Below are 118,117 nucleotides of genomic sequence, written 5' to 3'. Positions count from 1 at the left end.
AGAAAGCTCTTTAACTGCATTGTGTTAGTTGTCTTCTTTCTCTAACCTTAATGTTGAGATTCTAGTAGCAATAACTTCTTATTGAATCATTTACTTATACTTAAAATTAGAAAAATTATTGAAAACTAAATTTACATTTTACTTATAAAAAAATTATTCAATCCAATTAGATAAATACTCAAGATGAAAGAAACTTTTATTAATTCTTGAAATCTCAATTTTGAAATCTTAATCTTTGTAAATACTAATAATCTTTGATCTAGTTTTTAGATTAAGTTTAAATTCTTAAAATATATTTTTTTAAAAATTAAATTATTAAGTCTACAAATTAAATGTTAGAATGTTTCTAGAATTCTGAAGTACATAATCTCTCACTTGTTTTTCAATAATCCGAACCACTTAAAATACCTAATACATTAAAAAGTTTTCAAAAATTAAATATTAATATAAATCACTTAAAATTAATACTTAACTAAAATTTAGCAATTTTTTCTTCTAAATTTGCTCCTTCATTGAAAAAAACGAATTCTAATTTTCTAAAAAGGTGCGGTTTTGTCCCTGAAGGTCTGATTTCGACTCAAATTCATAATTGGTCTTTGGATATCAATATATAGTTTTTTTAGGTAAATTTTGTGAAAAAATTTATTTATTTATACCTTATGATGTACATAATATTAATTTTACAAATCTATCTGAATGTATTTTGTTTATGGCTCTAATAAATAACTAGAAGCTTATTTTATAAAAAAACATCATTAGCACTTATTAATTTAACTACCTTCTTAATTGCTATCTATACTTTTAATATAATCAGCTATTATATTTTGAAAAAACATCTTCTACAAGTTTATGTTTATGTTTTTTTTTTTTTTTTTTTTTTTTTTTTTTTCCTCTATTAGCCGTATTACAACATAACATTATGACATCACCTATAATATTTTATTTTTACTTAATATTTTATTACAAGTAATTTATTATAATAAAGTATATTTACTTTTTAAATTTTATTTTTTACTTTTATTTATTTTCATATTTTTTTTGTTTATAAATGGTATTAAGCTTTCAAACCTATTGTATTTTTTAACTTCACTTTTTTATCTTTCACAAGTACTTTTGTAAGCAAATCTACAATATTATCTTCCATCATATAATAAATCATACTTATTATTCTTTCTTCAATCTTCTCCTTTACAATGTGATATTTAAATTCAATATATATACGATAAAAGAATGTTCTTTTGGATTCTTTATAAATCTAAAGCATCCTTGGTTTTTATACTTGATATGATTTGCCCCTATTAATACAAGTCCTATATCTTTAAAAAAAATCTTATATGTCAAGCCTCCATTACACAATGACTTACTGCTTTGTATTTTGTTTCTATAATTGATCTTGCAATGGTTAGTTGTCTCTTGAAATTTTCAAAAATAGCTTTTATTTTAATAAAGAATATATATCTTGTAGTATATGTTTTATAATTTGAATCTCTAATCCAATCAACATTATAATAACGTTGCAAATCAATGTTTTTATTACCAAGGCACAATTTGAGGTCCAATATGTCTTTTTAAGTATTTCATGATTCTCTTTACCACCATCTAATATAAAGGACTATCCTTAGACATGTATTGACTTACAATACTTACTATATATTTGAGATTTATTCTTGTGGCTACTATTGCATACATAAATGAGTCAATTACAACCTTCTATAGAAAACTTTCAATTTCACCTTTAACTTATACAAATTCTTTCTTTAATAGCTTTATGTGCTTCAAGATGGCTTTAAGTAGAATATCAATTGGCTTGCACCCTTTTATATTGTTTCAATACTTCTTTAATATATTTTCTTTAGCTAATTAGAATAGTATATTTGGTAAAATTTATAATAAATGTAATACCAAGATAATAATTCACATTTTATAGGTTATTCATTTAATATTTTTCTTCAATTTTTTCTTTATTTTTACTATATTTTCTATTTTTAAATATTAATATTAGCATTATCAATTAGAATGATAAAAAAAATTAGGTAGAAATAAAAATAATTAAATTTAATAACATCTTTTAGAAAAGCTTCATAGAATCTTTTTAGACACAAATTTGACTTTATACGTATTTTTAGATGATTTGTAGGTTGAAAACTTAACCAATAAGTTGGCTGCATATCATATATATTGACCACTTGTTTTAAAAGTTAGCTACATTTTGCACATGTTGACTACTTATGGTAGAAGTTAGCCATGTGGCATTCATGTAAGAAATCAACCTTGTAAGTTGGGAATTTTTTAAATGACCTATAGAACATTGTTTCATATTTTTTTTAATTAAATAGGATATATAAAGGCAAAAGTGAGATATTTTTTATTTTTATTAATATCTTTCTTCTATTTCTGTCTTAGCTTAAGAATCTCTAGTTTATTTGTATTTAAAAATAGCCATTTTAATTTCTATCTTATATCCATTTTTGATTTGTTTACATTCTCTATGTATGTGTCATAAGAGTGTATTCCTTATTTAATGTTTTGTTATGATTTTTGTCATTGATATCCATAGTATTTGCTAAGTTAATCAAATTATCAACATAAATAATTATAATTAATAAATATTCATTTGATTACATTTTATATCATATATAATCTATCTTACTTCTAACAAAACTTTTTTTTATAAAAATATGTCAATACTTGGTATCATACTATTAATAATTATTTGATTTCATACAATGATTTCTTCAAGTTGCATATAAGTTTCTCTTTGCTTTATTGTAAAAATCCTTGGAATTAGTCCATATAGATGTCTACTTACAATTCTTTATTTAAGAAGATTTTTTTCACATCTATTTTAGTATATTTTAAACTTAATTACTTCTTTAATTGCCACAATAGTCTTAATAGTGGTGAATTTGGCAACATATACAAATGTCTCATTTAAATCAACACCAACCACTTGTGAGTATCCTTTGGCTGCTAATCTTGTCTTATGCTGCACCAATATATTTGTTACATCTTTTTTTTGTCTTAAATACCAACTAACAACCTATACTTGTACAATTTGGAGGTAGTTGAGTCAATTTTCATGTATTATTATCAACAAGAAATTGATATTCTTTTTCTATGGCCTTCTTCTACTTACTAGCATTTAATGAATTTATGGCATGACATAACATCACATAATTATCAAGATAAGAAAATTTGGCATATTTATGACTAATTTGAAGGAAATTGTGATTTTTCCACTAACTATTAAGAAGTCTCTTAGAGAGTTTTTTTTTTTTTTTTTTTTTTTTTTTTTTTTTTTAAATCAAAGATTGATTTCAATATTACTTTTCTTTCTTTCTTTAAAATACTTAGAAGCATATTTGTTAATTTTTTGAAAAGATAAACTTTCTTAACACTTGCATTTAATTCTTTATATTATTTTTTTGGCTCCAAAAAGCTCTTCTTTATGTAGAGTGATTGTAATGGAAGATGTATCCATAATCACACCATTACAACTACTTGAACATATCTCTAAGAACTTACAAGTATTTTTGTATTTTAAAAGTTCAAAATCATGGGATTTAATGATATTCTTAGGTTGCTAATTCACGAGTCTATAAGCCTTATTTTCTTTACAATATCCAAAAAAATGCACTTGATGTCTTTTGTATTAACTTTAGTTATCAAAGAATTTGACATCTTTGTATATGCAATACATCCAAAAGTCTTCATACAAAAAATATAAGATTTTTTAATTTTTTATTCCAATTCTTTTTGGATGTCATTAAAGTAAAGATACTTACTCAACATTTATTTCTTATATAAATTGCATATACCATTATTTCTATCCACCAGTATAGAAAGGACATATACCATTATTTCTATCCAAAATACATGGCTTAAGTATTGAATATGCAATTTGTTCTATATTATATTTGCAATAGAACAATTAGCATGCTCAACAACTCTATTTTGTTGTAGAATTTATCATGTAGAGATTTACCTTGCAATGCCTTCATTTTTTAATGTTACATCAAATTTCTTAGACAAGAAGTAACTTCTATTATCTGTACCCGATATCTTGAATTTTCTTTCTAATAGATTTTCTAAAAGTGCCTAGAAGTGTTGAAACTTGGCGAAGCATTCACTCTTTGTATTGAGTAGATAAATCCAAACTTTCTTTGAATAATCATCAAATAATATAAAAAATTACTTAACTCCTCATCTAGATATTTTTTTATTTTTTTGTTTTATTTTTTGTTTTATTTTATAGATTTACAAATATTCAAATACATTATTTCTAATAATTTAGAAGCACATATTTCTCTACCACTTGGAAATAAAGTTCTTTATTACTTACCTTGAATGCATCCTTTACAAGCAATATTTATTGCATTTGAGCCAAGGTTCAACCTACTTACTATAGCTTCAATATCCTTAATGTGCTTCACATTAAGATGCCTAAGGTGACAATGTCAAATACTAAACTTGTTTTGATTTCATAGAAATTTGGCAAATGCCGCCATTTCCACTCTATTCATCTTATTGCAATTGAAGATGTATAAATTATCTTTTAAAGCCATAGCCACTTTATCTCTATTCAAGCTAAACATTCATATATAATTTTTTTATCTTTAAATTGATGGATGGTTTGGAAAAAATCAATGTTAAAAGATAAAATGTGAATTTAAAAGTGGATAGTTTGTAATCTTCAAAATATAATCATATTTTGTAAGAAATAAAAAAATCTATTTATTTCTTAAACAAAATGATTTTGAAAATATGATTAATGGTTTAATAAGTATCAAGTCAAAAATTGTTTCCAAAGAAACTTTCTAAAAGTAAGAAATTTATATGAAAAGCTAAAAGCAAATTGTATATTATATTTTACTTTCAATAAATTCTTGTAATCAATAAATACATATATTTTATCTTAATATGGTCTTGATTTGATATAATACACTATCCTTGATTCATTAAGATATATTATAATTAAAATTGACATCTGTTTAAAAGATAATTATGAATCTGTTGAAAAATTGAGTTAAAACTTTATGTTTTGTAATATCCATCAAAGAAAAGTTAAAATGATTTACTGGTTTTTAAAAAAAACATTATTCAAATAAAATAATTACAAAATATTTAGAATTTTACTGTATTTTTAAATTGCAATATAAAATAAATCCGTATTTTAAAACTTTAATCAAACCCAACAAGAATAAGTTTTAAATATTTTCCAAAACAAAGAACACAAAAAAATCAAGATTATTTGAAACATCATATAAATTTTCAATTTCTCAATTTTGATAAACAGTTCAAGTTTTCTTATTACATTTAAATTTAAGAAATAAAATCTATATAAATAATAATATTATTAATACATTTTTTCGTTAAATTAGAAAAAATTAAAAATGATTTTTTTAAAAAAAAAATTACTATCATGCTGCAATTTATAAGCAAATCATTTTTCTTTAATCTAATTAAGATTAATTCATTTAACCAAAGTAGAGAAAATAGAACTGGTGTCAAAAGGGCTTTGATTTCCCATTACCCATTAATCTACCTGATTTTTCTCAGAACTTTTTTTTTTTCCATACAATAACTTCATGTGATGCTTACAAATGTAAGTAATTTATTTTTAGTTTTATTTTCAGTTTTATTTTTGTTGTCAACATGAAGAATCCTCTTTGAACTTCACTTCTCACAATTGTACTTCTAACCAGTGGTACTTCTAATAAGCATCATGTACTTGCCCTAAACCTCCACCACCCACTTTGTACAGATATTTAATTAAGAAGAAAAATGTGACAGGAGGGAAGATGCTTTGGAAGGACAAGTCAAGGATTAGAATTGCCTTGAAGGCTGCTAATCTTAATGTAACGGATGAGGCCAAAACCCATCTGCATCTTCACGTTAGATGAGGACAAAATCCTTGTTTTTGTTGTTTAGATGAGCACATTTCCAGACACTCCACAAAGTAAGATCTGGTCACATGTGCAACAACTAACTTACTGCCTCCATTCAGTAGCATCCAGCTTCAGTCACTAGAAGCTTCTGATCCATCCAGAGTGCCGTCGCTATGGCGAAACAGTCTAACACTATGAAAACATCTGGTAGGCTAGTTAGTTGGAAGCCTAGAAAACACACACTTGTAGTATTCAAAGTTTTCCTTCAAAAAACAACAGGAGGAGGAGGGCCTGGTGATGGAGTTTGTAGGTGGGATCTTAACTTCTCCGCGAATCCTTCAACTGGGAATTTTAACGAGAGAGACTTGTTACCGCTGTGGTGGTGCTTCCCCAAAAATACAGACAACAGTGGTTCGGATCACTGGACGGCGGAGGGGACTGTGCTTCAGAAATCAAGACATAAGCAATCTTTTTATATCCGCTCAGAAGGTTCAAAAGGGTTGCGTTCTCCCAAAAGTCAGCACCGAACCAGGTGACGGAGCTCATGTGTATTAAAAAAAAAAAAAAAAAAAAAAAAAAAAGGAAGAAAAAAAAAAGTACTGATACAACGTCCTTGAGTAGGGTCCTCAAGATGCTCTACCGTTGTGCCGATCTAAGAGCAGCCGAGCAGCTGACGAAGGAAGCTCGTTGGGGAGTTTGCATCCCGAATCCATGGAAGAGGCCGAATTCCTGCGTCTGGTTCCCGGCTCCTCTGGTTTGGGGTCTTCTGAGAGACTTGAATGGCAGTAGACGCTGCGGTTTCAACTGTTTTGTGGGGTGGAGTGGTTGAGACAACCATATCTGGTCCATTTTGGAATTTGGCATCTGAGTTGCTTGATTTCCCGAATTTCCTCACACCCGAGCCTGTGAAGGAGGAGAATGGAGCTGTTGGGTGCACTCGGAAGTCCACCACAGTGGCTATCACTCATTGTTCCGCCTTTCAGGTAATATTTCATAATGTAGGGATGATTCCATCGCGATTGAAATTGTGATGTGAACCCAAACTTCAACATAAAGCTTCCAATACGTTCGCATATGCTTTGATATGCTTTCATCTCCCTTGGTTAAGGGTCATGCGTTAGTACAAACAGTTGTGAACCTTGCCTGAACAGTTGTCGATTCTCTCTATCGCTTGCCCTCTTGCGGTTAGGATGGAGCTCCTTCTCACTTTGCAAGCTCACTTCACTGTCGTGGATGTATGCTTATTTTACTCGTGAGTAAATCCTGTTTGCACATGCCGAGGTTTTATCACCAACCCTACAGAAAACCGTTAAAAGCTGCAACTGCCGTGTCCTAATGTTTTTGTGTTCGCTCGCAGGCGGCCTAGAAAGAGACTCTGGAAAAATTTCAAGATGTGCAGCAGTTGTTCCCAGCTCAACCCATCTCAGGCTTTGTGTGCACTTCCACCAATGTGTGTACAAGAGTTAGATACGCATGCTGCGAGAGCCAGAGCTAATTGAGCATATTCATCACGGAGAAGGGAAAGTTCGTGAGATTTGAAATGATCGAAAATTAGCGGAAGTGCTCAGATGCGCAGGGTTAGAAAGTAATCAACTGCTTCCATCTACTTCTGTGCTTTGTAGGAGTTAGTGCTGGAGACCTCTGATGAAATGATGCAAATCGTTACAGGAGCGTGCAGGAAAATTGTGTTCATACCCACTATCAACTGAGTAGGAAAGTGAAGTTTCATTAGATAGCCTTCCAAGATTATCTGCAGGTGAAGGTAGTAGGGGCTACTTCCGTTAAATTAAGCAATTCAGCTGGTTTGATGTGCACAAGGTTGATGGTTAAAGTGGAAGTGGAAATTGAAGACTGAACAAGTTTTTTTTTTTTTTTTTTTTTTTTTTTTTTTTGTTGAATGAATATGTTTTGGATTTTTGAAGTAAAAGAATTACAGACGATGTAGGTTCTAACCGTGCACCCTTATTCCCATCACGATTGGACTCATTTATCACCGACTTCCATTCATTGGTTGCATCAATCACTAAACAAAACGAACAATAGCTGATATCTGCTGTTTACAATACAACAAATGCTTTGGAACCCTCAATCATAGAACAATCATAGAAAGTCCCGAAGAGAAAACATGTGAAAACCTGCTGAAACAAAAAAACAGAAACCCCCGAGCTGAACTTGAACACTAAGGAACGATTAAGCATTTGAAATTCTTCGTGATTTGAAACTTTTTCCTTTCCTAACAAATCGGCATCAAGTACTCAAACTTTGCAACTACTGTCAAATATTCTGCAATAAACTATGTCTTCAAATCTTTTATAGATTGCGCATACAATGAACATAGAGGAGAGCAGAATGCCAATGTACAACTCTGGATATATTATTCTCTCTGTACAGTGGAGTCACACGCGCAAGGTAAACCGGTCCAGAGGAAAACATTTGAACGGGACTACTTCAACTAAACTTCAAACATGAATCTAAATCTCATGCTTCACACCTGTTCCTAAGGAAAAGGGTTAAATCTGTTGACTGAGTTACATTTGAAACGATCCTTGGCCACTCGATCTTGGACTGTAGTATGAGGCTGAACCATTTTGTGAGCCTGCAGATTGCTGAAGAGATGCGGAACCATTGGATGTTCTGGGACTGTAGAAGGACATTGAGCCATTAGAAGTCCTGGGGCTGAACATACCGAGGTCTCCAGGTCCGACAAGGGTGAGAAGGAAGTACCGGTAGTTTCCACTTGTTTCATTGGCAATCATATCTTCTAGTTTTTTCTTACTTTCATTCGCAAACTCCAACTTGATATATTGCATATCCACCTCAGCACGAGTTGTTACTACTCGAATCAACGCATCATCGTCCGTTCCTGCTCCTCCTAGTGCAGCATTTAGTTCCTGAAAGCATTTTATGAACTTATTTTCACACAAAAAGAAGAAAAGAATAAAAAGACTAAAAAAGAGGGGGGGGGGCATGATTTCTATGCTTCCCATACGTTCAATGCACTATTCATGACGCTTATCTGATGCTTTACCAGGTTGAATACAAGATGTTGAATAAGGCGCAAAATTCAACATAAGTTGACGAGTAAGTATTGTGAGTATGCGAGTACCTCCGCATAAAATTTTGCCGGTTGGCGGTAACACATCACAGTGTATCGAAGTGCTTGTTCGAATTCTCCACATCCCCCCCGTGTAAGAGACTGCGAACACAACCATGAAGATCAGCATGTATAGATGGTTGCTAACTCAAGTGAAACTAATAATATCTGAAATCAATATGAGGGAGCTGATTCATGAATCGTCCTCGTCCCACTCAATGACAAAGAAAAGACCGAGAAGAGAACTAACCTGCTCAAGTTCGCGACCGTAATGCTGATGGTAGTAATTGAATGTGGCCGTAAGCTGTTGTATGCTCCGAGTGCAAAGTATGCGGACCAAAGTATCCTCATTACCTCCTTTTCCTATAACCACCTTATGGAGTTGATGTGCATCATTTAAAGCAATGTGCCTATCAACGGGTGTGTTCTCGGGCCGATTACCACGAACCAGCGCTAACAGGAGCTGCACATCACCGAAATGAGTCCTGTCAGGTGCTCTCGTTACCAGTATCACAACTAGCCAGAAACTAAGAAATCGGAAGTACACCATAAACAATCTATGGAAACTCAGTGCTCTACTCACCTTTGTAACACTAACTAGTCGTTTGGGTGCTTCCTTCACCTTAGATTCACTACTACGCCAAAATGCCCATTTGCTCTGTCCAATTCCACAGGGATCAAGGCACTATGAATTGCAAATGTCTGATGACAACAAAAAGACGAGATCAAAACTTGTGAACTAATCAATCCCAGTGCCAAATAAAAAGATCGTCATTGCCTACTTACTATGCTATCAGCTTAAGACTGGCTAGACTGAATAACGCAAAACCGGAGGGTCGACTACGCTTATGCACAAAACGCACGCTAGCCCTGCAGTTTCCGAACCAGTGATTCTAATGCTACCGACAGACCCCGTCGGACGGGTCTAGAAGAACTACGAACCTTCTGAAACTCCACGAAATGTGAATCCGTTCCGTCCATGTGGTTTTCTATAGTTTGATTGAACATGGTATAATACGCTTGCTTGATCAAGTAGAGTTGTGCTGAATTCCGTGTACAGACTAACCCAATCAGAGAACGATCGGCCTTTGTGCCACCAACTTTCATCAATTCGTGCATAAGTATTGCATCACGCTCAGCCGAGTCCATCATCCACAGCAGTATACATTTCTACAACCACTCACACGATCACCAAAACCAGTGGACACGAGGTCCAGTTGAGATCCCAAAATACGAACCATCAATGATGCCTGCTTTAAAGACTTTCAGACGCACGCAAGGATGTGTACAAGTTACTTCTGGAAAGTTAACTGAATGTCACCAGTCTGTAAAGCGAGAATCCAGAAGGACCCGATGATCCCAACGGAAAACTAACCTCAAGCTTGCCACTAAATGCTGACTTAAGTCGCTTATGCAAGCTCTCCCCATACACTGTCTGATAAGCCTGTGCAATTTCAAGTCGCTGCGCCTGCGTTCTCCTTCCTAAAATTTCAATAACTTTCTTCTCATTGGATCCGAGACCTGTGTTCCACCCAAGCCTGTTACATATCTTCCATCGGATAGAACTGCGAGGCTACCTTTACAGCTTCAACCCACTGTACAAAAATTTGAAACCTAATTTGTCGAGAGCGAAGAGAATTTTTAGTACGTACCTTTGAGTGAACTTCGAAGCTCTTTGCAATCCTCTTGTAAATTGAAACAGGGTGGCAGAGTCAATGTCCCCATCTCCTACTCACCCTAGCTCCACCTTTGCGACTGTATCAATCTCTAAATTCTTCTCGAGTTAAATGTGTCTGTCTGACTTCACATTGGACTCACTGAACTGGAAATGAAAGAAAAGTTCAGGCTCAATGTGAAGAACCCTAATCTTGGACATCCTTGACATTTATCATTTGCAAGCCTAGAAGCTGGTCATATCAGGGCCAAATTCCGCTGCTGGCGCGCCAGAGCCCGTAGTTCTTCACTCACGCTCGCACATCCGGGGAAACGTCATCAGCAACATTCACAGACCTGTCTTGCATCGCGTACCCACACTTCCGAAAGACTCAGGATAGATTCACCAAGGGCAATAATTGTATTCAGATCCATTCTGAAAATCCCCAATGGCAACAAATCCTCAACCAGCACTAAAAAAGGCTGAGCCACTCAGCAAGTATCTGGACTAAATGGAAAAATTGGCGGGATTCAAAATACATTTGCAGTACGAAGGTGTCAGCGTGAATTCTAGCTCTCTTACTGGCAAACTGTTGTTGCAAACACACCGATGACTACCTTGTCACGAAAAAAAAATCAGTGATGGTGACGAGGAGGTTGGAGAAAGAGTATGAGACTCAAGCATACGTCGTTTCAGCCTCAGAAGCGAATTCAATTCCTACAATAACAAGAAATTGAAATGTTTTAAAAAAATAAATGATGAAAAATTGGACGTGAGCAGTTCAGCAGAGAAGTCCGAGACGCCGAAACTACGCACACGAGAAGACATGCACAAAACTGAGCCAATGCTAAATCCAACTGCATCTACAGCAAGTCGAAGCGCATCGGACGCAAAACTTCGTCGTGCAGAACGATCACCAAAGTAGCAAAAAGCGAGGCGAAAGGTTTCTGCGCAGGCGGGAGAGCGACACACAAATCTCCGCTACCACCCAAAAAACATAACCGTGTCCTCTACACGAAACAAAACAAATCAATGAGCGATAGATTCCGCAACCCAACCTTTGGCGACTCACTGACAGATCTACCCACCTACCCACCCACCGTCGCGGTAGATCCCTGACGCGACAAGCGCACCCCCCAAAAAAAGGGATCATGCAGGGGTAACTGCTCCAAGCACAATCGCTGAATCCTGAGGGGAAATCCTCAACTCACCACAACGAACCTGCACACAGAAAAACAAAAGCAAAACCATTACCCACTCACGCCCCCAGATACTGTCAAATCCGAAAACTGGGTACTGGCGCCACTCGGCTAGTTAGGCAAACACCGCAATCGAAAGGGATCACGACGTCGGGGAATTTCCACAGCGCTCACGATTTTGGTGGCTGCTCGCAATGAAGAGCCGCAATTCCGCAGCGGAAAGGGTGACGGTGGCTAGCGGCAGAGCCACGAGATCTGAAAAAGTAACGCAAAACAGTGAAGTAAAAAGCAAAAGGAATTCTCAGATCTTTTTTCTAAAGAACCCAGCTCCACGTATGGCCTCTCCGAGAGTGACACGTGGCACCATGGAAATATTTATTTATATATATATGTATATATATCATTCTTTTGTTTTATCCCTTTTCTTTTGTTCTGTTTCCTCCATTTGACTGGGTCTTGTGGAATGAGTGTGCAACATCATGGATGCTATGCAATCAACTTAGTTTTAAATTTTGCAGCATTGTTTACATAGTTTTAAGGAAATGAATTATTTTTAAAAGTATAGTGGTCCTCCTTTAAAGATTCTATGGATAAACATGAAAGACATGAGGGACGTTATATATTGGTGTGAAAAGAATTGAATCTTTATCGTGAGGCACATTTTTGTGCTTTTGATAAGAATAATGGCTCACTTGACATGGAAATATTTTATGTCTTGATAAGTAATGAATGTTGTAGATAAAAAGATATCTCACTCTAGTGGGGCCATGAAGTGACAAAGGGGAGTTTTACCCTCACAATGGATGCTAAATAGTAAAAGAGTGATATCATCAAATGAGGTTTAGGTTATGAAAATGAAAACAATGCAATTTGAAGATTTCAAATTTGAGAATGATTTTTACACCTAACTTTGAGTTTGTGAGGTATTGACATTGAGAAATCAAAGTTTTGGAACAGGTTAGATAAAGTAATAAATATACACAACATCTATGAGATTGGTGATGCATTTAAAATCTTGATTATAGTATGTCCAAACATAATTGCATGTATTTTTATTTTAAAAAAACCCAATAACAAATATACTCATTAAATATATAAGTTAAGAAAACTGTAAGAATTATAAATTGCTGTTCATCTAGATGTGGAGTTGTGAGGGTCGTGATTGTAAAATTTCCAATGGTGAGAACTTTGCTCACTTGCCCTGCAGGGTCATGAACATACAATTTCTCTGAAGATTTTGCCTTCATTGGTCTTCATGATCCGGTACCAAAATCTTGGTATGCATGCAGTGAAAATGGCTTTCACCTTGTTTCTGCTCTATAATTCCACTCTGAGTAAAGCTAGAGCTGGAAACTGCTTTTGTTCGAGAAGCCATTGACATCTCAAACTTCTTAATTTGTTCTTAACTGATCTTGCTGTGAAAGAGCATGTGTCCTGCTTCGAGACAGTTACAGTTCATTTGCGGATTTGTTTATTGTCATCCGCTTTTCACAACTCACCCAGGTCAGCCGTTGCAGACCTTTGGACTTCGCTAGACACTCAAACGTATGAATATGTCTAGTCTGATGCCTAACTTCGTCGCATTGACCTACTGCGTGTCTCCTCATCGTTTCCTAGGGAAGCATAACTGGTTCTTAATACGAGCTTCAGCAAAAGCATCAATTATCATGTTGCAACTATTCATGGTTGTGTACTAGAGCGCACAGAAACGAGGTCGAACTTGAAGATGAGGACGCCATGAGCAGGAAAATGATTGGCATCATCTGTGTAGTAAGACAATGTTAAAATGCTCCGTGCATTATTAATCGCACCTCCTCGTAACCATCATTCCAGTGCATCGGACGAGGTGGTTGTTTGAATTGTTCGTGCACGCTTTGTCTTTTGCTTCTGCCATGTCCGTAGAAGTCCTCAGAGCCCATGTCAGCAACGTGATGCTCATGCGTAAGTAAAACACCCCCCTACTTCTCACATTCCATTGTCACAAACTCACTCCAGATGCTTTTCCTACAACATTGATCTCATAGATGCCCCGTAAACAGTCTGAAGTTTACTTTGCATGTCTTCTGGCGCATTTGCCTCGAACTCAATCTCTCTGGATCCCATGCAGTAATTCACCGTAAGCACAGCTGGTGAGGTCGTTTTTGAAATTACCGAAGAACGTAATTCATTTAGTTACATCGTCTGAGGAAAAACAGTTGCTATAGTCTATACAAACAAAACGGTTCCACTGGTACGATACTCTTGCGCGTACTAAATTCCACCCAGTCTGAGTAGCTGGTGCTAACATCCACATACCCCTTGTGTTGTGGTGAAAGCATCTGAAAACAACACATGAAAAGAAATGATCTTAAACTTACATTAAAAAATGTTAGGAAAACTTTAAGAGTTATAAATATAAAATATAGAATATAAAATTTACATGTATATGTAATTAAAATTTTATTTTTAGAAAAATGTATAAATTTACAAAATAAAATTTTAGTTGGTAGTAAAAGATACATCAATATAACACAATGCAAGTAAAATTAGTGTAAACAGTTAAAAGAACCATTTGTTTATGAAAATAAAATAATGAAAGAACTGTTTAATTCTATCTCTCTCTAAATATAAATATATACACACATGAATGATTAAAACCAAAATATTTTGCTTTAGTAATTTTCTCACAATTTTAAAAATAAAAAACTTATATATAGAAACTTTTTATATAATGATGTAAGAAAATAATCATAATAAGAATAACAACAACACTACCAATACCAAAGTACTTATTTAAAAGATATTTATAAATAATCTAAACATCAAGATTAAATTAGATGTTTTTATAAAAATATATATCATAACCAAGAACTATATATATATATATATATATATATATCATATAAGTAACTTACTATGAAATACCACGAGATTTTACACACCAAATTAAAATAGAGTTACAAAATCCAAAAATTAAAATATTATGTAACAGAAGAAGAAGAAGAAGAAAAACATTACCAACAAATGTAATCTTGTTAATCAAAATTCTTTGTGTATATTGATGTCACACATACATGAATGTTTTCAACAAACAATGAACTGTTTATATTGATGCATCTCTAAAATGAACTTGAACACAGAAAAATTGTAAATAAAAACTTAAAATTTAAAACCCCTATAATTTGATATTTTTATTTTTGATTCAGATATAATTAAAATATATATTTATATAGATATCAAAGAAATTAAAGATTTGATCAAAACACCATTGGTTATTCTTTAATTTTTGGTGTTACCAATACTGTCTTGGAAACAAGCATACAAATTGAAGACCAAACATATGGTTTCTAAAAGTAAATTGGCTTTAGTATATTCAAAGCCATTTCTAAAATATACATTATTGAATACATATTTTTAATGTTGACGTTGAATTTTCAATAGCTATTTTTAAAGTTATGAAAAAAATTCAAAACTTAACATAAGAAGAAATAAATAATAGTAGAATCTTATTTTTTAAAATTATTTTTAATAATTAAACAAGATTTCTATTATATGTTATACTTCAACTATTACATGATATTTTAAAATTAAATGGTTAATCCAGTACATCTTTGTAGGTACTGTTTTCTAAATTATCTCAACATGTTCTCCAAGTAAACATTCCAACAACCATCAAAAGCTGTTGCAAAAAATGGAACTAAATCTTGAGTCTATGACAATTTACAACCACATACACAAATCTCGTCATTTTGCACAATTCTTACTTCAAAGTTTTCAAACCATATTACTCCAGCGCACTTGATATTTTTTACACTAAAATCACTTATGAAATTTCAATGCCTAGACAAAACCTTCTCTTCGCATTCAACAAACTGAGACGCATTTCTTTTGGTACGTAATCAACTGTTTAACCCACTACAATTGCTAGTATTTCATTACAAACTTCCGTCCACAATGAGTTCAAATTCTAAAACCGTGTGTCGGTGGACTCCACTGACACCACGCCACCAACAATGTGTCGGTAGAAAACAATAGAGTAGCATGGACTGCGCCGAACTTCTTCCGAGCTCAGCTGTGCTTCGTCGACAGCGCTGCTCTTCACCTAAAACAGACCTAGTTTCCATATTTGAAACAGACCTAGTTTCCATATTTGAAACAGACCTAGTTTCCATATTTCTACATCGACATTAGGATAGATGATCGATATCACTGCGTCAGGGCTTTTTGCACTTTAGCGGGGACAGAATCCGAGACCAGAATGACGCTCCGAGACAGCAGAGCAATGTCGCGCTCCAGCTGCGAAAGGTTCTCCTCGTATCTGCATGGATCACATTCCAAGTCACTAAGATTATGCTTGGAATTTCTAGACACTTCGCCGTGGGAGATTCGATCTGTATTATCAACAATAGAATGCCAACATGGAGACGCTCATTGTTAGTCACCTTTCTTTGCGTCTTTTCTTGGATTCAATGTCCAGAACAACAGACATGCGTTGGTAACGCGCGTTCATGTCGGCCCACTTCAGCTTCAAGTTGTTCATCAGCGTGATCCGTTCCTTTTCATCTAACCTGCACCTCTCGATCAGGAAACAATTTCAGACAGCACAGGGTTCTCACTCTCTTGACCTAGATCCTGTGCTCTGAAATGTGTGGGTGGCATTGAAGGTAGGCTTCAGACTTGCGTTAACCTCGTACTGGCAGAATGCCTTGATGGAAAGGACCCATGCTCATAAGCCAGTTCACAAGCAAGGTTTGATTCGGCTTTTTTTTCAATTCGGGAGGGAATTTTAAGCAAGGTTGAAGCACGTCATACTTGCGAGTTCCTTTGTGTCCGCAATCCGCTGCCTGCTGTTCAAGATTGTCTTTGTTGTTTTGATTTGTGAGGGTCCTCATTCTGCTGGCCAAGTACGTGGGAACCGTCGCGAAACCCCGTCTTAGTGCGTACCTCTTGGGCTTCTTCGGACATTTCGATCTGTTCGGGCCTGCAAAGCTCAGTGCAGATGTTCAAGTGAGACATTACCAACGGTCACCAGCAAGAGTTGGGGGGGTGCTTTGATTGTTGATTTCTCGAACAAACCGACCGTACAATTGTTCTGCTCAACGAGGTGAAAAAATTGAAAAAGGTTCGGTTAATCAACTGAGTATTAACTGGAATGTATCATCTGCTCAGCATTTGTCTTGATATAGTCCATCATTTTGACCTTTCCATATGTCTGCATGCGCAGATTCGAAGTCTTGAATACGCTGTCTGAAGCTTTAGAATCTGACAGACTCTCACTACTGAAAAACGAGGGGTTTATTTTTTGACAAAAAAAGGAAACAGCACAACGCACGCGTCATAATGAATGAAGATTCCGGATGTTTTGATTCACATCTCAAATTACACGTCAAGACTTACCGGCCGCTCTTTTGGGAGATCGGGCTTCCTCTTCTCGTGCTTCGTGCATCGCAGTTGCACTGCACCTGTTTCAACGATATAAGTTAGATCTAGGCTTCGACAGAAGGGTGCGTGACATTGTGCTTAAACTGATTCGAATTCATCCTGAGAGGCTCTGGGGAAGTCAGATTGTTCTAATAGATTCTACACTGACCTAAAGTATATGAATAAGAATCCGCTACTGGTGACAAACAATTCTGAAAAAATAGTTCAAAAATAAACATTTGATGTTTAGCTGTCTAATTTATTCCACCGTAGAGGATCTGTGGCTCCTTCGAATGTTTCCTTAAAAAGTTCCTAGCGGAAGGCCTGAAGGATCCCAGGGGGCGTCCAAAGGTGGCCGCCGCTTTCAACCTCATCGTCTGCTTCAATCTCAAGGTGATTTCGTCCACTTTCCGGTCCCGCTGCACACCAACCTCTGAAAGCTTAGAACCCGCCCCCAATTCCCGTTTCATGCAACTAGATGGAACCAGTCCACACTTTTTTCTGAAACACCATTATGCTATTTGGCTAGTGAATCTGATTCCACCATCCTGTTAGTTGCATAGCTGCGCTGATTCGTACTGATGCTCAGCAGACGGAGAATACGAAAGAGAACTGCGGAGGCTTACAAGTTCTTTGGCAGACTGCGGGGGTGTAAATGCGTGGTAAGCCTCGGAGGGTTTGATAATCTTGTACACACTCTCATGAGAATTCCACATCTTGACTCCTGTCTTTAGTTATGGAAGTGATACGTATTGGATTCAGAGAGAAGGATTCCACTGTCGACGATTCATCCAAATGTCATTCACCTGTTTCCAAGGCAGCTTGTGAGCTCAGGTAGTTTTTGACGAGTAGCTCAACAAGTCAGTTTCAAAGGTTCGGAGAAAGTCAGCATAGAAACGCATGCAACAGGTCTTGCGAGGCCCTCAAACACCATGATAAACTCACAAGTTTTGGTGCCGAAATCTTATACCGAGAGTATCCTTGTCTCGTCATTCTGTCGAGCTTCCCGTTCATGTCAAGTTAGAGGACGTGGCCCAGCACCGAAAACAGGAGCGTGAGGACGAGGACTGTCAAGACTTAACCGTTTCTGACTAGGGTCCGAAGGCATACGAAATTGAAACATATCTCCAAGGTTGCGACACGAACCGACGTTGTTAGGTGCACTGCTCGATGGTCAGAGGAACGCATCGGTAAGCTGGCAACCGTCAGATATGGCGTCTCATCAGCCACAGGGGCTGTAGCCAACTATCTATGAAATGAACAGCCGTCGAGGACAAGAAGGACTCATGCAATCGAATCCAACCGGAAGACACCGAGTTGGAGTGGAAGAGATCGGTAGTTGTGGTTAATTCGAAGACCTGATTGCTGAGCTTAATTTGTAAGCTAACTGCACATGATCCGTTGATCACCACCACCTGCACCATAACTTCCACCAAAAACCCAAGTTCTCCGATACGAAGAGTTTAGCTACAAAATCATTTTCAGACCTATTGGTGACCTTTCAAAGTAAAAACAGTCAGGTTTGGTATTCAGTTGCTAACGAAATAATATCTTCGAAAACAATGTTCTGGTGCAAAGCGACACAACCTCTAACAAGCTCCCCTGCTTCGATGTCTTGGGATACCGCAGCCCACCTTTGTTCATAGTGCCTACAAAAATCACAGAATCAAAGAAGTTGGATGTCTGGATGATATTTTTTTGACTTAAGACGTCGAACATCTGGTTACAACCCATGAATCGAATGCGTTCACCTCTAGTTCCCCTGACAACAGCACATCTTTCATTAGGTGGCCGGGAGGGAAATGATAATGCTTCCATCGCTGCGCACCAGGCTGGGCAAACACCATTATGCGATTTCAGTGCCACAGTCTGCGCCAGAGCCGCGAACCGACCTGGATACAATCTTATTTCAAAAACTATTTTCGCGAGCTCGCTGCACAACGTCTGTCCGAAGGCCATTTTCATATTGTAGTTCCGTGTTTCCGCAGAAGAATCACGTTCCAGGGTTGTTACAGACCTACCCCAATCCCAACACAGCGACATGAAAAAACTGTCCCCATCGCGGTGTCTCTGCCATTCCAAAGGTGGAGATATGTCGCTTGGATGTGCAGGTAGTGCAAGAAAAAAAGTTCGTTGGAGGTCTGGTCTGCGTTTCTCTCTCGAGTTGATGATGACTCAGTAGGTTTTTTGGACGGCACTTCGGAGGAGGTGTAGAACTCAGCACACGATTCGCTGGAGTAGTTTACGGTTTCCGACCAGCAATGGCTTCACGTAGCGTCGGTCACCTTGCACTTGAGAGTCAGTTTGTGATCCTGCATTCCATTCAATTGAGTCTCGTGCGTTGATAACAGTAACTGGACAGTGAGGGTCTTTTGACTCACCGGCAGACCCAATTTGGTGAGTGTAGTTCAGGTCGATGTTGGGCGATCTTCATAATCTCTTCATCTCGATGTTGGATATTACCACATGCATATGTAAGTATTCTCTTGATGTTGTATAGTTTCTCACCATCTCTACACCTCACCATCGCACAGTTGTTCGCAATCGCTGCAGCTTGCTATTGGTAGCTGGCTGTCTTGCACTTATATTATCTCCTTCGTTTGAATCCTCTTTACTAATCTTTCCTTGAAAAAGCATCTACTTGTCAGAAGTTAAAACATCAACACGATTGCTTAGAGCATCTCCATGAGTGGATGCTTTGGTTGTGGCGGGTCAGATGGCTTTACACCTCGTTTTCTCACCTCCACATGTTAACGTCACAAGTTTCTGGTAGAACAGTCACTTTCAATCAAACTTCCATGTCTTACACAAATGCCTCAACTATCTTGACAACGCTATTTAATTTCTGCGCAGCCACCGATCTTTGAGTGCTGACAGTGCTGCCTTCAATTGAGCGGCTATGGCTTCGTTGATTGTGTGAAGTCAATACGAACCCTTCGCAACTAATTTGTTCGCAGGATACTCGAAGTTTGAAAGATATGAACTCAAGCCTGAACAGGGTACCCCCGTTTGCGTTTGTTGTGGTTTTAGGCTGCAACGACATGCCGATCGTGATCCCATTTCACAACTCACAAACTTCCAATCTCGGGCTGTTGCCGTTATAGGTTCAGCACGAAAAAAATAAAGAAGGAGAAGAACGAAGTTGGTACAATTCGCATTCCTGAGGACTTTATAACTCCCGGAACGTTAATAAAACTACCGGGGCATGGGAATGCTGGCTTTGACGACGATACGGAGAGCGCGAGGGGTTGGGTTTGGGGGCTTCAGAGAGGTTGATGCCATTTCATGGATTGAGGTGGGGTAGTCCAATGAGATGGGTGGAGAGCAACTGCGTATTTCCAGCAGAAAGGCACCAGCAGAAGGATTTGTAGGTTTTGCTTTTATAAGTATCGACGAGAAGCCAAGGATCTGTCATCATTTCTGCTTTTTGGGGTTTGGATAAGAGTTGGTGATATTGGGCGAGTTTGATTTCAAAAGATGAACTCGTCGAGTTGCGTAAGTAATGTGTTGGTGCGACTCGCCGGGAGCTACCAGGCACTTGCACTGAGGGCTGAGGTGTAGGGGAGGAGCTTCAGTGTGTGCGGGCGCAGCTAATAGTCGCAGCATTGCACCACCAACATTTATCTGAGTCGTCTTGGAAAGGTGGGTTCAGTCTTCGGCTAAGCTCATTTAGGAGGAGTTGCATTGAGGGGAGGCAGTGTAGGCTGAGTGTTTTGGTGCCCTCGGAGGAAGAAGAAGAGGATGGAGTCGAATGCGGAACACACTTGTATGTACAGTGCCGCTGCGAATGAAGGGCCTTCGGAGTCACAATCCTCACCTGATGCGCCGAAACCTAAGCACGGTGTCAATATGTTCGTCAAGCTGGTAGGATCTTCCCCTTCTACTGTAGCTTTTCTCTGGGGTTCTTCTTCAGGATTTTCCAACACGAAATAGATTTTGAACGGCAAGTCACGAAACGAGATTGCTTTCATAGATGATTTCGACGCATGCAATTGGAGCGTAGTAATGTTTCATAGAACCTTGCCCCCAAAGTTCGTCATTCTTGAAGTCGAAATCAAACTCCGCTCCAACGACAATTTTTCCTTTGCTTCAGAAAAGTGTACACCAGACACCTTACCATCTGTAAACCCTGCAGTCGAAGAGTAAGAGACTCGGCTTTCGCGGCCTTTTCATCACAAATTCCATATCTATGAGCAGGTTCGAGAGAGACAGTTCTTTCGTATATTAGATGCTCGATTGCTTGGTCTGGATGTTTCACAAAGTTTTTTTTTTTTTTTTTTTTTTTTTTTTGTTTCATCTTTTCCGGTGGTTCTACCTTCTCCTTCACTTTCTCATTCTGGTCAATGTCTAAGGTCTATTTGTGTAATTTTATTTTATTTCTCTCTTCTTCTGCTTTTTGGAGGTTGCAGGGTTTACATTTGGTTTTCTCAAGATTTATACGCTGTTTCTCACGAGTTGGTTTTGTAGTGCACTATTGGTTGCACACATTTTGAATTGTTCCGTTTTTAGATAGTGGGGTTATAATAATAATTGGAGCAGGCTTTACCTGAAAGAATATACAACACGAAAGGAGTGTGAACTAAAGATCGTCCCTTCGCTGTTTACACACAGATTCCGAGACTTTTACCAGTTGCAGTGATCGGAATTGCATTCTGGATAACAAAGTATCTGAATAGTACTCTTGCGGGTATCAAGGCACCAAACTTCGCAGTCGAAGGAGAGACTGCGCCAGGAGGGGCTTCACGTCAAGTGATTGCCAAAGCTGGAGGAATAGTTGCAAGTGCCTGGACTGGATTGGTGGCGGGTGGTCTGCACACATTAACAGGGCCTGACCATTTAGCCGCTCTTGCACCTCTTTGCATCGGCCGATCGAAGTTACAGAGCTTCTCTGTGGGCACTCTATGGGGCTGCGGCCACGATGCAGGTCAAATCATCTTCGGCATCATCTTCCTCCTGCTAAAAGACAGGTACGCCTCCACCAGGCTGACTCAAGCCACCGCCACCATAAGTTTCTACTGCCTCAAACCTGTCCTTCATGTATGTAGATGAGGACAAGCTCGGGTTTATTCCTCAATCTCTTACTCCTCTCCATTTTCCCACGTTAGCGTCTGCGCTTCTCATTGCAGGTTGCACCTCGACATCATCCACACATGGGCAGCCCGTGTAGTTGGACTTACCCTCATCACAATCGGAGGAATGGGAATCAGAGAGGCACAAGAGATCGATGCCGCGGCGTCAGTTTCAGCCGAGGGAGAAATGCCAACTGAACCCCTAAAGGTGACTGTTGGGTCCGCAACGTTCATCACCGGCATCGTCTACGGGCTCCAACCCGACGCGCTCTTGATGATCATACCCGCGCTGTCGCTACCTACGCGAGCAGCCGGGGCCGCATTCTTGAGCACCTTTTTGCTGGGCACAGTCCTGGCCATGGGCAGCTACACCGCCTTCGTGAGCTCTGTCAGCCAGGCCTTGCAAAAACGGGTCCCCAAGATAACGCATCTGCTCACTCTTGCATCTTCTTCAGTCGCCATAGCTCTCGGCACCGCAGTCTTGCTGGTCGAACCCTTTGGTTTCAGTCTCTTCTGATCCACCTTTTGCTACGAAACTTGCAGCTCCCACCTGCTTTGTCCGTTCGCAAGTGCCTGCTGATTTCGGCCATACCGTTGTTTCTTTTTGGAACAGAGAACACACATTCTTTCAAGTCTAAGATAGCTCTAGTATATAGACTATGGAGCTAGAACAGACAGTTACTTAGCACCATGATCGAGGTTAGTTATCGATCTTGCGGCTGTTTTTGCAGTTTACAAGGCTGTTGTTGTGACTTTTTGTGGTTGTGTTACTGGCAATTTGTTCGGTTTTCTGAAGCTTGAAGATTTTGTTTAGTGCATCCGTGGCTTTTGAAGTCAAGAGGTGAGAATAAGATTGCATGTTTTTGTGTTGAAAAAAGTGCAATTTCACATGTCAGAAAATATGCCAGAAATTCACCCTTTGTATGCCCCAAATGCTATGCAGATAAAGTTGATCTATTGTCCACTCCCCACTTCCTACCTATAGGATGGGGTATTTTCACTAGGTAGGCAACCTATTTATTTATGACCAATTCTAACATCCTATGGTCAGAAATAGGTCGGGGTTGGTTAAAATGATGTTAAGTTGTGAGCAATATATAAAATTCACTGTATTTGGAATGGGCATGCATGAACTATTGAAATTTAAATTTTGCACTAGTGGAGTTGCACACATAAGGTGGTTGATTATGTTTTGGTTATGTTGTGGGTGTGAAACGTGGTTGTAATCTTTAGAATTGCAAGGCAAGATTTGGGGTCGAAATTGGGTGAATGTGAGTTCAATTCAAATATAGTTTGTGTGACAATTGATAATCAAGGGAGCACACTTTCACAATTTGATTGCAAGACAAGATTTTGGATCAAGATTGGATGACTATGAAACGAAATTTGTAAACTTTTTGTATTATTGTTGGTGATCAAGTCAGTGTACCCACATGGCTCAATTGTGAGGCAAGATTCCAGATCAAGACTAGATGATTGTGAATTGAATTCGCACATTTCGTGTGGCAATTGCCCTTGCTATTGCCATGCATCAATCCAGCAAATGGCTTGTAATTGATTTTACAAAAAGATAATAATCCATCATTGGTTGGAATTGAATTGGTCTCTTTGTTGAAAATGGGTCGAAGAGAATCTTCAACAAAAACATTTATATAAATCCCATTTTTGGACCAAATTGTGTAAAAACACTTGGAATTGTCTTGATTTTTATTTCCCTCCATGAAGATTTTATTTTTATTTTTATTTTTACATTTGTTGAATATATGCTGAAATACTTAAGTTATTGGAAATGGGTTGGCTACCTTATGTGATTTTGCTTTGTTTGAGATGTTACTTCCACAAGAGAACACATTTGTATTTTTTTGAATTAACCATGGCTAATAATGAGTATGTGTTGCCATCCTTCCTCCCAAAGAGCCTTAAAAAGGAAACTTACATTTGAAGTTCTGTTATCAGTGATAGAATACATGATAAATACGACCCCTGTGTTTTTAGATACTTCATTTTATGATATCTGGACCGTTTGTGGACATTGTTACTGTTGTTTTGTACATATTTTATTATTAAATTTCTATAAATAGAAAATGCACAAAAAAGAGACTAAAGTAATGTTTTATGTGGAGTAAAGGGCATGTTTCATGTCCTTTTAAATTTAAAATGTTTTTGTAACATGTTTAAGATTATCGTATGCCATTTGGTTTGTATAAAATACTACTGTTTTCCGGTGGCTGCAATTCTCAAAACATGTAATGAACTAATCATTAAGACAAGAAATTTTTCTCCATACACAATTCTTACTTACAGGTAATTCATATAAACAAAACTTTGATAATCTGTTAATAAAATTTTGAAGGAAAAACCTTCGAAGTTTTCACACAATATTTTTGTGAAACCTTGATGAATTGTTACTTAAAAAAAAGTTGGAGTCAACATATAAATGCCTGAAAATTTCACCTCTTATAGTCGATTTTCGACCTAATATAAGAAGTCTGTGTGAAAAGGTTAAAATTGCATTAAAATCTAAGGGTTCTGAGGTGGACAAAGCTTTTCTCTTTATCGTGGATGATCCCCCACATTCAGCTTGAGATTTCTGAAAATAATCCATTCTACATTCATCGTCTCGTAATCCAGTTGGAGCCCTCAGGGATCAGGAGCACACAGGATCGAAGAAGCTCATCTTCAAAGCGCCCAGTTGTCGCTGGCGACGAAGCTCGTGACTTGGTCGGCGGCGCTTGGACGACATCATCCGCCATGGCTACTGCTTCCTCCACTTCTCTTCCTGCTGCTGCTCCTCAGCAGCCGAATGTGGATTCCGCGGTACCCACTTTGCATTGACTGCTCGTTTTTATCTGCTAAGTCGTTCTGTCGTTTCAATGTCGTAGATGCGAGGGTTTAGAGTTCTAATGTGTTTTTGTCACGGTTGGAGCAGTTGGGGTTGCAGGTGCATCAATTGGAAGTTGCCTGTGCAGAGCTTCAAAGTTTGCACGAAACTAGGGTAACGGTTTGTTTCCTTCTTTGAAAGGGATACTGGAGTTTGTCAGGAAGAGAATTTCAAGGTTTTAGATGTATGCTCGAGGGTTTCTGTTAGGTTGTATTAGTTTGAGTGAAATTTTTTGAGTGTATTTGTAATTTTTTTTCACGTGACAGGCTGTTTATGAGAAACGTGGTGGAGTCTTTTTTCGAACGACTGTGAAAGCAGCTACAAAATCTCAGCAAAGTGAGTTATCACTGTTGTCTTGGCCACGATTTCAATAGTAACATCCTCGTAATTATAATCCGCTACGGCAAAGTGAGAACGCTAAGTAATGCTCTTTCTTTGTTTGCATCGCACGATTATCGTAATTTTTTGGGGTGTTATCAATGCAGAGGAGTTGGAGAAAGTCAAGGCCCGAGTTAAAAAGGCAGCATCGTGACTAATTCTGAGCTATTTCTAGGCCTGCTGTAAGTAGCACTTGCTGTTTGTCTTCTTCGTGCAACTACAGCACCTGCTTTGAGCTCACAAAAATACGGTTCTTGTAGTATGTTCCTGGCGCATTATGTATTGCAAGATGTGCTAAGTATTCTTTCTCTCGGGATGATTCGGTCCACCTTGACTACCCGTCTCTGTCAGGTTGTGTACAGGTTTGAACCAACTTGTTCATGTCATGCCTGCAGGTTTCGCTGAAGTCGGTGCACTGGACCCAGATAGTATATTACGTTAGTCAGGGCTTCATATATTTGTTTTCTCTTTCTGAAATAATAATACCAATGGCTTCAGTTTCATTTCACCATCGACCAAGGTTGCACCATTTGTGTGCTGAGAGCTCACAACATGGTCGCTGCGAGGTAGCAAGTCGTGCATCTTCATATAAACAAGGCGGTTGGGTTAGAGTTTCTAATGTAGCATGTCTGGGAGTGTTGGGAACTTCGTGTTCAAGTAGACGTCAATATCTTCGTTGTGTTAATTCAAGACAGGACACCACAAGCAACGAGCGTTTTCGCGACAATAGTAATTTTTCACCAGCGTTGCGGCCATTTATCTCGCGAGGTCATACAAGGGTACTTCGTCAACACAATGCCCTTCCAGCCAGTAAGTATTTTTACACATACTGTTAGATAATAACGTCTGCAGGACTTACTGGTTTTGATATGTCGTAGATGGAAGAATTTTTCCAAATTATCTTATAAGGCGTGTGCAGATCCTGGTGTGGTTGAGGAAGAAGAGCAAGGTACTCCATGGGAAGGTGCCATCATCTTCAAAAGAAGCGCTGCACAGGCGCAGTTTGAATACGTGACGACACTAGAAAGGTTGGGACTTACAAGATTCTCATCTGATAAGGCGATGACTTTGGCCTTTGACATGGGGCTTGGAAAGGTAGAAGTGGACGGAATAGTTGGTACCCCTGTTCTTATTTCTTTGGACTGCTCGAAGGAAGGAAGGAACGATATTCGAGTGGATGGCATCATAAGAACAGCCCTGGCGTTGGTTTGCAATCGGTGAGTTGTTTCTAATGTCAACTGCTATAATCTAGCTTGCTTAGAACATGTAATTTTCTTGTTGTATTTTATTATAATTATCCCTAGAGTAGTTTATGAATACATAGGTCGTAGTAACGCTGAGCATTTCGTAAATGATACTGAACTGCGATTACTTCAAACATGCAATACAGTTGTGATGTCATTCAACTACTTATGATAATTATATTAGAAGAGGTGGAACTCCTCTATCTTTTTACGACCATGATATACTTCTGTTGTTCAGACTGATCTGTACAAACCTCAGATTAGTGCCAAATAGTTCTGTCATCCAAGATGCGCTTCTTAAGATTTTTTTTTGAGTGTTGTTTGCTTCTTTGCAGATGCCTTGCACCATGTGCTGAACGGATATTTGCATCCTTCAACCTTCTCCTGACTGACGCTCCTGTGGAAGAACCAACTCAACCAAATCTGGGCGTTGTACTTGGAGATAACCCTCACATATGGAGTGCTGAAGCCGATGATGACGCAGAGGCAGAGCTAGACATTGATTTGGATGACAAGCTTCATTTCCCACGTGAAGAGAAGGAGTTGGATATCTCAAAGTACTTGCGTGACACCATTCACCTTGAAATACCAGCGAAATCGTTGTGTGATAATGATTGCCCGGGCTTTTGCTTTGGGTGTGGTGTCAACCTGAACACTGATACCTGCCGTTGTGGGAAGCAGAAGAAGTCGAAGAACAATGTGAATGTTGAGGATTTGTTAGGTCTGAATAAGAACAAGGATATTTGGGGTCCTTTAGAACAGCTCAAGAAGCAGCTGGAGGAGCAGGACAGATCAGATGATTCTTTGTGACACTCGTTCGCTTCTTCCAATTCGCAGATCTTAAACTCGTCTAGCTTTGTGGCGGCGAATGATCTCCCTGATGAGTTGGTTTCATATGGTGTATGTTTTAGAATTGCTGAATGTTTTACGTTGCTGGAATTTTGTTGCTGAAAGATTGATTATATGATTAGGTCTCACTCTTTATACCTTGGCCCACTAGGGTCATGAACTTAAGCTGCGAGTTGGAACCCTTGTAGCTAGAGAAGTGCATGATTTAATGTCACGAGAGAAAGGAAGTTCAGGAAATTCTGTAGCCGGTGGGAGAAGGCTTGGAAAGTGGCCACAACAAAATAAGCTATGTTTGCGTCAAAATTAGCCCCATGGGTCCTAAAAGTTGAACATCATTTGGTCATTAATAAGTGACACATGGATGTGGTACAAATGGATTCGACAATAAGTAAAAGTCATGGAAGATAAGACAATGGGCAATATACATTTAAGATAAATAAATTGGACACAAATGTAGGAGTATTATGCAAAATATCAATAGCAATAATAAAAAAAAATAAAAGAAAAAATTGTTAATTTTCTCATCTAATGGGACAAAGGTTAGGTGGTTAGAGGTATGATATAATTGGCTACAATTCTAGGATTTTGTATAGTGGAATCACAAAAAATAGTCCTCCAAGCATGTAGTAAATAAGTTCTTATACATTAAAACAAGTCCAACAAATATTTTTCTAGTAGGATATTAAGATATTAATAACTTTTGTTTTTTTCTTTTCTTAATCTAAAGACTTATTTAGTACATGTCAAAAAAACAAAACTAAATAAAATAAAACAAAAATGTGAGAAGGATTTAATTTAAAATCTTAACTTAGTATTCTTGCACCTCTATAAATTGCACAAAATAAATTGCTATGAAGTTTGCTTGTGGTTCTTTCTTCATTATAAACAAAGCATAAATATAATTGAATTATAGAATTCATTTGTATTGTAAGTTATATAATGTTCAAATTCAACAAAAAAGTAGTAAAGTTTTAAGACCTAGAAATTCATTGTATTTGTATTTTGTGTGTTTAGTATATTTAGAATAGAATACAAATATACAATTTAATGTAACATATCATATTTCTGATTTTTTTAGTATCTAGTTATGTAAATTATCTTGACTTTGTCTTTAAGTGAATAATAATATAAGTTTTGTTATCATATAATTTGATATTATCATTAAAAAGATGCAAGAAATATGATATTTAGTCCAAAATGTACCTTAAAATCATTGTCATGCATTAATATATCATATGTATAATACATTTTGTAATTTTTAATCTATATAAATTATGCTTGTACTAACACTCTCATGGTTATGATTGCATCTTTAAGGTGCATGTGATAATGTTGAAAAATATGCCACAGAGGAGAAATCAAAGCTTGAATTAATACCTATTACAATTAAAAAGTAGGTGGAACAATCACATATACACACATACGCACACAAACACAACTAAAACAAAAAATAAAAGTAGTTCCAAGTATATAGAGATATTCAATAAAGTTAGGATCCACTAGATCACTTTTATTAATATTTCACAAAAGAAATTCTAAAAGAAGTACAATAATTCTATAGTAAGTATATTAATTAAGCTATATATTCATATTATAATAGTATAGTATTCTATAATATAAAAAAATTATATCACACTAATTTTTCATCTAAAAGCCCAATTTAAAAAAATACAAGTCTTCTTGGAATTTTAGAATATTTAACATAAGGAGATTTAAACAAGTCAAGGAACTCTAAGCCTCTCTTTCAAGACCTCTTATTAGATGTAAAATCCAAGTTTGACACTTATGGTGGCATCATGCTCTATAATATACTAAAGTATAGTTAATTATATTTTTAATATTTGTTATATATCAATATATCATCTACATAATATATTATGTAATTTGGAATCTATATAAATAATGTATGCACTAACATACTTATAATGATAAGTATGCATCTTTAAGATGCAAGAAATAATATTAGAAAATATGCCTCAAAACACAAATCAAAGCCTAGATTGAATTGTAGCTCAATATCTATATATCAACAACATGAATTCTAGATAAATAAAAAACCAATAGACTCTTGTATCACTCAAAAATATTAGAAAATCACTCAAAGATGGTATAACAATAAATTAGAATGGCTATTGCTGAAAATAGGAAGACTAGAAAGTCTTGAAATAAGACAAAAGACTAAAAAGACATTGATAAGAGTGAAGAAGGCTTCACTCTTGCATCCATATATATTATCTAACTAAGAGTTATATGACAACATTCTATAGGACCTTCAATACGTGTCCAACTTACAAGACACGTTTCTTAACTTTCAAGGTAAGTTTCTTATATGCATGCCACATTGTTAGCTTATATCACAAGCTATCCATACATACGATACATAGTTAATTTTTTAGCCAAGTTTTTAATCTACCAATAAATTATAAATATGTATAAAATCAAATATGTGTTTATAAAGCTATTAAGAAACTTTGCCATAATATTATATGAAATCAGTCTATATTTATTTTTCATCTAATACTTCTTATTTAAGTAATTATATATATCCATGATATTATCTCTTCTTTTAGGAACAAGTTCTATAAGGAGCATTCATCATATGTTCAAGAAGTTCAAGATGTAGCAAATTTTATTTGCCACATATTCTAATCTTTGTACCTTTTGAAGGTGGTTGATAGGTTCTTTTAGCCATACTAAGGTAGAAAGACGACTCTATTATTTGATCATTGTTATGGCCTTTGTAATTCTCTTCAAATAAAATATTTGAAATATCATCAAGATTCATTCCTACTTCTAATAAAATCACCAAACATTGGGAGTCTCTTTCAAGGTAATGATATCAAATATATTATATCTTATCATCTATTAAAAAAAACATGTCATTTTGAAGATCTTCATTTCTATTACGTTGTCTTAAAGATTGTAATAATTATAATGTCTTGTGTAATAAGTCAGCAAACAATAACTCTTGAATTGAATCTGTTGGCTATTGGTTTTTTTATCTCTTTAATGCTACAAATATATAAAAATTATAAAAAAAATAAAAATTAGAATACAATCTTCTATAGATCTTATTTTTTTTATAACAAAGATTTATTATTTTTTATCTTGATTTAGATAAATATCATTAATAAAAAATATTAATTTTTTTTGTTGCATTTATAAGATTTTTGGCAGGCTACCATGTATATTTATTAATATCATATTCATACCAATGAATAAGTTATTATAATCTATTTTGATATTGCTTTGAGTTTAAAACTTCTTTCACCTCATATTCTTGATTATTTTCTATTTTTATAAGAGGAAGTGGCATTTATCCTCTTTTCGAGATATTCATTATCTTATATGGTTTAAAAAAAGATACATAGAAAACATGATGGATATTCATAGACTCCGGTAGATGTTATCAATTAGCAATAAGATTGATTTGTTTTATATAAGAAATAGTTCAAACTTATGGTAATCCAACTTATTACAAGGACAAACAATTTTGATATTATAATAAAGTAACCATATCTTATTGCCAACGTGACATTGAGGTGGCTCTTTGCAATAGACATCATCATTGGTCTTTTGTTGTTCTTGAGCTTCTTTTAATTGGGCCTTCATTTTCATATGTAGCTTAGATAAACAATTTGCTTAATTTTTTGTTGTAGAATTATCAACTTTTAAGAATTCAAAAGCATTATATTATGGATAATAATCATAATTATTTAAAAAATATATTTATTGCATAGAAGAATGTATCCTATTATTATAAGAAAATTTTGCTAATGGTAAAAGAGTTATTCAATCATCTCATTGATAGTTGATGGTACACCTCGAATACTACTTCAAAATTTGATTTATGTTGTTGTATTTTGTAAATTTTGCTTAAGAATACATTAGGCACTTGGCTATGGAAGGTAAAATAGAACTTGCAACAAGAAGATTCTAAAAACTCTAATAAAATATTAAATAAATTTTAATTAAATTATAATTATATTAATAAATTTTTAATTATATTTAAAAAAAATTTAAAGAACTTATAAAAGAAATATAAAAAATCATAAATTAACTATATATATATATTTAAAAATATTAAAAATAAAAATCTTAATTGAATCCTAACCAAATCCTAATATAATCTTCAATGAATCCTAATAAAATCCTAAATCAATCGTAATCAAAGCTTAAAGTAATCTTTAATAAATCTTAATAAAATTTTAACCAATTTTGATCAAATTCTAATGAAATTCTAATAAAAATCTAATCAAATTCTAATCAAATTTTAATCAAATTTTAAACCAAATCCTAATCAAATCCTAATCAAATCTTAACCAAATCCTAATCAAATCTTGTATCCTATTCAAATTTTAGATCAAATCTTAATCAAATTTTAATAAAATTCTAAATCTTAACCAAATCTTAGACCAAATTCTAATGAAATCTTAATGAATCCTAATCAAGATTCAAACAAATCTTAAATCATACAACAAATTGAAATATCAAAAATTAATTATTTTTATACTTCTCAATAACTAGGTTGGAAATAAGTATAGAAAATTTGAAGAAGATTAAACATACCAAATAGATTGTGATTCTTTGAATCCTCTCCAATGTTGGTAGACATCCTTTTTTTATCCTAATGCCAATATTTCATAGCCAAAATTACTTAATTTCACCATTCAATAGGTTTCAAATTTTGCAAACTTATTAAAAGTCAAGTTTATTACTTGTCTGCAAAATATTTCTACAATCTAATTAGCAAATTGATGGATATCTTAGAAATCCTCACTAATCTTTTAAACCCTAATTTTTGAGACCTCAATAAGTTTGAGCTTCAATAAACTTTAAATAAACTATTAGATCAATCTTTAATCAATCTTTAATTAAATCTAAAAGAAGTTTCAAGTACTTGTAAAAGAAATATAAAAAATTAAAAATTAATCTTAATAAAATATATATAATAAAAATATTTAAAAAGTATCAAAAATAAAAATAATTATAAAATATTAATTAAATCCTAATGTAATCTTCAACAGACCTTAATGAAATTCTAAATCAATTTCAACTAAAATTTAATGAAATCTTAAGTTTTAATCAAATTTTAATTAAATATAAAATAAATTTTAATCAAATTTTAAATAAATCCTAATCAAATTCTAAATAGATTCTAAATCCTAATCCTAAATCAAACCTTAATGAAATCTTAAATTATAAAAAATTCCAAATAAATTCCAAATAAATTTTAATCAATTACTATAGCTATTTGAGACTTCAATAAATATTAATTGAATTATAGATTTTGACTAAAATTTCTTCTAGGCTTCAATTAATAAGTAAATAATAAGTAAATAATATTAAAAATACCATAAATATTATTGAAAAGAATCGAATTTACAAATTACAAGAAAAACTTCAAAATCTTCTTGGTTGTTGACTGCCCACCTTCTTCAACTTAAATGTTAATCTTTCAACACCACTTCCTCCTTCTTGAATGACTTAATTGCTTCAAAAATTGGATTGTGTTTATATATTTTAATTTTAATTATTTTCATCAAATTTTGCTTCAATCCAACTAATAGATACAATTAGATCTTTGAATCATTCATTAATTATATATCTCAAATTTTTGAGACTATAACCTAAAATAATCTTCATATACTTCAATCTAACTTCTTGATTGATTCCAAATTTTTTATATTTATTTATGTGATCTGTCAATTATGCTCTAAAATCTAAATTATTGTTATTTCTTTATTTTATGATAATTGAGCATGTTAAATTAGGATTTACATAAGTAGAATTTAGTTTTATAGAATTTTTAGGATTACAACCTTTGATGATATAGATCATATCATAACTCCTTGAATTAGGTTAATTATGACCAAAGTAATAAGAGTTAGAAAATTAAAATAGCAACTTAGTTAGTTTTGATAATTTAGAGGTTATTAGTCACTACTATGAGGATTGACTAAAAGCCTATGAGTTCACTTACAATCATTTCATATGCTTTAGAGTGAGTTAGAATTATAATTTTCTAAAAGATTTAGTGAAGTTTAGCAATGACAATTTTGAGATTTCCTCCAAATTCAACAAATTCAAATACAATAATGGTTCTTCTGATGAATGTAAGCCTTTTTAATACAATGGTGGTATTTGATTCATCCCTTGGAGTGAAGAAAATAAGATCAGCACCCTCTTCTTCAAAATACAAGTGGAGCAATGAAATTCTCATTTTGAAAAAATTTACAAGAATTACCAAGATTCTTGTATGTAAAAACTTTCATAAAAATTACAATTTAGCATGGATTGAGGCATGTGAATAATTGATCATAGCATGAAAAGGTGTTTTGAACACAAAGGTGAAGTTAGATTTATCTTAAAGTGCTTTCTTGACCACTAATAAGAGCCATCAGCCTTGGTAACAAAATTGGCTCTTCAATAAATAAAAGCCATAGATCTACATTAGAGATCTTAGAGATCAAAGGTGGAGATGTGGCTGCCCTCCTACAAGCCACCACTCAATTATATAAGACTGGCTTGGTTCCCCAAGCCCTCTCTCTCTCTTCTTTTGATGAAGGGCAAAGCCTTTGAAAATTTTGGCCTCAAATCTTAATCTTATTTTATTTAATTTTTTAATTTTTTAATTTTTAATCACATTGTGAATTTTTGGTTGTATATGCATGGATCTTGAGTAGTGAATGATGGTTATTGGATTTTAAGACCTAGGTCATTGTGGTAGATAGCCCCCTTGGCCTCCCAAATACCCCAAGGGATTAAGAGCCTTGGATTTCTCTCAATCAATCATTCAATTTTTTGAGTTTCAATATTAAATAATTTTTTTAGTTTTAGCTTTTGGTGTTAGCTTTCCAACAAGGTAAGGTTTGCTTTATTTGGAGTAAGGGCAAAATTTTGGCAGAATTTTGAGTGTATAAGGGTCAACTGCCTTAGCAGTTTAGATCACCTACTTTTGAAAAGGCCTTTCTCATTGATTCCTATTTGGATTATTGTGAAATTTTGGTAATAAGTGCATCTTTAATCTAAGCTTCTAATGAAATAAATTTCACTAAATTTAAAGATGGATTGAATTTTTTATTAATTTTCAGGTGGACGGAGGTTGCTTGCCTTAATAGTCTAGGTCATTCAATTTTGAAGGAGTATTTCTTGCAGCTAAGGTACTGGATTGAATTTAAACTTGTTGGAATAGGAGTGCCTTTAAGTTAAATTTTCAACAAAATAAAAATCATTCAAGTTGAAATTAATCACAATTTTTGGAAAATTTTGGAGTAGAAAGGATTTGTTGCATTCAATTCTTGGACTTTATCAAAATACCTTTGCTTTTATCTCTTTAGTCACACTTTTAATTTTATTTTTATAGTAATTTATAACTTTTATATTTTAAATTTTAGATTTTAACTTTTAACTTTTAATCTTCTTTCTTTTATTTTTTAGTTTTTACTTTTAATTCATCCTTTAAGATTTTTTTACTTTTATTATGGATTAATGGTAATAATTTGATCAATTACTTTTACCATCAATTATTTAAGGAATAAAAATTTATAAGTTTTAAATAATTAATTAATTATTTATTTTCATCAATTATACTTTTATATTTATATGAAAATTAATAATTAAGGATTATATAAATGATCTTGAATAAACCATTGAGATTTAAGTGGAGATCATGTAAATAGCCTTGAAGATTATAGTAATTTCATTAAATCTTTTTTTAAAATTAATATTGGTAACCATTGCTTGAAAGGCTTAAAGTTAATTGAATTCTTAATACTAAGATTTAAATCAACTTAGTAATTACACAATTAGAGGTTCTTCTATTCCACCTCTTGAACTTATTGGTAGCATCAGTTTCATTGAGTAGTGAAATTTGGACTAACAAATTACAATAAGCACAATAATAAAATTTTCTAATTTTTATTTATATATATACTATAAAACTTAAAAAATCTTGAAATTTGTAAACTTATTTTATTTCTCAAAAACTAAAGCCATTGATTACATCATTAACTTTGAAAATTCCTAAAAATCTCAATATTTATTCAAATGACATGAAATTCATACTCAAAAATCTTTCTTTAATTTTGTTCTTAAACACTATTCTCTAATATGAAAAAGAACCTTAGAATTATTATAGGTGTTTGTTTTTGTGCGTTAAGATTTGATTTCAACCCTTGTTAAAAAACGGTCCCTTTTGGGTATCAATTCTTACCTTTTTCTGATATTTTTTACTAAAATCAAGTCCTTATTTCTTTGTATATATACTTATATTCTTTATTTTTCTAATCTACCTTATTTTACCTTATTTATGGATTTACAACATAAATAGAAACCATTTTTATGAAAGACAATTCTAATACTATAAGATTTTATTAATTACCTATCTTTTATCTAAGTTTTTTATAATATCTTTTTTAATTAGGCTCTTTTATAATAAAACATTTTTTTCCTTCTTTCATCTAGTTGCCATGTTTTTATACAACACCAATCAACCAATGAATCTCAAAGTTGCCGTAGGTACATGATTTTGTGCCTTGGAGTTTAATTTCAAACTTGACTCACAACCGATTCTCTCTAGGTATCAATTCTTTATATTTGTAGTAATTTTTACTAAAATCTATTCTTAATCTTTTCCTAAACATGTCTATATTAATTATTTATCATATTTTTTTGATTTAGCTCATTTATTTTCCTATAAAGTAAATAGAAGCCACTTCTACAAAAATACAGCATTAAGACTAAAGTTTTTATTGCCTTTCTATTATTTATCATTATTTTTTATTATATATTTTTATTAGGCTCTTTTATAACAAAATAATTTTTTTCTTCTTTCATCTAATTGCCATGTTATTATACAATAATATGCTTCATTTGTCTATTAGTTTGAAGATGAAAAGCTAAAGATAGTTTTATATCCATCTTTAGAATCTTTAAAAGAATTTTTAAAAATCATGATACAAGTTGTTTTCTCCTATTCAATATAATATCCTTGGACAATCTATGGTAGCAATAGATAATGTCAATAAAATACTTAGCTATTTTTTCATTTGCAATAGATTTTGTATATAATACAAAATGTACCATGTTGATTAAACAATCTACTATTCCAAATATAAAATCATAAGAATTCAAGATAAATAGATCTATGATAAAATCTATAAAATCAAAAGACCATAAATGTTTTAGAATAGGTAATGGTTGAAGAAGACTATAAAATAAATAATGAGGAGTTTTTGATCTTGAACAAATGTCACATGATTGCATAAAGTCTTTGATTACTTTTTACATTTGAGGTCACCAAAAGTTTTTAGATATTAGAGCCAAAGTCTTGTTGAATCCAAAATATGTAGTTGTTAGCAAGTTGTGATGAGCTTAAAAAATATATAATTATACTTTATCTTTTGAAATATATAATTTTTTTTGAAATAAAATATATTATTATTGAACTCAAACTTGGAAGTATTATGAAATTTAGAAGAATAATTCTTAATATCATAAATAAAAGGATGAGAGGATATACTTAATTGAACTTGCTTAAAAAGGCTAAATTAATAGTTAATATTGATTTTATTATTCAAAGATGAAAATGCTCCAACTTCAAGAGAATCATTTTTTATTAATAAAAAAATATATTTCCTTCTTTGATTACAAGATAAGAACATCTAGAAAAGGCAATTAACAAATCTTATTATTTTTTAGTTGAATAAATGATCTTGAGATCAAATCTTAATAATGAAATTTGTTAATGGACTTTGCAATGATTCAAAATATGTACTTTAGTAAAATACTTGAGATTCTTGTGATTTGTATATTGAACTAGAAGCGCCTTTTAGATAATGATGTCTTTTTAGAGATAAATCCATGATTACAAAAAAGGTCTTTATAATAGATCTTGTAGTTGATCTTAATAGCTAAAATTATATAAGAATAGATAGCTATTAGATGGAGCTTGTCATTTGCTCTCATTTATAGTAATATTGTACCTATAGTAAAATATAATGCATATGTTTGCATAAAAATGCTTTAAAAAAATTGATGCAATATAAGATTGATGCAAAGATAAATATTATCTTTAAGGCTTCAAAAGATGCTTCAATTTCATTGCTCTACTTAAGTTTTTCTTTATATATCAAATGTATAAGAAAAGTTGTAACTTGAGAGAATTTTTTGATGAAGATCTGGTAATAATTGATAAATCTTAAAAAAAATTGCACATCTTTGATAAAATTTGAAATCTTCTAATCCATGATAATTTGGACCTTATAATCCATCATAAGATTTTTGTTTAAATAGTATATCCTAAAAATTCAACTTGAATAGTATGAAATATACACTCTTTCATCTTGGCATACACTCTTGTATCTTTTAATTTTTGTAACACACAATGAATATTAAATTTTTATTTTTTTATGTTTTAAGATAAATTAAAATATTATTTAAATTAAAAATAATAAAATTATCAAAAAATACATAAAATATATTATTTATTAGATGTTGAAAAATAGCTAGTATATTTATGAGTTTAAAAGATATGATATTATATTCATATTATCTATACTTAGTTCAAAACATAATTTTCTATTCATTTATTTTTTTCATGCATATTAGATTATGTATTCCTTATATATAAATTTTTGTATAGATCTTTATTTGATTGAATTGATCAAAAAGTCTTGAAATCAAAAGTAAAGGATACATATTTTTGATGGTGATCTTATTGAGTTCTTAATAATTCATACATATCTACATAGATCCATCTTCTTCTTTTTTTTCACAAATAAGATAGGAGCTCCAATTAGAGATTTAAAATGGTGTATGAAGTTTTTAGCCGAGTTTTTTTCAATGAATTCCTGGAGTGTGGCCAACTTATTTTTTGATAAGTTATAGATTGGTGCAAATGGTGGTTGAGCTCTTTCTTGAAGATCAATGGAACAATCATAAAGATAATGATTTGAAAGAATATTGATATTTTTTTTAAAAAAACATCTTAATAATTTTGATACTAGCTTTAAATATCACTTAAAGTTTTTTTTCTATTAAAAATAAGTGGTTTATATAACAAAAGTTAAGTTTTTCTTTTGCAGCATATATGAAAGCTCTTGAATCTATCATTAAAGATTTGATTATATTAAACTTATGGATTTTTATTTGACTAGCATAACCTTTAATTAAATCATAAGAAGAATTAAGATTATAAAATATCTAGTCTATTTAAAGGTTATACTTCTCTAACCTTAATAATCCTAAAATAACTAAATTGGAAGAAGATGTAAAGATATTAAATATAATTAAGCTATTATAATCTTTAATTATTATATCTAAAAGAATTTTAGTAAATAAAAAAAATAACACTTTATATAAGATTTTAATTGCACAATTCCTATTGTAGTTAGAGAAACTCATTTTTTGATTTATTCTCGCCTTTAACAACCATGCTCTTTATTTTGTGATTACATTTCTTTTTTGGAGAATGTTGAGTAGTATGCTTGGATGTTTTTTAATATAGATACAAAACGTTTTTATAATATCAAGTATTTTTTTATTTAATAAGAGATTTAAAATATATCATATCAATTTGAATAGGCTTTGACATAAATGAATAATTTTTTAAAAACTTAGAAGATATTGCTATGATTTGTTATGTACCTCTTTAATCAAATCTTTGCTCTTTGCACCTTTCAAAAACTAAATTTTTGCATGTAATAGCTTAAGCAATGAATCTTTTTCCATCATAGGTACAAATCAAAAAAATAACACTTCTAAATAAAAGAATATCTATATGTCCGACTTAAGTAAATCCATTAGGATATTAGAAAGGATGCAACCTTAGATAGAGCTATACTTATTGTAGAAACCTTCAAAATTTTGATTTTGTTCTATCAAAATTCTCCAACATACTTATCATTTCCTTCCTCATACATGTAGTAGCAAGGCTTTTCAGATTTGATTGTAAACTTAATCTATTTACTTCTCTCAATTGCACAACTTTTTGGAATAGTCTTTTAACTTTATTGTTGACTTCTTCCATAAGTATAGAAATAATAACCCTATAATTCACATTGAAAATGCATGAAATTTTTATTTTAGGAGTATTGATAAATTTGTGAAAATCTATAATAGTTACAAATCTATTTTCATTGCTAATATGAGTAGCATCCATAAGTTTATTTATTCCATAGACAATTCAAACAATTAATAAGTCAAATTAAAAAAGGATAATCTACAATTTCTAATAACAAATCAAAAAAATTTACAAAGAAAAATAATCCTCTTTTTTTTAAGAAAAAAATTAGTATTAAGAAACTAAATTCTAATTTAAAGGTAGATTATCCGTAACCTCAAAAGTACAAAAATAGAAATAAAATAATCCACTTACTTTTAAAAAAATAAAAATAAAAATGATGAATTAGTACATTTGTGAAATTGTTAAGGATATGAATCTCAAAGAACTAAAAGATCAATATACTCTTGTGTCACTCAAAAAGGTTAAAAAATCACTCAAAGATGACATAACAATAAAATAAAATGGCTATTGCCAAAGATAAGAAGATTAGAAAGTCTTGAAATAGGACTAAGGACTAAAAAGACATTGATAAGAGTGAAGAAGGCTTTATTCTTGCCTCTATGTATATTATCTAACTAAGAGCTATATAACAACATTTTATAGGACTTCTAATATATGTTCAATTTGCAAGATACATGCCTTAACTTGCAAGGTAAGTATTTTATATGCATGCCACATTGTTAGCTTATATCACAAGCTACTGACCTATAGAATATACGGCTAATTTTTTAGCCAAGTTTTTAACCTACTAATCAATTATAAATATGTATAAAATCAAATATTCATTTATAAAGCTTCTAAGAAGCTTCGCCACAATATAATATAAAATCAACCTACATTCAACTTCTACCTAGCACTTCTTATCTAGGTAAATATGTATGTCCATGATCCTATTACAATTAAGAAGTAGATAGAAAACTATATACATAATAAAAATTAGAAATAATAAAAATTAGAAATAAATTTAAATATATAAAGATATCTACAAAAACTAAGGCTTATTTAGCCTTTTTTTATTTCTCTCATGAAACATAAATAAAACTCCTTTTATGATGGAGCATCTATCTAACATTATCTTAAGGCAAAATATTGCTAGTATTTATTAAAAATTACTTTTATTTGAAGAATTTTCTTATATTATGGAAATATCCATCTTTCAATAGAAATTTAGTTTTAAGGTCGTATTAAATATGTTATTAATCAACTTATTGAAGAAATATTGCATTGAATCAATGTTGTAGTTCATTAAACTCTTTCACATAATATTCTCTTTAAGTTAGCTAGAATAACATTTAAATTGGAATTTATAGTACCATCTCTAAGTAGCAAAAGACAAAGAATACAATTTTAAGGATAATCTTTTTAGATCCGTCCATTAATGTCTTTCAATTTCAGCACACCACTTCAAAATATCTTCTTAATTGCTAGAATGAATTTATTTTTCATTACATTTAATATAATTATACACTTTTTTACAATTATATATCATCTATTAAAAATCTTTATAAATGTAGTTGATAAAATCTTTTTTAAATAATAGGAAAACTTAAGTTATTATAATATTGAACAATATCAATATTTTCAATTACAATTGATATAATATACTAAATTAATTTTTCTTGTGTATTACACATTCCTATCTCCAACTCAATATCATGTATTTTGACTATTGCTTATAGAATATATTTAATAAAAGTTAATAAGACTAATTTTCTCTTGTATAAAAATAAATAAAGAAAAAATATGGCCAAAGAAGCTTGCTTATTAAAGTAGTATTTTATAGTGAACTAAGATAATTGCAAATCTCAATCTCCATAATGTCATTTTTATAAATCATATTTTTTAAGAGCCCTCTTGTTAGTTTTTACCATGCATTTTTTCAATCTATTTTTTTTTAGAATGATTTAACTATCATAATATATTATAAAACATAAGATTAGATTTAAATATAGTATATTTATTTAATTTTATTATTTTACTAATAAATATATAATCAACAAACATCCACTTATTTTTTCAATTGCCAAAGATATCCTTCTTATGAGACATCACAAAAATTGCTGCATTTTCTTTATTATAACCTTCTATCAATTTTGCATCCAAAAGTTTAATGATGATAGAAAATACTTTTTAAGTAATTTTTTTAAACTTTGTAATTTGTAAGGGTGTAATGGCTATTGCTCTTTGTCCTTAGCTATGTCAACACTTGTCTTAAGATAATAGAAGTACAAGTTCTATCATCACTTTGTCTTTATAAATGTAAACTTGTCTCAATTTCAAAGCATCTATGACATATAGCTTAATAATCAATAAATCATAAATCTATGCACAAGGTATGAGTATGTGTCAATTATATATGCTTCTTCAAATATTATCTTTGCATAATCATTACATATTTTGACTAAGTGAGTAATAAAGACTATGCTTGGCTACCAAAATATAATACGTGCTAAAATGATCTAAAACATAAAAAATAATTATAACATGTTTTACATGCTTATATAATCTTCACATCATCTACAATCTTGCTTGAAAATTGTGTTGGTTTGTACCACCTTTAAACACATACAAATGTTCTAAAAAAAAATTCTAATTCATAGTAATTTATGGTTTTCATTATAAGATATATTAAATCAATAATTTATTATTTTTTAAAAATTTATGCTTTTTATATAACATAAGATTATAAATATTACCTTCTCTTTTTGCAACTCCTATTCTTATGTCTAATTTGATGGCTTTGACATTGAGACTATTGTCAACAACATTAAAAAAAAAAATTCTTATATTTTATAATCTTTAATAAATGTTAAAGATATGAACTGCAACAAAATTTTAAAAATTCTCAAGGTCATACCTCAATACCACTCCTATAATCTTTGTACTATCTTATTTCTATAATAATCTTTATAGTAAGAAATGCTTTAGTGAATTCTAACCTATAATAACTTGTTATAATCCTTTTGTTACAATCAATAGTATCATACAACTATTCCAACATTATAATTTAAAGTAGTATAAACAAAACCAAGTACCTTGTATATCAACTTTCATGTATTATTCTACCACACTTACACTCATATTTGACATTGGATCTTTTTAAAGTATTATTTTTGAGGAGAAAATCTTAAAAGAAGTACAAAAGCTATACAACAAGCACACAAATCAAGCCACATATTAATACTATAAAAATAAAAGAATATTAAATAGATTCAAGTTTTACTAAATTAATACATCCATCCTAACCATCATAAAAAAAATAATTTCTAGACTCATTTCCCTATCATTAGATCTACAATCAATAAAATCTAACCACATTCATCATGATTACTATATTCTTCTTCAAAGGTAGGTCTATTTAGTAAAAGCATAAATCTATTGAACATTCTCCTAAAAATACACTATTTTATAATGAGAGAAGTTTCTATACACTAACTCATCCTTTAAAGGCTCAATTTGAAAAACTAAGTCGTTTTAGGATTTTTTAATACTTAATACAATGAGATTTGAACAAGAAGTCTCAAACATCCAAGACCCTCTTATAAGACCCCTTGCTAGACTTAGAACCCAAGTCTAGCACTTGTGGTGGCACTATGCTCCTTGACATACTTAAGCATGGATAATTACATTACTGACATCATATTCTGAAACAAAGAGGAGTTCAAAATCCAATAATCTTCCTTACAATGAGGTTTACAGATGTTAAACTATGTGGTTAAAACATGAGATGTCCTGTCCATTGTATCAGTTGATTTCTGCTTAAACACAATTTACTCCATGATTACAAATTACATTATAAATGACTTAAATAAAAAAACGCATAGGCATCAAAATCTGGTTATCAGTTCATTCTGAAGTTGCAGAGATTGCTAACCATTAAATGGTGGTCTCTTATTTGCTTCAAAACCCTAAGCTTGAATGTGTTGAACTATAAATTATCTCATATTATTATTTTTATTTTTTTTAAATGAATCTGTTTTGAAGTTGAGACTTGAGCATGGAGACTGCGCTAGGATTGTAGTTGCAACAGTTTGTGATTTTCTTCAAAAAAAATTCATTAAATATTTAAAATCAAATATTAATTTTTTTTTGAAGGCATGCCTTTGTTTTATCCCTGAATAGAAATTACAAACGTTATATTCAAACACTATTTAATAATAATGTATGAGTAGCTTACTGCAACCATAAATTGCTTATTTTTTTACTAGCATTAATAATTATTTTCGACATGTTAGAATTACTTTTAGTGAATTTCCAAATAACTGTATTCGATTCGATTTTTCCCTTGGCAGAGAAAGATTTCAAAAACAGTGAAATTATTTGAAAAGAACAATTAACAGTGTTACAAAAAAGAAAAAACAAAAAAAACAAACAGGAAAAAGAAGAAGAAAAATAAAGCTTTCAATTCTATTACATACCCAAACCATCTACAACAGAATAACATTTTTTTAAATGTTGAAATATACAAGTATATACATGTATATATAAGCATATATATATATATATATATATATATTCTTGAAAAATTAAAAAAATGCTTCGTTCATGTTTAAATATCACAGACACGTTCTATACGAAATCATAGTCAACAGAGACGGGAGACTGTTGCTCAGAACACACACTAAATACAAATCAGTAGTCACACACACACACACACACACATATATATATATATATATACGAATTCACATACGATATATAATACACAAGCGTAGACGAAGAAAGTTGGGCGAGTACGCCGTATGGTAGGGAGAGGTGCCACGTAGATGGAAGGCGGAGGAAGTCGAAGTGCGGTGTGAACACTTCGTTTCGGCATCTCCTTATGCTCCAAGTTAAACGTCTGAGTCGCCGATTCCAAAGTTGGCGCCCCTCGCGCGCTTCAAAACTCTCCTCGCTTGACGCGATGCTCTCTCCCTGCGATTGATTTGGCGCTGCCGACGTCGATGCTTCCCCTCTCCGTGATCGTTTTCGCCTCACGCGCTGAACTCTTGTAGCTGTGTTCGTCTAATTCTTCGGCGAGTTTTGTCATTTTTCTCAGCTGACCTGCTCTCGCTCTGCGTTTCTGGCGGGAGGGTCGCTTGCTGCGATCGGGCTGTTTCAATGTAGTGTGTTGTGGTTGTTTGCAGCGCGGAGAAGAGGAGGAGTCGCTGCTGGATTTCGGTTTTTGGATAGTTTCTCTTCGACCCGTCGTTTTGCGAGAAAAGTTGGATGGTGTTTTGTTTGTTGGTTAGCGCCGGTTCTGGCGTTGCCTTGTGAATGGCGTTTGTGAGTTAGTGGATTGGGAAGCTCTCTCTAAGGAGATAGTGGGAGTGTAAACTTCACTGGAGCGCGTAAGAGGTGAGGCTATATATATATATATATATATATGTATAGAACTTTTTTTTCTTCTCGTATCCGTCGAGAATTCGTCGCTGGAATGGCGCTGTGTTTCGACGCTTTGCTCTTGGAAGGCCAGGTTGAATTTTTCAGCATGGAGTTCGCGCCTCATCTGTGGACTCGAAGGAGTAATTGGTAACATCATTGCAGCTCTGAGTTCCGAGATCAACGGCTGGAGCATGAAGAGTACCTTGGAATCCATAGTGATGAGTTTCTTTCACTCAAGCGTCCGCTCATATACTTATAGTATCAGGGTTTCAAGTTTGTGTGTTATACTCGGTCAGCATGGAGTAACGAAAATGGTTGCTTGGAGAAGAAGTCTTGCGTTATAAGCCCAATGTGACTGGAGGAGGATCGCCCGAGAGCTGTCGGTGCGCATAAACATTTAGCCTTGTTTCAATTGAAGCCTCCAGATTCTGGTTTCTTAATGTACATATTTTCACAATGTCCGTAAGGGTGAGGACAGCGCATGTGTTGACGTTTAGAGAATCTGATATGTAGGACAGTATTTGGGAGGATGGGAAGACCCAAGAGCGCGAAGATTCCTGTGAAGGATATGCCCAAGGAGGATGGCCGAAAGAAGGGAAAGAGGGATGACGATGGATTTGCGTTCATATGCGATGTGTGCAGCGACTTTGGGGAGCTGCTTTGCTGTGAGAGGTGTCGTAGTGGTTTTCACCTCTCTTGTCTTGGGCTTGATAAATGCCCAGATGTTGAACCCTGGTTGTGTTCAAGCTGCGCAGAAAACAAGGTACATCCTCCTCTTGTCAATCTCCATTTTCGTTTGTTCTCTTCCTTGTCATACCCTAAAGCCAACGGATGAGCATTATGAGAGAAATTGGCAGGACCTCAAATGCAGCGCATTTCTCTGAGCATAAGTAAAGGATGACATTCTCAAGGTTTCTTTGGAGAGAGATGTTTTCTGAGATGTCTACCTTCGTCCAAAAGTTTTACGAATAAGTTGTAAACAAGAATTGTGATACTGGTGAATGAGAAGTCATTGTTGGCTCTAGTTGTAGCGTGGATGGACTTTCCCAATCTACATTTTTCAAATCCCGACCGATAAGTAGTTTTAATCGAATTAATGAGAACACAAACCAACACATATCTACCCATATTGCAGACAATTTTGGGATCGGGTCATCGTATGGCAAAGGTTGTGAGTCCCTCCCTTGTCACGGGTGCAAGAAACCGACCTAATTGGCCTCTGCATCATCAGATGACATCACTAGAACTGTGTAAAAATTGAAAAGACTGTGAAATTCACCTGAAAATGTTCTTTGTCCTCGTTACTCCCAATGGAAGTCTGTCCACAACTTGGCATACACTCAAAAGATAATGCGCTTTCGAGTAGATTTGGTGTGGGTCTGGATTTTTGTGATTTATTTTATAGCTAAGTGGACTACTTTTATTGGTGTCGACTTTCCTCACTCAATCCAGACGATGTTCGAATCACTAATTTTAATTTTCTAAATATTATTTGAATGTACTTGTACATAATGTATGTGGAAATTTCACATTTCTCCTTGTAATTAATTTGTTATTCTCTTAATTTTCACAAGATTGCACGTCTCAGCTTTAACTTTTGTCTGGCTCACTTGGCAGGTGCGTTGCTTCAAGTGCAAGGCCTTTGGTTCTTTGGAGGTGGATCTTGTAAAATGTGCTCACAGGAATTGTGGAAAGTATTATCACAAGGATTGTTCGAAAGGATGGGTTCGCATTCCTCCGAAGAAAACCGATAACGGTGCTATGGTGTGCCCCCGACATCATTGCGACGCTTGCCGTAAATGTCAGAAGAATGCAAAGCTGCACCGATGTTTATACTGCCCTGTCGCTTATCATGAATCGTGCTCACCAGAAGGCACCAATTTGCTAGAAGATATTCCCGGATATTTGCTGTGCTGGAAGCATGATGATGAATGGAAGCATGAATACAAGGTAAGTGCGCGTGAGTGTGCCTTTGTGAGTTGTTCAGAAACCATTGTTTGGGAACAATTTCTTAAATATTGTAGGCCCATTTCGTCGCTGAACCTATTGTCTGCTCTTGTGTTGAGTGATTACATGTTAACCTGAGAAATGATGTCCTGGTTTTCTGGTTCATTTTGTCGCAGTGTAATATTGTCGGTACTTGTTTTAGACTTTGCTTTCGATCAATAGTTTTGAATGGTTAGATACGTTCTACTTCTGTTTTCTTATGGTTTTCTTCCTCTTTCTGTTAGCAAACTTCCTGGAGCTTATCGTCTCTCTGTCACAACCTGTGACGAATCTGATAATTTGTGCACATATTGATATGTCAAAATATTATAATCTACACATGAATTCAAACCTGGCTTATTTTAGTTCCTACTTAGCTGTTTGATTTTACACGGGAAGTAATTGTTCGGAACCAGCGTTAGTCACAGAGACCACGTCTTCGTTTTTGGTGGCAGGTCATAGCGTTGAGATATTTCCTGTGTCGGTTTGATACTCAGTGGATTTGGACATTCTTTAGTACTAAGTCGCGAGTTGCGTTTGTAGGACGCACAGCCAATCAGTGATCCCAAGATTTCTCTGGAGAGATTACCATTGCCCAATACTGCAATCGATTTCCAACTTCCCCGTGCTATTTTTGATGCCGTGCGCTGCATGCCGAATAAACCTCCCTCCTATTGCCACATCAGGCGCAGTATCCTCTTATTGAGTGAAGAACTCGATCTTTCTTTTCATTGGTTTTCAAGTTGGACTTGAAAGGTATTTCGTGTTCACTTAACTTCAAGTTAGACATTTACCTAGTTAAAAAATCAAAGCGGTGGCAACAAGATGAGAAGATGGAATGTTTGTGCAAGCCCACAGTGGGATCCAGTGAGACCTGCTCAAAAGACTGCCTTTGTGGGTGAGTTGTCCAGTTATTCTTCTCTACTTTCTTGTTCCTTGTAGAGTCTGCTGTGTGGATTTAGTTTCCACTAGCATTTTGAGCCAATGGCTCTCTCTATTCTGCCTAGCTGTATTATCATGCATCCCGTGTTTGCTCAAGAGATTACGCTTCGTATTGAGCCCGTCGCCTCCTGCCCATGCCCCTAATTTTTGCTGCGCGAATCATGTTAGGATGCTCTTTATGACCTGCTCAAGCAATTGTGGTTGCGGTGATTCCTGCACCAACCTTCCATTTCAGAAGCTCCCTGGAAGTAAAATGAAAGCCGTAAAGGTGAAGTCTTACAACCTTGAACGCTTTTTTGAATTCTTTAGTGTGTCACTTGAATAATCAAAACATTGCATTTACCCATGACGAATGAGCCTATATTCGATTCAGTTCACTTTTGAGACGTTGATTGTGGAACCGCTCCCTGAAAGTGTGGACAATATTTCAGTTTTTTGACGAATGTTGCCTTCAGGAAATCTGGTTCCAGCTCTTTCGTGGTAGTTGGCTAAGGACAGCAGTTGGTGCTTTGCAAAATGTCATGGTTGCTCTTTGAGTAATATGGGGTCGAAGGGTCACGTCATTAAGTAGGAATAGGCAAGGTAATCAGGAGTGTTTCGTTATACCTGTTAAATGAGAAGCATGATGACAAGGGTGTAAACTGAAGATGTTCCCAATGCAGACAGAGAGATGTGGATGGGGGTTAGTAGCAGATGAAGACATCAAGGCAGGCTCGTTCCTCGTCGAGTATGTGGGGGAAGGTGCAAAATCTATTCTTAGCTCTGCCTTATCCAACACATCTACACATTTGATATACTAAATTTATTTTCTTACAATACAAGTATGCTGTTCTGCACTATCAAATACTTTTCTTTCGTTATTTCTCATTCGATCACTACTGTGGGCACTAATGGAATGAGCGATTCACCTGTATTAACTTCTTAGGAGGCACCTTGAATTTAAGTGCTCGTATACCTGAAAGGGGATTCCACGGATTGCTTTTGTTATCCTAATCCAGTGCTGCCGTTTATTTCAATCGCAGTCATTGACGATCAAACATGTGAGGAAAGGCTATGGGCAATGAAGAAACAGGGCGAGATGAATTTTTACATGTGCGAAATTAGCCGTGAAATGGTTATAGATGCGACTTTCAAGGGCAACTTGTCTCGATTCATTAATCATAGCTGCCAGCCCAACAGTGAGCTGCAGAAATGGTAAGCTCTTGTATAGTAGCTTGCAACATGTTCACTCGCAGACTCGGATCGAATTAAACTGTCAGCACACTTGCACTTAGGAAGGTGATCCGTTAATCTTCTATGATTTTGATTTGTGATATAATTGCAAATTGAGTGAATGCAGGGATATTGATGGTGAGACTCGGATTGGGGTGTTTGCAATCACTGATATTAAACGTGGCGACTTTGTGACTTATGACTATCAGTGCGTTTCCTCCTTCCTATTGACTTGTTTCATGCAGCCACTGTCCTTAATAATTGTGAACTCACTGAACAACATGAGATTTCTTATTCACTAGTTTTGACCCAAATTCCCTATTCAGGTTTATTCAGTTCGGCTCAAAAAATCAACACTGTCACTGTGGAGCCCCAGAATGCCGAGGTCAGCTTGGAAAACCAATGAAACAGCAAAAGGCCAGTGAAGACATTGCTCATATTAATTGTGCCCTCCCCCAAACCCTGAAAAAGTCAAACTTGTGTGGGAACTTTAGTCTGAAACATGCGCCCGTAAGTGTCCTACTGAACTTCCTAATGCGTGTGTTTTTGAGTGGATTTTAGTAATCCTTTTTCAGTTTCTGAGGTCTGAATCCATTCACATTATTTGTGCGTGACAGCTTCAGCACAGGCATTATCAAAGGAGATCCGCAAGCAATGATACCAGCGGAGATGCAGGTGAGATGCTCGGTCATGCGTTTTAATTTTAAGCCTATCAATATTATTTTGTTAGCAGTAATAGCAGTAATAATAATTATTATTCTTATTATTAAATGATGGCGACCGGGACCTGAGGTCAGGAACTGGGGGTATGCTTTGGAACATTTTTGAAACATTATTGCAATGTGGTACGTAATTGGGTGGCCTTTCTAGGGACACCAACCCCTCGATATGACCAGTTGGGAGGGGTGAAGTTAGTGGGTCTCCGCATTAAAATTTGGTGGCCGCTTGATCAGAAGTAAGAACCTCCTCAATTTGCAGTTTTACAATGCATTTGCGACTTGTAACGAATTTTTGAAGTCAGTCTTATATCTTTATGATTGATACATGTAACCAATACGTTTTCTCTTTCTTTGTCCTCTTTCGGTACATTGGAGGTTCCAAGAATATTTTGCTTATGGTTGGGAAACCCTACAGTGTTTAAACCTACCCTTCTCATTCGACGCCACGGCTCTCCATCCAATTTCCATTGAATTATCATTCGATCTTGTGATGATGTGGAAGTGATGACTGAAACGTGATCGCCACCTACGTAAAAATACGAGATTTTGCATCCTCTCTTGGTTTTACCATGTTCTTGTTTTAAACAAACGTGATATGTGGTCGAAGTATCAAGCGAATGTTTCCTATTTGATATAGTGTTCTTGAGAGCAGGTTTTACCATGGGGAGGTTTTGAGTTTTGATGGAAGTTCTGGGAAGCATCAGGTACAACACTGTTCATGAAGCGACGTCTTTCTTTGACGTTGTCATTATTAGGATCAGTTCAGACTTGTTTTGGTCAATCGATATGCTCATCAGATTGTGGGTGGCAGGTCTGCTATGATGATGGTGAGAAAGAGGCCCTGTGCCTAGTCAAAGAGCGGTGGGAAGTAGAGAGTGTTGACATGTGCAAAAAGGTGAGCTTTGTGTGATTATCTGCATATGCGCAGATAGCTGTCGCTGAAATCAATTATGAGTTAGGCGCCGCAAGAACGATGATTCTGTATTATTGATGTATCAAAACTTTGCATCCCTGAAACCAAGAGTTTTGCATTTTGTGACGTGAAAAATCACATTGTGCAGCGCGTAAGAAGGGGTTCATCAACGTTGGATTATGTAGCCGTGTTCAATGGTGGGGAATAAACTGGTTCCGCTACCCCATTGTAGTTGCCTTGCATCATTATTTCAAATAGTCCTCATTTGAATGGGTTCGGACCCTGCTGTAAGTGCACAAAGTTGTTGGTTTTGGTTCAGGTCTAGCTACAAGTCAGGCCTTCTCAACTATTCAACGAGGTTAAGGATGGAGATATAGAGGCTAGGTGGCCTGGCAGACTGATATATTAATGGCTTGCGCGCATTCTCATACTTGTGTTTTGTACAGAGCTGAAATCAATCTTACCTTTGGGAACTTCTCTGCATCAACACTCTATTATACTCTGAAATATTTCCACGGTTCATTATTAGTCGAACTTGTGACACTGAAAACCAGTACTACTGGATACCTTTCAACGTTTATGCGTGTAGTCGTCTAGTTTAGTTGTAATTGGCAGGTCCGTATTGTACATGTGTGGAAATCGAAGGTTTCCAGGAGTTTACCGAGTTGGTAATTTGCCTTACCCCATTAGCTGAACTTTCGTATTGTTTATGAAAACTGAGTTCTCACAGCTGGTCGAACAAAAGTGACCAGTGCTGTGTGTTATTTTGAGTCTGAAATCACTTTCTTTGTACATCTTTGAAAAATATCTGGCCTCATTACGTTGGGACTGTATGTTGAGCATTCCGAATTGATAGATAGAAAGCACAAAATAATGATATTGAAGGTGGTCATAACTTGCAGTGGCGAGTTTTTAGAACGTTACTTGGATAAGCTGCTTGCTTGGACCATGTTCTGAGATGCGATGTTGGAAATCCTAGTGACATTGATTTATATGTTTAAAATTTTGAACCCTAGCAGCTCTAAGCATTTGGGAGCAATTTCACAGTCCAGGCAGTATGAAATCGTTACAGAACCCGTCAAAGTGTATCCTTCATGACTATCTTGCCCATACCATTACACTGAAAATGGTCTTGATAGAACCGCATTGAATCTCAATCCACTGTAATACTATAACACCCTCAACGAAACGTTCACCGAAATAAGTGCTGCAATCATCCCTGTCATCAAATGCTATAAAATTAGGAGCTGCTGCGCTTTCACTGTGTTGAGCTGATGCTTCTCTATATTTAATCGCATTCCTGAAGGAGAGTAATCGCCCTTAGAGTCACAAAATCTATTGTGGGCAGGAGAGCAAAATCTTAATCGCCGTTAGAGGTTCGTGTGCTCAACCAAATGCGATTAGCCTAGCTCCCAGTCACCCAAGCCCGCCTCTCTTCCCATATTTTTCTTCATAATGTCCGCAGTATCTACTCCTTGTGTATCCACAATAATTTTGTCCCCGTATTAGTTATTGGCCTGCTGCAAGCTTAGATTCGGTATCCACTTTGTGAGGAGCGATGGCAGCTATGGCAGCAGCGAAGGTTTAGTTTTTGGGCCAGCACGTACTGGCTAGCAGGAGCGAGGTGGTAGGTCAGAAGCCGGGTGCCAAGCGCGCAGTGTCTCTGCTCAACTTCGGCAAGCAGGACGTCGAAGAACCAGCAACGAGGAGTTGGCAAAGTGGTAAGTTAAGTTTTCAGTGTCTAGGTCGGGTTAACTTGTGTATGGAATCTGCGTGGTATGAGGACGTTACAATGCAGGGTTGGAGCTAGCGGACGTGGGTGCCTAGCACAAGGATTGGTCGAATTCTGGTGCAATTGTGCGTCTTTCTTACTTGAATAATGCCTGAGTCTAGTACCGATCATATTTGGCTACGGCTGTGGCTCGTAACGCAGCCTTACGAACAATGCGACTTGTGTTGACTATGGATATGTTGCACTTAACATTGAGTCATGCAGGTCCCGACAGGACCATCTACTTGCTCGAGGGTCTCTTGGCTAAGAACGAGATCCCCGAGTATTTGACTGGGGAGGTCCCTGGAGAGTAAGTAATTCTCGGTTGTAGTTGCCCTGACTTTCATTCAAAATCTTCAGGTCATCAAGATTTTACCTCTATAAGTTGTAACGAACTGGTTGTTTCCTTGTGAAGGAGTGTTCTGACGAGACAGTGTTTCTGTGATGGTGCAGCTATGGGTGCTACCCTCTTGGTCTGTCCATGAAGTCGGAGGACTTCGACAAGTAAGATATTGTTAGGGAATCTTATAATTCTTATAACTCTCTTATAATTCTCTTGATCGAACGATAGTGAGTACATTGTAGTGGATGAGCATTTTTTGAGACTAAAGTCAGTACCAATAATTTGCAATCACCGCACATACCAAGCCTATGAATTGATCCACGCCCGGTGGGCTATGCCGGGAGCCGCTGGATTCGTTCTCCCCGAGGCGTTCAACAAATTCGGCGCTGTTTGTGGGCCTGAAGCTGTGTGGCGGAAGGTTCTTCACCTAGTGCAATACTCTCTGAGGATATGTGTTTGTGCAACATGAGGATTAGTCTTGTTCACTGAAACGGTTGATCGGCGTGTCCGTGAATTTGTCATCGTATTTAGAGTCCATTGCTGATGATTTTAAAGAAGGTTTATTTTTCCACATTTTTACGGTTTGTTGTGTCGGTGACTCTTGTGTCATTTGCACAGACTGGAGGTTTGCTGCTGGAAGGTGACTCTATCAAATATTTCGGAGCTACTATTCCCATCAATCTGGCAGCCGCAGTGATTGCCGAGGTGATATTGGTTAGAGGAGCCGAATTCTACAGGTCGACTAATAAGTCTCCATTGGGATCGGGAAGCGCTCAATGTTATAGCTACTGCATGCTTCATCTCCGTGAAATGCGTCTCTAACCGATGGTTCCTGATGTTTCGGTGGTCATTATTCGGAGTGCTAAACTGCTTTCGCAATCATGTGACGTGCAGGATCTTGACCGACTATACCCAGGAGGAGCGTTCGACCCTCTGGGTCTTGCCAATGATCCCGAATAGTTCGTCTTGTTGAAGGTGAAGGAGATCACGAACGGTAGGCTGGCTATGTTCTCCATGCTGGGGTTCTTCGTCCAGGCTTACATGCCTGGCCAGTCCAGAACTTGGCTGCTCACTTGAGCGATCCGTTCGGAGGCAATCTGCTGACAATGATCCAGGGATCAGCAGAGCTCTTCCCAAGCCTAAAAGAGATTTGTCAACATTACCTTGGTCCTGCAAGGTTTAGACTTTGTTTAAATGTATGTAGGATGGTATTTAGGTGGATACGACGTGCTTAGTCATCGTGTACTTCTGGCTTGAGCTTGGCCCGAGGCTAAATGCTGACAGTATTTTTTGAGGTATGACTGCCATTTTTGAAGTGTGGCAGCCAGTTCATGTGTGCTGAACATGCTTAGAAACGGGTGGACAAAATAAATCCTTATCCCAATGATTATGCATTTTCAATCTGCCTCTTACCTCCGTGCTCGCTGTTTTCAGATCTTAAGCAAGCCACAAATGTCTTTCACATTTGCGGTGAACAATGTGCTCACCGCAAACCCATTACGCACTGAGACGAGATTGCTTAAATGAGCTATGTAAATACGTCGATTTGTGGACAGCAAACATATAGGTAGTTTTGTCAAGCATGATTGCCAGTAAAATCATCATAACAAGGCTTTTTGGATCAGCATGGGAGAGCGACTTCGCCATTGCAGAGTGCGCATGTCCACAACTGCATGAAAGTTGGAGGGATACGCCTTTATCAGTTGTCGTGACCAATTTGGAGATGATTTGTTATAAACAACCATACATCTTGCAACCCCGATGTCACTTTCTAGGTGGATTAATGACTGACACTTGCAGTATTCACTTACCTTTCAATATAATACAACTCTCCTTTCGATCTGAGGACAAAGTAGCCAATGTGTGAAGACAATTTCTGTCAACAAACTTATGTAACCTGTACTGCCAACATACTCGAGCACCATTCAACAACCATGTCCGGCTTAATTATCGTCATGTACATGAAAGCTCCTAGTACTCCAACACTATACCATGCAAATCGCGCAACTGGATCAAAACGTTGATGAAGCACGCTGCGCATCCTGGGGCTCTCATTCCACTCCGTCATTACAGATGATATTCCTGCAATGCCCACCCACGCCACCTGCATAAATACACATCAACGCTACTCACGTACTAACACTGAGCACATGTCACTACATTTCTGGTGCTCTGCATTGAGACAGAGATTGCGTGAGGTTTTGAGTTGACGACTAGCACGTTCTTATCGACCTCGGCCGTGAGCTGCTCCATTCGACGCGTCCGCCCACCAGCTCTCTCACCTCTACACTTTCAGATTCACCTTCAGCGTCAAAGCTGCCCGTGTGCGTTCATCACTGTGGTCTCAGCCTTGTGGCCATTCCTGTGATATTCCCAACTCCCCGTGGACTCGAGAGAGCGTCGTGCGGCACCTCGTCCACTTGAGCAGGTCGATACGAATCTGAAGCGTGGCCATGATCGTGACGCCGGCGTTGCGGCCAACGAGCCCGTGAAGGTGGCGCAGCACCTACGAGGGCTTTGCCGCCACTCAGAATCCCCTTATGGCTTTTCTCACAACGCAGCTGCAGTTAGAATGTCCTCGCATTCTTCTTAAAGCTTAGTCCTCCGAAAGGCGCACACGTCTTCATGGGCATATATATATATATATATCCATATATATATATAAATGTATATATAAACCATTACTTAAAAGTATGTATATGATGCATTATTTTGATTTTCGTTATTAAAAAAGTATAGAAAAATCCAAAATATGAAAAAAAAATCAACAAAATTAAAGAAATCAATAAAGACTGATAGGAAGTGGAAAATGAAAAATAATATTGGGATTGAATTATTGGATGTGGACTGCAGAAAGGAATCAGAAAAATCACAGGAGTTATTAAAATAATGGAAAACCTGATTTAAAGTTGACACACAAAAAAAGTATAATATCAACAATTAGTTAGATGCAATTCAACAAATTTGATTTCAATTGAATAGACAACTTTATGATACATACATTTGTGTACAACAATACACTCATAACTTTACAAAGGACGATATTTTCATGGTTGATTTTAAAGACTAAAATACACAATAATTCATACATGAACAATATTTCTCCACTTCAAACAAAAAAATTAACAGAAACTTTATATAAATCCATATGAATATTTCTGTGTATGTGAATATAAAACAATAATAGATGTAAACAGAGACATGTATTTTTGTAACGATCTAGAATTGACATCATGACAGAATTTGAGACGAAATCAATCTATGGAATAACTCGATATATTTTCTAACTCTACTTTTCAATCCACATCCAATCAACACTCAATTTAATTTCTAAAACTTGATTGAAACAAATCGTTCACATATCTATCAACACCACTGTATCTGTTTGTGTGTGTGTGTGTGTAGACATATATATATATATATATATATATATAATGTCAATATCTACTATATTTTAACAAACAGTGAGATACTAATCAAATACTGTCAAAAAATAAAATAACCATAATCACTGTTTCACTGTCTATGATTTTAAATAAACATAGTTAACAATGAAGACTCAAGGAAATGCAGCAAACCTCATTTCGACATCACTTTCACAAATCACAACACAAATCAAGACTTCAATTGCACTCGGAATGTTTTTCTTCAAGGATTCGAAACTTCATTTTATACTTTTCTTCTTTTCGAGGAATTCATCGGTGAATCTTCATGCAGAGCAATTCATTGTTGGATCGAGGATCTTAGAAGGAGGACCGGATTGGACATGGATGTAGAAGCCCATTGATAGGGGGCCAAGAGGGGAAGCAAAGAGGCTGGGGCCAATAGCAAGCGGACCTGGAAGCTGTAAAGGGGTGCTCAGCACCTGGCCTTAGTAGGAGGAGGAGGGGGAGCAGGAGGAGGACGAGGAAGCTGTGGACCATACAAACGCTCTGACACTAACCCATCGAAGCTCAGAATACACCATGCCACTCTCGCTCCCCCAACTGACGACTCATTCATTCCCAGGATGCGTGATGACGGCAGCGGCACCATCTGGATGGTACCCGCGCCCAGCGGCCACGACCCCACTGAGGCACTCCCTGTGCAGGGTGGGCACAGGGTGCGGCGGCAGGAGGACGGGTAGGGGACGGGTGGGGGAAGAGAGGGAGGGATGGATGGAAGGAGACTCGTCGCTCGAGGACCGATGACCACAGCGTCCACCACTGGAAACGCACAAAGCAAGACGACCAGCCAATGGCCAGCTTGCTATGTAGACTAGACTAGTGGCAGCCAACTCCACATCAACGAGTCTTGTGCCTCCCAAGAGGGCGAGCGAGAGGGAGAACGAGCCCCCTCACGTCTCACTCGCCCCTGCCCAGCCCTCACTCTCGCTCTCCCACCTACCCTTCCCTTCCCTCACTCTCTGCGTTGCATTGCATTGCTGGACCCCTTCCTCTGCCTGCCTGCCTTCCTTCTTTCTCTCCTTCCTCCTCTTCCCCATTCCAGCAGATTCATCGCCATCAGCATCGTCGTCATCATCGCAGCAGCATTCGCACCACCACCAAGCAGCAGCACCTCCAGCTCCGCATCGCTCCCCCTCCACACCTCTCCCCTCACTCTCCATCGCCTCCTCCCCCCTCCCTCTCTGCTGCCTTCGTTTCCGACTCCCCCAATCTCATCAGCTGCGCTGCGCGTCGCCGATTGTTGGCGCCTGCGCCGCAGAGCGAGGGGGAGTGTGTCGGGTTGGCATCGAGCCATCCCTGTGCGGGGCATGGTAGATGGAATTCTTCGCGCCAGCCAAAGGGGCGCCTTCCTCCTTTGCAGCAGGCCTTGAGGCACCCTCCGCCTCTGACATCGCGCCCGGCTCCGGTCTTCAGCTCTACGACGATTGGGGCGGGCACTCTCAGCATGCTGGCGGGGCGCAGCGTTCGCCCCCCGAGGGCGGCAGCGGCAGCAGTATCAGCGTGCTAGACGCGGTCGGGGCGTCACATTCTTCTGGAGGTAGTAACGATGAGCGATTTGGTCCGATTTGGGGCGTGGGGTGGTAGGATGGCAAGTAGAGAGGTCACAGCCCGAGTTGAGCTTGTCAGAGGGGTTGCACAGTGGGTGTTGGGTGTGAAATTGGCGCTGTGGTACGATCTGGGTGGTGTGGTGTGGTCTTGAGGTGTGCGATTGGATCGGCAGTGGCCAATTGCCATCGGGAGGGATGTCGATTGTGCATGTGGGGGGTCGGTATGTGTTTGTCGGATGTGGGGGAACTTAGGATTCGGACCGGGTGGCGTGCGATGAATGTTGGTCTGGTTGATTGTGGAAATTGTGCGGCGGGGAGGAGTGTTGAGTGGCGATTACGGAACGTGGAGGGGTTGGAACTTGTGGGGTGGTGAAGTGGGTGTTTGGGTGCGGGAACTACAGCTCCGAGTTTCAGATGCGGTCGTTGTGACACGTCGATAGGGGGGGGGTTGCAATTGGATCGACAGTCCCCTCGTCGCTGCCGGCCCACGACTCGGTAGGGGCCGATGCTTGGTAGAGTGCCGCGGTCGATCCGATTGCGTGACGCGAGGGTGTAGAGCGTCCCTGGGCAATGCGGGGTTGACTGTGGGTGTCCGTGTTGGGTGAGCCCGGGAGCAGGGTAGCTGATGGCGCGATGGCTATGGCGAGGTGTTGGGAGCAGGTCGTTGGATTTGTTAGTATTGTGCGTCCCAGGACACATGGGTTGGTGGAGACGCCTGGATGTGGCGCAGGATACAGCAGGCTCCGTGCGCACATCTGGGCAGGGAATGACGCAGAGTGGTGTGGGGAGGTGAAAGACTAGGGCTGTGGGGATGAATTGTATGTGGGAAGCTGAGTGGAGGTGTGTGTGGGCGTGTGTGGTGCGGACTTTGCAGAAGCAGGGTGGGCGATGGCGATGCAGGGGCAGGAGGGCGTGGATGGAGGTCAGGGGCCGTACCCCGAACGGCCGGGTGAGCCCGATTGTGTGTACTACATGCGCACAGGGTTGTGTGGGTTCGGGATGACTTGCCGTTACAATCATCCTCCGAACCGCAAACTGGTGCGCTTTCTAGTGCATGTTGAGTGTGGGGTGTACGGTTGCGTGGGGGTGTGGTGGAGTTTGCAATTAGCGTTGGCATTGCGAGGATTGAGATGTGAGGGCGGAGGACGGGGACAGGGAGAGGCGCAGAAACGCAATTCAGTTGGGGTGGTTGGTGGGTGGAGCTTGGCGGGGGCGTGGAGTGTGGGAAGCTGACGATTTGTGTGTGTATGTGTGTGTGGTGATGCAGGCTGCCGCAGCGACGCGGGGCAAGGGCGAGTATCCCGAAAGGGTGGGGCATCCAGAGTGTCAGGTAAGGGGAAAGACGACGCGAACGTAGGAGTGGGGATTGATGGGCTTGTGACTGGTATGGTATTGTGGGTGGATGGCGTGGATGAGCTTGTGCAGGCGGTGAAGGTGGGCATGAATGTTTGGCAGGCAGTGGTCGGGCTGGGTCGTGGAGTGCGGTTTGAGGGGTGGTGATTGGGATAGGTCGTCGGGCGAGTGATATGCAGGAGTGGGTGTGGTGTCCGGGGTGGTGGGAGTTGGGAACTAGCAGCGGTGGTGCTGAGGGCAGGGGTGGGGTGTGTGGCGTGAGTGTGCAGTATTATTTGAAGACGGGGACTTGCAAATTTGGAGCCACGTGCAAGTACCATCATCCGAGGGAGAAGGCGGGATCCACAGGGCGCGTACATTTGAACGTGCTAGGTCTTCCGCTGAGACTGGTGGGTAGGGCGGAATCGGATGATGAGTTATTGTTGCCGGGTGGCTCCGTTGTGCAGGGTCGGGTGTCGTTGCCTCATGATTTGGGAAGTTGTGTGTGTGTGTGTGTGTGTGTGTGCGAGGGTTGCGAAGGGTGTGGGAGGATTGTGGGAGCGGGGGAGTGGTCAGCGGGAGTAAGAGTGCGGTGGTGATGTGCAGGAGGAGAAGGAATGCGCGTACTACATGCGCACGGGATCTTGCAAGTACGGGGTGACCTGTAAGTTCCATCACCCTCAGCCGGCGACGGTGGGAGGAATGGTGCCACTGCCGTTCGGAAGCGGTGGAGGTCCGTCTTCTCCAGCGCCTCAACATTACCCACCGGGAGGCGTGCCGTCGTGGCCGTTGACGAGATCACCGTTCCCTCTGCCTAGAATGCAAGCGCCTTCGAGTTACGGCACAATGATGCCGTTGCAGCAAGGAATCATGTCGATGGCGGGGTGGAACTACCAAGTAAGTGTGTCGGGCAATGCGAAGCATGGAGTGGACTTGGTTGTGTAGGGGGTGTTGGTAGTCCAGTCGGTGTGCGAATGTGGGTAGAGCGTAGTGGTTGCGCGTCGGGTTGGTGGTTGGAGGTGGGGGAGGAGAGAGGGAGGCGGTGCGAGGACGGGCATGGTGTGGTGAAAGTGAGAGCGAGGAGGAGATCCAGAAGAATGGAGGCGGTGGTAGTAAGGGCAGTGGAGCATGTGATGCGATGTCCGTGGGAGGTGTGAAGGTGAATGAGCAGAATGGAGGGTATGCAGAGCGGAGGATGGTGGAGTGAGAGGCGATGAGATTGCAGTGTCGGATTGCGTGCATGATCGGAGGAGGTTGAGTGACCGGGAGCAGGGGAGGTGTGGGTGAATTGGGGATGGTTGAGGATGTAGGAGTTGGTGGATGAAGTGGGAAGTGTGGCAGTGGTTTGCGATGTTGTGACATGGGTGAGCGTGACGTTGCATGAAGCAGGGACCAGTCGGGCCGGCGGAAGGGCACCAGCAGGGGTACGTCTTCGGAGGAGCGCCGCAGGGAGAGCACGTGTCGGGTTACGGTCCTTACATGCAAGGGTCATCAGCAGTGGGACTTCCCGCTCATCAGGCGACGCAGGCGGTGGGTGGGCAGGAGACTGTGTTCCCTGAGAGACCCGGGCAACCGGAGTGCCAGTACTACATGAAGACCGGGGACTGCAAGTTCGGGTCGACTTGCAGATATCATCACCCGAAGGATCGCGCCACTCCGTCACCGACGTGCCATTTGAGCCCCATGGGTCTTCCTTTGCGGCCTGTAAGTATAATGCGTGGACGGGCGGGATGATGTGGGGAAAGGGTGGGGGTACGATGAGTGCATGGGTTGGTGCGGGATGTGGATTGTTGGGGGGATGGTGGACGAGCTGACAGGTGGGGTGGGGTGCGTTGGGCGATGGTTGCAGGGGAATCCTCCGTGCTCGTTCTACAGTCGGTACGGTATATGCAAGTTTGGACCGACGTGCAAATTCGATCACCCGCTGGGAGGGAGCTTGACTTACAGTCCGTCGGCGGGGTCGCTGACGGATTTGCCGGTGGCACCGTATCCAGTGGGGTCATCCCCGATGAACCTGGCGCCTTCGGGATATTCAGAGGTTCCTGTGGAGCGGCAGGATGCGGTGGAGGGGGGAGGTTACGGGGAGGATGGGAGCAGTGGGGGTCATCATCGAGTGGGTCGGGGGAATTCGGAGGCAGCGACGGCGAGCCCGCCAACGGTGGGCGAGGGGGGAGGTGGAGTGGGAGGCTCGGGAAGCGGGAGCGGCTCAACTCAGGCGGAGAGTGTGAGCAAGAGTTAGAGGAGATTTTTGGAAGTGAAAGATAGACTTGGTCGTGGAACGTGGTGGATGTGTGGCAAGCTACGGACAGCTGGTCGGGTTTGGTGAAGCATGTGGAAGTGGCGTGGGAATTGGTGGCAAGCAGGCGAGAAGCAGGGCCAAGCATGGACGGAGCTGTGTTGGGGATTAACTTGAAGGCTGATTCAACCTGTAAATTGGTGTAAGGGTTTTGACCGTGTAGATGGCAACTGCTTTCTCTCTCTCCGCGTGTGTCGTGTTTAGCACGAGATGTCAAAGTTGTGTGCAAGAAGTGACGCATTCCTCCCCTCCTCCCGTCCTCTCCCGTCCCGTTCTGTGCTCTTGTTCTTGATTGGTCTCTTGCTCTAGCATCAGAGCTCTTTAGGTGGATACGTAGTTCCAGTTGGTCGGCATTCACAGTTCTCCCGTCCAGTGGAGGAAGGGCCAACTGTTTGCCCGTTGATGCGTTTGAAGCACGTTGAGCATTCTGTTTCGAGGAACGGAACTGCAAAGAGGAGATGATCGATGTCTCCGTATAATCGTACACTCACTTCGGTTTTCTGCCGGCCTCTTTGAACATTTTTCCTGTTAGATTTTCGTTTTTTCAGTCATTAAGCGCCTTTGTTTTGATACTTATTTGGGGTTCAGTGGCTCCAAGCGAGATTGGCACCATTGGAACTCATCGCGCTGTCGTCCCAGTTTCTAGCTGAGGGGACGCTTTCTCTTTTTAGTTATTTTATGGTATGTGTTTTTTTTAAAATTAGTCTTTTTTTGCGAGCTATCTGTATGTCCGGTTTTGTTCTTTTTATTATGAGTTCTTTTACTGGATGTTAATTTTGTGTTTTTGTAATGTCGTTGAAAATTGTTCATTCAGCTTGCGTATGTTGACAGTAACGGCGGCGCCCACATTCTCGGTCAGAGATGGATATGTTGTGCCTGGCAGGATGGATCAATTCTGCCGGCAGCTGTTGGAGCGACATTGATGGAACGTACACCGTTGCGCTCTATTTCGTGGTTGCCTCTGGAAGCCCAGCAGAGTTCAGTTTTGTAGATCGCTGCACAGCAATTGATGCTCTTTGGTGTATTAGATGTGGTAGGATGTCAGGTGCATGTTCAATCTTGTGTTCATTTCTGTACAGCTCCTCTCTTCCTTGTAGATTTTAAAAAATTTGACGTTAACGTGGAGGCTTTTAGATTCATTTTTCGAGTTGTTTGCATCGTTCCCTTTTCCAACTTGCATGTATAATAGTGGATACTTGTTTTCTTCTCATCACTGTTGTCTTGTGGAATAATGGGCTGCGTTTAATCTTTTAGTATTAGAGTATCTTTTTTGTTGGTCTTTTTCAAGATGAATTTGTTTCTGTAGTCAATTTTTTGTACATTTTTAAAAGAACAAAAAATTTCAGTTTGGCACTTTATATCAATTTAGGTTTATGAGATCTGGTTTCTCTTTCATTGGCTTTTGATGTCCAAAAGTAGAGGTTTGAATTCCTTTGACAAACCTTATTATTCCACCCCGCGAATCAGACATTCGGTGTGATATCCGATTAGACTCAACTTTGTTTAGAATTTTATGGGTGATCTTCGCGTAATTCCCATGTTGGCACAAGTGTCTTCTCCCCGATGACTTTGGGAAAACCGTAGTCAATGGATGGAGTGGGTCACAGCATCGGTTTCGCACCTTTTCGGTGTTGATTGGTGATTTGATGAATATGATACTTGGTGTTAGCTTTCATTAGCCTCTTTTAATTTTGCAATCATTCAAATACTCCGATGCTTATGTGTCAAAATTGCAGCATGTAGGTTACCTTCCAAGTAGTTTGTTTCCTTCGGAGGTTAGTGCCTAGTAGCAATCCAAATGTTAAACCAATGTATTTCTTTAGTGTAAGCTCTTAAAAGGAAACCTGCTTAACTTTAAGTATGTGAAACTTCGGGTTAGTCCAATGTACTCACTGTACCTCCAATTTTTCTATGGCTTCAAGTCCTTGTAATGTTAACGTAGAAGCTTGCAGTTGAGGATTTTGAAAACTAACAAAGAATGTAATATGAGACTATTTTAAAGTTATCTTGTGATGAGAAGGCAAATGTAACACTATTGATGTAAAACTAATGAGTTGATGTGGTTGGTTTGAATGGAATCAATTTGGGACTAGACTTTTCAAAATCTTAGATATAGTTTATGAGATAGGGTAGAATATTATAATGGATAAAGGAAAGAAGTATTATGCCAAGTGTAATTTTTTCCATTATGTTGTATGCTCTTGGGTTGTGATGGTCAGAAATACATTTTTATATAGTGGAATAGCCATAGTAACTCATTGTTGCATCTTTGAAATTGTAACTAGTGTGTGCCATGTTTATAATCTTACTATAGTACCAAGGTTACATTAATTTCCAAGGAAACATGCTTCTTTTATTATTTAAGTAAAACAATTTACATTTTTGCATATATGCTACAAATGGAGGACAAGGTATGTATTTAGATCCTAATTTTATAAGCATGTTTGAAGCTTTTGCTTTATTTATGCAACAGTAATATATTAAAAATTATAAAGAGGATATAAAAAATAAGGTTTTATAAGTAGTTATCAATAAAATTGATCAATTCAAAGAAGAATATATTAGAACGTATTTAAGGTATTATATTAAAGAAATGGAATTGAAGTATGTTTTTGAGAAGGAGATGGTTCAATTATTTGAATTAGATTTTGCTCCAAAAATTAAAAAATCATGTAAAGTCTATTATAGGACATTTTGGAGATTCATGGGAGAATTTTTTTCAAGCATTGAAGGATGAATTTTTCTTGAAAGATAATGACATAGTTACAAAAAAGTCATTTTTCAAGTGGATTGAAAGATCTAAGAAGGATCTTCAAGCAACGGAATTATTAAAGGAGTTTAAAAGACAATATTTTCATTTATCAAAGAAAGAGAGGTAATTACTAGATCCAAGCAAAGTGGAGCTTTTTCTTTTTAGGAGCTAATAGAAAGTTGCAAGAGAAGTTAAAAATTTTGCTTGAAGATAAAGAAGAAGAAGAAGAATTGACAAAAAATTGAAAGGAAGTAGAAGTGATAATAGGTTTTTTTGCAATTAGAAAAAAAAAAAGAGAGAAGATAGGATAGATATTTAAAGACCATAGCAAACATCTAAGATAAAAATATCTATTAACCATCCTACATCTATGATTCAACCTTCAATATTTATATCAAAGAAAAATGGAATGAATATTGATTAAATTAGATGTATTAATCCAAGTATTATTACACCTATGATTATTTTTACTATTCCTCATAAACCATGGAATTTGTAACCAATTCTACTATCAAAAACACATTTATTCAAGTTAGTAGATTTATTCAATGAAAAGATTAAAATCGGAATTTTGAAACCATTTATGACACCTTATTCTAATTAATGGTTCATTGTACTAAAAAAAAATGAAATAATGAGATTTATATAAGATATGCAACTTGTGAATGAAAGACTATTAGAAATATGGATCCAAGTCCAATTGTGGATGGATTTCTAGAAACATTTGCTAGAAGAGTAATCTATTTAATAGGAAATCTTTATTTATAATATGATCAATTACAATTGGTATTACAAAGTAGAAATTTAACTATTATAAATACTTCATTGGAATTAGTAAAAATGTATACATTGCCTCAAAGGTCTACTAATTCAATGGCTTATATGATAAATGAAATGAATAAAGTGTTGAGAGATTTTATATCAAAGAAGACTATGCTATTATTAAATGATGTACTAATTAAAAGATATATAAAGGAAGAATAAGATGAAATATTAGATAAAAAAAGTTGTTGAAGATTTATTGCAAATCATATCATAGATTGTGAAAAGATATTATCATGGTTGAAAGATGTACATTTGATTTTCTTAGATACAAAGTCTATATTTGAAATAAATAAAATACTTATTGTTGATTACATATGTAGATCATATTGATGCAAGCCAAGTATTGAAAAGATTGATATTATTAAAAAAATAAAAGAATGTACAAACACAATAGAGGTCAAAAGATTTTTAAGAACATATATATTTTTATTATATACGAATATCTCATTTTAAATATATAACAAATCTATTGTATGAGTTTTAAAGAAATAATAAAAAAAATTAATGGAAAAAATAATAAAAAAAAGATATAGAAAAATTGAAAGAATTTCTTTTTTTAATTCTAACTTTGAAGAAAGTGAACTATAAATGTCAAAGACTAGTGATATTAATAGTTGATATAAGTCCAATTAGAATAAATTGGATAGTTGGATAAGATGATGAATAAGAAAATAGATATATAGTAAAGTTTGGATCAAAAGTTTTGAATCTAGACAAAAGATATATGCACAAATCAAAAAAAAATTATAAAATATAATAATATCTATAAAAAATAAAAATAAAAATTTAATTGATGCATCAATAATTATAAAAATAAATTATCTATCTTTATTTGGCATGATTACAAGTTGTTCAATTTTTGATATTGCTATAATAATGTAGATTGTATATATCAAATCTATAAATTTAGAGTTTAAATACATTGCAAAGAAAGATAATTCAGTTGCAGATATGTTATTAAGAGCAAGGTATTATAATGAAAAAGATATGATTGATTTGGAAAATAATGTGGGTACAAAATTTTATACTAATGCATTATCAAAAATAGAAGGCATATGTTTAAATGTACCATTAGAAATATTTTAAAGAAATTTATATAAAGGAGAAAGAAGACCTAAGAATATTGAAATAGCAATAGAGAGGTTGAAAGAAACAAGGAGAAATTGCTATTGGAAGATCAACATTCAAGTTAGAAAAAGAGAGTGATTAACATTTGAGAGGTTTTAAGAGCTTTTTTCTCAATTAGTGAATTTGATTTTCTACAATTTTTTCATACTTATTAATTTCTTGTAGATTAAAATGTAAGTGAAATTTTAGTAATAATCAACAGTTTCATTGATATTTATTAAGAATTTAAAACAACTTTAAGAAGTAATTAAGATTTATTTAGGATTTTTTTTGGAATTGATTTAGGATGTAAGATTTAAGATTTGATTAAGATTTTATTAAAATTTTATTAGAATTCATTAGGATTTTATTAAGACTTAATATTTGATTAAAATTTTATTAGGATTTGATTATAATTTAAGATTTGATTAGGATTTGATCAGAATTTGATCTAGGATTTAGTTAGAATTTGGTTAGGATTTCATTAATGTTTTATTATGATTTGATCTTTGATTTGGCTAAGATTTGATTAAGATTTGATTAATTTTTTATTATAGTTTGATCTAGGATTGAGTTAGGATTTGATTACAATTTTATCAATATTTTATTATAGTTTGATCTAGAATTTGATTAGGATTTGACTACAATTTTATTAACATTTTATTATGGTTTGGTCTAGGATTTGGTTGGGATTTGATTAGGATTTCATTAATGTTTTATTATGGTTTAGTCTAAGATTTAGAATTTAGTTAGGATTTTATTAAGATTTTATCATGATTTTATCTAAGATTTAAGATTTGATTAGAACTTTCTTAGGATTTAATTAGGATTTGATTAGGATTTAATTAGAATTTGATTAAGGCTACATTAAAATTTTATTAGGATTTATTTAATATTTATTTAATATTTTTATTGAGTTCATTATTATTTCTTTAAAGATTTTTTTACATTTCTTTAAGATTCTTTATAATTTTTTTAAAGATTTCTATTTTTAATTATTTCTTTAAAATTCTTATTATTTCTTTAAGATTTTTATTTTGGATTTCTTTAAGATTTCTTTATTATTATTTTTTAAAATTAATTTATGATTTTTTATGTTTCTTTTGTAATTTCTTTTAAATTTCTTTTAGATTCATTAAAATATGATTAAAATTATTAAAGATTACTTAGACTTTATTTTAAATTCTATTAGACTTGATAGGATCTTGTTGTTGTATTTTCTATTTACCTTCGACAACTAGGTGCTTAATGCATTTTCAAGCAAAAATTCACGTTATATAATAGTAAAAAAAAATATGATATTTAAAATTCTTTATAAATGTACAAATTTAGACTTTAGATGTTTATTTCTTATTTAGAATATGACATATGTATAATTTTCACATTCTACCCTGTAACAAATTTTTATACATTTGGATGGACATGCTTACAAATCACTTTGTTCTATGAAATTACTCCTTTGAACTTTCAATTCAAAAAATAATATAAGTAATGAGGTATATGTTTCACTTTAATTTTTTTTAATAATACTAGTAGGATATTTTTCATAATTTTTTGTTTGCAATATCATGTTGATGAAGTTATTACACTAATCAATGTATGCATCATTCTAGAGATGATTATAATACTTCAATAGATTTGTGGCATTTATCCAAGTATCATTACTTCTAGCTTTCTATCCAAGTAGTGCCTTATGAATATAGAAACAAGGTTGTGTCTTTGAACTCAATAGCTTTATTATTGGTTGTATTATAGAATGACTTGCTATAGAAAAAAAATAAAAAAGAGGTAGGAGAACAAAAGATTGTATGGAAGACAATAATATTAAGGAATTGAATAGTGCATAAGTAAAGTGAAAAGATAATAGCAAAAAAGATGATTGTCAAAGTGAGTGAATTGGAGCAAATATGACAAGATTTTGAAGGACTTAAGGTATAATGATAGCAAGAGACCTTGAAAATATATTTTTTAGAAGTGAAATTGAATGGATGTGAAAAGAACAATATTGGTGGTGGCACTAAGGCAAGGAATAATATCAAGTAGATTTGAATGTGCCTAAATTAAACTGTAGATGGATGTATTGTCAATCATATATATGTGACTCTTTGATTTGTGTGCACTTTTATATAAACAAAAATTGAATAAAAAGTGGTTAGGGGATCACATAATATTTTTACTATATAAAAAGGTCAAAAATGAGTTATTATTTTAATTTTAAAATGAAGATCTTAAAAATTCAACCTCTTTGAATTTTATATAATTTTAAATATTTATTGTAATGGCACTACGATAATAGTTGCACATGAATCTTTTATATAATAGTCTTTTAATTTATTTTCATTGATAATAGTGACATCATAATGCTCTTGATTGATAAGAAGTACTTTATTATTAAGAAGAATTAATTGGATTTGATAAGAGCCATACCAAATTGGATTAAACTTGCTTGTGTAAATTTTGGGATCTCAAAAGTACAATAAGATTGAGCCAACTTTAACAAAGATGCATAGATGTATATTGGACTGATAGTATTCAACCATTATCTTTTGGCTATTTATAATACTTTGTTATACCTGTTACATAGCTCATCAAGATGGTGAATATCAGCCAATGTAATTGATATAATCTTATGTAGAGTGTAATCTTAGAAAATTGGTAATTAAAATATTGGAGTAAAATATTTGATAGAAAATAATAGTTGTGTTCTATGAACCAATTCAAATGAACTAGTCTTTGTTTTGTCTTCATTTACAACTTTGTAAGCCAAGGTATTGCAAAAGTATATATATTCCAATTAATTTAATTTTTAATGATGAATTTCCACAATATTATTTATAGTATTTTTTTAGTAGATTCTATTAATCTATTGCCTTATGGATAGTATACAATAGATATTTAATATAAAATAATGTACTCATGCATAAGATATATAATAAAATGATTGAAAAAATATGTGCTTTAAGTAAATATAATTTCTAAAGGATATCTAAAGCAAATAATTACTTGTTTATAAAAGAAGATTACTATAATAATGGCTAAATTGGTGCATAGGACTTTGGCTTCCATCTATTTAGTCATATAGTTTGTAGCTACCAAAATAAACTTGCCTCTTTGACATGTTGAGGTATTATAGGGCTAATAAAATAAAGGCTTCAATATACAACTACTTCAAGTGGTGGAAAGAAGCATAATAGAACTTTTTCTTGATATGCAAAGTTTCTAGTATATATTTGATAGTAGAAACTTGACATAATGATATATGTCTTTGTAGAAAGTTGGCTATCAATATTATATTAAGATGATTTTTTTGATAATTGTATCAATTCCTAGTATTTGCCTTCCATGTCATTGTGCAATTCTTTGATAATCTTTTTTTTTATTTATTTAAGAGCTAAATATAGTTACATTATATTACCTATATCAAATTTACAAAGACGTTGACTTACATAAGTATGTCATGGATACAGAAATACAAGCTCGAGATCTAAGAAGAAGTTTAAGAAGAACTGGTAAGAACTAGATTAATCAGATGAATACAAGAACAACACTAAAGAGGTGAGCTAGAGCTCCAAGAGATGTGTTGTCGGGACTGAAGAACTCTTCAACCTTGATTCCAATATATACTCCTATTTAGGAAGCTTTTCAAGCAACTTCTACCAACTAGGAAGCTTCTAGAAGTTCCAAAGACTTGCTTCTAGAAGGTTCTAGAAACTTGTCTCTAAAAAGTTCTAAGGACTATGTCCCTAACATCTTCTACCAACTAGAAAGCTTCTCAAGCAACTTCCATCAACTAGGAAGCTTCTAGAAGGTTCCAGAGACTTGCTTCTAGAAGGTTCTAGAAACTTATCTCTAGAAGGTTCTAAGGACTATGTCCCTAACATCACCCCCTCCTTTAGCTTCGAGGTCTCTGAGAAGCAATGTTGTTGTTAATCAGTACCAACGCAAGAAAATGAAGATCTGTCGCATAACGTCTACTATGAACTTCAACTGTTGTTCACGAGGCAAGTGGTTCATCGGCCCTTGAAGCCAATGGTAGTAGTCCATGCCTTCGACTTCTGACCAAGCATGAACTTTCATGTCCTTATTGTGAAATTATCTTGTAAATACGCCTTCTGGCTGACCATCGTAAGTAGACTCGATCTCAAATACAATCACTAGTGATCGGTTACTCGGTATCCTCCATTGTTGTTGTGGTGTAGGCGGTTCTTTATCTTGGGGTCGCCTTCATGAGCTAGTCGGTTGAGATAATCTGACTGGCATAGTATCTATCTCTTGGCTATCTATATCAGAAGACCAAACTATGGCTACTGAAAAAATTCTACTTTATCTTGGAGAAAATAACTACATCAACTACGAATTTTGGTGGTGCTTTCCTCCTTTCTTATATTCTTGGGTGAGCAAGCTTCAGAAGGAAGCTATCGTCGAACTAACTTAGGTTTATGAGGATGTTGTTGATGAAACTCCTATACCTTTTGTGATGTATTGGCGATATTTTCAGCTGGCTCCCACGTTTGCTCATTAATGTCGTAGCCGCACCAATGAACAAGATACTCTAACTTGCCCCACGTTCACCATGAATCCAGTACCTTTTTGACCTCGTATTCCTCATGGTTCTTGGTTTCAATACTAGGTGGCGGACATTGCACTCTTTTAAGAAAAGACAACTCTCGATAAGGCTCCAACAGAAAAATATGAAAGACTGGATGTACCTTCATAGAAGCCGGTAATTCCAGACGGTACGCCACTAGATTGATTTGCTTCTGGATGATAAATGGTCCCAATCTTCGATAGTCCAACTTATCACATGGTCGCTTAGTCTTGATATTTCGTCGAAGAAGCCATGCTTTATCTCCAATTTTGAAAGTAAGTGCTTGATTCCGAAATCTATCTGCAGACGCCTTGTAGGATTCTTGAGCAGATTGTAATTGAAGCTTTAACATAGTTTGAAGCTCTGATAGTTGCTTCACAAATCCTTCAGCTACTGGATTATTATTTGTTGAGGGACTAAATAAATCAAGCTTCGGATGATACCCATAGTTGGAAAAGAATGGTGTGTATTGAGTCGACGCATGGAGGGTGTTGTTATATGCAAATTTGACTAGTGACAGATATGCTGTCCAATCGTGTTGCTGATAGTTGATGCTGCATCGTAAGTATTGTTCCAAGACTTGGTTCACCCGTTCCGTTTGGCCGTTAGTTTGAAGATGAAAAGTCGAAGAAAGCTTGAAATCCACCTTCAGTATCTCAAAGAGAGATCTCCAAAACTTTGACATAAATTGGGTTCCTCGATCTAATACGATATCATCTTGTAGTCTATGGTATCGATACACATTATCAAGAAAGAGCCTTGCTGTGACTTCACTAGATGATGTCTTCTTGTAAGGGACAAAGTGCACCATCTTTGTAAGCTGATCTACCACGATAAAGATGCTGTCAAATGAGTTCGATGATGGCAGGTCCGTGATGAAGTCCATGGCAATTGAAGACCATAGTCGATGTGGAATCGGTAATGGCTGTAGAAGTCCATAAGGGCGATGTCAAAGATTCTTGAATTTTGAATAGATGTCGTAGGAGAGGATAAAATCTTTCACATCCTTCCACATTTGGAGCCACTAGAAATCTTGAGAGATAAGCTCCAAGGTCTTGTTGAATCCAAAATGTCCTGCAGTTAGAAAATTGTGGCAAGATTGAAGAACTCGGAGTCGTACTAGTCCTTTTGGAATATACAACCGCTCTTCAAAGTATAAAAGATCTCCCTCCACGTTGAACTTGTTGTCATTGGTACGCTGCTTGATATCAATGGCTACTAAATCTTCAATGGTCACGGTACGTACATGGTTCAGGAAGTCAGCATCAATTGGCACAATAGTAGCACAAAGCCAAAATTGCTTTGGCTTCAACAACGTCGTACATTGTTGATCAAACGCTGCTTCTCCAGCCTTTGGTACAAGATACGATCTCCTTGATAAGGTATCGAATAGTCCTTACTGCTTTCCAGGTCGATAAGTAATAACAAAATTGAACCTAGATAGTGACATATTCCACTTAGAACTCGAGCCGACATGAAATACTCCAAATTCTTGTGATCCATGTATACGGTTATTGGATGTGCAACTCCTTCAAGAAAGTGACGCCATTCTTGGAAAGAATCCACTATAGCAAGAAGTTCCTTATCGTGGATCTCATAATTGATTTCAGCAGCAGAGAACTTTTGAGAATAGAATGCAACTAAATGGAGCTTCTTATCTTCTCCCATTTGTGAAAGTACAGCTTCCAAAGCAAAATCCGAAGCATCAGTTTTTAAATAGAAGGCCTTTGTAAAGTCTGGATGTACCAAGATTGGAGCCATAGTAAATGCCATCTTCAAGTCTTGAAATCCCTTCTCCGTTAGAGGTCTCCATTCCAGCTTATCCTTGCAAGTCAACCGAGTGAGAGGAGCAACAACTTGAGAGTAATTCTTGATGAAGATCCGATAGAAGTTAGCAAATCCAAGAAAATATTGTAAGTCTCTAACCATCTTTGGAACCTCCCAAGACATGATTGCTTCCACCTTCTTGGGGTCCATCTTCAAGCCTTCCGTAGTCGCAACAAACTCCAAAAACTCCATCTCCATTTGGTGAAATAAACACTTCTCCAACTTGGCATATAGTCCTCGCTTGCGTAGTTTCTTCAAGACCAAACGAACGTGCTTTTCATACTCTTCCTCATTTTTGGAGAATATCAGAATATCATCCAAGTAGATGACAACAAAATCGTCAAGGTGCTTCCAAAAAATATCATTCATCATATGTTCGAAGACAATTGGAGCAGTGGTAAGACCAAAGGGTATGACATTATACTCAAAATGGCCATATCTTGTACGAAACGCTGTCTTCTACTCATCTCCTTCCTTGATTCGTACGAGGTTGTAAGTTCTCCTTAGATCAATTTTTGTAAAGATCCTTACACGTCCAAGTTATTCTAAAAAACTAGAAATCAAGGGTAACGGGTAACGATTCTTCTTTGTTACCTTGTTGAGGCCTCGATAGTCCACGCACATCCACAACGAGCCATCTTTCTTCTTCACAAATAAGATGGATACTCCAGTTGACGATTTTGAATGATGGATGAAGTTCTTGGCTAGATTCTCGTCGATGTATTTATGCAACTCTGCCAACTCTGTCTACGATAGATTGTAGATTGGGCCAAAAGGCGGTTGTGCTCCTTCCTACAAGTCTATGGCGCAATCATATGGTCAGTGTTCCGGTAGCATGTCGGCATTCTTCTTTTGAAACACGTCTTTAAAATCCTTATATTGCTCCGGTATACTTGCTATCGAGATCTTCTCTTCGATAGTTGAAGCTGCCTAAATGACAAATGGTGTGCCTTCCTTGGACGATCTTACAAACGTTCTTGCTCCAATGAATAAGGATTTCTCTATTCGGGGTTTTTTACTAGGCTTGCTCTTGGATGGTTTTGTGGGAAAGGTCATCTTCCGCAACTTCCAATCTATAGATGGATTATGCTTTTTCAACTAGGAAAGACCAAAAATAATAGGATTTGATGAGATTTTAATAATATTGAAAATAATATAACTACTATGGCCCTTAAACGTCACTTCTATAGGTTCTGATTCATGGGTGACACTACCAGATAATAAAGGTCGCCCATCTATAACTTCAAATGAACAGGTTTGGATTTTTGTACTAAAGGGATCTTATGACGCTTCGCAAATTCTTCGTCTAAGAAACAAGCAGATGCTCCTGAATCTAATAATGCTAAGGTTCTTAGTTTTTGAGGGCCAATAAACAAAGAGATTATAAAACAAAGGGCAGGTTGAGCGAAAAGAAAGGAACCTGGTTGTTGTTGCGATATTTCATTGTTCAGCCGCACGGTTCCTATTGTGGCTGGGCATTCGCGTTTTCTTAAACAAATGCACCCCTGGTCCTGACAATGCATCGATTTTGCTTCTTGAGGCAGTTTCTAACTTTGTGGCCTTCTTCACCACAATATAAGCATAGACCTTTCTCCATATGCCACTTTTTTTCTTCTAGAGTAAGGGATTTGACACGTACCGCATCAATTTACATGTCTTCTACCTCTGAATGTGAATTCTCACTCCTTGTTGACATAGTTGGGACATGGCGAACCATGTGTTGTCTTGAGCGTTGGTCTTGGCAACGTTGGAATAGGCGGTTATCGCACTTCACAGCTTGACTAATAGCTTCGTTGAGCGTTCGCAGATCAAGAAGAGTTAACAGCAAATCCTTCATATCATCCCTTAAATCCCAATAGAATTGACTCATCAATGCTTCTTTGTCCCAATTATTGTCGCATGCTAATTGCTTGAAATCCGATGCATAGACTGATGTAGAGCGTATCCCTTGTCGTAGTGACCGGATCTTTGTTGTAGCCCATCGAACCTTATTGTGTTCACGAAATGCTTTTGCAAACGCCTCCAAAAAGATTTCAAATTTGTTTAATATGGACGATCGTTTCTCAAACAAAGGAGTAAATTATGATAGAGCTTGCCCTGTAAGTAAGGTTTCAACAAGCCTAACACGTGATTCCTTTGTTGGATAGCGTTCGGGCTGTAAAATTGTTATCAACTTGATTTGATTGACGAATCCTCGAAACTTGGAATGTGTACCATCGAACTTGTCTGGAAGGCTAACTCGGGGCTCCTTATGTTGTAGAACCAGCGGTGCTTGTCCAACCTGAGGCAAAGTTGCTTCTCCAAGTGTAGAAGTTTGAGGCTGGTGCAATCTAGATTGTGTCATCCCAAATGCTCCATCATTATGAAGCCTTGCCACGACTCCTTCAATCTCTACAATTCTTTGCGATAACGTAGCGAGGACATTCATGATAGCATCCAACTTGGACTCTGAACTTTCATCATACTAATGTCTTGGCCTCCGGCCATTCTAAGAAAAGGACAGAAATAACTCTACAAGAAGACAATATTGGTTTAGAAGAAGGTACTCCGCAACGTCTAAAACGCCTTAAGAGCTTCAAGAAAAGGGGTAATCCACTCTCTCCAAGAAGAATAAGACTCCAATATTATAACAAAAGAAGTATCAATTTAGACAAGGGTAATCCGCAACCTCTAAAATGCTAATATATCTTCAAGCAGAGGAATAATCCACAGTCTAATGAGGAAGAAACTAGCTCTGATATCTGAGATGAGTTCAGTCTTGACAAACTGTTATGGACATAGAAATACAAGCTCAAGTTCTAACAAGAAGTTCAAGAAGAAGTGGCAAGAGCTAGATTAATCAGATGAATACAAGAACAACACCAGAGAGGTGAGCCAGAGCTCCAAGAGATGTGTTGTTGAGACTAAAAAACTCTTCAACCTCGATTCCAATATATACTCCTATTTAGGAAGCTTTTCAAGCAACTTCTACCAAATAGGAAGCTTCTAGAAGGTTCTAGAGACTTGTTTCTAAAAGGTTCTAGAAACTTGTCTCTAGAAAGTTCTAAGGACTATGTCCCTAACATCTTCTACCAACTAGGAAGCTTCTCAAGCAACTTCTATCAACTAAAAAACTTCTAGAAGGTTCTAGAAACTTGTTTCTAGAAGGTTCTAAGGACTATGTCCCTAACAAAGTATTGGAAAAAGTTTGGAGGATGAAATTGATACAATATATTGTAGTTAATCCATTAGGTATTTGTTTTATAATGAGGTATGTTATGTATGGAATACACAAATCATCTTGGATTGTTATTGGTTGTGCAATTGCAATCTCAATGTAGGGATTGTTAAAAGTGTCATCAACATTGATTGCTTCAATAATAGATGTATCATAGGACAAATAGTAGGTGATTATATGATTTTTGCTTAAAATAAATATTATTTAAAATTCATATTCTAAAAAAATCATATTCTATTATACAACATTGTCACGTGGTAATACAACTATATCAAGAAAAATAAAAATATGGGTGTTAATATAGAAGAGCCTAATAAAAAGATATAATAAAAAATAAGGAGAAATAGTAGAAAGATAGTAAAAAATTTAGTCTTAATACTACCTTTTGTAGAAAGAACTTCTATTTACTTTGTAGAGACATAAATAAACCAAATCAATATAAATGAGATAAAAAATTGATATAGGCATGTTCAAAAGAAAATTAATAATAGGTAAAAATAAAAATTACCTCAAATTATTAAAACTTCATATTTAGACAAGACCAATTATGAACTTAGATCAAAATCAAACTCTAAGGCACAAAACTATATATCTATAGTAACTTTGAGGTTCTTTTATAAATTAAAGAGTGAGATTTGAAGAAAGAATTAAAAAGAGATTTTTGAATATTGGTTTCATATTCTTTGGATTAATATTAAGATTTTGGAGGATTTTCAAAGTTAGTGATATATTTGATGAGTTTGGATTTTGAGAAATAAAAAGAAATTTAAAATTTTTAAGATTTTATGAATTTTGTAGCATATTTATAAGTAAAAATTAAAAAGTTTGTTTTTGTACTTATTAAAAATGTATGTAAATTTTTTTAGGTTAATCAAGTAATTAGATTGAATTGTATGAGGATTTTTGTGGATTATGGTCTTGAATAATTGAGATTTAGGATTAGTGAAGGATTTTATGATCTGATATGATTTGCTAGTTTGATTGAAATAAAAATTAGTGAGAATAATTTAGACTAAAATATCTAAATACAATACCAATTTTAGAGAAATTGAATGATTCAACAAAGAAAAATCTATATTGAAAGATCAACATTCAAATTAAAGAAGGAAGGCAGCCAACAACTAAGAGGTTTTGGGAGCTTTGCTTGCTATTAGTATATGCAATCTTCTTCAATTTTTTTGTGCTTGTTGCTAATCTGATATTAAATATGATATTTTTTGCAAAGTATATAAATTTTGAATCAAAGTAAATAGTTCAATTATTAATTATTAAATTTATAATCTGCTGTAGGATTGTAAAGATTTATTTAAGATTTAGAAATTGATTAAGAATTAATTAGAATTAATTTAGGATCTAAGATTTTATTAAAAGATTTGATTAAGAATTACGGTTTATCTAAGGTTTATTAGGATTTAGGATTTTATTTGAATTTGATTAAGATTTGACTATGATTGATTAAGATTTGATTAAGATTTGATTAGTATTTGATTAGAATTTATTTAAGATTTTTTTAAGGTTTGATTAGGATTTTAATATAATTTATTAGGATTGATCTAAAATTTAGGATTTTATTAGGATTTTATTAGGATTTGATTTAAGATTTGATTAAGATTTATTAAGATATAAATTAGGATTTAAATTAGGATTTGGCCTTGAATTTGATTAAGGTTCATAAGAATTTAAATTAAGATAAAATTAGTATTTGACTAAGATTTTTAAAAAGATTTATTTAAATATTTTATTTTTAATATTTCTTTAAGATTTTTTTTAATGTCTATTTCTAGTATTTTTTTAAGATTATTGTTGGTTCTTTAAAAATTTATTTTTATATTTCTTTTAGATTTTTTTTTTTTGTTTTAAAAAAATTAATTTAATGCTTTTTTGTATTATTTTTATAATTTCTTTTAAATTTATTTTGGATTGATTAAAGTTTAATTAGGATTATTAAAGATTACTTAAAATTTATTTAAGATTCTATTAGACTTGAGGAGGTTGTTGTATTTTTATTTACATTCTACAACTAAGTATCCAATATATTCTCAAGCAAAAATACATTGAATATGATATAAGTAGTGAATCCAATGTAAAACCTTCAAGTAGAAGGTTTTGGAGTTTTTTCATTTTTATTTTTATTTTTATTTAGTAGAAAATGAAAGCAAAAGTTTGAAGGAGCTATGAAAGGAGCTTCAAGTAGAGCTTCAAGTAGAGCTTCAAATAGAGTGTCTAGTAGAGTTTTTAATAAAAAACAAGGTACGTACATGGATCTAATTATTGCAAGTATGTTTCAAGCTTTTACATTGTCTATGCAACAACAATAAAGAAATGATTGCAAAGAAGCTTTGGCAATTAAAGCATTGCAAGCACTAATTAATAAAATTGACCAATTTGATGGAAGAGACATTTCAAAGTATTTAAGATATTATATGCAAAAAATGAAATTAAATTGGATTTTTGAGATAAAGGTGATTGAGCTATTCAGACTTGCGATAGTATTGGAGATAAGAAAATATGTTCTATCAATTATAAAGCATTATAGGAGTTTATAAGAAATATTTTTATATGCATTAAAAGATGAATATTTTTTAAAAGACATTGATCATGTTTATAAAAAATTATTTCTAGGATAGATTAAGCAATCTAATAAAAATTTACAAGCAAGAGAGTTATTAAAGAAGTTTAAAAGGTGGTATTCTCAATTATCAAAGATAGAGAAGTTAAAATTGGAGCCAAATAAGATTGAATTATTTCTTCAAGCTGCTAAAGAAGAATTACAAGAAAAATTGGAGTTGCTTCTTGAAGACAAAGAAGAAGCTGAAGGATAGACAATATGTCAAGAATATATGTATTTATTCTAATAATTACCTATATGATTACATAGAAGTAGATAAATATAAATTAATTTCATAATATCATCTAAAAAAGCTTTTTAGAAGCTTTATAGATACGATTTTGACTTTACATGTGTTTGTAGTTGATTGATAGATTAAAAACTTAATCAATAAGTTAACTATGTGCTATGTATATTGGTAGTTTGTGGAATAAGCTAAGTATATGGTGCACATATAAAAAACTTGCCTTACAAGTTAAGATATATGTCTAATAAAGTCAAAATGTGTTGGAAGTCTTATAGAACATTATGATGTAATTCTTAATTAGTTAGTATATAGGGAGGCAAGAATAAAGCCTTCTTTACTCTTGTCAATGCCTTTCTATTCTTTAATCTTGTTTCAAGACTTTCTAATCTTTTTGTCTTTGGAAATAGCCATTATAGTTTAATATATTATTATCTTTAATTGATTTCTTAGTCTTTTTTAGTGATACAAGAGTATATTGACCTTTTAATTTTTAGAAGTTTATATCCTTGATAATTTGATAAGAGTGCCAATTTATTGTTCTTGTCTTCTTTTAAAAGTGAATAGATTATTTCACTTCTATTTTTATATTTTAAAGGTTACAAACTATCCACTTTTAATCAAATAATCTAATATTTTAACATTGATTTTTTTTCTTAAATAGAATGAATTACCATTCTTTATAGGAATTTTTATTTGATATTGAAGATTGTAGATTATTTTCTATTAATTTAATTTTTTGAATTTTTTTAAATTTTCTATGGAAAGAAAGATTATGGATGCTACTCTTAGCAAAAGTGAGAATAGATTTGCAACCATTGCTGATCTTTATGAGCTTATCAACACTTTAAAAATAAAAATCTTGTACATTTCTAATGTGAATCATGGAGACACTATTCTTATACCTTTGGAAGAAGTCAATAATAAAGTTCAAAGTCTATGCCAAGAAGTTATACAATTAAGAAAAGCAAGCAAATTAAATTCACAATTAAATCTAAAGAATCTTGCTATTAGAAATATAAAATATTTACAATTACATTTAAAGAAAGTAATTGAAAAAGGAGAGAAAAGACCAAGCTTGTTTTTCTATGATAAAAATTATGTTTAGCTACTATATATTTTGGTAAATTCCAAAATCTTGCTTACAACTTGAATTAGAATAATAAAGTCTTTATCAATCAATTTTTTATATGGATTGAAAGATAATATCAAAGATTTATTATTAATAATACTAAGAGTAGATTCATTAGAGTAATTTATTACTTAAGCTATTACATGCAACAATCAACTCTTTAAAAGATGCTAAGAATAAAGATTTGATTGGAGAAGTACAAATCAAGCTATAGTAATATCTTCTAATTTTTTGGAAGCTTATTTGTATAGACTAAAACCTATGCAAATTGACACACTATGTTTTAAACTTCTTATTAAGCAAGAAAATATTTGTTGTTATTAAGAAGGTTTGTGCTTATATTATGAAAAATCTAAGCACATTATTTAATATTGGTGTAGAATAGATATTAGTTTGTTTATATAAGATATTGATAAAATAGACTAATAGTCCATAGAATAGTCAGTTCAGGAGGATGGATGATTGATTTAGTTATTAAAAGTAGTTAATTATAGAATTACGGTTAGAATCTAGGAATAAAAAGTAATTATATAGGAGTTGTAGAAGTTTGTTGGGGTACCAGAGTGTAATAGTCATGAGTCGGGATAAGCTTGGTGCTACCTCTTTGTCTCTTTGTTTCTTTTTGTTTCTTTGTTGTTGAAGAGTAATGGATAGTTTTTGAATATTGAGAAGTGAGTCTGTAGAATAAATTAGAGATTTATTTATGAGTTATTGATTATGTAATTGGAGTACTGAGTGATTGAATTATAAGAGGAGTTATTGGAAGATATTGATTGTTGTTTATTGAGAGCTATGTGTGTTTGGACAAAGAAAGTTTGTGATTACAAAAATTCTATGAATTTAGATTACTGGAGTGAAATCTATTATTCCTAGTATTGGATGGAAATTATTGTGTTTTGAGCGGTCTTTTTAGAGTGCAAGATTGTACAGTGTTGTTATTAGTTGATGAAGGAGTATTGTTACTGGGAAAAAATATCATAGTATTTCTTAGTGTTTTAGTGGTTTTGAATACAATTAATTGTGTGACCTTAATAAGCAAAATTCATGTACTTAGTCTTTTTCTGTGTTCAAATTCTCATATACAGGTTTATTTTGAAAGAAATTGTAGAATAAGTAAAACAACAATCACAATTACCCAAAGAAACAATGGAATCACAAAAAGAGGAGCATGGTTGCCAAAGAAGATAAGGTATTGGAAAACAAGTTTTTCCAGCTATAATAAGGATCATACGGCTTGAATCTTGTATAACACCTAATAAAGGTCTTATTCTCTTGTCAAATCCTTTGCCTTCTTTTATAATAGAAGTTTTTTTAGGACCAAAAAGTCACAAAGTCTTTTCTTTATTAGATTCAAGAGCATCAACTTGTTTTATAAATAAAGATTTTGTCAAAAAATAAGTAATATTCTTATTTAAGAAAATCAAATCTATACATGTAGAAATAATAGATGGTTGTTTGTTATCTTTTGAAGATATTACATATAAAATTATTCTATTAAATATAATAATTAGTGGTCATAATAATTAAGTAATATTTAATATAATTAAATCTTCTTTTAATTTAATTATTTTAGGATTATTGTGGCTAAAAAATATAATCTTCAGATAGACTAGATTTTTTTTAACTTTGATTTTTCTTGCAATATAATTCAAGATTTTTTTAGGCAAGTAGAAATCCATTAAGTCAATACATCCAAATTATTATTGGTAGGTACAAGAGCTTTCATATATACTGCAAAAAAAAGATCAACTTTTGTTATATATGCCACACCTATTGTTGATGGAAAAAAGATTTTAAGTGGAATTCGAAGCCAACATTAAGATTGTCAAGATGTTTTTGAAAAGAAAAATATAGTTATTCTTTTAAAGCATCATTCTTATGATTGTTCCATTGTTCTTCAAAAAAGAGCTTAATCATCATTCACACCAATCTATATCCTATCAAAGAAGAAGTTATAATGTATACTTAAAAACTACATTAATAAAAATTTAGCTTAGAACTTCATACACTATTCTAAATCTTCAATTAGATCTCTTATCTTATTTGTGAAGAAAAAAGACAGAGCTTTGCAGATGCATGTAGACTAATAAAGACTCAATAAGATCACATTCGATAATAAGTAACCTTTTGTTTTAATTTTAAGATTCTTTGATCAATTTAATAAAAAAAATATTTATAAAAAAATAGATCTATAAAAAATATATAATTTGATATTTATTAAAAAAGAAGATAAATAGAAAGCTATATTTTAAATTAAATATAGATATTTTGAATATAATATCATTCTTTTTAGACTTACAAATGTACCAACTGTATTTCAATATCTAGTGAATGATATTTTTCATGAATTTTTTGATGATTTTATTATCTATTATTTAGATAATATTTTAATCTATTTTAGGAATATAAAAGAATATAAAATTTATATTTTTTGTATATTAAAAAAACTTAGAGATACATAATTATATGCTAAGATAAAAAAAGTATATATTTCAAATACTTAAGTTGACTTCTTAAGATATATTATTTCAAATCATGGTCTTATGATGGAACTTAAGAAGGTTTAGACTATTATGAATTGAAAGATTTCAAAAACAATTAGAGATGTGCAATGTTTTTTGAGATTTGTTAATTATTACAAGATCTCCATCAAGAATTTTTTTCAAGTAGCAACTTCTCTTATATATTTGACATGTAAAGACAAATTTGAATGGAGTAAAGGAGCAAAATCATCTTTTGAAATCTTAAAGATTTTTTTTTTTTTTTTTTTTTTTTTTTTATACCAATCTTATATTGCATAGACTTCTCCAACATTTTTTAAGCAAGTTCAATGAAGTATGTCTTCTGATCTTCTTGTTTATAATATTAAGAATAATTCTTCCAAATCTCATGATACTTTTAAGTTTGAATTTAAGAATAATTTATTCTATTTTGAAGGACGATTATACATTCTAGAGGGTGAAGCACAATTACGTATTCTTCAAGTTCATCATGACTTTTCAATAACCAGATATTTTAGATACAACAAGACTTTAGAGCTAATATCAAGAGATTTTTAGTGGCCTAAAATGTAGAAGGAAATCAAAGACTTTGTACAATCATAAGATATTTGTTCAAGAATCAAAACTCCTTGTCATTGATCTTATGGACTTCTTCAGCTATTATCTATTTTGTAACAACCATAGTCTTCTATTTCTATGGATTTTATCATAGATCTTTTAGTCTCAAGTTTTTATGATTTTATATTTATGGTAGTAGATTGTTTTATCAAGATGATATATTTTATATCACATATTTTTTTTTATCATAAACAAAGAAATAGCTAATATTTTTTTAACAAAATTTATTACTATTATGGATTATCCAAGAATATTATATCAAATAGGATGACTTAATTTGTATCAAATTTTTGGAGAATCCTTTTTAAAATTCTAAAAGTAGATATAAAGCTCTTTTTAGCATTTCATCCTCAAATTGATGGGAAAACAAAACAAATGAATAAAATTTTGAAGTAATATTTGAGATGTACCATCAACTATCATCAAGATAATTTGACAACTCTTTTGCTATTGTCAAAGTTTGCATATAATAATTTAGTACATTCTTGTATTCAACATCTTTCTTTATCAATTATAGTTATCATCTACGTCTTCATACTTTTAACTTTTCAAAAGTTGATAATCTTATAATGATAGATTTAACAAATCATTTATCAGAGGTATATACAACAATGATAGAGCAATTAAAGGAAGCTCAAGATTGACAAAAAATCAATGTAGATGCCTATTGCAAAGAATTAAAATTTAATGTATATGACAAGATATGGTTATTTTGTTGCAATATCAAAACTACTTATTCTTGTGACAAGTTGGACTATTATAGGCTTAGAATTTTTTTTATTTGTAAACAAGTCAATCTTGTTGCTTATTGATTATATCTACCAATGTTGTGTGATAATTATATAATAAAAAATAAAAATATGGATGTTATTATAAAAAAGCCTAGTAAAAAGATGTAGTGAAAAATAAGAATAAATGATAAAAAATTAGTAAAAGATTTAGTCTTAATATTATTTTTTATAGAAGGAATTTTAATTTACTTTATAAATATATAAATAAGCCAAATCAAAATAAATAAGATAAGAAATTAATATAGATATATTTAAAAAAGAATTAATAATAAAATAAAGAAAAATTCAACTCAAATTATTAAAAATTAATACCTAGAGAGGACTAATTATCAACCTAGGTCAAAAACAAATCAAAGGCACAAAACCTTATGCACATGGTAACTTTGGAGTATTTTTTTGAAATTAATTTAAGACTTCTTTGTATTTTTTTATAACTTCTTTTAAATTTATATTAAATTAATCAAAGTTTAGTTAGGATTATTAAAATTTATTTAAAGTTTATTACAGATTTTATTAGACTTAGTAGGATTGTTGTTACATTTTTACTTATCTTCCACAGCTAGGTGTCTAGTGCATTCTCAAGTAAGAACAAATGTAATATGACATTGAAGTCTACGAAGATCCATTCCATATTCTTTGTAATTTTTTTGAGCCATATAAGATAGTAAATATCTCAAAAAGAAGACAAATGCCACCTCCTTACATAGAAGTGGATAAAAATTAATAATTAGAGGTAGAAGAAGTCTTAGATTCAAAGCAACACTACAATAAATTCAAATATCTTAATCATTGGCATGGATATGATATTAGTGAATGCACACAAGAGTCAAGAAAGAATCTTGTAAATATAATAAAGAAGGTTGAAGCTTTTTATCAACAACATCCATCAAAACCAAGACAAAAAAAAACCAAGATCCATGAAAGATAATGACCGCTCCTTGTGAAATTCATTTCTAAAAGGAGAGATAATATCACAAATATATATATTTATTCTAATAATTACTTATATGATTAAATAGAAGTAAGTAAATATAGATTAATTTTATAATATTTTCTAAAAAAGCTTCCTAGAAGCTTCATAGACATGGTTTTGATTTTACACATATTTATAATTGATTGATAGGTTAGAAACTTGATAAAAAAATTAACTACATACAAGATATGTTAGTAGCTTGTGGAACAAGCCAACTATGTGGCTTATATATATAAAACTTTCCTTGCAAGTTAATTCATGTGTCTAACAAAGTCAACATGTATTGAATGTCCTTTAGAGAATTGTCATATAGTTCTTAGTTATATAATATATATGGAGGCAAGAGTAAAGCCTTCTTTATTCTTATCAATGCCTTTCTAATCTTTAGTCTAATTTTAAATTTTTTTTATCTTTTTATTTTTAAAAATAGCTATTCTAGTTCAATATATTATTATCTTTGAGTGATTTTTGAAATAAGTGAAGTTGGAATGACTCATGCTATTGATGCAAAGATATACAAAGACAAAGAAATTAATAACGGTTATAAGAAATCAATAAGTAAAAAGAATGGTTATAATCAAAGAGTGCATTTTGAAGATTATAATACCATTATTGTAACAGGACATTTATATTGTTAACACATAGAGATAGGTAGTTAGAGCCATTTTGAGAAGTTTTTAGAATTGTAGTTCAATTGGTCATCCATGTAGGATCCACCATATAACATTCTAAAAAGACTTATAATAATCATCTAAGTAGGGCCCATTTTTAAAATATTCTAAAAATACTTGACTTAGGAAAATTATCTAAGTAAGGCCCCTTTTAAAAACCTTCTAAAAGAAGTAGTTATGTTAATAGAATCCAATATTAGAGACATTCTAAAAAATTCTAAGATGATTGGATAAAGTATAAATAAAACTGACTAAGTCTCTTTGGATATTTGATCAAGTATAGCTTTGGTTTTTTTTTTTCTTAATAAAGTTTGATTTGTATTTTTTTTTTTCTATTTTTTTCTATTTTCTTTTGCTCTGTTCTGCCTTTCATTATTCTATTTTGTCTAGTTTTGTTCAGTTTTATTCTAGTGTACTCTATCTTATATTATAATAGAATTTATATTACTATAGATTGAAAGGATTTTAGATCTTAGAAAGAATTTAGTCCCGTTTCATATGTATCAGTATAAGTGTTAGTCTATTCTTTTATAGTGTGTTGATATCTATTTTCTAGTTGGAGATTAGTTGTTGTAATTACACCATGTATTATTTTGGAGGTACTACAAGCTACTTTTAAGAAATGAGTTAGAAAAAAAAAAATATTATAATAGCAAAGTCTTGTAAAGAAATTACAATATGTCAAATATGGCAGAGCTATTTCATATAGAGGCTTAGATGTAATATCTTTTAGATTAGATAGCTACTCTGCAAGGACAAATAAAAGCCTTTAAGGCAAAGGAGTTGACATCTACTAGGCTAAAATTAAGCAAGTCCAATATATGTTCTAAAACTTCAAAGTAAGAAGATGTATGCCAATGGCTCTTCAATATGCAACAATATCTCTAAGTATTTGGAAGAAACACCATCCAAAGAATTATGTATGTAGCGAGCTATTTAAAAAGTGTGACAATTATTTAGTGGTGACATTGAGTTCAAGTCTATTGAGCTCAAGGTAAATTTTGTGACTGGGAGGAATTTAAGACTAAGCTTAAGAATCAATTTCAATCCATTAATGCATAATAGTTAGCACACAATCAATTGGCTAATCTTATACAATCTAAGTCAATGCAAGATTATGTCTTCTAATTCAAGTCCTTATATCTCTAAATTTACAACATTTCACGAGCAAAGATCATAGATTTATTTATACAAGGATTGAAACTTGTCATTCAGCAAGAAGTAGAATTAAAGTATCCATAAACATTTGAGGATGCAATTAGGATTGTAAAGAGGGTTAATACTATAGATTTCAAAAATTATGGAGTACGACCTATAGCACAAAGTCCTATGCTATTATCTAGTATTATGATACAACAACAAACGTTGATGGAGATTGATGCCTTTTAAAGACCATTATTATAATAGAGACAACAAATATTAGTATAAAAAAGATTGTGTATAACAAAATATAGATAAGATATTCATATTGTTAATACATAGAAATAAATAGTTGAAGCCATATTTGAAAAGTTTTTAGAAGTTTTTAGAAGTATTTAGAATTGGAACTAGATTGGTGGTTTATATGGAATTTATCTTAGAATATTCTAAAATAGGCTTAAGGTAGTTATATAGATAGAGCCTACTATTAAGAACATTCTAAAAATCTCCAAGATGATTAAATAAAGTATAAATAGGATTAGTTAGGGCCATTTGGATATCCAATGAAATATAGTTTTGATCTCCTTTTTTTAACAAAGTTTGATTTTACACTTTTTAATTCAATTTTCTTCTATTATTATTTGATAGCATGCAATTAGCTATGTAACTTTACACAATCTAAGTCAGTACAAGATCATGTCTCTTGATTCAAGTTCTTATATCTCCAAATTGGCAATATTTCAAAGGTAGAGATGATAGATTATTTTGTACAAGAGATGGAATTAAAAGATCTAAAAACATTTGAAGAGGCAATAGATTTTAGAGAAAATTGATGCTATAAATTTTAAAAATTATGGAGTATGACCTATAGCACAAAATTCCATGCTGCTATCCAATACTATGGCTTAACAATCAATTTCAATGAAAATTGATGCCATGTAAGGATTATTAATATTATAGAGATAATAAATATTAGCATAGAAGAAATTATATTTCTACTATCAAGAGCCAAGCCATTAGATCAGAGATTATTCAAAACGTCAAATTATAGGTACTACCAATTAAATGGCATGGCTTTGGCCAACTATTAAAAGGATTGACTAGTATCTCTAACAGGTCAACTAAAAAGACAGCCATGTTAAGTGCTTATAGATTGCGACTCCACTAAAAATTGCATCTCAATTGAGATTGTGAATTAATTTAGGATTAAAATCAAGGTGATAAAAAAAAAATATATACCTAGTAAATGACTAAGAGAACATATTGAATGAAACATGTGAAGAAAAAACCTTGAGGTTGAGTGACACCTATGCCTTAAGAAAGAAGTTTAGAGTAACAAAGCTCAGATATGATGTCATCTTCGGTATGCCATGGCTAGAGATAGAAAATAAGCAAGTTGATTGATTATAAAAGACAATCTCCTTCAAAGATCATACACACAAGGTGACTCTTTATACTTTTGCATCAAATAAGGTAGAAAAATGATCTGCAATTAAAAGCTTATTTGTAAAGATGATCTTTATGAAGAAGTAAATATAGCATAAGCAACTAATATATATGGTGGTTCCAAATCTTACCTCAATGATTGAAAATACAACCAAATGAGTAGAATAGACAAAGTAATTTATGCGTGAATATTGAGATGTCTTTCTAACCAACTTACTTAGTGGTATGCTACTTGATTGAGGTGCCTCTTTCTAAATAGAACTATTATTTGAGGTCAAACTATCAAGCAAACAAATTTATAGCCTAATACTAAATGAACTTGAAGAATTGTGAAACATATTAGATGAACTCTTGAAGAAAGGCCTTATTAAAAAAAAAAATACATCACTATGGAAAACAATTGTATTCTTTGCATCTAAAAATAATGATAGACTTTGATTTTGCATTGACTATCAAGATATTAATAAATAAAGTATTAAAGATGCATATCCACTTTCATATATGGATGATCTTTTTGATCAAATTCAAGATATAATCATCTTAAGCAAATTGGACTTTTGAAATGGCTATTGATAAATATCTATTGCAAGAGATGATATAAAAAAGATGACCTTTTGTGTACACTATGGACATTTTGAATGGCTTATTTTACCTTTTGGCCTCACCAATGCTCTAGTCTCTTTCATAGATAATATGAATAGATTATTTTGAGACCTTTTAGATAAGTATAAAGTTATTTTTATTGATGATATCCTAGACTATAATAAAACCTTTGAAGAATATAAGCAACATCTACAAGAAGTGCTACACTAGCTATAAGATAGTCACTTTTTATTATAAGTAATCAAAGTGAATTTTGGAAGTCGGAAGTCACTTTTTTGAGGCATGTTGTATCTTCCAAAGGCATGTAATTAAAGCAAGATAAGATGAAAGCAATAGTAGATTGACCAACCTCTAAGGATGCTTTTGAAGTTTGCTCATTTTTAGGCCTTGCTAAATATTATTACCATTATGTTTGATAATTTACTCACATTATTGCCTCATTAACAAGCCTATTGAAAAATGGTGCCTTGTTTGAATGGAAATCGAAGCAAAAAATGACCTTTGATAAATTAAAGGAAGTACTTATTATTTTTGCAATACTGGAATTATATAATCTCAATCTTCTATACACACTTAACATTGATGCTTCAAACTTTACTATTAGTGCAATCCTTCAACAAGACTTTGATAGGAGCTTTCAACTTATGGTGTATGAATCACATAAGCTTAAAAGAATAGAGCATAATTACTCTATATGTGATTGAGAACAACTAGTAATTGTATATGCTACAAAAGTATGGTGATACTATTTATTAAAGAAGCCAATGATTGTTTAAACTGACCATTGGTATCTGCTAAATGATTTGCATTTAAAAAATATGAAATCCCAACATCAATATTGAAAAAAAATAATTATAACTCTTTGACATCAATTTAAGTATAAATAAAGGTAAAAATATACCATATCAAATACTTTATTGTAAAGACCAAATTTGAAGCCCAAATTAAAAAATAATATAAAAATAGCTATAATTAGTAATATCATTTGAAACCTAATTAAAAGAGTGAAATGGAAGGAAGCTACGCATTGAGATGCTTATTTTAAAATGATTATTAATTAGCTGAAAGAGGGCAATGTATAATATTAAAATTATCATCTCAGTGATGGCTTATTCTATTTCAAAAAGTAGATTTATATATATGATGATGTTATACTCTGAATGCATATACTTCAAGAGAGACACAATATTCCAATATCTAAACATCTATGGAATAAAAAGACTCTAGAACAAATATTAAGGACAAGATTTTGGATAGATTTAGCTCATAATGTTCAAGCTTTTATGTGCTCTTATAAGTCATGTCAATATAACAAAGCATATAATGTGATATTTCTTAAGCTATTACAATCAATTCTACTACCTACTGCATGATGGAAGTATGTGAAAGCATAGATCTCATTATGTATTTGTCGCAAATGCCTCATAATTATACTGAGATTGTTGACTTTGTTGATCAACTCTCAAAGTTACTTTACTTGGCTATAGTGCACTCTAATATTGATGCCTCAATACTTGTATGCACCTTCTTTGAAATTTTCTTTCATCACCATGTATTACCTACTATCATCATTTTACATTAAGATTTGTGCTTCATGGAGAGTTACTAGCAGGCTTTGTTGAAGCCATTGAGAACACGACTTGCCATCTCTATGACCTTCTATTCTCAAAAAAATAAAAAAATAAAGCATCCAAATTAGACTTTGGAAGAAATGTTACAAGTATTTGTAGCAATTTATCATAATAAACGAGATGAATATTTTACGTCCTTGGAATTTGCTTACAATGATAGTATTCAAGCAAGTATCAAATATTCACCATTCTTTCTTAATATTAGTTAGTATCAAATTATGCTAGTAAATTTCTAGTATTTCATTGATACTAATAATTCAATGATGGAAGAGTTTATATGACAACTTACAACAACATTGTAAGAGGTAAAGTACCATTGTCATATTATGTGCTATCTTGCTTGAGAACACACCGGGCGTCTGACTGTGGAAGATAAAATGATGTTTTACAAGTATCCTTATAGTCTAGTAGGTTTCAACCATCTAAATACAAACTATTTCGGATTTCAATATAAAAGCTTAATCTCAATACAAAGTACTTAGAAATACTATTTTTAATAACTTCGAGATATTATAAGGACAAATTCTTCTATTTTTTCTTAGTTTTATTTATTTTATTTTTATTAGTATTATTATTATTATATGTATATATATATATATTATATATATATATTTATTTTATTTTATTTATTTTATTTTTAATTTTTTTATTTTTAAATCCTAACTCTAGATAGTGAGCTTCGGCAAGCTGTAATTCTCAATCTGACTGTCCGATTGTTATAAAACTTCTATCGCTAGTGTCTTTATAAGTCTTCTCAATGCTCAAGAAGTTTCAAACTAATCTAACTTACAAATTGCAAGAAAACGTCGTAAATCCACACTGATGTCCCTTGACCGCCACCTAGAAAGTTGATGATGAATCTTGACTTGCAATTTCTCCTTCTCCAATTGTGAATTCTTATTCAAACCTTTTATGCAACTCCGCCTTTAAGTCTTCGACTTACCACGTCAAAATTCACCTTATTCTAATTGATAGATCTCTAGATATTACAAAAACCGTAAACGACCTCAATATGCCGACTTTTGATACCTCTTTACACTAATGATCAAATATCCTCTATCCATACCATTAGATTAACATAAATTTTTGCAAGTACTTGGCATACTCAACTATCTAGATACTTCTAAAATTTCAACCATAGATGTTTCTCCAATTTCACAAAACAGTCAAGTGTACTAGCCTTAACTTTATTGCAAAAAATTCCAATTCACCAATACAAACACTGACTTTGAGCAACGATTGCAAAATCCTCCCAAACCCTATGAAACCAAGTCTTATACCTTTTGAAGGAGCTTGAAGCTAGCTCTTTGATTCCAAAAATCTTGATCTCTCGAATACTTTCTTATTTTTTCTTTCTTTTCCTTTAACTTCATGAGGTCCCTTATTCTTCCACCTTGGACTCGGAATTGGAACAGCAGACCATGCTTCCATGGAATTCCCGCCTCTAAGAGGATCTTTCCATGGAAAGGACATTTTTCCCGAAATGGCATAGAGAACGAAACAGCTTGAAATGGAATTGAAGCCTCCATATTCGGGACCTCATGAGGTTGCCCAACAGAATCAGGTCTCATACTGGATAAGAGGCGCGTAACAGGACCTGAATTGGATGTCCCTGTAATTGGGTCAAATTAGCCCTTCACATCAGACTCACCCAAATGTTGAATTGGTCCTTTCTCTTTTTATCGACTCTTGGTAAGAATGGCTTGGACACATTCCACCCAATTTACCAGAGAATCTTGAGGACCTCGATTTATCTTCTCAATTTTTCCTTGGCTTTGGATTTATTGATCTTGATTATTGAAATTGAACGGAGCATTACATTGCTAATAAGTATGCCTTGACTGCTTGCTATTTCCACACACTACTGTGTAATTGTCACTGACTTTGGAATTGGGACATTCACTAGCATAATGACCAATCTGTCTGTAATAGAAATAATGAAGTAGTCTTCTTGTACCTCCATCAGGCATATTGGGTGTCTCCATCGGTATATACCTACTAGGCTTGTTCCATGTAGGGTTAAAAAATCATCTTGGTTGTCCCATTGGTACGGAAGATACTTGATTTGATGATGTCAGTGGAGCATACCCTGTTTTCACATTCGATAGTATAACTTGCAACGAGGTGACATTAACTGGCCTCTGAATATTGGCACTGGAATTGGCCAATGTTTATAACATCCAAGATGACTAAATATTAATAAATCTTTTTCATTTTTATTTTTACCATATAGTCATATTACAACACGACATTCACTTCCTCTGAACATGTGCATCCTCTAGTATGCACCAAATAACCTAGTTGTTGTTTGATTTATAATATGTTCTCCAAGTCTTCGTTCAATCCTCTTCATCACTTTTGCTATCCAATTCAAATTTATCCTTTTTGTTGAGGAATATCTATGTCTTGACCAAGATCTTCTATATAAATTTCTATGTATTTTTGTTTAAATATTTTTACTTGCTTCCTTGTAATTGGTATTTTTAACCTTCTTCCATCTAATTCCCACAATGAGTAAGTTGCATTATCATGAATAGTTGTTATGACATACGGTCCAAACCATCGCTTAAAAAACTTCCTTAAAGTACTATGTTGATTGTCTAAGCTACTATCATAGTCCAAAATCCAATCACCTTCTTCAATTGCTTTAGGCCTCAATCGATGCTGCTCATTAAATTGTGCCTTATTTTGAAACCTTGCTCTTTTTAACCTTTCTAATGCTATTTGCACATCTTTCGATCTTTGCTCTAATTGTTGAATTCTAAAAGCTAGAAGTTCTTCTCTTGTCAATCCATCTTCTCATGGTAGCACACTCCAAGTAGGTACTTTTTCTTCATTTGGCATAATTGGTTTTTGACCTATCATAAGCTCAATAGGCATATATCCCATTACTGAGCTATGAGTTGTTCGATCAGTCTATAATGCAAATGACAAAAGTCGTGGCCATTGTCTAACCTTCCTATTACAAGCTTTAACTAATCCTTTCATAATCGGTGGATGACCACGTTTAATTTTTGCATTTCCTTCAGAATTATAAGTAGTATTTAATGATAGTTTAATTCCATATCTTTCAAAAAAATCACAAGCTTCTTATACATTTAATTCTCCATGACTTGCAGTGATCTTCCTACACATCCGTAGCAGTAAATAACATCTTTAAGCAAAAATCTACAAATTCTTTTCGTAGATTTTGTTTTCAATGCTCTTCCTTCTACTTGATTTGATAAATCTTCACAAGCTAAGACCAAATATCTCATTTGCCATAACTCGATTGGCATAATAACCAAATCAACAATCTATTAAAAATGAATAGCTAGAGGATATGTAGGATGAAGATCATCTCGATGTCGTATATTAGAATACGTTTGACAAATTTTACATGACTCTACAAATAAGAACACATCTCGATACATAATTTTCCACCAACATCATTCCTTAAGTTTAGCAAAAGTAGCCCAAATTCCTCTATGTCCTGCCTTTAAACTATCATGAAACCTCTTTAATAATTTTTGTTTCCCTTTCTTATTGCCTATCACTCTTTGTGGCATTCCAATTCCTTTCTTTCGTCTCTTCCATAAGAATCCTTCTTGAAGCAAAAATCTATATACTTTTTTTCTTATTTATTTAAATTTTTCTTTAGACCAATTTTTTTGCTTAGTCAAGGTATTCAAGTAATGACTAATATCTAATAATTCTCCTTCATAAAATTCTTCGAGAAATAGCTTGTCTTCTTTGTTAAGATTTGATACTGAATAGAATTTTGATCCAACATCATCAATGTCTTCAACCATTTTGTCTTCTCTTTCATATCTTGCTCGAGATAGCATGTCTACTACTAAATTGTCTTTTCCAACAACATGCTTAAATTCTAGATTTAATGACTTAATATAAGTAATCCATCTTAATATTGCAATATCTGGCATTGAATAATTAGTAATCATTCCAAGCAATGGCAAGCAATCTATTTCAATTACTATTATCGTACCAATCAAATAATCCCTTTCAACTTTCATAGCCAAAACAACTCTTCAAAGTTCTCTTTTGACTTGTAAATACGTATATTGATGAGTACTTAAAACTTTAGCTCCAAATCGAATTACAAATCTATTTTTACTTGAATCATTTTGACCCACAGTCCATCGAATAGCAATAGGACTAGTATCCATAGTAAGAATTATTTGTCTATTATAGTCATAATCAATTCTTCTTAAAATTGGAGGTGTCACCAATAACACCTTTAGCTTCTGCATTGCTTTAGTATGCTTTCTATCCCATTTAAATCGATAACCCTTACATAATGACTCATGCAATGGATCTACTACATGAGCATAATGAGGAATCCATATACGATAAAATACACAAGCCCCTAAAAACTTGCGTACTTCCGTTAAAGAGTCACATGAATCTTTCATTCTTCTAATTACATCAACTTTGCTTGGATCTGGCTTTCTCCCATAAAACCCACACAAATGCCCAACAATAAGAAATTCCTACATTACAAATGTAGATTTTGCTTCTGAAAGTGTAAGATGAAGCTCTTCAAGTCGAATTAAAATCTTTTCACAATCTTGTATATGATCAACAATATATTTGCGACACCCCCTCTCATCTAAAGTTTCATCTTTTTTTCCTTCTTTACATCCTTTGATAGGAATATCATCTAAAAAAGACATAGTTTTTTTAAGAATGAAGTTTCTTAATACCTTGTTCATCCCATTCATCATATGAGCAACTGAATTAGTAGCACCTTGAGGGAGAGTACACATTTTAAGTAATTCAAGTGATGTTCTCATAGTTTTTAGCTCTTTACTCCCATGCGCAAGTTGAAATTGATCATAATCCGAATATAAATCATCCATTGAATAAATTGCCCTTCCCGCAAACGCTTCTGCAAACTCATCTACTAAAGCTCTTATACTTGTATTTCTTATAGTTACTGCATTCATTGACTTCATATCTTAAATAAAACATAACAACCTATTTTTTCTTAGGCACAGTAAATCAACGACTAGAATATGGAGCAAAAGAAGGCTCCAAAACTTTCATTTGCATCTTTTCTTTCAATAATTCCACCAATTTAGATAAATGTATCCTTGGCACGAGAATTGGTCTTAAGTTCCAAGGCACATGAGGTACTGTAAAGATAACCATAGGAGCAACAACATTAGCATCTACACATCCTATTTCATGAGATCCAAAGGCAAATGATTTACCTTGTTTTGCAAGTATATTTTTAAAATATTCAATTTCTGTTGGAAATAAAGAACCATCACATCTAATCTTTTATTCTTCAAAAGTCTCTTTTATAAACTGACGTTCAATCTTCTTTGGATCTCTTAAACTCTCTTCTTTTGATGCTTCTTCTATTTGTTCCTTAGAATCTTCTGGTAAAGGTCCGGCAATATGTTTTACTTTTTTATCTACTGTTTTATATTTTGTCTCTACAATAACTTCTGGTGCTTGAAAAGATTCAAGTATAGAACAAACCTCCCTCATATGAATTTCCACAATCTTATCATTATTCCTTAATCTAATAGATATAATTAATTCTAAAGAATCTTCCAATCCATTTTCTTCATAAACACCTAAAATCTTCTCATCATCTTCTAATGTCCCTAACTTGCCTAATTCCCTTTCAATACTATATAATCATTTTTTCTTTTCTTTTCTTTTAAAATCACCAACTTTCTTATATATAATATTTCCATTGTCAAAAATACCAATAAGACTCGTGTCAAAGGTACCTACATCTTGCAAGAGTACCTCCCCTTTTGTACCTCCATAATCTCGCTTTATAGTGGTACTTCTCCAAAATCCTTAAATTCTTCAACAACCCATGGCAATGGTTTCTTCCTCAACCTATCTTGATTTCGTTCATGATTAAGAGGTACTGTTAGAAATTATACAGCTTTTGTTCTATCTTCACTACGTAGCCTTGCACAAGCAGAACCATCGTCAAATACTTTTGTTTCCATCCATATTGCCGTAATATAAGGTTGTCCTAAAATCAATGGATAAGATGTTGTATCTTGAACAAAGAAATGTTGTTATGTTGCAACATCTCTGTTGTTCTCGTTGCGTTCAAGCTTTAGTAGATAAAAGCAATTGAACTAATAGAGGAAGGTTCGAAGACGAGAAAAGACTGGTTATATGAATTGGGTCTGTTAGTATCACAATTGACTGTACTCTGGCTATTTGAAATCAATTATCAAACTACAAAACATCAAGGCTTACTAATTCCATCTTAATTTAAGCCATAATCCATTCTATGATTATCAATTCAATAATACTTCTCTCAATCATAATTCTTCATAAGCAAATAATAAAAAAAATAAAGATTTAGCACCAAGCTTACCTCGGCTTATGACTCTCATAGTTTGGCTTTCGGCTTACCATTCTTCAACCTATTTATCCTACTAAAAGATGATTCCTTGGCCATCACATTCCAAAGATTATGACCCTTTGAATTCTTAACTATTTATTCCACTAACAACCTACTGTTACCAACCAAAATACCTAGCCATTAGTCTAATTTTCAAGGTTGTCAATAATCAACCTATAACTTACCACAAAGTTTATTTACCTATTCTACATAATCCCACTCCTAATTGTGTAGCATCCTCGTAAACATTATTTAGCCTCAACTTATAAAGACATAGCAGCGTTGGCTTCTTTAGTCAATGACATTGTCTTACCACCCTTTGAATTGGTGACCTTCTCCTCTGTACATCTTCATCGTCTACTTCAGTATTTGAGGGTTTTCCATCCAAACGTGCCATTAGATCTTCATTCAACAAATCCAATTCCTGTACCTGAGACTCACGTCAGGCAATTTGGTTGTCACGCTCTTCCAACATCTTCTGCCATTCTTCTATTGGTTTTAAAGGTATCTCCGAAGGTGTTGTCACTAAAACTAGCATATTGATTTACACTAAATTATTCGCTTCCTTTGCTAATGCAACTAGTTTAGTCTATAATATTATAACCTCTACTTGCAGCCATTCTTGCCATTCCTTCCAATCAGTCTCCATCCTTGCTTTCTCAGAGACCATGTTCGCCATCTTCTTCTTAACTACAAAAGAAAATACGATGCTTGCCAAGAGCTCCCCTCCTACTTCTTACTATGGTCCAATGAATTGGATCGATTCCTCCTTTTGTAACAAAAAATCCGCCCCGAGTTTATGTCTAGTAAAGTTTAAGCCGATTACCATTGATCTGTGTCATAAATTTAGTATCCATAAAATCTTTCAATTGTACTGAACCATTTGAAAATCCTTCAATAACTCGATATGGCCTATACCATTGAATTTGAAATTTTTCTAGAAAATTTTTAAATCGACTATCATAAAGAAGTACCAAATCATTTGGCATAAAAGCTTTTGATCTAAGCTTAATATCATAATAAGTCTTCTTTCATTTTTGTGTAGTTTCTATTATCATTAATGCATTGGCTCTAGTTTCATCCAATTTTTCCTATTCTTCTAAACGGTGCCGTAATGAATCCTGATCTCCTAATCTATTATCTATAGAAATTTGTAAACTTTGGACTTCCAATTCAATAGGTAATATTGCTTTCTCACCATAAATCAATTCGAAAGGGATAGCATTGGTAGTAAATTTATATGCAGTATGGTATGCCCATAAAGCTGCGAACAACTTAGTGTTCCAATCTATTTCCACTCCTAAAACTGTTTTTGTTAAGATTTTACATAAAATTCCATTAGTTTTTTCTGTTTGTCTATTGACTCTAGGGTGATACAGTGTAGTCTTTCAATGTTGTATCTAGTATTTAGCTGTGAGTGCTTCGATTGTACTATTTATAAAATGAGTTCCTTAATCACTAACTAATTCTTCTAAACAATCAAACCGTGTAATAATATTTTCATACAAAAAGATTGCTACTATACTTACACTATCAATTTTTGTAGCTACGGCTTCAGCCCATTTTGTTACGTAATCCATTGCTATTAGTATATACCATTTTTGTCCATTTCTCGAGGCTCGTACAATTGGTCCCACAAAATCAATTTTCTATTTTTCAAAAGGCGCTTGAGTCAGAATTGGTACCAATGGCATTGCTGAAGGTCCAGTAGATCGATCCATTCTCTGACATGGATCACAATGATGGACGAATTGGTGGGCATCTGTAAACATTATTGGCCACCAATAACCAGCCTGTAAAGCTTTACAAGTCGTACTGTCCTCCGCAAAATGTCCACTATAACTATCCAAGTGGCAACCTTCCAATATAGTATGCACTTCAGCTTGATAAATACAGCGTCACAAAACTCCATCCTTGCCTTGTTTATATAAAGCTTCACCAATCATCGTATAAGATGCATATTTTAATATTAAGCATCATTCAAGCTTTTCATTGAAATTCAGTGGGAAGGTTTGAAATCTCAAGTATTGAATTATTTCACAATATTCTAGAGTAATTACATCTATCGCAAACAGTTCCGCATTGGGTAGTGCATTATTAATGGGTTCATTATCCAATATATTGGATAATCGAGATAAATGGTCCATATTGAAATGTAATTTTCCTGATTTTACCTGAATAATGAAGTCAAATTCTTGTAAGAGTAGAACTCATCGTGCAATATGACCACTCAATTGAGGTTTATTAATCATATATTTTAAAGCATCATGATTGACATGAAAAATAAATTTATAACCAAGAAGATAATATCAAAACTTTGTATGGAATAAATCATTTCCAATGCTTCTCTTTCAGTTATTGTATAATTTCTTTCAGCTACTACCAATTGACGACTTGCATAATAAATAGGGTGATCAAAATTTTGGTCATCTTTCTGGCTTAGCACAAAACCAATCGTGACATTAGATGAATCCACATAAACTTGGAATGGTTTTGTCCAACAAGGTGCCACCAATATTGGTGCTGAAACCAATTTCTATTTAAATATTTTGAATGCAATTGTACATTCCTTTGTCCAAAATGGATTGGTTCCGTCGGTTGGTGGTTTCTTTAAGAGATTTGTCAAGGGAAGGCATGTAATTGCAAATATATAGATAAATCACTGATAATAAGTGACATGGCTGACAAATGCTGAAACACCCAAAACAGTGTCTGGTTGCTTTAATTCTACTATAATCTTTATTTTATCCGGATCTGTAACAATGCCTGCCATCGAAACTATATGACCCAATAGTTTACCAAAAGATACACTAAATTGGTACTTTTTTGAATTTAAAGAAATTCCATAATTGGCACATTGATTCAAACATTGACCGAAACATTCTAAATGCCTAGTTCTTGTACTAAATGTACAGAAATCATTTAGAAATATTTCCATTGAAATTCGTAGATAATCTTCGAATGCTTCTGTCATTACCCTTTGAAATGTAGCTGGTGCATTACAAAGCCCAAACGGCATAACCTTATAGGCAAAGGTCCCTCAATCCATAGTAAAAGTAGTTTTTAACTGGTCTTCTTTTGTAATCTTAAATTGATTATTACTGGAGAATCCATCAAGAAATGAATAATATTCATGTCCAATGACAACATCCAATATACTATCCGTGAATGGTAAAGAAAAATAATCCTTCTTGGTAGCCGCATTAAATTTCCAAAAATCCTGACAAATTCAGATTTTTCTGTTCTTTTTTGGCACCCTAACAATTGGTGAAATCCATTCAGTGAAAGGAATTGGATAGATAAATCCAACCTCCAGGAGTTTATTCAGCTCTTCTTTTACCATAAGTGAGTATTTTGGATTAAGTCGATGTTGTCTTTGGCGTATTGGTATAGCATTCTCTTCCAATATAATTCGATACTCACAAACTTCAATTAGAATTCCTTTCAAATCCACATATGATTATGCAAAAGTAGTTTTATGCATTAAAAAGTAATCTATCTAAATTTCTTTTTCCTTGCCATTTATACTGTCGTAAATCTGAATTATTTGGAAAGCCTCTCGTATACCTACATTTTTTGATTGATATCGTAGAATTTTAAGTGTCTTTAGAATAATGTTCTACTCAATTCCAAAATCTTTCATAAAATCCGATACATTAGAACTTTCCAACTCTAGTTCCATAGTACTAACGTGATTAACATCCTATCTATTCATCCAATATGCAATCATATGATCAGAATCATCAATAACATCTGAAAGAACTAAGTGCTCTCCCTGTCCCCTGTACTAGTAGTTCATTCTAGTATGCTCGACAACTTGCCTTGTATCAACATAAATTAAGTCAAGTGTACCAATTTCTTCTTCTGTAGACTCATCTTTACAATTCGACATGAATTCTGAACTGGTAACTTGAATTTCTCCATAATATTGGACAAGGTACATTTGAAGCACAATTTTATCATTACCTTTTCCAATTACCAATGTACCACGGCTCCAATCATTTCGAGCTTTAGCTTGATACAACCACAGTCGCCCCAATAAAATTGAATATGACAATATAGAGCTTTGCAATCAAAAAATAATGTAATCAATTTTGTAGGTAATCCCCGCAATTACTGTATCAATACTTCATAAAATATCCATAAGTTTAACTCGACTGAAATTAGCCATTCTCAAAACCACAGTAGTAGGCAATAAGTGATCCAAACCCAATTCCTCCATTGTAGCGGCATTCATAAGATTTATACTAGATCCTCCGTCTACTTGCACTCTTGATAATAACACTCCATCAATTGAGACATCAATTGTAGGTACACTCGGATTGGCATTCAAACTTACTTCTCGGATTTCTTTATTTCGAGATTTGCGACAAATTAATGAGGAATTCAAGATAGTTTGGCACTCAGGTGGTACCGCCAATAGTTGCTTCATGGAGATCGTAGGCTATATGGTGTCCAAATCTTTTAGAATATCATATGGTTCTATATTAGTCGTAGTTCCCAATGTCCATTTCTTCTTTGTCATAGACACTGACGCAGGTAAATTGGTTTTCTCTATATTAGAAATTGGTAGAGCTACTGGAACAGAATTTGACAGTGTCGTGATGTAATATGATTAATAGGTGAAAGAGTGTAGAGATTATTATTATTTAGGAGATCTTAGTTCAAATTATTAGAACAAATTATCTTAGAAATATAGTTAATAGTCTAAAGGGGTAGAAAAATTAAAAGGTACCAATGCTACCTTTTAGAAAGGTGACTTCTACTTACTTTGTAGCATCATAAGTAAGACAAATCAAAGTAGATTGGAAGAATAAATAATATAGGCATCTTTAGAAGGAAGTTAAGAGAAAATTCTAGAAAAAATTTACTTAGAAAAACTAGATATTGATATCCGAAGAGGGCCGGTTATGAATCAGGGTCGAAATCAGACCCTAGGGCACAAAACCGAATCTCGACGACGACTTCAGGATTCTTTTAGAGATCGGAGAGTGAGGTTTGATAGCAGATTGAATAGGCTTTCTATGAGCATTAATTTTGGGTGATTTGGAGTCGTTATGACTTTGTAAAAGTTTTGCAAAGTTAAGGTTTGTTTTGGATGACTTGAATTTTATGAATTAAAATAGGATTTATTTTTTGGACGATTTTAAGAGTTTTGTAATAGACCTATGAGTGAAATTTTGTAGGTTTATGGTCATAGTTGTGTTTAATATGTATTGTGAATTTGAGCTCGATCTAACAATTGAATTGAGGAATATTGAGGTTTAAGTGGGTCAAGGTCTCAAAAAGTAGAATTTTAGGTCCAATGGGGATTTTTGAGATTTCTTGCAATCTACTAGTTGGATTGGAGTGAAACTTATGTGAAAGGATATTAGACTTGTTTTTCTATGTATATGAGAATTTTGAGATCAATCGAACAGTGCGAAGGAGAGATATTGGCTCTGGAATATTGGCATCAAGATTAGAGAAGGAGGCCGGCCAGTACTCGAGGACATTTTTGAAGTTATCGTCAATTTGGTAACTCCGATCCTTTTCAATTTTTTTGTGCTTTTTTTTAACTTATTTTTTTAGAATTATAAAAAATTTTAATTAAGATCAATGATTTATTCATTAGTTATTGAGGTTTAAATCTGTTATAGGAATTATTAGGATTTGGGATTTAGGGTTTGGATTAGGGTTTGATTTAAGGTTTAGGGTTTGGATAAGGATTTGATTTAGGATTTGGTTAGGGCTTTATTTAGGGTTTAGGATTTGGTTAGATTTTGATTTAGGATTTAAGATTTGGTTAGGATTTTATTTAGGGTTTAAGGTTTGGTTAGGGTTTGATTTAGGATTTAGGGTTGGTTTAGGATTTGGTTAGGATCTGGTTTAGGATTTGGTTGGGATTTTGTTTAAGGTTTGTTTAGGATTTGATTTAGGGTTTAGGATTTTATTAGGATTTAAGATTCAATTAGTTTTGGCCTAAAGTTTGAATGAAGTTCAATAGGATTTTAACTAGAATTAAATTAAGATTGAATTGAGATGTATTTGAGTGATATTTGTGTTCTTTTGAATATTTTTTTAAGAATTCTTATTGTTTGTTTGAAATTTTTTTGAGGTTTTTTTGAATTTGATTAAGCTTGTTTAACATTATTATGATCTAATTAAAGTATTATTAGTATTCTATTAGAATTAGGATTTTGTTATTATAATTTCCATTTTTCCTTCCACAGCCACGTGTTTGGAGCATTCTCAAGCAAGACTTCACGTATTACGACAACAAAACCTATAAAATCGGTTCTTTCAATGGGTAAGATTATTCTCTTAATTGGCTGATATTGGTTCCTTGAAATTCATGCCTCTTAGAGGATCTTTCAACGGAAAGGACGTTTCTCAAAACTATGTAGAGAACGGAACAGCTCGACACGGAACCGAAGCCTCCGTAATTGGTACCTCATTAGGATGTACAACCGATTCAGATCTTATACTGAGTAAGGGGCTAATGTCAGAATCTAGATTGGATGTCTCCATAATTGGGTCCAATTGGCCTTTCGTTTCATGATTATCCAAATGTTGAATTGGTCCTTTCCCCTTTTGCTGACTTCTTGTATGGACAACTTAGACTACTTCTACCTCATGAATTGGTGAATCTTGAGGACCTTGATTTATCTCCTCTATTGTTCCTTGGATTTGGATCTGCTGATTTCGATTATTGAAATTGAACAGAGCATTACATTGCTGATAAGTATGTCCCGATTACTTACAATTCATACATATTGGCGCATAATCCTCACTAGCTCTGGGATTGGAACATTCACTGGTATAATGATCAATTTATCTGCAACAGAAACAACAAAGTGGTCTTCTTGCACCTCTATCTGGCATATTGGATGTCTCCACCAGTATATACTTACTACGCTTGTTCCATGTAGGGTTAGAAAATGATCTTCATTGTCCTATTTGTATGGAGGATACTTGGTTCGATGACGTCGGTGGAGCATATTGCTGATACCTCTACTGCTCCTTCCCATAATTCTAGGGGTTTGATACAGACTTCTGATTAAAATTGGAACTTTAAAAATTATTAAATATTTGATTTTGTCGATTAGATTGATTTTCATTCCATCCATACGTATTTTTTGTTTGAACTTGATTGACTTTTTACTGAGTCAGTGGGATCATGGTCTGATTACTAAATTATTATTGCCTTTGTAAATGCCAATAATTTTGGGTAAGGTACTTTCCTTCGCAAAATGTACATTGAACATGCATTTGTCTAGGTGATGGACATTCCGTTTCAAAATGACCTTGTCCCTTACAATTATTACACCATACATTAGATCTTATATTAGAAGACTTACGTCATTTTTCCTTGTCTTTAGTCAAATTCACAACCAATTCTTCCATCTTCTTTGTTAGATTTAATAACAAGGCTTCATTTGGATCTTTAACAGTCGCATTTGTGAACAACTCTGATTGTTGATAGGTTGGCAATGTAAAATAAGGTATCATCGTTATTGGCGCTATTGCTTGAAGTGGTGTAGCATTAATTGGTTGTTGCAACATAACATTCTTCACATTGGAGGTAGCCATTTGTGAATAATTATCCATCGACACATTTCTCGATTGTATTTGTTGACTTCGTGAATTTGGAATCATTGTGGCCTCCACTATTAACAATTGGTCATAATGACATTCTTTCCATACCTTTGCTTGTGCCAATGATGCCTCTACCATAGCTAGTCGAGCTTCTTTTACAAATATTTTCAATTTTGGTAGATACAAACTATTAATTAATATCGACAATATAAATGCATCTAGCATTTGATTATTTGACCATTTATGAAGTATATCCGTGATCCAGCCATAATAGGACTCTACAGATTTCTCCGCAAACATCTTGCTATTCATAAAACTTTCTTGAAGCCGATCTTCAAATCTAATTGGTCTAAAATGGATTAGGAAGGCGTTCCTTAAGGCCTCCCAATTGGGAAATCTATCCACTAGTTGTCAAATATACCATTCAAAAGCTATATTTTTTAAAGTTGTTAGCAACCATCTCAACCTAATGTCTTCAGTTCTACCATTATTAGCCACGCAAGTTGTCAAGAATTGAGATATATGGTGATCGGGATCAAAGCCCGGCCAACCACTAAAAGTAGGTAATAGTGCCACACTTGTAGTTTGGTCTCCGACTGCTTCCATTTATACTACAATTGGTACTTCTAGCACTCCTGCGGCCATTGGTGTTATCATTGGTCTCCTTACTATTTGAATCTGAATTTTTCTTCGTTTGGTTTTTTTTAGATCTGTAATTTCTTTTTGTCGTTCCAATAGGATATTTCTTATGCGTAATCACTCCTGTCTTTCTTTCGCTTCTCGATTAATTCTTTGATAATCCTCCCTCCTGTGATTATTACTCATAATCTTTTATTCTTCTTTACAAAATCAATACTGTCTTGAATTATAACTCACATATTTGTAACCCTAAAATTGATTCTTTTCACGTACTCATTCAACATATATTTCCATATCCCATACAATCAATTTCTAACATTTCATATTATTATCATTTCTCTGGTAGTGGTGCCAAAATGTTATTCTCGTTGCGTTCAAGCTTCAGTAGACCAAAGCAATTGAAGTAATAGAGGTGGGTTCAAATACGGAGAAAGACTAGTTATATGAATTAGGACTGTTAGTGTCACAATTGACTGTACTCTGGCTATCTGAAATCAATTATCAAACTACAAAACAGTGAGACATACTACTTTCATCTTGATTCAATCCATAATCCATTCTATGATTATCAATTCAATAATACTTCTCTCAATCATAATTCCTCATAAGCAAATAATAAAATAAACAAAGAGGTAGCACCAAACTTACCTCGGCTTACGACTCTCACAGTCTGGCTCTCGGGTTATCATTCCTCAACTTATTGATCCTACCAAAAGATAATTTGTCAACTAGCGGATTCCAAAGGTTATGACCCTTTGAATTCTTAACCATTTATTCCACTAACAATCTATTCTTACCAGCTAAACTGCTTAGCTATTAGTCTTATTCTCAAGGTTGTCAATAACCAACCAGTAACTTACCACAAAGTTTATTTACATATTCTATAATCTCTAATCCGAATTTTGACATCTGTACAAGCTCCATATAATTCGCCTCATGTATTATTAGCTGCTCGTATTGTCCATCTATGTTCCATATCAATTGGTCATTTCTACTTCTTATAAAGTTCTTTAGACATAAGATTTATTTGAGAACCATAGTCGACTAAAGCAACAATTGGTTCTTTTATATCTCCTACTTTCACCAATACTTCAGTAGTTGTACTTGCGCAATGTTTTTGAGTATAATGGCTTGAAGCTTTCATTTCCTTATCACTATAATCTTTGAAACATACTTGTTGATTATACCCATTCTTTTCATTTGTTGATTGCTTGTAACCATTATCAACCTCTTATTCATCTTTATATAATCCTGCATCAATAGTATGACTCATTCCAGCTTCACCCATTAATTGCCTCTTTTGCTTAATGCTGTCAATGATAACATCATTAAACTCTTTTTTTGCAATTCCTAAAATCTCTTTCAATGTGAATTCCACCTAAGCATTTAATATAGGTTCTTTCAGCACCTCTTTTAAATTTATTGCTGCTTCAATATGTCAAGGACAAGAACTCGATGAAAAAGTAATTCAGACAAGTAAGCCTTCACTCAAAGAAAGGTAAAAAAATACAAATAAACAAGTATGTATATTGAAAGAGAAACTAGAATGGCTATTGTCAAAAGACAAGAAAACTAGAGACCCTTGAAACTAGACTAGAAGCAAGAAAGGAGTTGACAAGAGTAAAGAAGGCTTCACTCTTATCTCTATATATACTATTTAACTAGGGGCTACATGGCAAAGTTCTATAGGACCTCCAATATGTGTTGATTTTGTAAGACACATGCCTTGACTTACAAGGCAAGTTTTTCTATGTCTAGGCCACATAGTTAGCTTCATCTTCAAGCTATCAATATGTGTGGCACATGGCCAACTTGTTGACCACGTTTCTAATCCAAAAAATCAATTAAAGACACCTATGAAGTCAAAGCAGCATCTATAAAGCTTCTAGGAAGCTTCCATATTAAATACTATAGAATTAACTTACTTTTATTTACTTTTACTTACTTCCACCTATTTGTATATGTAATTACTAGCTTACATGAGTATGTCCGTGACATTACCCTCCCTTCTAAAGACAAGTTCTATGAGGAGCAATCATCATATGTTGAGAAAATCTATGATGCGACGAATTGTATTTGCCTCATATTCTGATCTTTGTTTTCTTCGAAGATGATTGATAGGGCCTCTCAACCATAGATAGTGTCTCATACCAGGGCGAGAAGACCACCCAGTTATTTGATCATTGTTGAGGCCTTCATAACTTCCTTCGAATAGAACATTTGGAACACTATCAGGAGTTGTTCCTACCTCTAGCACAATCACCAAACATCGGGAGTCCCTTCCCAAATCGTGATACCAAATGCATTATATCTCACCATCTATTCGAAGAAGAACATGTCGTTCTTGAAGATCTTCATCTCGATTGTGTCATCTTGAAGGTTGTGACAATCGTAATGTCTCGTCCGATAGATCAGCAAATGAAGGCTCTTAAGTCGAATTTGCTGGTTGTTGGTTCTCCATCTCTTGAGCATGATAATTATAAAGAAGCTACAAACAAAGATTGAAAATAGAATGTTATCTTGTCTAGATATTGTTTCTTTTATACAGAAGGTTTTCATCTTGATTTTGATGGATGTTGTCGATGAAAAGCCTCCATCGCCTTTGTTGCATTTGTAAGATTTTTTATTGGCTCCCATGTACATTTACTAATATCATATCTGTACCAATGGACAAAATATTCCAATTTATTTTGATGCCGCCTTGAATCTAAGACTTCTTCTACTTCAAACTCTTCATTATTGTCCACTTCTATAGGAGGAGGTAGAGCTTGTCATCTTCTTGGTATGTCCACTATCTTATATGGTTGAAGAAGAGACACGTGGAATATTGGATGGATTTTCATTGACTCCGGTAGATGTAAATGATATGCAACTAGATTGATTTGTGTAGAAATAGAAAATGATCCAAGTCTTCAATAGTCCAACTTGTCACAAGGACGAGTGGTCTTGATATTGTGATGAAGTAGCCATATCTTATTTTACAAGAGGAATGGTGGTTGTTCCTTTCAATAGACATCTGCATTGACCTTTTGTTGTTCTTGAGCCTCTTTTAACTGCACCTTCATCGTTGCATGTAGCTCCGATAAATGAATCGCCAAATCTTTCGCAGTAGGATTATCAACTTTTGAAAAGTCAAAAGTATCAAGTCATGGATGATAACCATAATTAGCAAAGAAAGGTGTTTGTTTTGTAGAAAAATGTACTATGTTATTGTAAGCAAACTCTGCCAATGGCAAAAGAGTTGTCCAATCATCTTGTTGGTAATTAATGGTACATCTTAAATATTGCTCCAAAACTTGATTAATACGCTCTGTTTGTCCATCAGTTTGAGGATGGAATATCGAAGATAGTTTTATATCTACTTTTAGAATCTTGAAAAGAGTCCGCCAAAATCTTGATAGAAATTGAGTTCCCCTATCTGATATAATATCCTTGGTTAATCCATGATAGCGATACATATTGTCAAGAAAGAGCTTAGATGTTTCTTCACCTGTGATAGATTTTGTACATGGTACAAAATATGCCATCTTGGTAAAACAATCTACTATCACGAATATAGAGTCATAAGAACCTGAGATTGAAAGGTCCGTGATGAAGTCCATAGAAACAGAAGACCATGGTTGTTTTGAAATGGATAATGGCTGAAGAAGTCCTAAAGGTCGATGACGAGGAGTTTTTGATCTTGAGCAAACATCACATGATTGTATAAAATCTTTGACTGCCTTCCACATTTGAAGCCACTAAAAATCCTTAGATATCAGCTCCAAAGTCTTATTATATTTAAAATAACTTATTGTTGAGAAGTCATGACGAGCTTGAAGAATACGTAAATGCGCTTTTCTTTTTAGAACATATAGGCATTCTTTGAAATAGAATAGGTTATTCTTGAATTCAAATTTAGAGGGATCATGAAATTTAGAAGAATTATTCTTGATATCATGAACAAGAGGGTCTGAAGACATACTTAACTAGACTTGCTTAGGAAAATTTAAATCAACAATCAATGTTGATTTTATTGCTCGAAGATGAAATTACTCCGGCTTCAAGAAAATCGTTCTTTGTTGCTCAAAAGCTACATCTCCTTCTTTTGGTGCAAGATAAGAATGTCTAGACAAGGCATCAGACAAACCTTATTTTTTTCCTAGCAGATAAGTGATGATGAACTCGAATCTTGATAAAGACATGCTCCAACAAGCTTGACGATTTAATATGCATGTTGACATGAAATACTCAAGGTTCTTGTGATCTGTATATATGGTGACTGGATTGGAAGCACCTTCTAGATAATGACGCCATTCTTGAAAAGAATCCGCGATTGTAAGAAGTTCTTTGTCGTGGATCTCAAAATTGATTTCTGCTGCTAAGAAATTTTTTGAATGAAAGGCTACTGGATGAAGTTTGTCATCTGTTCCCATTTGTGATAAAACCGCACCCAGAGCAAAGTCTGATACATCTGTTTCCATAAAGAGTGCTTTGAAAAAATTAAAATGATACAAGATTGGTGCAGAAACAAACGCTATCTTCAAAGATTCAAAAGCAACTTCCGCTTCTTGATTCCATTGGAGTTTGTCTTTACAAGTCAAATGTGTAAGTAGAGCTACAACTCGAGAGAAGTCCTTGATGAAGATCTGATAGTAGTTGGCAAATCCAAAAAAACATTGGACATCTCTTACCATTTTTGGGATCTTCCAATCTATAATAGTTTGAATTTTCTTAGGATCTATCATAAGTCCATCATTTGAAATGATGTAACCTAAAAAATCGACTTGAGTAGTGTAGAATATACACTTTTCTATCTAGGCATAGAGTCCTACATCTCTTAATTTTTGTAACACACGACGAACATGAAGTTCATGTTCTTCTGGATTCTTAAAATAGATCAAGATGTTGTCTAGATAACAGACCACAAAATCGTCCAAAAACTCTCAAAAAACATCATTCATTAGATGTTGAAAAGCTGCTGGTGCATTTGTAAGTCCAAAAGGCATGACGTTGTATTCAAAATGTCCATACCTAGTTCGAAACGCAGTCTTCTATTCATCTCTTTCTTTGATGCGTACTAGATTGTATGCTCCCCGGAGATCTATTTTTGTATAGATCTTAGCTTGATTCAGTTGATCAAGAAGTCCAGATATTAAAGGTAGTGGATACGTGTTTTTGATGGTAATCTTGTTGAGTCCTCGATAATCAACACACATTTGCAATGATCCATCTTTTTTCTTTACAAATAGAATTGGAGCTCCTCCCGGAGATTTAGAATGGCGTATGAAATTCTTGGCTAGATTTTCTTCAATATGCTCCTTGAGTTCAATCAACTCATTTTGTGATAAATTGTAGATTGGTCCGAATGGCAGTTGTGCTCCTTCTTGAAGGTCAATTGAGCAATCATAGGGACGATATTTTGGAAGTATATCCGCATTCTTTTTTTTGAATACATCTTGAAATTTTTGATATTGGCTTAGAATGCCACTTGAAGTCTTTCCACCAGTAGAAACAGGTGTGGCATAAATAATATATGGTGATTCTTTCATAGTAGCATGCAAGAAAGCTTTTGCACCTATAAATACGGATTTGATTGAAGTGGACTTATGACTCTCTACTTGATTAACTACACTGTTAGTTATACTTTTAGAGAAAGTAAGAGTTCGGGAAATCCAATCTATTTGAGGGTTGTATTTTTCTAACCACGATAAACCTAAAATGACTAGATTAGAGGGAGATCTAATGATATTAAATACTACAAAGCTATTATGACCATTGATTATTACTTTTATAGAAAGAGTTTTGTAAATAATAACCCCTGAAGATAATGGACGACCATTTATGACTTCTTCATGAATAGGTTTAGTTTTCTTTACTAAAGATATGCTATATCTTTTAGTAAATTCTTCAACTTAGAAATACGCCGAGGCTCCTGAATCTAACAAGATAGAGGCTTTGTAATATTTAGGTCCTAAAATAATATTTAATATAAAAAAAAGAGAGGACTCTGAGGAGAGAATAGGACCTTTACTAGATGTTGTGCAAGGTTCCAGCCGCACGGTCTCTATTGTAGCTGGACAAACTCGTTTTCTGACATATTATCTTCTTTCACAGCCATACTCCTCATTTTGTGATTGCGTCATTTTTTTGGACAATATTGAATAGTGTGCTTTGGTTCTCCACAATATAAACATAATCCTTCTTGATGACGACGAATCTTTTCTTGCTCAATAAGAGGTTTGAAACGTATTGCATCAATTTGCATATCCTCTACTTCTGAATGTATATGTTGAAGAGGTATTGGTATTGCCATTGAACTATAGTAACGTTGAGGTCCACTTGTACGATTCTCAGATCGGAATTCAAAAAGGCGATTGTCGCACTTCACAGCAAAGTCAATTGCTTGACTCAATGTTTGAGGATCAGGTAAGTTGAGCATTAATTTTTTTACCTCATATTGTAATTCATAGAAAAATTGGCTAATAAGTGCAGCATCATCCCACTTGATATCAGTTGCAAGTTGTCAAAATTGTAAAGCATATAATGTTACTAATCGATTGCCTTGTCGTAAAATACGGATCTTATTGGTTGCAACATGAATTGCATCATGTTATCCATACATGGATCGAAACTCTGCTAGAAAAGTCTCTAGATTATCCAATATTAGATCTTGTCATTCAAGAAAAGATGAAAATCATGATAGTGCTTAACTTGAAAGAATCGTACCAATAAATCTAACTTACGATCCTGGAGTTGGATAGCTTTGGGATTGAAGTTCAATCACAAGTTACACTTGATTGATAAATCCTCGAAACTTGAATCTAGTGCCATTAAACTTCTTGGATAAGGTAATTCTTGGTTCTCTAACATTGGAAGGGTATTCCACTATAGGAGAAAAGACATGGTTTGGTGCAGATGTTGAAGCAGCTCCAACCATTTCTATATCTTCACTTCTTGTCAATCTTGTTGTTCCTTGTGGTGGTAAATTAAGTTGATGCATCGCAAGCATTAACTCCCTCAATTGTTCTTACATTTATGCCATTGCACTCTTCATTTTAACAAATTCTGCCATAATAACACTTAGAAAAAGAAAGATATCTAATATCGCTAAAGGCAAATAGAAGAAAGGACTTGAGAACAAAGAAAATACTAAGGACAATATCAGTTTAGAAGAGGGTAATCCACAATTTCTAATATGCTTATATCTTATCAAGAAAAAGGGGTAATCCTTTCTTAATTAATATTAGACAAAGCTCTGATATTGTAGGTGTACTCTTGTCAATTTGTCAAGGACAAGAATTCGATGAAAAAGTAATTCAAACAAGTAAGCCTTCACTTAAAGAAAGATAACAAAATATAAATAAATTAGTATGTATATTGAAAGAGAAACTAGAATGGCTATTGCCAAAAGACAAGAAAACTAGAAACCCTTGAAACTAGACTGGATGCAAGAAAAGAGTTGAGAAGATTGAAGAAGGCTTCACTCTTGTCTCTATATATACTATCTAACTAGGGCTACGTGGCGACGTTCTATAGGACCTCCAATATGTGTTGACTTTGTAGGACACATGCCTTGACTTATAAGGCAAGTTTTTCTACGTATGGGCCACATTGTTAGCTTGGTCTTTAAGCTAACAACATGTGTGGCACATGGCCAACTTGTTGACTACGTTTCTAATCCAAAAAATCAATCAAAGACATCTATGAAATCAAAGCAGTGTCTATGAAGCTTTTAGGAAGCTTTCATATTAAATACTATAGAATTAACTTACTTTTACTTACTTTTATTTACTTCTATCTATTTGTATATGTAATTACTAGCTTACATGGGTATATCTGTGATACAATATCAAAAAGTAGCTTACAAGCAATTGATTTACCCTTATCTTTTGTTTCCTTTGATTTTTCTTCCAATCATGCTGAAGTATCCCTTATAGACAATTCTTGTAAAACCACCTCACGAGCTTCATTTCCTCGAGTCTGCTTCTTAGAAGAATTTCCTTCTCTTGTATCATCAAAATTTCCTCGTCTCTTTTCTTCCATCAAAGCTTCATGTTGGCTCTTAGCAATATATGTATGAAGTGAAAGAGATTCAACAGGATTTTCTCAACCTGTTGCACCTCGTATTGTTGGTACAGTCCTCAATAACGCTTTCTTAGGTATTTTTTCTTTTTGCATTATGAAAATGGAAGAAGCTCAAAATTCAATAGTTTCTATACTTCCTACAAAGTTATCATCTACTTTAGCACCATAACTTGCACTCTCTCTTGATGGTACTCTATTTTTTGTTAAGTAATCTTAAATCAATGCTCTCATACCTCCTTTGACAAAATTGATTTGAAGGAGATCCTCTGTATCCTTTAATGCAATCTTTCCATCTTTCGAGTAAATAACTCCTTGTTGTATCATATTATTAAATTCATTGTAATCCTTCCTAGTATGTGAAGCGTCATCACACCAGATACATCTTTATACATACCTTTATTTTGAAACATTCTTCAAATTGTTTATTGAAGTATTTTCTTCAAGTCTTGCCAATTTGATTTGAAGATCTCGCATTCCACGTATAATTTCTTCAATCCCCATATCTCCTTTCTTCGATAAAGATATTGAAGGTTGAACAGTGGGCATTATTGGTCGTGTTGTATATATTAGAATTTTAGGTGCTTGTACTACTTTCGAATATTACTCCTATCCTTCCTTCTTTCTCTTTTTGCAAGCAAATCCATGGCATTTTTAACATTTTTCCACTTTGTTGTCAATCCTTCATCTTCTTCTTTGACTTCAAGAAGTAACTCAAATTTTTCTTATAAGTCTCCATTAGCAGCTTGAAGAAATAATTCAACCTTGTTCGGCTCTAATGTCAGTTTTTCTACCTTCGATAATTGAGAATACTGCCTCTCAAATTCTTTTAGTAGCTCTGTTGCTTGTAAATTCTTGTTAGGCCGCTCAATCCATTCTAGAAATAGTTTCTTAGTAACATGATGAGTATTCTCCAAAAAATATTCATCTTTTAATGCATGTGAAAAAATCTCCCATGAATTTCTACAATGCTCTATAATTGATGTAATATGCTCTCTTATTTTCGGTATCATGGCAAGTCCAAATAATTCAACCATCTTCTTCTGAGAAATCTGATTTAATTTTATTTCCCAAACATAACATCTTAAATACTTTGAAATATCTCTTCTCTCAAATTGATCGATTTTTTTGACCACTACTTGCAATGCTTTGGTTGCTAAAGCTTCTTTGCAATCATTGCTTACTGTTGTTGCATAGATAATAATAAGGCTTGAAACATACTAGCAACGGACAGATCTATGTACATACCTTATCTTTTAGAAGAAATTCCACCAAAAATTCTACTTGAAGCTCCTGCCAAAGCTCTTTCAAAATTTCTATTCTCGTTTTTTATAAAATAAAAATGAAAAGAAACAAATTCCAATACCTCCTACCTCAAGCGTTTCATGTCGGGTTCACGACTTATGTCGTATTAGGTGCTATCTTACTTGAGAATGCATCAGACGTCTAACTGTGGAAGATAAAATGATGTTTTGTAAGTATCCTTGTAGTCTAGTGGGTTTCAACCATCTAAATACAAACTATTTCGAATTTCAATATAAAAGCTTAATTCCAATACAAAGTGCTTAGAAATACTATTTTTAATAACTTTGAGATATTATAAGCACAAATTCTTCTATTTTTTCTTAGTTTTACTTTATTTTATTTTTATTAGTATTATTATTATTATATGTATATATATATATATATTATATATATATTTATTTTATTTTATTTATTTTATTTTTTATTTTTTTATTTTTAAATCCTAACTCTAGATAGTGAGCTTCAGCAAGCTATAATTCTCAATCTGACCGTCCGATTGTTATAAAACTTCTATCGCTAGTGTCTTTATAAGTCTTCTCAATGCTCAAGAAGTTTCAATCTAATCTAATTTACAAATTACAAGAAAACGTTGTAAATCCACACTGATGTCCCTTGACAGCCACCTAGAAAGTTGATGATGAATCTTGACTTGTAATTTCTCCTTCTCCAATTGTGAATTCTTATTCAAACCTTGTATGCAACTCCGCCTTTAAGTCTTCGACTTACCACGTCAAAATTCACCTTATTCCAATTGATAGATCTCTAGATATTACAAAAACCGTAAACGACCTCAATATGCCGACTTTTGATACCTCTTTACACTAATGATCAAATATCCTCTATCCGTACCATTAGATTAACACAAATTTTTGCAAGTACTTGGCATACTCAACCATCTAGACATTTCTAAAATTTCAACCATAGATGTTTCTCTAATTTCACAAAACAGTCAAGTGTACTAGCCTTAACTTTATTGCAAAAAATTCCAATTCACCAATACAAACACTGACTTTGAGCAACGATTGCAAAATCCTCCCAAACCCTATGAAACCAAATCTTACACCTTTTGAAGGAGCTTGAAGCTAGCTCTTTGATTCCAAAAATCTTGATCTCTCAAATGCTTTCTTCTTTTTTCTTTCTTTTCTTTTAACTTCATGAGGTCCCTTATTCTTCCACCTTGGACTCGGAATTGGAACAGCAGACCATGCTTCCATGGAATTCCCGCCTCTAAGAGGATCTTTCCATAGAAAGGACATTTCTCCCGAAATGGCATAGAGAACGAAACAACTTGAAATGGAACTGAAGCCTCCATATTCGGGACCTCATTAGGTTGCCCAACCGAATCAGGTCTCATACTGGATAAGAGGCGTGTAACAGGACCTGGATTGGATGTCCCTGTAATTGAGTCAAATTGGCCCTTCACATCAGACTCACCCAAATGTTGAATTGGTCCTTTCTCCTTTTATCGACTCTTGGTAAGAATGGCTTGGACACATTCCACCCAATTTACCAGAGAATCTTGAGGACCTCAATTTATCTTCTCAATTTTTCCTTGACTTTGGATTTGTTGATCTTGATTATTGAAATTGAACGGAGCATTATATTGCTGATAAGTATGCTCCGACTTCTTGCTATTCCCACACACTAGCGTGTAATTGTTACTGGCTCTAGGATTGGGTCATTCACTAGCATAATAACTAATCTGTCTACAACAGAAATAATGAAGTGGTCTTCTTGTACCCCCATCAAGCATATTGGGTGTCTCCATCAGTATATACCTACTAAGCTTGTTCCATATAGGATTAGAAAATCATCTTTGTGTCCTATTGGTACGGAAGGTACTTGATTCGATGACGTTAGTGGAACATATGCTGTAATCACGTTCGATAGTATTGCTTGCAACGAGGTGACATTAACTGGCCTCTGAATATTGGCACTAGAATTCGCCACTGTTTGTAACATCCAAGATGACTAAATATTAATAAATCTTTTTTATTTATATTTTTATCATATAGTCGTATTACAACACGACACTGCTGTCATATTCCATGGGATTTAGCTTAAGAATATATTAGGCATCTAATTGTGAAAGATAAGAAAAAATTACAACAACAAATAAGTAATAACAGTAGTGGCTTTGGTAACAATAACCAATAGCAGCAACCAACAATCTATAATAGTGATAATTATTCAATAGTAGTAGCCAATAACCTATAACAATAGCTAATAATTTGTAGTGGTAACTAAAAACCAATAATAATAACCAATAATAATAGCCAATAATCAATAGTGGTAACTAAAAAGTAATAGCAATAACAAATATCTAGTAGCAATAGCTAATAACTAGGTGCAAAAATCAATATTCAATAGCAACAACTAATATCCGGTAGCAATAAACAATATCCAATAACAATAACTAATGTCCAGTATCAAAAATTGATATCACTAGTAGTAACCAAAAACCAATAGTAGTAACCAATATCCAGTAGTAGTAGCTATAACCAATATCCAATAGCAACAAGCAATATCTAATAGTAACAACCAATATCTAGTAGCAACAATCAATATCTAGTGGCAGTAACTAATATCTACTATCAAAAATCGATATCTAGTAGCAATAAGCAATATCCAGTAGCAGTAATCAAAAACCAATAGCAATAACTAATATCCGGTAGCATTAGCTAATATCTAGTAGCAATAACCAATATCCAATAGCAATAATCAATATCTATTATCAAAAACCAATATTCAATAGCAATAACCAATATCCAGTAGCAATAACCAATATCTAGTATTGAAAACCAATATTCAATAGTAATAACCAATATCCAATAGCAATAATCAATATCTATTATCAAAAACCAATATTCAATAGCAATAACCAATATCCAGTAGTAATAACCAATATCTAGTATTGAAAACTAATATTCAATAGTAATAACCAATATCCAATAGTAATAATCAAAAATCAATAGCAGTAACTAATATTCCATATCAGTGGCCAATTTCTAGTAGCAATAATCAATATCTAGTATCAAAAATCAATATCTAGTAATAATATCAAATATCTAGTATCGAAACCGATATCCAGTAGCAATAACCAATATTCTTCAAATTTATAGAACTTTATTACTTAATTTCTTTCAATCCAACTGTTGAATTGAGTTCAAAATTTTTGAGGAGTAAAATAATATTCTTAAATTTAAATAGATGATAATCACAAAAAATGGGCTTGAGTGTGGGTCGGCCTTCTTTTTCAATCTAAATGCAAAATTTCTACCTCCAATTTCTTCTTATCAAATCATTCAATCAATCTCAAAATTCTTACATACAAAAGAAAACGAGTCTACTATTCAAACACATAATTTCCACTTCAATCCAACTAATAGATTGTAATGAAACTTAAAATCCTCAGTGAACCTAAGATTCTACTTTTTGAGACCATGACTCACTTAAATCTCAATAATCCTCAATGCAACCATTAGATCTAGCTAAAATTCACAATACATATTAAGCACAATTATATCCATTAATCTACAAAATTTCACCTAAAGATTTATTACAAAACTCTTGAATTCACCCAAAACATTGTTGTATTACATGCTATCTTACTTGAGAATGTACCAAGTGTTTAGCTGTCGAAGATAAAATAATGTTTTGTAAGTATCCAAGTAGGCTAGTGGGTTTCAAATATCTAAATACAAACTATTTCAGATTTCAATGTAAAAGCTTAATCCTAGTACAAAGTGCTTAGAAATACTATTTTTTAATAACGTCAAGATATTATAAGTACAAAATTTTTTGTTATTTGTTAGTTTTTATTTTTTTATTTTATTTTATTTATTTATTTATTTATTTATTTATTTATTTATTTTTATTTT

General features: G+C 34.2%; 8 protein-coding genes and 1 long non-coding RNA gene across 37 annotated transcripts; 6 read left to right on the top strand and 3 right to left on the bottom strand.

The window, feature by feature from the left end:
* Positions 1-6,580: 6,580 nt before the first annotated feature.
* LOC112281523 (uncharacterized) lies at positions 6,581-7,756 on the top strand. Its single transcript, XR_002969642.3, has 2 exons — positions 6,581-6,871; positions 7,246-7,756. It is a non-coding gene; the product is annotated as an uncharacterized LOC112281523 (long non-coding RNA).
* Positions 7,757-8,238: 482 nt separating this feature from the next.
* Positions 8,239-12,029, bottom strand: LOC112281521 (annexin-like protein RJ4). Of its 13 annotated transcripts, none has more exons than XM_090250134.1 (9): positions 11,695-12,029; positions 11,254-11,353; positions 10,635-10,992; positions 10,358-10,503; positions 9,925-10,152; positions 9,566-9,640; positions 9,233-9,445; positions 8,995-9,084; positions 8,239-8,779 (listed from the first exon to the last, which is right to left on the bottom strand). In XM_090250134.1, exons 3-9 carry the CDS (start codon positions 10,705-10,707, stop codon positions 8,417-8,419), a joined length of 1,188 nt encoding a protein of 395 aa, XP_090106260.1. In that variant the 5' UTR covers positions 10,708-10,992; positions 11,254-11,353; positions 11,695-12,029; the 3' UTR covers positions 8,239-8,416. The 13 variants fall into 13 exon arrangements, with proteins under 13 accessions (XP_090106260.1, XP_090106264.1, XP_090106257.1 ...); XM_090250138.1 differs by having other exon boundaries at positions 10,635-10,940; XM_090250131.1 differs by having other exon boundaries at positions 11,725-12,029.
* Positions 12,030-15,545: 3,516 nt separating this feature from the next.
* LOC112280864 (uncharacterized) lies at positions 15,546-18,340 on the bottom strand. 2 transcript variants are annotated; one of them, XM_024516756.3, is made up of 8 exons: positions 18,206-18,340; positions 17,862-18,041; positions 17,504-17,654; positions 17,212-17,276; positions 16,963-17,026; positions 16,627-16,795; positions 16,257-16,382; positions 15,546-16,132 (listed from the first exon to the last, which is right to left on the bottom strand). In XM_024516756.3, the coding sequence occupies exons 2-8, from the start codon at positions 17,949-17,951 to the stop codon at positions 16,021-16,023; spliced, it is 777 nt and encodes a 258-aa protein (XP_024372524.1). In that variant the 5' UTR covers positions 17,952-18,041; positions 18,206-18,340; the 3' UTR covers positions 15,546-16,020. The 2 variants fall into 2 exon arrangements, with proteins under 2 accessions (XP_024372524.1, XP_073389226.1); XM_073533125.2 differs by having other exon boundaries at positions 18,181-18,320.
* A 100-nt stretch (positions 18,341-18,440) lies between these two features.
* LOC149989441 (uncharacterized) lies at positions 18,441-19,278 on the bottom strand. The gene is made up of 3 exons (XM_090250140.1): positions 18,987-19,278; positions 18,823-18,884; positions 18,441-18,650 (listed from the first exon to the last, which is right to left on the bottom strand). The coding sequence occupies exons 1-3, from the start codon at positions 19,276-19,278 to the stop codon at positions 18,441-18,443; spliced, it is 564 nt and encodes a 187-aa protein (XP_090106266.1).
* A 1,141-nt stretch (positions 19,279-20,419) lies between these two features.
* LOC112280863 (chloroplast protein FOR GROWTH AND FERTILITY 1) lies at positions 20,420-23,122 on the top strand. Of its 2 annotated transcripts, none has more exons than XM_024516754.3 (3): positions 20,420-21,099; positions 21,847-22,202; positions 22,362-23,122. In XM_024516754.3, the coding sequence occupies exons 1-3, from the start codon at positions 20,977-20,979 to the stop codon at positions 22,819-22,821; spliced, it is 939 nt and encodes a 312-aa protein (XP_024372522.1). In that variant the 5' UTR covers positions 20,420-20,976; the 3' UTR covers positions 22,822-23,122. The 2 variants fall into 2 exon arrangements, with proteins under 2 accessions (XP_024372522.1, XP_073389225.1); XM_073533124.2 differs by having other exon boundaries at positions 22,341-23,122.
* Positions 23,123-25,670: 2,548 nt separating this feature from the next.
* On the top strand, positions 25,671-27,688 carry LOC112281864 (large ribosomal RNA subunit accumulation protein YCED homolog 1, chloroplastic). The gene is made up of 4 exons (XM_024518822.2): positions 25,671-25,745; positions 25,959-26,373; positions 26,483-26,780; positions 27,143-27,688. The coding sequence occupies exons 2-4, from the start codon at positions 26,052-26,054 to the stop codon at positions 27,615-27,617; spliced, it is 1,095 nt and encodes a 364-aa protein (XP_024374590.1). The 5' UTR covers positions 25,671-25,745; positions 25,959-26,051; the 3' UTR covers positions 27,618-27,688.
* A 16,894-nt stretch (positions 27,689-44,582) lies between these two features.
* Positions 44,583-51,637, top strand: LOC112281786 (histone-lysine N-methyltransferase ASHH3). 10 transcript variants are annotated; one of them, XM_090250127.1, is made up of 17 exons: positions 44,649-45,060; positions 45,250-45,470; positions 45,606-45,850; positions 46,705-47,037; positions 47,617-47,764; positions 47,860-47,971; positions 48,184-48,283; positions 48,678-48,756; positions 49,038-49,209; positions 49,355-49,435; positions 49,554-49,737; positions 49,845-49,902; positions 50,098-50,182; positions 50,599-50,650; positions 50,758-50,841; positions 51,008-51,056; positions 51,306-51,637. In XM_090250127.1, the coding sequence occupies exons 3-17, from the start codon at positions 45,617-45,619 to the stop codon at positions 51,362-51,364; spliced, it is 1,830 nt and encodes a 609-aa protein (XP_090106253.1). In that variant the 5' UTR covers positions 44,649-45,060; positions 45,250-45,470; positions 45,606-45,616; the 3' UTR covers positions 51,365-51,637. The 10 variants fall into 10 exon arrangements, 6 of the variants coding, with proteins under 6 accessions (XP_024374436.1, XP_024374435.1, XP_024374439.1 ...); XM_024518668.3 differs by having other exon boundaries at positions 44,583-45,470; positions 45,601-45,850; XM_024518667.3 differs by having other exon boundaries at positions 44,619-45,470.
* A 548-nt stretch (positions 51,638-52,185) lies between these two features.
* LOC112281787 (chlorophyll a-b binding protein CP26, chloroplastic) lies at positions 52,186-54,374 on the top strand. The gene is given in 6 exon segments (XM_024518676.3): positions 52,186-52,580; positions 52,856-52,940; positions 53,084-53,391; positions 53,592-53,678; positions 53,868-54,018; positions 54,021-54,374. Coding segments are annotated over 4 exon segments (510 nt in total). The 5' UTR covers positions 52,186-52,580; positions 52,856-52,940; positions 53,084-53,307; the 3' UTR covers positions 54,209-54,374.
* A 3,359-nt stretch (positions 54,375-57,733) lies between these two features.
* Positions 57,734-62,733, top strand: LOC112281296 (zinc finger CCCH domain-containing protein ZFN-like). 6 transcript variants are annotated; one of them, XM_090250121.1, is made up of 8 exons: positions 57,734-57,956; positions 58,841-59,004; positions 59,234-59,296; positions 59,589-59,708; positions 59,905-60,195; positions 60,688-61,002; positions 61,148-61,736; positions 62,426-62,733. In XM_090250121.1, the coding sequence occupies exons 1-7, from the start codon at positions 57,734-57,736 to the stop codon at positions 61,535-61,537; spliced, it is 1,566 nt and encodes a 521-aa protein (XP_090106247.1). In that variant the 3' UTR covers positions 61,538-61,736; positions 62,426-62,733. The 6 variants fall into 6 exon arrangements, with proteins under 6 accessions (XP_090106247.1, XP_090106250.1, XP_090106249.1 ...); XM_090250124.1 differs by having other exon boundaries at positions 62,409-62,733; XM_090250123.1 differs by having other exon boundaries at positions 61,148-62,275.
* Positions 62,734-118,117: the final 55,384 nt, after the last annotated feature.

The sequence above is a fragment of the Physcomitrium patens genome, chromosome 4 (genome assembly GCF_059467195.1).
Source record: "Physcomitrium patens ecotype Gransden chromosome 4, ASM5946719v1, whole genome shotgun sequence".
NCBI classification, from domain to species: domain Eukaryota; kingdom Viridiplantae; phylum Streptophyta; class Bryopsida; order Funariales; family Funariaceae; genus Physcomitrium; species Physcomitrium patens.
The sequence above is the reverse complement of the archived record's forward strand: the minus strand, read 5'-3'. Positions and strand labels throughout refer to the sequence as shown.

Bases quoted from the DNA above. Each gene is read 5' to 3' on its own strand.
- LOC112280863 (XM_073533124.2), top strand. From the start codon at position 20,977: ATGGAGTCGAATGCGGAACACACTTGTATGTACAGTGCCGCTGCGAAT. The intron at 21,100-21,846 runs GTAGGATCTTCC...GTTTACACACAG, and splicing joins TCAATATGTTCGTCAAGCTG to ATTCCGAGACTTTTACCAGT. The intron at 22,203-22,340 runs GTACGCCTCCAC...TTCCCACGTTAG, and splicing joins TTCCTCCTGCTAAAAGACAG to CGTCTGCGCTTCTCATTGCA.
- LOC112281296 (XM_090250121.1), top strand. From the start codon at position 57,734: ATGGAATTCTTCGCGCCAGCCAAAGGGGCGCCTTCCTCCTTTGCAGCA. The intron at 59,709-59,904 runs GTGGGTAGGGCG...GGTGATGTGCAG, and splicing joins TAGGTCTTCCGCTGAGACTG to GAGGAGAAGGAATGCGCGTA. The intron at 61,003-61,147 runs GTAAGTATAATG...CGATGGTTGCAG, and splicing joins TGGGTCTTCCTTTGCGGCCT to GGGAATCCTCCGTGCTCGTT.
- LOC112281864 (XM_024518822.2), top strand. From the start codon at position 26,052: ATGGCTTCAGTTTCATTTCACCATCGACCAAGGTTGCACCATTTGTGT. The intron at 26,374-26,482 runs GTAAGTATTTTT...AGGCGTGTGCAG, and splicing joins ACACAATGCCCTTCCAGCCA to ATCCTGGTGTGGTTGAGGAA. The intron at 26,781-27,142 runs GTGAGTTGTTTC...GCTTCTTTGCAG, and splicing joins CTGGCGTTGGTTTGCAATCG to ATGCCTTGCACCATGTGCTG.
- LOC149989441 (XM_090250140.1), bottom strand. From the start codon at position 19,278: ATGTCGCTGTGTTGGGATTGGGGTAGGTCTGTAACAACCCTGGAACGT. The intron at 18,885-18,986 runs GTGAACGCATTC...TGATTTTTGTAG, and splicing joins TGTTGTCAGGGGAACTAGAG to GCACTATGAACAAAGGTGGG. The intron at 18,651-18,822 runs GTTGTGTCGCTT...GTTATGGTGCAG, and splicing joins AGCAGGGGAGCTTGTTAGAG to GTGGTGGTGATCAACGGATC.
- LOC112281786 (XM_024518668.3), top strand. From the start codon at position 45,617: ATGGGAAGACCCAAGAGCGCGAAGATTCCTGTGAAGGATATGCCCAAG. The intron at 47,765-47,859 runs GTATCCTCTTAT...ACTTCAAGTTAG, and splicing joins CTATTGCCACATCAGGCGCA to ACATTTACCTAGTTAAAAAA. The intron at 49,738-49,844 runs GTAAGTGTCCTA...TGTGCGTGACAG, and splicing joins TTAGTCTGAAACATGCGCCC to CTTCAGCACAGGCATTATCA.
- LOC112280864 (XM_024516756.3), bottom strand. From the start codon at position 17,951: ATGTGGAATTCTCATGAGAGTGTGTACAAGATTATCAAACCCTCCGAG. The intron at 17,027-17,211 runs GTAAGTCTTGAC...CTGCGCATGCAG, and splicing joins ATCTCCCAAAAGAGCGGCCG to ACATATGGAAAGGTCAAAAT. The intron at 16,383-16,626 runs GTATGACGTGCT...CGAGAGGTGCAG, and splicing joins GGACACAAAGGAACTCGCAA to GTTAGATGAAAAGGAACGGA.
- LOC112281521 (XM_090250129.1), bottom strand. From the start codon at position 10,707: ATGGGGACATTGACTCTGCCACCCTGTTTCAATTTACAAGAGGATTGC. The intron at 10,153-10,357 runs GTTAGTTTTCCG...GAGTGGTTGTAG, and splicing joins CATTTAGTGGCAAGCTTGAG to AAATGTATACTGCTGTGGAT. The intron at 9,085-9,232 runs GTTAGTTCTCTT...TTGTGTTCGCAG, and splicing joins ACGGTCGCGAACTTGAGCAG to TCTCTTACACGGGGGGGATG.